Source organism: Hemitrygon akajei, chromosome 24, assembly GCF_048418815.1.
Source record: "Hemitrygon akajei chromosome 24, sHemAka1.3, whole genome shotgun sequence".
In the NCBI taxonomy this organism is placed as follows: domain Eukaryota; kingdom Metazoa; phylum Chordata; class Chondrichthyes; order Myliobatiformes; family Dasyatidae; genus Hemitrygon; species Hemitrygon akajei.
Window position 1 is genome coordinate 38032475 of NC_133147.1, and position 144179 is coordinate 38176653.

The following is a 144179-nucleotide window of genomic DNA, read 5'->3' on the forward strand; positions in this document are numbered from 1 at the left end:
TTATATCATTGGGAATCTCTATTGGATCTGGGGTGTGTGTGGATATAAATAGCTGTGGGTGGGATTTGTTATATCATTGGGAATCTCTATTGGATGTGGGGTGTGTGTGTGGATATAAATAGCTGTGGGTGGGATTTGTTATATCATTGGGAATCTCTATTGGATCTGGGGTGTGCGTGGATATAAATAGCTGTGGGTGGGATTTGTTATATCATTGGGAATCTCTATTGGATCTGGGGTGTGTGGATATGGGTGTGGGTGGGATTTGTTATATCATTGGGAATCTCTATTGGATCTGGGGTGTGTGTGTATATAAATAGCTGTGGGTGGGATTTGTTATATCATTGGGAATCTATTGGATCTGGGGTGTGTGGATATGGGTGTGGGTGGGATTTGTTATGTCATTGGGAATCTCTATTGGATCTGGGGTGTGTGTGTATATAAATAGCTGTGGGTGGGATTTGTTATATCATTGGGAATCTCTATTGGATCTGGGGTATGTGTGGATATAAATAGCTGTGGGTGGGATTTGTTATTTCATTGGGAATCTCTATTGGATCTGGGGTGTGTGGATATGGGTGTGGGTGGGATTTGTTATATCATTGGGAATCTCTATTGGATCTGGGGTGTGTGTATATAAATAGCTGTGGGTGGGATTTGTTATATCATTGGGAATCTATTGGATCTGGGGTGTGTGGATATGGGTGTGGGTGGGATTTGTTATATCATTGGGAATCTATTGGATCTGGGGTGTGCGTGGATATAAATAGCTGTGGGTGGGATTTGTTATATCATTGGGAATCTATTGGATCTGGGGTGTGTGGATATGGGTGTGGGTGGGATTTGTTATATCATTGGGAATCTATTGGATCTGGGGTGTGTGTGGATATAAATAGCTGTGGGTGGGATTTGTTATATCATTGGGAATCTATTGGATCTGGGGTGTGTGGATATGGGTGTGGGTGGGATTTGTTATATCATTGGGAATCTATTGGATCTGGGGTGTGTGTGGATATAAATAGCTGTGGGTGGGATTCGTTATATCATTGGGAATCTCTATTGGATCTGGGGTGTGTGTGGATATAAATAGCTGTGGGTGGGATTTGTTATATCATTGGGAATCTCTATTGGATCTGGGGTGTGCGTGGATATAAATAGCTGTGGGTGGGATTCGTTATATCATTGGGAATCTCTATTGGATCTGGGGTGTGTGTGGATATAAATAGCTGTGGGTGGGATTTGTTATATCATTGGGAATCTATTGGATCTGGGGTGTGTGTGGATATAAATAGCTGTGGGTGGGATTTGTTATATCATTGGGAATCTATTGGATCTGGGGTGTGTGGATATGGGTGTGGGTGGGATTTGTTATATCATTGGGAATCTATTGGATCTGGGGTGTGTGTGGATATAAATAGCTGTGGGTGGGATTCGTTATATCATTGGGAATCTCTATTGGATCTGGGGTGTGCGTGGATATAAATAGCTGTGGGTGGGATTCGTTATATCATTGGGAATCTCTATTGGATCTGGGGTGTGCGTGGATATAAATAGCTGTGGGTGGGATTTGTTATATCATTGGGAATCTCTATTGGATCTGGGGTGTGCGTGTATATAAATAGCTGTGGGTGGGATTTGTTATATCATTGGGAATCTCTATTGGATCTGGGGCGTCCATCTCCAGCCCTCCCAGAAACTCTGCAGTCCGTGCGTTCAATGAAGTGTCTGGCAGCTCAGAGACCCAGCCGCTACCTGCAGATCACACACCGGGGGCGGCAGCCGGACTCACCTTCCTCCCCTATCCCACAGAACCCTGCCTTGTCCCCCAGCGTCCTCTCCCCCGCCTCCCTTCCCAGTGGCCCAAATCCCACCCCACTTCCTCCCCAGTCCCGCGTCATCCTCTCCCCCCCTCCAACACATCTTTCCACATCCAGAAAACTCGTTGACGGGGCTTCTGGGGGTCCGAATTCTATTGCTCCACCCCGTCCCCGCCTCTCGCGGACGAAATCACCCCAGACGCACGACGCTTTATCCTGCAACCCGGACCCAGAGCCCTCAACCCGGGGGGCGGGGGCAAACAACACCCCTCGCCCCTTACCACGGAGCCTTTTCAGTACGATTTCCTTCGTTCTCCCAGGGAATCCACTCCCGTTCTGTTCTTTCTGTCCCTGTTCGGCAAATACCGTCTGGGAAACTCCAGCTGCACTTGCTCTGCAGTGATTCGGCCCGTCCTCAGGGAGAGGCACTGGACCTGTGCACAATGCCCAGGAGGCGGTCTCCACAGTGTTCTTGTACCGTCGGTGTTAACCCTCTCCGTCAGCTGCCTCCAAATCTTGTAATGTTGCACTAAGAATAGATTGGGATTGTACCTTAAAATCATAAGATTTAAGAGCAGAATTAGGCCATTCTGCCTATCGTGTCTGCTCACCATTCCATTATGACTCAAGCCTATTCTCCTACCTTCTCCCCGCAAATTGGACACACTGACTATTAAGAACCTATCACCCTATGCTTTTACTATACCCAATGAAGTGTCCTCTGGTGTTTCTCTGGATTAGATCCCAGCCTGAAACCCACTCCTGGGGATCTGTTATTCTATAATAAACCTCGAACTCCTGGATTAGATCCCAGCCTGAAACCCACTCCTGGGGATCTGTTATTCTATAATAAACCTCGAACTCCTGGATTAGATCCCAGCCTGAAACCCACTCCTGGGGATCTGTTATTCCATAATAAACCTCGAACTCCTGGATTAGATCCCAGCCTGAAACCCACTCCTGGGGATCTGTTATTCCATAATAAACCTCGAACTCCTGGATTAGATCCCAGCCTGTAACCCACTCCTGGGGATCCGTTATTCTATAATAAACCTCGAACTCCTGGATTAGATCCCAGCCTGTAACCCACTCCTGGGGATCTGTTAATCTAAATATAAACCTCTGCATTGGATCCCTGTTTACTCCCCTTTCCCGGAACAGAGGAAACTCCGTAGACTGGCTCTGGATGCCGGCAGTCAGGGGCACAGAAAGATGAGAGTCCGTTTAATGAGAGAGTGGGTGTTCGCCGCCCAGGACCCGCTGCCATGCGTGTGCAGGTGTCGGGCCAGGTTGGAGGCCTGATTGAAACCGCGGGCAACGGAACGGCCGCTCGCCGGTGCTGCTGCAGACTGGACAGCCGGTTAAAGCTGTCCAGTTAATTAACTGTCCGTCCGCCGCCATCTCCCCGGCTCCACCGGCGGACAGCTCCCACTCACCGCCGGCCGCAGGTCCAGATGGAGGCTCCGGCTTCCATACAACACCTGGTGTCGCATCGCGGCCCCCTGGAGATGGGGATGTGGGAGGAAGAGGTAGGGAAAAAGGAGGGGCCAAAGGGAAGGTGGAAGGGGGTGGGGTGCTGAGGGATTGGGGAGTGTGCAGTTGAGGTGGGGTTGGGAGTGTGTGGAGTTGAGTGAATTGGGGGAGTGAGGATGGATTGGAATGAGTATGGAGTTGAGGTTGGATTGGGGAGTGTAGAGTTGAGGATGGTTTGGAAGAATGGGTTGTGGGTGTGTGGAGTTGAGAATGATTGGGGGAGTGTAGAGAGGGATTGGATGGGGGTGTGTGGAGGGGAGGATCGATTGGGTGGGATGTGGAGGGGAGGAGATGAGGGGTAAGAGTTAGAGGTTTCACTTGTGGAAACCGACCTTGGTTTAACTGGAGTACCCTCCAATCCAGCTACCATATGATCGTTCCGCCCGAGCACTGTATCCCCACCCCCAGTGCGCTGTTCACTCTGTAGTCCCTCCGCCACCGTTGCAGCCCCACCCCTACTGTTGTCCCAACCGACCCGAGGGGTAATTGCGAACCCTGGTCACGGGGAAAAAAAACACCCGTGGTAGCCCCTCTCCCAGTATCCGGGTTGGATTAGCAAACTCTGACCACTGTAAATACCGGTACAGTATTCGTTCCCTGGCCAGGTGAAACCGATATCCGGGGCGGCGAGGTTTGTATCAATGGCCCTGCGTCCGCCTGGCCAAACCTCGGACAATGGCAGACGGCGCCGGCGCCACCCCATCCAGCCAGAGGGCTGTCACAGCCCAATGCATGCTGGGTAATGTAGCCGCCATTGTTTCCTTGCCACTATGCCTTTGACTGGAAACACGACGTTGCAGGGTGGGTGTGGGGGAACGAGACGGGTAAAGGGAATGATCGGTGTTTTGTTATAATGAGGGAGTGAATGCGGGCGGAGAGAGAAGGTACCAGGATCCAGTGAGCTGGGTGGAGCCAAGGGTGCTGAGTCTTTTTAAGCCGGTGCTCAAATTGGTGACGATATTCTGAAATCTCTCATGCCATTTTGAGCAGAGATGAATGTTGATTACTGAATTTGCAGCAATGCGGCAACAGTGTAATGTAGCAGTTAATATACTGCTTTACAGAGCCAGTGATCACCGTCCTGCATTTAATTATACCTGTCTGCAAGAAGCTTGTCTGTTTTCTAAGACTGTGTGTGTTTCCCCCGGACGCTCCGGTTTCCAACCACATTCCAAAGATGTACACATTAGGTTTAGTAAATTGTGAGCCTACTATGTTGACGCTGTATGCATGGCAACATTTGTGGCCTGGCCCCTGCACAACCTCCTTGGTCATTGTCAGAAAACAATGCATAATCTTTGTTGTACATGCTTTGCTGTACATCTGAAAAATAATATTTTAATTATGGACTTATCCTTTTCCTTTTAAAGTTCTTAAAACATAGCAGAATTAGGCTATTTGGTTCATTGAGTCTGCTCTACCATTCTACCATGATAGATTTATTGTCCTTCTCAACCTTGCCCTGCCTTTCTGTAACCTTTGACACCTTTACTAATCTGGAACAGCAACTCAAAAAGACCCGAGGATTTGAACTCCACGACTGCCTGAAGTAATGAATTCCACAGATTCAACAACCTCAGTCTAGAGCAATTCCTCCTCTCTGTTCTAAAGGGACATCCTTCTGTTCTGAGATTGTACCCTCTGGTCCTAGTCTCTCCCACTATTGGAATCAACCTCTCCACATCCACTCTAGGCCTTTCAATATTCACTGGGTTTCAAATGAGATTCCTCCCTCTTCCTTCTAAAGTCAAGCATATACAGGCCCAGAGAAGTCAAACAATCCTCATGTTAACCTTTCATTTTTAGGATCATTCTCGTGAACCTGCTCTGGATCATCCTTTCTGAAGAGCCCAAAACTGCTCACAACACTCCAAGTGCAGACTGAAAAATGCCTTAAAGCCTCAGCATTGCATCCTTATTTTTCATATTCTAGTTGTCTCGAAATACATGGCATGTGCCTTCCTCACCGCTGACTCAGAGGGAATCCTGCACAAGAACTCCTAAGTCACTTTGCACCTCTAATTTCTGAAAAAGGACCAAATTCAGAAATTAGTGCGTTTTATTTCCTTCTACCAAAGTGCATGACAGTAAACTTCCCAACACAGATGGAATACCATCCGCTACTTTTCCTATTCTCTTAATCTGTCTCAGCTATTCTGCAGACTCTGCTTCATCAAAACTACCCGTTCCTTATCTTAGTTTTGTGGGCATAAAGTTTGGAGGGTTACGATCCAGGTGGAGGTCATTAGTACTGGGCAGGATAAAAGTTGGCAGACTCGATGGGCTGAAGGGCCTGAGTACTAGCCTGTACTATTTAAACTGCTTGGGTGGTACCCCTCGTGCCTCTTTACACATTAGAAAAATAGCTGGTACTTCAATAGCATCTGTCGTTAAAGAGCCTCACCACCCTGGACATGCTCACTGCTAGTGCCAGGGAGAAGGTACCCGAAGACACACACTCAACATATTGCACTGTACTACTGCAACAATAGAACAAATTTCATGGCCTATGTCAGTGATATTAAACCTCAATCTAATTCTGATTCCCATGATGTCCTACCCTTGTACACCGTCCCTGTCCCTCTCCATTCCCCACCATTCATGGTGTGTACAGAAGCCCCTCTGTCCATCAACATTCCCCTCCATTCATGAGGTGTCCTACCTTTGCACACAGAGGTCCCTCAACACTCCCCACCTATACCATGGAGAGCATTCTGACTGGTTGGAGGGACCACTGCACAGGATAGAGGCTTGCAGGCTCAGCCAGCTCCATCACGGTCATAACCCTCTCCTGCACTGAGGCAGCGGCATCCATCAGTGTGCAGAGCAGGGTGCTGCCTGGATTTGAGGGCACGAGCTATGAGGCTGGGTTGCTTTCTCTGGAGCAGCAGAGGCCAAAAGGGAAGATCTGATAGAGGTTTATGAGAGGCACAGATAGAGCAGACAGCCGGTATCTTTATCCACAGGGTGATGGCATGTATTTGCAGTGAAAGGGGAAAATGTTTGAAGGAGATGTGAGGGGCACAGTGAGTGGTGGGTGCCTGGAGTGTGCTGGTGTGGTGACAGTAGACAGCTGTTTCAGAGGCTCCTAGACAGACACATGGATGTGCAGGAATGGAGATGGATCAAATACGGTTTAAACTTGTATCCTGTTCAACAGACTCTGTGGGCCTATGGGCCTGTTCTACATTTCTGGCTCCCCATCTCATCTCCACCCCCACCCCTTCCACCATTCTCACCTGCTCTCCACCTTCCTTTCCATCAGATTCCACCTCCCATCCTCCATTCAGTGGTGCTAGAAACTTAGTGAACCCTGTAGAATTGTCTCTATTTCTGCATAAATATGATATAAAATGTGACCAGATCTTCACACAAGTCCTAAAACTAGATAAATAGAACCCAATTAAATAACTCAAAACATTATACTGGTTCATTGAGAAAAATGATCCAACATTAGATTCTTGGAAAAAGTATCTGAACCTTTGCCCTTGTACAGCAATAATTTCTACCAAACATTTCCAGTAACTGTAGATCAGTCCTGCACATCGGGTTGGAGAAATTTTAGGTAATAGCTTACAAAACGGCTTCACTCTGGGACGTTGGTGGGTTTCATTGCATAAACTGCTTGCTTCAGGCCCTTACACAACATTTCTGAGGGTTAAGGTTAGGATTTTGACTTGGCCGCTCCCAAACACAAATTTCCTTTTTAAACCATTCTGTTGTCTTTCGGATCAACTTCCATTAATCTTCAGGTGACGGGCCACTACCCTCCGAAATTCTCCAGTAAAATCTCTGGATACTATTTTGAATTCATTGTTCACTGCAAGCTATCCAGGCTGTAAGGCAGCAACGCAACCCCAAATCACGATGCCCTTTCCACCATGCTTCACAGCTGGGATGAGGTTTTGGTGTAAGTGTAGTGTCCTTTTCCCTCCAAACATAGCGATGTGCATCTCTGCAAAAAAGTTCAACTTTTGTCTTAACTGTCCACAGAACATTGTCCCAGAAGTGTTGTGGAACATCCAAGTGGTCTTTTGCAAACTTGAAATGTGCAGCAATGTGTGTTTTGGAGAGCAGTGGTTTCCTCTGCACTGTCCTTCTATGAACACCATCCTTGTTCAGGGTTTTTCTTATAGTGGAGACATGAACAGGGACTTCAGCAAGTTCTACAAATCTTTTGCTATTACCCTCGGGCTCTTTCGCACCTTTTTCACCATTGTACATTGTGCTGCAGGCGAGATCTTTGCACGATGCCAGTTCTAAGGAGAGTAGCAACAGTACTGAGTTTCCTCCATTTCTCTTGCTGTGGATTGATGAACACTCAGGTCTTCAGTAATGCTTTTGTAGACTTTTCCATAGAACATTACAGCACAGAAACAGGTCTTTTGGCCCTTCTTGGCTGTGCCAACCATTTTTCTGCCTAGTCCCACTGACCTGCACCTGGGCCATATCCCGCCATACCCCTCTCATCCATGTACCTGTCCAAGTTTTTCTTAAATGTTAAAAGTGAGCCCACATTTACCACTTCATCTGGCAGCTCATTCCACACTCCCACCACTCTGTGTGAAGAAGCCCCCCCCCAATGTTCCCTTTAAACTTTTCCCCCTTCACCCTTAACCCATGACCTCTGGTTTTTCTTCTCCCCTGGCCTCAGTGGAAAAAGTCTGCTTGCATTCACTATCTATACCCATTATAATTTTATACACCTCTATCAAATCACCCCTCATTCTTCTACAATCCAGGGAATAAAGTCCTAACCTATTCAACCTTTCTCTGTAACTCAATTTCTCAAGTCCCAGCAACATCCTTGTAAACCTTCTCTGCATTCTTTCAACCTTATTAATATCTTTCCTGTAATTCGGTGACCAAAACTGCACAAAATACTCCAAATTCAGCCTCACCGATGCCTTATACAACCTCACCATAACATTCCAACTCTTACACTCAATACTTTGATTTATAAAGGCCAATGTACCAAAAGCTCTCTTTACAACCCTATCTACTTGTGACGCCACTTTTAGGGAATTATGTATCTGTATTCCCAGATCCCTCTGTTCTACTACACTCCTCAGTGTCCTACCATTTACCTTGTATGTTCTACCTTGGTTTGTCTTTCCAAAGTGCAATACCTCACACTTGTCTGTATTAAACTCCATCTGCCATTTTTCAGCCCATCTTTGTATCATCAGCAAATTTGCTGATCCAATTTATCTCATTATCATCCAGATCATTGATATAGATGACAAATAACAATGGACCCAGTCACAGTCCTCCACTCAGAGAAGCAATCCTCCACTACCAATTCCCTGACTTCTCCCATTGAGCCAATGTCTAATCCAATTTACGACCTCACCAGGTATACCTAGCGACTGAATCTTCCTAACTAACCTCCCATGCAGGACCTTGTCAAAGGCCTTACTGAAGTCCACGTAGACAACATCCACTGCCTTCCCTTCATCCACTTTCCTTGTAACCTCCTGGAAAAACTCTAATAGATTTGTTAGCCATGACCTATCACACACAAAGCCATGTTGACTCTCCCTAATAAAGTCCCTGTCTATCCAAATACTTGTAGATCCTATCTCTTAGTATTCCTTTCAATAATTTACCTACTACCGATGTCAAGCTTACTGGCCTATAATTTACCGGATTACTTTTGGAGCCTTTTTTAAACAACAGAACAACTTGAGCTATCCTCCAGTCCTCCAGCACCTCACCTGTGGATACTGCCAAGACCCCTGCAATCTCAACACTAGTCTCCTTCAAAGTCCCAGGGAATACCGTCAGGTCCTGGGGATTTGTCTACTCTGATTTGCTTCAAGATAGCAAGCACCTCCTCCTCTTCAATCTGTATAGGTTTCCATTTATTTCCATTGACTCCATGCTAGTTTCCTTTGTAAATACAGACGCAAAAAACAGCTTCGTGTATCTCTACAATTCTTCTAAGGTCCTCTGAAAGTTGTTTTGATAGAGGTATGGTGCACGCAAACAGGTCTTTGAGAAGAACAGGCTCTGTCAGTAAGCTGACTTTGTGTGTCTTTTTTAATAGGGCAGGCCACCTCTACAACCCATACCTCCAATCTCATCTCATTGACTGGCACACCCGACTCCAAATAGCATTTGTAGAGATATTTCCCCCCCACAGGTTCACATACTTCTTCCGAACAAATACATGTAATATTGGATATAAGAGAAAATCTGCAAATGCTGAAAATCCAAATCCACACAAAATGCTGGAGGAACTCAGCAGGCCAGGCAGCATTTATGGAAAAGAGTACAGTCGACATTTCAGGCTGAATCTGTAACATTGGATTATTTTTCTCAAATAAATGAACAAGTATAATGTTCTTTGAGTTTTTATTTAATTGGGTTCTCTATCTAGTTTTAGGACTTACATGAAGATCTATTCACAGTTTATGTCATACTTATGCCAAAACAGAGAAAATTCTACAGGGTTCTCAATCTTTCTAGCACCACTGTAGGTGAGGTGAGGGAGGGGAAGGATGAAGGGGAGAACAAAGGGGAGAAGGAAGGGGAGGGCAAAGGGAGAACGAAAGGAAGAAGGGGGAGCATGAAGGTGAGGGCTAGGGCAAAGGAACATAGTGTGCAAGCAGGAACTGTACAGTATGGGTTTGCAATGGACGTGTACAATCATTGTGTTTTATTTCTACACGGGTGGAGGGCGGTGGGGAGAGAGACATTGAACACACAGACGTAAGGGGTGTGGGGGAACGGAAGATCAGTGGCAGGGCTCCCACCGTCCATCTCAGGTGGATGTCTCCTGGAGTCCTGGGGAACAAGTCCCCATTGCCCACCTCGTCAGTCTCAATCATTGTCAGTCCCCTCCTTATCTCCTCAGTCAGAATCGTTGGCCCCACCGCCCATCTCATCTGACACCTGCTGGTTCTGAATCTGCTGCTGTTTCCGGTAGAGTTCGGCAACCTGTCGGGGAGGAGAGAGGGATGGGGGTGAGAGGGAGGAGAGGCGTCAGTGTGGGTGGAGAAGCATCGCGGAGAGATAAGGGGGAGAGGACGGTATGGGGGAGTAGGAGGGGTGGGAAAAGATGGTGAAGTAGGTCAAGAAAAGGGGAGGGTAGGAATGTGGAAGAGAGAGAGAGAAGGGTGGGGATGGAAGGGAAATGACGGAGAGAAGGGTAGAGACGGAGTGAGAGGAGTTGGGAGTTACGGAGAAACGGGGGAGTGACAGTGAAGTGGTGGGGACAGGGGGGAAGGGAGGAGGGGAGAGTGGGGGAGGGGAGAGTTGGAGACCAGGAGAGTCCACAGACACGTGAGAGAGGAGACAGTGTAATTTTGTGGAGAGGGAGGAGCACCAGAGAGAGAGATCTCAGCCCCAGCTCCGTATCTCCCACCCTCACCTACCTGGCTGCTGGTGGTCGCCTCCTCTGATTTTTTGTCCTCCCTAATCCTCAGGAAGCGAGGAAATCGCAGTGAAATGCCTTTCTCCTCATCCACCTGTGGGAGAAAAGTACAACTCAAATTGGAGCAGTCCCACACCTTCACCACCAGTCCTGTCCCTCACCTACATGTGGGATGAGGACGGAACACAGGTTCGAGCAGTCCCACGGCTAATCCCAGCACGTGTTGATGCCTTCCTACCCAGGACCCTCTCCATCTCAGATTATGTTCATCACACCCTCCCTCCATTGCTGAGAATTCCTCCCTTACACTCTCTATCTTTCTCCCTCCCTCCTCGATGCTCTCTCCATCTCCTGGACAACCTCTATCACTTGCTCCCTCCTTCCCCTAGACTGGCTCCTTCCTTCTTTCTTACCCTCTCTACTCTTTCTATCCATCTCCCGTACTGCGAGACTCTCTCTTCCCTTCCCTACACTCTATTCCTCTCCCGCCCCTAATCTCTCTAGCCATTTCTCCCTCCCTCCACCATCTCTCACTCCTTCCCTCCTCTAGACTATTCCTCTCCCTTCCTACTCTGGGTTCTCCTCCAGACACAACTCTGCACCAACAACACGCGCGCTATATGACAGGGGTTGCTCACCATTTCAGACTTCAAAGGGAAATACAGCAAGGCAACCAAAATCGCTGCCTCTCTCCTGGACGAGCTAAATCTTCTTAATGCTAATTTTGAAGTTGTTAACACTGAATCCCTGCGAACAGCCGCCAACACAACCTGCACCGTGGTCATCTTGAAGGCTGAAGTTCATAGGCCAACAACCAGAAGACAGCGCGAGTACACGAACTGTGTGCGGCACAGATGGCTGGTGTGTTTACAGACATTTTTATTCTTTCCTCTCCCGGTGTGTAGTGCCTTCCTGCTTCAAAACATCCAACATTTTCACTGTACTAAGGTTGCATGTCTGAACAACTGGCATCCTGCTTTGAGAGGCTGGTCAAGGACTTCATCTGCAGCATGCTGCCACCCACAATTCGCCAAACCTATCAACAGACGATGCCATAGTCACAGCACTACACACCATCTTCACTCACCTGGAGAAGAGGGATGCTGTTCTTAGATTACAGTTCAGCATTCAACACCGTAATTCTCCCCAGGGTCAGCAAGAAGCTCGAGACACCTCAGCCTGCACCCCACTTTGTGCAGCTGGATCCTGGACTTCCTGTCAGATCACCAGTAAGTGGCACGGATGGGCACCCTCACCTCGGCACCTGTACACAGGAGCCCTCTCCTCTACTCCCTACACACCCACGCCTGTGTTGCAATGCACAGCTCCAAACTGCTGATCAAATCTGCATTATTTCCAACAATAATGAAACAGCTTACGGAGTCAACGCCCTGACAACTGGTGCCAAGAAAACCTCACCTTCAATGTCCAAAATACAAACGAGCTGATCGTGGATTACAGGAGGAACGGGGACAGTCTAGCTAGTCCCTATTAACATCAATGGAAGTTCCTCGGTATACAAATTACCGAGGAACTCACCTGGACTGTACACACCTGGTGTACATGGACTGTGGTGAAAAAAGCACAACAGCGTCTCTTTCACCTCAGACGGCTGAAGAAGTCTGGCATGAGTCCCCTGATCCTCCGGTCTTTCTATGGGGACAAAATTGAGAGCATCCTGACTGGCTGTGTTATTGCCTGGTACAGGAATTGTACTACCCTCAGACAGCCCAGCGTGTGAACTCTCCTACATTCAGGACTCTTACAGCAGCAGATGCATAAAAAGGGCTGGAGGATCATCAGGGACTGCAGCCAACCCGACCACAAACTGTTCCAGCTGCTTCCGTCTGGCAAACGGTGCCACAGCGTTAAGACACCGACCGGGACAGCTTCTTCCAGCAGACCATCAGAATTATCTGTACATATCGATCTGACTGTACATACATAGAAATACAGAAAACCTACAGCACAATACAGGCCCTACTGTGCCGAACAAGTACTTACTTTAGAAATTATCTACGGTTACCCATAGCCCTCTATTTTTCTAAGCTCCATGTACCTATCCAGGAGTCTCTGACTTGCACAATAATTATGTGTACAATCTCAGTGTTAGGGCAATATCCTCCCATACTTCCCTTTCTTATTGCTTGTACATTGCGACAGAGATACAAAATAAAGAGTTTTACTCCCTCATGTTGTGAGATGGACGTAAGAAATAAAAATTCTAATTCTAGACACTCTCTATCGCCCCCAGAAACTCTGTCCCTTCCTCCCCGAGAATCTATCCCTCTCCCCCACCATTGCACCTTGACTCTCTATCCTTCCCCTGGACTATCACCCTCTCCCCTCCCTCCCCTAGACTCTCTCTATCCTTCTCTCACTGAAACCCTCTATCCATCTCTCACTCTATTTCCACTACACTCTCAATGCTTCTCTTCTGCCACCCCCCCCCTCAGATTCTCTACCCCTCACTCCCTACCCCCACCGGAGTCTACATTCCTCTCCCCCTCCCCTGGACTCTCTCTGTCCCCTAGACACTCTCACTGTCTCTGCCTATCCCCCTCTCTCCATCCTCACCCCCACCCTCAATCACCCGATGTCTCACCATCCCCAGGGCTGCTCGGTAGACAGGAGAGATCGACAGATCCGCACACTTCACTTCCCACAACTGCACTGGATCAAACCAGTCATCGGGCTCCACGGATGCGTCCCATCGGTAATAGGGCCGTGGCGTTTCGATCACGTGGTCCTGAAGGAGAGGGGAAGAGGGCATGAGTGGATGGAAGGATGGCAAGGGAGCTCCAAACTGAGCACCAGATGAGACGGTCACTGTGGGAGGGGCACATTTCCCCCACCCCACATGAGGGTGGGAAGAGTCCCATACCTACCCTGAAAAACTTGGCGTGTTGTTCGAGCTCCTCGTCCGAGAACCCCGTGCCGATCTGGGAAGGGGAGGGTGTCATTAGTAGGTGCCGGGATCACAGACGGATTTATTTCAAACAAAACATAGAGCCCACAGATGTCGCTATTTGTGCCAACGTCGTATGTCCACAACAAAACAAAAGCAAATACTGCCTGTTGCTCCTCCTCACCACACAGTCCTCCAACCCAAGGACGGGCCTCCAGTTGTCTCGGACACTGGGCCTCCAACCCAAGGACAGGCCTCCAGTTGTCTCGGACACCGGGCCTCCAACCCAAGGACGGGCCTCCAGTTGTCTCGGACACCGGGCCTCCAGTTGTCTCGGACACTGGGCCTCCAACCCAAGGACGGGCCTCCAGTTGTCTCGGACACCGGGCCTCCAACCCAAGGACGGGCCTCCAGTTGTCTCGGACACCGGGCCTCCAGTTGTCTCGGACACTGGGCCTCCAACCCAAGGACGGGCCTCCAGTTGTCTCGGACACCGGGCCTCCAACCCAAGGACGGGCCTCCAGTTGTCTCGGACACCGGGCCTCCAACCCAAGGACAGGCCTCCAGTTGTCTCGGACACCGGGCCTCCAACCCAAGGACGGGACTCCAGTTGTCTCGGACACTGGGCCTCCAACCCAAGGACGGGCCTCCAGTTGTCTCGGACACTGGGCCATCAACCTCCCCAGCAGTTTTGCAGAGAATTCACAGACTTGGGGCGTCAACTGCCAGACACCCGGTCAACCTTCGGGCCCAAATCCTAACCTGACCCCCATCCTTAAATCTTAACCCAACGCCCAACTCCCCTCTGCCCCCAAAATCATCCCCACGTACCTAAAACTAACTGAATTTGAACTAGGACCTTGACGAAGACCACAGCTGAGTGCCACCTCGATGGGAGTAGGAGTGAGGGGGTTGGAGAGAAGTGGGAAAGGGGAGAGGGGGGTGGTAAGTGGAATTGGGGGAGAGAGAAGGTATTTGGGAAAGAGGGAGAGAGTACAGGAAGAAGAACATAAGAATACCCCACCACCCCACCCTGACCTTACAAGGGAGAAGGTACGGGGAGAGGGAGGAGAGTGGTTTTGGGTAGAGAGGAAGAGCACTCACCCAATGCCCGGCCCCCAGATCTTACAAGGGAGAAGGTGTGGGAAGAGGGGTGCTGTGGACAGAAAGATGCCCAGCCACCCCCTGCCTAACCCCAAATCTTATCAGGAAGAAGGTATAGGGAGGGATGGGAAACGGTTGTGGATTCAAAAACCCTGCCCTTGACCCCTCACCTTACAGATGGTCTGGAACTCCTCGTCTTCCTCGTGGAAACAAGCGAGGAGGAAGCCACCATAAACCCCTGTCCGCTTCCCTCGGCCATGAAAACCACCGATCACCACCAGGTCCAGAGAGTCCCCCACACCGTCCAGGTAATCCTTCTTCAGCTGAAGGGGAAAAGAAAGTGAGCAAGAGAGGGAGGACAGGGGCACGGGGGGGGGGGGGGGGGGGGAGTGGAGAGGGATCACACATGGGGGGGAGGGGGGAGTGGAGAGGGATCTCACGGGGGGGGGGGAGTGGAGAGGGATCTCACACGGGGGTGGTGGGGAGTGGAGAGGGATCTCACACGGGGGTGGTGGGGGGAGTGGAGAGGGATCACACACGGGGGTGGGGGGGAGTGGAGAGGGATCTCACACGGGGGTGGGGGGAGAGTGGAGAGGGATCACACACGGGGGTGGGGGGAGTGGAGAGGGATCTCACACGGGGGTGGTGGGGGGAGTGGAGAGGGATCTCACACGGGGGGAGTGGAGAGGGATCACACACGGGGTGGGGGGAGTGGAGAGGGATCTCACACGGGGGTGGTGGGGGGGGAGTGAGAGGGATCTCACACGGGGGTGGGGGGAGTGGAGAGGGATCTCACACGGGGGTGGTGGGGAGTGGAGAGGGATCTCACACGGGGGTGGTGGGGAGTGGAGAGGGATCTCACACGGGGGTGGGGGGAGTGGAGAGGGATCTCACACGGGGGTGGGGGGAGTGGAGAGGGATCTCACACGGGGGTGGGGGGAGTGGAGAGGGATCTCACACGGGGGTGGGGGGGGAGTGGAGAGGGATCTCACACGGGGGGGGAGTGGAGAGGGATCTCACGGGGGGGGGAGTGGAGAGGGATCTCACGGGGGGGGAGTGGAGAGGGATCTCACACGGGGGTGGTGGGGAGTGGAGAGGGATCTCACACGGGGGTGGGGGGGAGTGGAGAGGGATCTCACACGGGGTGGGGGGAGTGGAGAGGGATCTCACAGGGGGGGGAGTGGAGAGGGATCTCACAGGGGGGGGAGTGGAGAGGGATCTCACAGGGGGGGAGTGGAGAGGGATCTCACAGGGGAGGAGTGGAGAGGGATCTCACAGGGGGGGAGTGGAGAGGGATCTCACAGGGGGGGAGTGGAGAGGGATCACACACGGGGGGTGGTGGGGGGAGTGGAGAGGGATCACACACTGGGGGGGGAGTGAGAGGGATCACACACGGGGGAGGGGGGAGTAAAGAGGGATCTCACACGGGGCGGGAGTGGAGAGGGACCTCACACGGGTGGGGGGGAGGGGGGGAGTGGAGAGGGATCTCACACGGGGGTGGGGGGAGTGGAGAGGGATCTCACACGGGGCGGGAGTGGAGAGGGACCTCACACGGGTGGGAGGGAGGGGGGAGTGGAGAGGGATCTCACACGGGGGTGGGGGGAGTGGAGAGGGATCTCACACGGGGGTGGGGGGAGTGGAGAGGGACCTCACACGGGTGGGGGGGGAGGGGGGAGTGGAGAGGGATCTCACACGGGGGTGGGGGGAGTGGAGAGGGATCTCACACGGGGCGGGAGTGGAGAGGGACCTCACACGGGGGGGGGGGAGTGGAGAGGGACCTCACACGGGTGGGGGGGGGGAGTGGAGAGGGATCTCACACGGGGGTGGGGGGAGTGGAGAGGGATCTCACACGGGGGTGGGGGGAGTGGAGAGGGATCTCACAGGGAGTGGGGGGGGAGTGGAGAGGGATCTCACACGGGGCGGGAGTGGAGAGGGACCTCACACGGGGGGGGGGAGTGGAGAGGGACCTCACACGGGGAGTGGGGGGAGTGGAGAGGGACCTCACAGGGAGTGGGGGGGAGTGGAGAGGGATCTCACGGGGGGGGGGAGTGGAGAGGAATCACACACGGGGTGGGGGGAGTGGAGAGGGATCTCACACGGGGGTGGTGGGGGGAGTGGAGAGGGATCACACACGGGGTGGGGGGAGTGGAGAGGGATCACACACGGGGTGGGGGGAGTGGAGAGGGATCACACACGGGGGTGGTGGGGGGAGTGGAGAGGGATCACACACGGGGGTGGGGGGGAGTGGAGAGGGATCACACACGGGGGTGGGGGGGAGTGGAGAGGGATCTCACACGGGGGGGAGTGGAGAGGGATCTCACACGGGGGTGGTGGGGGGAGTGGAGAGGGATCACACACGGGGTGGGGGGAGTGGAGAGGGATCTCACACGGGGGTGGGGGGAGTGGAGAGGGATCTCACACGGGGGTGGTGGGGGGAGTGGAGAGGGATCTCACACGGGGGTGGGGGGGAGTGGAGAGGGATCACACACGGGGGTGGGGGGAGTGGAGAGGGATCTCACACGGGGGTGGTGGGGGGAGTGGAGAGGGATCACACACGGGGGTGGGGGGGAGTGGAGAGGGATCACACACGGGGGTGGGGGGGAGTGGAGAGGGATCTCACACGGGGGGGAGTGGAGAGGGATCTCACACGGGGGTGGTGGGGGGAGTGGAGAGGGATCACACACGGGGTGGGGGGAGTGGAGAGGGATCTCACACGGGGGTGGGGGGAGTGGAGAGGGATCTCACACGGGGGTGGTGGGGGGAGTGGAGAGGGATCTCACACGGGGGGAGTGGAGAGGGATCACACACGGGGGTGGGGGGGAGTGGAGAGGGATCTCACACGGGGGGGAGTGGAGAGGGATCTCACACGGGGGGAGTGGAGAGGGATCTCACACGGGGGTGGTGGGGGGAGTGGAGAGGGATCTCACACGGGGGGAGTGGAGAGGGATCACACACGGGGGTGGGGGGGAGTGGAGAGGGATCTCACACGGGGGGGAGTGGAGAGGGATCTCACACGGGGGTGGGGGGGAGTGGAGAGGGATCACACACATGGGGGGGAGTGGAGAGGGATCACACACAGTGGTGGGGGGAGTGGTGAGGGATCTCACACGGGGGAGGGGGGAGTGGAGAGGGATCACACAGGGAGTGGGGGGAGTGGAGAGGGACCTCACAGGGAGTGGGGGGGGGAGTGGAGAGGGATCACACACGGGGTGGGGGGAGTGGAGAGGGATCTCACACGGGGGTGGTGGGGGGAGTGGAGAGGGATCACACACGGGGTGGGGGGAGTGGAGAGGGATCTCACACGGGGTGGGGGGAGTGGAGAGGGATCTCACACGGGGGTGGTGGGGGGAGTGGAGAGGGATCTCACACGGGGGTGGGGGGAGTGGAGAGGGATCTCACACGGGGGTGGTGGGGGGAGTGGAGAGGGATCTCACACGGGGGTGGGGGGGGAGTGGAGAGGGATCTCACACGGGGGTGGGGGGGGAGTGGAGAGGGATCTCACACGGGGGTGGGGGGAGTGGAGAGGGATCTCACACGGGGGTGGGGGGGGAGTGGAGAGGGATCTCACACGGGGGTGGGGGGAGTGGAGAGGGATCACACACGGGGGTGGGGGTGAGTGGAGAGGGATCACACACAGGGGTGGTGGGGGGAGTGGAGAGGGATCACACACAGGGGTGGTGGGGGGAGTGGAGAGGGATCACACACGGGGTGGGGGGAGAGTGGAGAGGGATCACACACGGGGGTGGGGGGGAGTGGAGAGGGATCTCACACGGGGGGGAGTGGAGAGGGATCTCACACGGGGGTGGTGGGGGGAGTGGAGAGGGACCACACACGGGGGTGGTGGGGAGTGGAGAGGGATCACACACGGGGGTGGGGGGGAGTGGAGAGGGATCACACACGGGGGTGGGGGGGAGTGGAGAGGGATCACACACGGGGGTGGGGGGGAGTGGAGAGGGATCTCACACGGGGGTGGGGGGGAGTGGTGAGGGATCTCACACGGGGGTGAGCGGGAGTGGAGAGGGATCACACACGGGAGTGGGGGGGAGTGGAGAGGGATCACACACGGGGGTGGGGGGGAGTGGAGAGGGATCACACACGGGGGTGGGGGGTGTGGAGAGGGACCTCACGGGGGATGGGGGGTGTGGAGAGGGACCTCACAGGGAGTGGGGGGGGGGGGAGTGGAGAGGGACCTCACAGGGAAGTGGGGGGGGGGAGTGGAGAGGGACCTCACAGGGGAGTGGGGGGGAGTGGAGAGGGGGAGAGGCCAGGGGGAGGGAGTTTGGTGAACACGGTCACAGACAGCTTGGAATAAAGGAGAGGGCTTGTTCAGAGTAGAGCGAGGGGTTGGCCAGGGATGGTTGCTGCTGTTGAGCCCATCGCTGAAGCTGCTTTCCAAGGCCAGGTTTACCTTTAGCCAATTGTGGGAGCGCTTGGCGATCTCGTAGGTGGCGTCTACATCCAGCGTCTTCACCATCAACCCCTCGCACGAATCTGTGAGGAGTGAAGTGAGGGAGGAACAATGAGTGGGGGAATACACCCTAAAGATACCCCACAAGCAGATGCCTGAGACACCCCAGAGAGAGATACCACAAATGGAGAGGCCACAGACATGGTCAGTCCTGCAGATCACTCACCGGGAGAGAGGAAAGGAGAAACCAGTCACCACACAGGCTGTACCCACATTTTACATCTGCAAACATTACTGACGGCAGGCCCCCCACCCCGATGACGGGATATTCCTTCATCCCCATCCCTTTCTGTTGTGAATGAAGATCCCTCACCCCCCCAACACTGCGTGCAGATCCCCTTAACCGAGAGAGTGCGGGTCCCTCGCCCCCAACCGTGTGAGTGGGGGTCCCTCGCCCCCAACCGTGTGAGTGGGGGTCCCTCGCCCCCAACCGTGTGAGTGGGGGTCCCTCGCCCCCAACCGTGTGAGTGGGGGTCCCTCGCCCCCAACCGTGTGAGTGGGGAACCCTCGCCCCCAACCATGTGAGTGGGGAACCCTCGCCCCCAACAGTGTGAGTGGGGATCCCTCGCCCCCAACCGTGTGAGTGGGGGTCCCTCGCCCCCAACCGTGTGAGTGGGGATCCCTCGCCCCGTTGAGTGGGGATCCCTCGCCCCCAACCGTGTGAGTGGAGGTCCCTCGCCCCGTTGAGTGGAGATTCCTCACCCCCAACCGTGTGAGTGGGGGTCCCTCGCCCCGTTGAGGGAGATTCCTCGCCCCCAACCGTGTGAGTGGGGGTCCCTCGCCCCGTTGAGGGAGATTCCTCGCCCCCAACCGTGTGAGTGGGGGTCCCTCGCCCCGTTGAGTGGGGATTCCTCGCCCCGTTGAGTGGGGATCCCTCGCCCCGTTGAGTGGGGATCCCTCGCCCCCAACCGTGTGAGTGGAGGTCCCTCGCCCCGTTGAGTGGAGATTCCTCACCCCCAACCGTGTGAGTGGAGGTCCCTTGCCCCGTTGAGTGGAGATTCCTCACCCCCAACCGTGTGAGTGGGGGTCCCTTGCCCCGTTGAGGGAGATTCCTCGCCCCCAACCGTGTGAGTGGGGGTCCCTCGCCCCGTTGAGTGGAGATTCCTCGCCCCCAACCGTGTGAGTGGGGGTCCCTCGCCCCGTTGAGTGGAGATTCCTCGCCCCCAACCGTTTGAGTGGGGGTCCCTCGCCCCGTTGAGTGGAGATTCCTCGCCCCCAACCGTGTGAGTGGGGGTCCCTCGCCCCGTTGAGTGGAGATTCCTCGCTCCCCCAGACCCACCTCGTAGTGAGTGCTCAAGAAAGTCTGCGATGTCTTCGGTGTCACTGGTGACCAGGGACTGAGCAAAGACAAACTCCCCCTCCACCTCCTTGAACGAGGTTCTCAGCAGCTCCCGCCGCCTCGAATATGGTTCCTTCACCAGCGACTGAATGTGAGAGAGCGAGGGGAAATGGAGTGAGTGCAGGGGACACTGGAGGTTCCTTCACAAGCGACTGAATGTGAGAGAGCGAGGGGAAATGGAATGAGTGCAGGGGACACTGGAGGTTCCTTCACCAGCGACTGAATGTGAGGAGAGAGCGAGGGGAAATGGAGTGAGTGCAGGGGGCATTGGAGGTTCCTTCACCAGTGACTGAATGTGAGGAGAGAGCGAGGGGAAATGGAGTGAGTGCAGGGGACATTGGAGGTTCCTTCACCAGTGACTGAATGTGAGGAGAGAGCGAGGGGAAATGGAGTGAGTGCAGGGGACACTGGAGGTTCCTTCACAAGATGAGTGCAGGGGACACTGGAGGTTCCTTCACCAGCGACTGAATGTGAGGAGAGAGCGAGGGGAAATGGAGTGAGTGCAGGGGGCATTGGAGGTTCCTTCACCAGTGACTGAATGTGAGGAGAGAGCGAGGGGAAATGGAGTGAGTGCAGGGGACATTGGAGGTTCCTTCACCAGTGACTGAATGTGAGGAGAGAGCGAGGGGAAATGGAGTGAGTGCAGGGGACATTGGAGGTTCCTTCACCAGCGACTGAATGTGAGGAGAGAGCGAGGGGAAATGGAGTGATGGAAGGGAGTGCGGGCGAGTGACGGACAGAGAAATGGACTCACCTCCCCGTTCAGGTAGAGCAGATCGAAGGCATAAACACAGACCTGGACAGTAATGCTGGCTGCGTCAACATCCTGTTGAGAGAGCACAGAATGATCCCAGTGAGGAAGTTACACAGAGAGGACCTCCTGTACAAGGGAAGAGGGCAGAGAGATGGCTAAGCGAGTTGGGTGGGGCGGAGGGGGCACAAGGGGCAGAGATCGCAAAGGGAATCCAAGGGAGTGGGGGGGGGGGGGGGGGTGCCGGAGAGAGAACTCATCTTATCTCATTGACTTATTGCCCTGCGCTGGTTTTGGCTACCCCCAGCCCTGTCACCTGCCTCACCTACCTTCCGCTTGCGTGTGGTGAGCACCTGGAAGGGTTGGATTTGCTTCCTGTTACGGTCCCATGCGACAGCCTCAGTGTCAAGAACACAGGATCGGACCTCGGGTTTCCTCACCTGAAACGGTGCACGGGTCAGCAACACAGTGACAGAAGCCACCAGAACCGTAACCCCACAGCCCACGTCCAATCCCTGCCCATGAGATTAACCCCAATCCTCAACTGGCCAGAACATCACATCAGACACAAGGTTTCCTCAGTCGAAACAGTGCACAGGCACCATCACTCTTCCAAATTAACCCTAATCCAGCACTCCACACAAACCCCTGCATTTAGTGGCTACCCTCGTCCCCATCTCTGTAATACCTACACATACCAACCACCTGTTCAAATTCCTCCCTCACCCCCTCCCTATCTCTATAACCCCTGCACTCCTCCCATTCAAACCCCTCCCTATCTCTATAACCCCTACACTCCTCCTATTCAAACCCCTCCCTATCTCTATAACCCCTACACTCCTCCTATTCAAACCCCTCCCTATCTCTATAACCCCTACACTCCTCCCATTCAAACCCCTCCCTATCTGTGTAACCCCTACACTCCTCCCATTCAAACCCCTCCCTATCTCTATAACCCCTGCACTCCTCCCATTCAAACCCCTCCCTATCTCTATAACCCCTACACTCCTCCCATTCAAACCCCTCCCTATCTCTATAACCCTACACTCCTCCCATTCAAACCCCTATCTCTATAACCCACACTCCTCCCATTCAAACCCCTCCCTATCTCTATAACCCCTACACTCCTCCTATTCAAACCCCTCCCTATCTCTATAACCCCTACACTCCTCCTATTCAAACCCCTCCCTATCTCTATAACCCCTACACTCCTCCCATTCAAACCCCTCCCTATCTCTATAACCCCTACACTCCTCCTATTCAAACCCCTCCCTATCTCTATAACCCCTACACTCCTCCTATTCAAACCCCTCCCTATCTCTATAACCCCTGCACTCCTCCCATTCAAACCCCTCCCTATCTCTATAACCCCTGCACTCCTCCCATTCAAACCCCTCCCTATCTCTCTAACCCCTACACTCCTCCCATTCAAACCCCTCCCTATCTCTATAACCCCTACACTCCTCCCATTCAAACCCCTCCCTATCTCTATAACCCCTACACTCCTCCCATTCAAACCCCTCCCTATCTCTATAACCCCTACACCCCTGCCATCTCTATCTGTGCGAGCCCCTGGCTGCCGGACGATCTAATGCCCCACCTGCTCCATACGGCTGATGATATCAGGGTATTTACTCGTGTTGTTCTCCTGGTTTCGGCTGTAGATTCGGATCTCCCCCGACTCGAGCAGGTGAATCTGGAGGAGAGGTCACACAGTCAGTGAGGGATGGAACAACGGGTGGGCTCTTGGGGATTCCAGGAGAGGGAGGGTACACACCTGTGCTCGCTCTCCGTCGTACTTGTACTCACAGACGAAGGGGGCCGTGTCAAAACGTCGCAGAACCTCAGCAATGCCCCGGGTGGGGTGAGCCAGCATGGGCTTCAGGGGGATTCCTGCGGCAAAGAGTGGGTATCACCTCGTCACTCTTTGATCCACGACCCCTGACCCTCACCCTCTCACATCCCACCCTCACCTCCCATCACTCTCCTCACCCCCGATCCTCCACTCCCTCTTCGTATCCTCGCCCACCGGACTCTCACCTCCCGTGACCTCGACCGATCACTATAATCCACCCTCTCACTTTCTCCAATCTGAACCCACCACACTCCCGACATCAACACTTAGACCCGCAGAGTTTCAATGTCCATCGCAGACTCCCAGCCCCCTGCCACGAGTGAGTGCATGGGAGGAGGGGTACGTAGTGTGAGAGGGGGAAAAGGGCGAGGGGGGTCAGGGGGCCAGGCGAGGACGACGATGCGGTACCTGGTGTGAGACGGCAATGCTGGGGTAACTGGTCAATTCCCTCCTTCAGTAGAACCGGGATGATCAGGTCGTAGTTCGGCAGCTCACTGCAACACAGAGACTGACTGGGATGAGGACCAGTGACCGGACCGCCCGAGGCGAGGGGGGGGACGTGGGGACTGGAACGTCTGGAGCGGAGGGCCGGAGTGGGGAACAGTGACCAGTCCAACCCGCATGGGGGCCATTGTCCGGCCAATGAATGCGGTGAGGACACCTACCAGACATGGTTGGAGGGAAGGGGCTGACTAGCCAGACCGCTGGTCACTGGCTCAGTGACGAGACCGGGAGGGGGTTGTGGGAAGATGGGGCACGTGGAGGGTCCCAGGAAGGAATCTGTCCTCACTTCACTCACCAGTATGTCTGCTTGAGGAGGAGGCTCTTCTCCTCGATCCAGGCCTTGCGGGTCTCCGCTGCCATTCCCCTCCCAGCGTCCAACACGTCTGCCACAGAAAGACGGATCAATGAGGATAAACCAGGGCCCTGACAACCCTCACAGCCTCTGACTCCTGACCCCAGTCACTTTGCACATCCAGCCCACATTCCAACACCTGCCCTACACAGACACAGACGTCCCACGGACTCACCCTGCCTGGGACAGGCCAGGAGCTGACCCAGACATCGCTCACACACACAGACTGACACCTTTTCGACTTACCCTGCCCGGGAGGGGTCAGGCACACAGCCTGGGCAAGGGCTGCCACCACCGACTGCTCTGCCAGACCGATACGGAGCTTCCCTCCGAGAGACCTGGGTGAGGAGACAGGCTGTGAGTGCCAGTGGGCCAGTGGCTGAGCAGGGGGACGGAGGAGGAGGGGGTGAGTGTGCTGTACGGGACTGGGGGTGTAGAGTGGTTTAATGGGGACGGGTGAGTGTACTGTACGGGGCTGGGGGTGTAGAGTGGTTTAATGGGGACGGGTGTAGTGCTGTACAGGGCTGGGGGTGTAGAGTGGTTTAATGGGGACGGGTGTAGTGCTGTACGGGGCTGGGGGTGTGGAGTGGTTTAATGGGGACGGGTGTAGTGCTGTACGGGGCTGGGGGTGAGGAGTGGTTTAATGGGGACGGGTGTAGTGCTGTACGGGGCTGGGGGTGAGGAGTGGTTTAATGGGGACGGGTGTAGTGCTGTACGGGGCTGGGGGTGAGGAGTGGTTTAATGGGGACGGGTGTAGTGCTGTACAGGGCTGGGGGTGTAGAGTGGTTTAATGGGGACGGGTGTAGTGCTGTACGGGGCTGGGGGTGTAGAGTGGTTTAATGGGGACGGGTGTAGTGCTGTACGGGGCTGGGGGTGAGGAGTGGTTTAATGGGGACGGGTGTAGTGCTGTACGGGGCTGGGGGTGTAGAGTGGTTTAATGGGGACGGGTGTAGTGCTGTACGGGGCTGGGGGTGTAGAGTGGTTTAATGGGGACGGGTGTAGTGCTGTACGGGGCTGGGGGTGTAGAGTGGTTTAATGGGGACGGGTGTAGTGCTGTACGGGGCTGGGGGTGTAGAGTGGTTTAATGGGGACGGGTGAGTGTGTTGTACGGGGCTGGGGGTGTAGACCGGTTTAATGGGGACGGGTGTAGTGCTGTACGGGGCTGGGGGTGTAGAGTGGTTTAATGGGGACGGGTGTAGTGCTGTACGGGACTGGGGGTGTAGAGTGGTTTAATGGGGACGGGTGAGTGTAGTGTACGGGACTGGGGGTGTAGAGTGGTTTAATGGGGACAGGTGAGTGTAGTGTACGGGACTGGGGGTGCAGAGTGGTTTAATGGGGACGGGTGAGTGTAGTGTACGGGACTGGGGGTGTAGAGTGGTTTAATGGGGACAGGTGAGTGTAGTGTACGGGGCTGGGGGTGCAGAGTGGTTTAATGGGGACGGGTGAGTGTAGTGTACGGGGCTGGGGGTGCAGAGTGGTTTAATGGGGACGGGTGAGTGTAGTGTACGGGGCTGGGGGTGTAGAGAGGTTTAATGGGGACAGGTGAGTGTAGTGTACGGGGCTGGGGGTGCAGAGTGGTTTAATGGGGACAGGTGAGTGTAGTGTACGGGGCTGGGGGTGCAGAGTGGTTTAATGGGGACGGGTGAGTGTAGTGTACGGGACTGGGGGTGTAGAGTGGTTTAATGGGGACAGGTGAGTGTAGTGTACGGGGCTGGGGGTGCAGAGTGGTTTAATGGGGACGGGTGAGTGTAGTGTACGGGGCTGGGGGTGTAGAGAGGTTTAATGGGGACGGGTGTAGTGCTGTACGGGGCTGGGGGTGAGGAGTGGTTTAATGGGGACGGGTGTAGTGCTGTACGGGGCTGGGGGTGTAGAGTGGTTTAATGGGGACAGGTGAGTGTAGTGTACGGGGCTGGGGGTGCAGAGTGGTTTAATGGGGACGGGTGAGTGTAGTGTACGGGGCTGGGGGTGTAGAGTGGTTTAATGGGGACAGGTGAGTGTAGTGTACGGGGCTGGGGGTGTAGAGTGGTTTAATGGGGACGGGTGAGTGTGCTGTACGGGGCTGGGGGTGAGGAGTGGTTTAATGGGGACGGGTGTAGTGCTGTACGGGGCTGGGGGTGTAGAGTGGTTTAATGGGGACGGGTGTAGTGCTGTACGGGTCTGGGGGTGTAGAGTGGTTTAATGGGGACGGGTGTAGTGCTGTACGGGGCTGGGGGTGTAGAGTGGTTTAATGGGGACGGGTGTAGTGCTGTACGGGGCTGGGGGTGTAGAGTGGTTTAATGGGGACGGGTGTAGTGCTGTACGGGGCTGGGGGTGTAGAGTGGTTTAATGGGGACGGGTGTAGTGCTGTACGGGGCTGGGGGTGTAGAGTGGTTTAATGGGGACGGGTGTAGTGCTGTACGGGGCTGGGGGTGTAGACCGGTTTAATGGGGATAGGTGTAGTGCTGTACGGGACTGGGGGTGTAGACCGGTTTAATGGGGACGGGTGTAGTGCTGTACGGGACTGGGGGTGTAGAGTGGTTTAATGAGGACGGGTGTAGTGCTGTACGGGCTGGGGGTATAGAGTGGTTTAATGGGGACAGGTGAGTGTAGTGTACGGGGCTGGGGGTGTAGAGTGGTTTAATGGGGACGGGTGAGTGTGTTGTACGGGGCTGGGGGTGTAGAGTGGTTTAATGGGGACAGGTGAGTGTAGTGTACGGGGCTGGGGGTGTAGAGTGGTTTAATGGGGACAGGTGAGTGTAGTGTACGGGGCTGGGGGTGTAGAGTGGTTTAATGGGGACAGGTGAGTGTAGTGTACGGGGCTGGGGGTGTAGAGTGGTTTAATGGGGACAGGTGAGTGTAGTGTACGGGGCTGGGGGTGTAGAGTGGTTTAATGGGGACGGGTGTAGTGCTGTACGGGGCTGGGGGTGTAGAGTGGTTTAATGGGGACGGGTGTAGTGCTGTACGGGTTGGGGGTGTAGAGTGGTTTAATGGGGACAGGTGAGTGTAGTGTACGGGGCTGGGGGTGTAGAGTGGTTTAATGGGGACGGGTGTAGTGCTGTACGGGACTGGGGGTGTAGACCGGTTTAATGGGGACGGGTGTAGTGCTGTACGGGCTGGGGGTGTAGAGTGGTTTAATGGGGATAGGTGTAGTGCTGTATGGGGCTGGGGGTGTAGAGTGGTTTAATGGGGACGGGTGAGTGTGTTGTACGGGGCTGGGGGTGTAGAGTGGTTTAATGGGGACGGGTGTAGTGCTGTACGGGACTGGGGGTGTAGACCGGTTTAATGGGGACGGGTGTAGTGCTGTACGGGACTGGGGGTGTAGACCGGTTTAATGGGGACGGGTGTAGTGCTGTATGGGCTGGGGGTGTAGAGTGGTTTAATGGGGATAGGTGTAGTGCTGTATGGCGCTGGGGGTGTAGAGTGGTTTAATGGGGACGGGTGAGTGTGTTGTACGGGGCTGGGGGTGTAGAGTGGTTTAATGGGGACGGGTGTAGTGCTGTACGGGGCTGGGGGTGTAGAGTGGTTTAATGGGGACGGGTGAGTGTGTTGTACGGGGCTGGGGGTGTAGAGTGGTTTAATGGGGACGGGTGTAGTGCTGTACGGGACTGGGGGTGTAGACCGGTTTAATGGGGACGGGTGTAGTGCTGTACGGGACTGGGGGTGTAGAGTGGTTTAATGAGGACGGGTGTAGTGCTGTACGGGCTGGGGGTATAGAGTGGTTTAATGGGGACAGGTGAGTGTAGTGTACGGGGCTGGGGGTGTAGAGTGGTTTAATGGGGACGGGTGAGTGTGTTGTACGGGGCTGGGGGTGTAGAGTGGTTTAATGGGGACAGGTGAGTGTAGTGTACGGGGCTGGGGGTGTAGAGTGGTTTAATGGGGACAGGTGAGTGTAGTGTACGGGGCTGGGGGTGTAGAGTGGTTTAATGGGGACAGGTGAGTGTAGTGTACGGGGCTGGGGGTGTAGAGTGGTTTAATGGGGACAGGTGAGTGTAGTGTACGGGGCTGGGGGTGTAGAGTGGTTTAATGGGGACGGGTGTAGTGCTGTACGGGGCTGGGGGTGTAGAGTGGTTTAATGGGGACGGGTGTAGTGCTGTACGGGTTGGGGGTGTAGAGTGGTTTAATGGGGACAGGTGAGTGTAGTGTACGGGGCTGGGGGTGTAGAGTGGTTTAATGGGGACGGGTGTAGTGCTGTACGGGACTGGGGGTGTAGACCGGTTTAATGGGGACGGGTGTAGTGCTGTACGGGCTGGGGGTGTAGAGTGGTTTAATGGGGATAGGTGTAGTGCTGTATGGGGCTGGGGGTGTAGAGTGGTTTAATGGGGACGGGTGAGTGTGTTGTACGGGGCTGGGGGTGTAGAGTGGTTTAATGGGGACGGGTGTAGTGCTGTACGGGACTGGGGGTGTAGACCGGTTTAATGGGGACGGGTGTAGTGCTGTACGGGACTGGGGGTGTAGACCGGTTTAATGGGGACGGGTGTAGTGCTGTATGGGCTGGGGGTGTAGAGTGGTTTAATGGGGATAGGTGTAGTGCTGTATGGCGCTGGGGGTGTAGAGTGGTTTAATGGGGACGGGTGAGTGTGTTGTACGGGGCTGGGGGTGTAGAGTGGTTTAATGGGGACGGGTGTAGTGCTGTACGGGGCTGGGGGTGTAGAGTGGTTTAATGGGGACGGGTGAGTGTGCTGTACGGGGCTGGGGGTGTAGAGTGGTTTAATGGGGACGGGTGTAGTGCTGTACGGGGCTGGGGGTGTAGAGTGGTTTAATGGGGACGGGTGAGTGTGTTGTACGGGGCTGGGGGTGTTGAGTGGTTTAATGGGGACGGGTGTAGTGCTGTACGGGGCTGGGGGTGTAGAGTGGTTTAATGGGGACGGGTGAGTGTGTTGTACGGGGCTGGGGGTGTAGAGTGGTTTAATGGGGACGGGTGTAGTGCTGTACGGGACTGGGGGTGTAGACCGGTTTAATGGGGACGGGTGTAGTGCTGTACGGGACTGGGGGTGTAGAGAGGTTTAATGGGGACGGGTGAGTGTGCTGTACGGGGCTGGGGGTGTAGAGTGGTTTAATGGGGACGGGTGAGTGTGCTGTACGGGGCTGGGGGTGTAGAGTGGTTTAATGGGGACGGGTGAGTGTGCTGTACGGGACTGGGGGTGTAGAGTGGTTTAATGGGGACGGGTGAGTGTGCTGTACGGGACTGGGGGTGTAGAGTGGTTTAATGGGGACGGGTGTAGTGCTGTACGGGGCTGGGGGTGAGGAGTGGTTTAATGGGGACGGGTGTAGTGCTGTACGGGGCTGGGGGTGTAGACCGGTTTAATGGGGACGGGTGAGTGTGCTGTACGGGGCTGGGGGTGTAGAGTGGTTTAATGGGGACGGGTGAGTGTACTGTACGGGGCTGGGGGTGCAGAGTGGTTTAATGGGGACGGGTGTAGTGCTGTATGGGTCTGGGGGTGTAGAGTGGTTTAATGGGGACGGGTGAGTGTAGTGTACGGGGCTGGGGGTGCAGAGTGGTTTAATGGGGACGGGTGAGTGTAGTGTACGGGGCTGGGGGTGCAGAGTGGTTTAATGGGGACAGGTGAGTGTGCTGTACGGGACTGGGGGTGCAGAGTGGTTTAATGGGGACGGGTGAGTGTAGTGTACGGGGCTGGGGGTGCAGAGTGGTTTAATGGGGACGGGTGAGTGTAGTGTACGGGGCTGGGGGTGCAGAGTGGTTTAATGGGGACAGGTGAGTGTGCTGTACGGGACTGGGGGTGCAGAGTGGTTTAATGGGGACGGGTGAGTGTAGTGTACGGGGCTGGGGGTGCAGAGTGGTTTAATGGGGACAGGTGAGTGTAGTGTACGGGGCTGGGGGTGCAGAGTGGTTTAATGGGGACGGGTGAGTGTAGTGTACGGGGCTGGGGGTGTAGAGTGGTTTAATGGGGACAGGTGAGTGTAGTGTACGGGGCTGGGGGTGCAGAGAGGTTTAATGGGGACGGGTGAGTGTAGTGTACGGGGCTGGGGGTGCAGAGTGGTTTAATGGGGACAGGTGAGTGTAGTGTACGGGGCTGGGGGTGTAGAGTGGTTTAATGGGGACGGGTGTAGTGCTGTACGGGGCTGGGGGTGTAGAGTGGTTTAATGGGGACGGGTGTAGTGCTGTACGGGGCTGGGGGTGAGGAGTGGTTTAATGGGGACGGGTGTAGTGCTGTACGGGGCTGGGGGTGTAGACCGGTTTAATGGGGACGGGTGAGTGTGCTGTACGGGGCTGGGGGTGAGGAGTGGTTTAATGGGGACGGGTGTAGTGCTGTACGGGGCTGGGGGTGTAGAGTGGTTTAATGGGGACGGGTGTACTGCTGTACGGGACTGGGGGTGTAGAGAGGTTTAATGGGGACGGGTGAGTGTACTGTACGGGGCTGGGGGTGTAGAGTGGTTTAATGGGGACGGGTGTAGTGCTGTACGGGGCTGGGGGTGTAGAGTGGTTTAATGGGGACGGGTGTAGTGCTGTACGGAGCTGGGGGTGAGGAGTGGTTTAATGGGGACGGGTGTAGTGCTGTACGGGGCTGGGGGTGTAGACCGGTTTAATGGGGACGGGTGAGTGTGCTGTACGGGGCTGGGGGTGTAGAGTGGTTTAATGGGGACGGGTGTAGTGCTGTACGGGGCTGGGGGTGAGGAGTGGTTTAATGGGGACGGGTGTAGTGCTGTACGGGGCTGGGGGTGTAGACCGGTTTAATGGGGACCGGTGAGTGTAGTGTACGGGGCTGGGGGTGCAGAGTGGTTTAATGGGGACGGGTGTAGTGCTGTACGGGCTGGGGGTGTAGAGTGGTTTAATGGGGATAGGTGTAGTGCTGTATGGGGCTGGGGGTGCAGAGAGGTTTAATGGGGACGGGTGAGTGTAGTGTACGGGGCTGGGGGTGTAGAGTGGTTTAATGGGGACAGGTGAGTGTAGTGTACGGGGCTGGGGGTGCAGAGAGGTTTAATGGGGACGGGTGAGTGTAGTGTACGGGGCTGGGGGTGTAGAGTGGTTTAATGGGGACAGGTGAGTGTAGTGTACGGGGCTGGGGGTGTAGAGTGGTTTAATGGGGACGGGTGAGTGTGCTGTACGGGGCTGGGGGTGAGGAGTGGTTTAATGGGGACGGGTGTAGTGCTGTACGGGGCTGGGGGTGTAGAGTGGTTTAATGGGGACGGGTGTAGTGCTGTACGGGTCTGGGGGTGTAGAGTGGTTTAATGGGGACGGGTGTAGTGCTGTACGGGGCTGGGGGTGTAGAGTGGTTTAATGGGGACGGGTGTAGTGCTGTACGGGGCTGGGGGTGTAGAGTGGTTTAATGGGGACGGGTGTAGTGCTGTACGGGGCTGGGGGTGTAGAGTGGTTTAATGGGGACGGGTGTAGTGCTGTACGGGGCTGGGGGTGTAGAGTGGTTTAATGGGGACGGGTGTAGTGCTGTACGGGGCTGGGGGTGTAGACCGGTTTAATGGGGATAGGTGTAGTGCTGTACGGGACTGGGGGTGTAGACCGGTTTAATGGGGACGGGTGTAGTGCTGTACGGGACTGGGGGTGTAGAGTGGTTTAATGAGGACGGGTGTAGTGCTGTACGGGCTGGGGGTATAGAGTGGTTTAATGGGGACAGGTGAGTGTAGTGTACGGGGCTGGGGGTGTAGAGTGGTTTAATGGGGACGGGTGAGTGTGTTGTACGGGGCTGGGGGTGTAGAGTGGTTTAATGGGGACAGGTGAGTGTAGTGTACGGGGCTGGGGGTGTAGAGTGGTTTAATGGGGACAGGTGAGTGTAGTGTACGGGGCTGGGGGTGTAGAGTGGTTTAATGGGGACAGGTGAGTGTAGTGTACGGGGCTGGGGGTGTAGAGTGGTTTAATGGGGACAGGTGAGTGTAGTGTACGGGGCTGGGGGTGTAGAGTGGTTTAATGGGGACGGGTGTAGTGCTGTACGGGGCTGGGGGTGTAGAGTGGTTTAATGGGGACGGGTGTAGTGCTGTACGGGTTGGGGGTGTAGAGTGGTTTAATGGGGACAGGTGAGTGTAGTGTACGGGGCTGGGGGTGTAGAGTGGTTTAATGGGGACGGGTGTAGTGCTGTACGGGACTGGGGGTGTAGACCGGTTTAATGGGGACGGGTGTAGTGCTGTACGGGCTGGGGGTGTAGAGTGGTTTAATGGGGATAGGTGTAGTGCTGTATGGGGCTGGGGGTGTAGAGTGGTTTAATGGGGACGGGTGAGTGTGTTGTACGGGGCTGGGGGTGTAGAGTGGTTTAATGGGGACGGGTGTAGTGCTGTACGGGACTGGGGGTGTAGACCGGTTTAATGGGGACGGGTGTAGTGCTGTACGGGACTGGGGGTGTAGACCGGTTTAATGGGGACGGGTGTAGTGCTGTATGGGCTGGGGGTGTAGAGTGGTTTAATGGGGATAGGTGTAGTGCTGTATGGCGCTGGGGGTGTAGAGTGGTTTAATGGGGACGGGTGAGTGTGTTGTACGGGGCTGGGGGTGTAGAGTGGTTTAATGGGGACGGGTGTAGTGCTGTACGGGGCTGGGGGTGTAGAGTGGTTTAATGGGGACGGGTGAGTGTGTTGTACGGGGCTGGGGGTGTAGAGTGGTTTAATGGGGACGGGTGTAGTGCTGTACGGGACTGGGGGTGTAGACCGGTTTAATGGGGACGGGTGTAGTGCTGTACGGGACTGGGGGTGTAGAGTGGTTTAATGAGGACGGGTGTAGTGCTGTACGGGCTGGGGGTATAGAGTGGTTTAATGGGGACAGGTGAGTGTAGTGTACGGGGCTGGGGGTGTAGAGTGGTTTAATGGGGACGGGTGAGTGTGTTGTACGGGGCTGGGGGTGTAGAGTGGTTTAATGGGGACAGGTGAGTGTAGTGTACGGGGCTGGGGGTGTAGAGTGGTTTAATGGGGACAGGTGAGTGTAGTGTACGGGGCTGGGGGTGTAGAGTGGTTTAATGGGGACAGGTGAGTGTAGTGTACGGGGCTGGGGGTGTAGAGTGGTTTAATGGGGACAGGTGAGTGTAGTGTACGGGGCTGGGGGTGTAGAGTGGTTTAATGGGGACGGGTGTAGTGCTGTACGGGGCTGGGGGTGTAGAGTGGTTTAATGGGGACGGGTGTAGTGCTGTACGGGTTGGGGGTGTAGAGTGGTTTAATGGGGACAGGTGAGTGTAGTGTACGGGGCTGGGGGTGTAGAGTGGTTTAATGGGGACGGGTGTAGTGCTGTACGGGACTGGGGGTGTAGACCGGTTTAATGGGGACGGGTGTAGTGCTGTACGGGCTGGGGGTGTAGAGTGGTTTAATGGGGATAGGTGTAGTGCTGTATGGGGCTGGGGGTGTAGAGTGGTTTAATGGGGACGGGTGAGTGTGTTGTACGGGGCTGGGGGTGTAGAGTGGTTTAATGGGGACGGGTGTAGTGCTGTACGGGACTGGGGGTGTAGACCGGTTTAATGGGGACGGGTGTAGTGCTGTACGGGACTGGGGGTGTAGACCGGTTTAATGGGGACGGGTGTAGTGCTGTATGGGCTGGGGGTGTAGAGTGGTTTAATGGGGATAGGTGTAGTGCTGTATGGCGCTGGGGGTGTAGAGTGGTTTAATGGGGACGGGTGAGTGTGTTGTACGGGGCTGGGGGTGTAGAGTGGTTTAATGGGGACGGGTGTAGTGCTGTACGGGGCTGGGGGTGTAGAGTGGTTTAATGGGGACGGGTGAGTGTGCTGTACGGGGCTGGGGGTGTAGAGTGGTTTAATGGGGACGGGTGTAGTGCTGTACGGGGCTGGGGGTGTAGAGTGGTTTAATGGGGACGGGTGAGTGTGTTGTACGGGGCTGGGGGTGTTGAGTGGTTTAATGGGGACGGGTGTAGTGCTGTACGGGGCTGGGGGTGTAGAGTGGTTTAATGGGGACGGGTGAGTGTGTTGTACGGGGCTGGGGGTGTAGAGTGGTTTAATGGGGACGGGTGTAGTGCTGTACGGGACTGGGGGTGTAGACCGGTTTAATGGGGACGGGTGTAGTGCTGTACGGGACTGGGGGTGTAGAGAGGTTTAATGGGGACGGGTGAGTGTGCTGTACGGGGCTGGGGGTGTAGAGTGGTTTAATGGGGACGGGTGAGTGTGCTGTACGGGGCTGGGGGTGTAGAGTGGTTTAATGGGGACGGGTGAGTGTGCTGTACGGGACTGGGGGTGTAGAGTGGTTTAATGGGGACGGGTGAGTGTGCTGTACGGGACTGGGGGTGTAGAGTGGTTTAATGGGGACGGGTGTAGTGCTGTACGGGGCTGGGGGTGAGGAGTGGTTTAATGGGGACGGGTGTAGTGCTGTACGGGGCTGGGGGTGTAGACCGGTTTAATGGGGACGGGTGAGTGTGCTGTACGGGGCTGGGGGTGTAGAGTGGTTTAATGGGGACGGGTGAGTGTACTGTACGGGGCTGGGGGTGCAGAGTGGTTTAATGGGGACGGGTGTAGTGCTGTATGGGTCTGGGGGTGTAGAGTGGTTTAATGGGGACGGGTGAGTGTAGTGTACGGGGCTGGGGGTGCAGAGTGGTTTAATGGGGACGGGTGAGTGTAGTGTACGGGGCTGGGGGTGCAGAGTGGTTTAATGGGGACAGGTGAGTGTGCTGTACGGGACTGGGGGTGCAGAGTGGTTTAATGGGGACGGGTGAGTGTAGTGTACGGGGCTGGGGGTGCAGAGTGGTTTAATGGGGACGGGTGAGTGTAGTGTACGGGGCTGGGGGTGCAGAGTGGTTTAATGGGGACAGGTGAGTGTGCTGTACGGGACTGGGGGTGCAGAGTGGTTTAATGGGGACGGGTGAGTGTAGTGTACGGGGCTGGGGGTGCAGAGTGGTTTAATGGGGACAGGTGAGTGTAGTGTACGGGGCTGGGGGTGCAGAGTGGTTTAATGGGGACGGGTGAGTGTAGTGTACGGGGCTGGGGGTGTAGAGTGGTTTAATGGGGACAGGTGAGTGTAGTGTACGGGGCTGGGGGTGCAGAGAGGTTTAATGGGGACGGGTGAGTGTAGTGTACGGGGCTGGGGGTGCAGAGTGGTTTAATGGGGACAGGTGAGTGTAGTGTACGGGGCTGGGGGTGTAGAGTGGTTTAATGGGGACGGGTGTAGTGCTGTACGGGGCTGGGGGTGTAGAGTGGTTTAATGGGGACGGGTGTAGTGCTGTACGGGGCTGGGGGTGAGGAGTGGTTTAATGGGGACGGGTGTAGTGCTGTACGGGGCTGGGGGTGTAGACCGGTTTAATGGGGACGGGTGAGTGTGCTGTACGGGGCTGGGGGTGAGGAGTGGTTTAATGGGGACGGGTGTAGTGCTGTACGGGGCTGGGGGTGTAGAGTGGTTTAATGGGGACGGGTGTACTGCTGTACGGGACTGGGGGTGTAGAGAGGTTTAATGGGGACGGGTGAGTGTACTGTACGGGGCTGGGGGTGTAGAGTGGTTTAATGGGGACGGGTGTAGTGCTGTACGGGGCTGGGGGTGTAGAGTGGTTTAATGGGGACGGGTGTAGTGCTGTACGGAGCTGGGGGTGAGGAGTGGTTTAATGGGGACGGGTGTAGTGCTGTACGGGGCTGGGGGTGTAGACCGGTTTAATGGGGACGGGTGAGTGTGCTGTACGGGGCTGGGGGTGTAGAGTGGTTTAATGGGGACGGGTGTAGTGCTGTACGGGGCTGGGGGTGAGGAGTGGTTTAATGGGGACGGGTGTAGTGCTGTACGGGGCTGGGGGTGTAGACCGGTTTAATGGGGACCGGTGAGTGTAGTGTACGGGGCTGGGGGTGCAGAGTGGTTTAATGGGGACGGGTGTAGTGCTGTACGGGCTGGGGGTGTAGAGTGGTTTAATGGGGATAGGTGTAGTGCTGTATGGGGCTGGGGGTGCAGAGAGGTTTAATGGGGACGGGTGAGTGTAGTGTACGGGGCTGGGGGTGTAGAGTGGTTTAATGGGGACAGGTGAGTGTAGTGTACGGGGCTGGGGGTGCAGAGAGGTTTAATGGGGACGGGTGAGTGTAGTGTACGGGGCTGGGGGTGCAGAGTGGTTTAATGGGGACGGGTGTAGTGTGCTGTACGGGGCTGGGGGTGTAGAGAGGTTTAATGGGGACGGGTGAGTGTAGTGTACGGGGCTGGGGGTGCAGAGTGGTTTAATGGGGACGGGTGAGTGTGCTGTACGGGGCTGGGGGTGTAGAGAGGTTTAATGGGGACGGGTGTAGTGCTGTATGGGGCTGGGGGTGTAGAGTGGTTTAATGGGGACGGGTGTAGTGTGCTGTACAGGGCTGGGGGTGTAGAGTGGTTTAATGGGGACAGGTGAGTGTAGTGTACGGGGCTGGGGGTGTAGAGTGGTTTAATGGGGACGGGTGTAGTGCTGTACGGGGCTGGGGGTGTAGAGTGGTTTAATGGGGACGGGTGTAGTGCTGTACGGGGCTGGGGGTGAGGAGTGGTTTAATGGGGACGGGTGTAGTGCTGTACGGGGCTGGGGGTGCAGACCGGTTTAATGGGGACGGGTGAGTGTGCTGTACGGGGCTGGGGGTGTAGAGTGGTTTAATGGGGACGGGTGAGTGTACTGTACGGGGCTGGGGGTGTAGAGTGGTTTAATGGGGACGGGTGAGTGTGCTGTACGGGGCTGGGGGTGTAGAGTGGTTTAATGGGGACAGGTGAGTGTGATGTACGGGACTGGGGGTGTAGACCGGTTTAATGGGGACGGGTGTAGTGCTGTACGGGCTGGGGGTGTAGAGTGGTTTAATGGGGACGGTTGAGTGTACTGTACGGGGCTGGGGGTGTAGAGTGGTTTAATGGGGACGGGTGTAGTGCTGTACGGGGCTGGGGGTGTAGAGTGGTTTAATGGGGACGGGTGTACTGCTGTACGGGACTGGGGGTGTAGAGTGGTTTAATGGGGACGGGTGTACTGCTATACGGGACTGGGGGTGTAGAGAGGTTTAATGGGGACGGGTGAGTGTGCTGTACGGGGCTGGGGGTGTAGAGTGGTTTAATGGGGACGGGTGAGTGTACTGTACGGGGCTGGGGGTGTAGAGTGGTTTAATGGGGACTGGTGTAGTGCTGTACGGGGCTGGGGGTGTAGAGTGGTTTGATGGGGACGGGTGTAGTGCTGTACGGGGCTGGGGGTGAGGAGTGGTTTAATGGGGACGGGTGTAGTGCTGTACGGGGCTGGGGGTGTAGACCGGTTTAATGGGGACGGGTGAGTGTGCTGTACGGGGCTGGGGGTGCAGAGTGGTTTAATGGGGACAGGTGAGTGTAGTGTACGGGGCTGGGGGTGCAGAGTGGTTTAATGGGGACGGGTGAGTGTGCTGTACGGGACTGGGGGTGCAGAGTGGTTTAATGGGGACGGGTGAGTGTAGTGTACGGGGCTGGGGGTGCAGAGTGGTTTAATGGGGACAGGTGAGTGTAGTGTACGGGGCTGGGGGTGCAGAGAGGTTTAATGGGGACGGGTGAGAGTAGTGTACGGGGCTGGGGGTGCAGAGTGGTTTAATGGGGACGGGTGAGTGTGCTGTACGGGGCTGGGGGTGTAGAGTGGTTTAATGGGGACGGGTGTAGTGCTGTACGGGGCTGGGGGTGAGGAATGGTTTAATGGGGACGGGTGTAGTGCTGTACGGGGCTGGGGGTGTAGACCGGTTTAATGGGGACAGGTGAGTGTAGTGTACGGGGCTGGGGGTGCAGAGTGGTTTAATGGGGACGGGTGTAGTGCTGTACGGGCTGGGGGTGTAGAGTGGTTTAATGGGGATAGGTGTAGTGCTGTATGGGGCTGGGGGTGCAGAGTGGTTTAATGGGGACGGGTGAGTGTAGTGTACGGGGCTGGGGGTGTAGAGTGGTTTAATGGGGACAGGTGAGTGTAGTGTACGGGGCTGGGGGTGCAGAGAGGTTTAATGGGGACGGGTGAGTGTAGTGTACGGGGCTGGGGGTGCAGAGTGGTTTAATGGGGACAGGTGAGTGTAGTGTACGGGGCTGGGGGTGTAGAGTGGTTTAATGGGGACGGGTGAGTGTAGTGTACGGGGCTGGGGGTGTAGAGTGGTTTAATGGGGACAGGTGAGTGTAGTGTACGGGGCTGGGGGTGCAGAGAGGTTTAATGGGGACGGGTGAGTGTAGTGTACGGGGCTGGGGGTGCAGAGTGGTTTAATGGGGACGGGTGTAGTGTGCTGTACAGGGCTGGGGGTGTAGAGTGGTTTAATGGGGACAGGTGAGTGTAGTGTACGGGGCTGGGGGTGTAGAGTGGTTTAATGGGGACGGGTGTAGTGCTGTACGGGGCTGGGGGTGTAGAGTGGTTTAATGGGGACGGGTGTAGTGCTGTACGGGGCTGGGGGTGAGGAGTGGTTTAATGGGGACGGGTGTAGTGCTGTACGGGGCTGGGGGTGCAGACCGGTTTAATGGGGACGGGTGAGTGTGCTGTACGGGGCTGGGGGTGTAGAGTGGTTTAATGGGGACGGGTGAGTGTACTGTACGGGGCTGGGGGTGTAGAGTGGTTTAATGGGGACGGGTGAGTGTGCTGTACGGGGCTGGGGGTGTAGAGTGGTTTAATGGGGACAGGTGAGTGTGATGTACGGGACTGGGGGTGTAGACCGGTTTAATGGGGACGGGTGTAGTGCTGTACGGGCTGGGGGTGTAGAGTGGTTTAATGGGGACGGTTGAGTGTACTGTACGGGGCTGGGGGTGTAGAGTGGTTTAATGGGGACGGGTGTAGTGCTGTACGGGGCTGGGGGTGTAGAGTGGTTTAATGGGGACGGGTGTACTGCTGTACGGGACTGGGGGTGTAGAGTGGTTTAATGGGGACGGGTGTACTGCTGTACGGGACTGGGGGTGTAGAGAGGTTTAATGGGGACGGGTGAGTGTGCTGTACGGGGCTGGGGGTGTAGAGTGGTTTAATGGGGACGGGTGAGTGTACTGTACGGGGCTGGGGGTGTAGAGTGGTTTAATGGGGACTGGTGTAGTGCTGTACGGGGCTGGGGGTGTAGAGTGGTTTAATGGGGACGGGTGTAGTGCTGTACGGGGCTGGGGGTGAGGAGTGGTTTAATGGGGACGGGTGTAGTGCTGTACGGGGCTGGGGGTGTAGACCGGTTTAATGGGGACGGGTGAGTGTGCTGTACGGGGCTGGGGGTGCGGAGTGGTTTAATGGGGACAGGTGAGTGTAGTGTACGGGGCTGGGGGTGCAGAGTGGTTTAATGGGGACGGGTGAGTGTGCTGTACGGGACTGGGGGTGCAGAGTGGTTTAATGGGGACGGGTGAGTGTAGTGTACGGGGCTGGGGGTGCAGAGTGGTTTAATGGGGGACAGGTGAGTGTAGTGTACGGGGCTGGGGGTGCAGAGAGGTTTAATGGGGACGGGTGAGAGTAGTGTACGGGGCTGGGGGTGCAGAGTGGTTTAATGGGGACAGGTGAGTGTAGTGTACGGGGCTGGGGGTGCAGAGTGGTTTAATGGGGACGGGTGAGTGTGCTGTACGGGACTGGGGGTGCAGAGTGGTTTAATGGGGACGGGTGAGTGTAGTGTACGGGGCTGGGGGTGCAGAGTGGTTTAATGGGGACGGGTGAGTGTACTGTACAGGGCTGGGGGTGCAGAGTGGTTTAATGGGGACGGGTGTAGTGCTGTATGGGGCTGGGGGTGAGGAGTGGTTTAATGGGGACGGGTGTAGTGCTGTACGGGACTGGGGGTGTAGACCGGTTTTAATGGGGACGGGTGTAGTGCTGTACGGGGCTGGGGGTGTAGAGTGGTTTAATGGGGACGGGTGTAGTGCTGTACGGGGCTGGGGGTGTAGAGTGGTTTAATGGGGACGGGTGTAGTGCTGTACGGGGCTGGGGGTGTAGAGTGGTTTAATGGGGACGGGTGAGTGTGATGTACGGGGCTGGGGGTGCAGAGTGGTTTAATGGGGACGGGTGTAGAGTGGTTTAATGGGGACGGGTGAGTGTGCTGTACGGGACTGGGGGTGTAGAGTGGTTTAATGGGGATAGGTGTAGTGCTGTACGGGACTGGGGGTGTAGACCGGTTTAATGGGGACGGGTGTAGTGCTGTACGGGGCTGGGGGTGTAGAGTGGTTTAATGGGGACGGGTGAGTGTGCTGTACGGGGCTGGGGGTGTAGAGTGGTTTAATGGGGACGGGTGAGTGTGCTGTACAGGACTGGGGTGCAGAGTGGTTTAATGGGGACGGGTGTAGTGCTGTACGGGGCTGGGGGTGTAGAGTGGTTTAATGGGGACGGGTGTAGTGCTGTACGGGGCTGGGGGTGTAGAGAGGTTTAATGGGGACGGGTGAGTGTGCTGTACAGGGCTGGGGGTATAGAGTGGTTTAATGGGGACGGGTGTAGTGCTGTACAGGGCTGGGGGTGCAGAGTGGTTTAATGGGGACGGGTGTAGTGCTGTATGGGGCTGGGGGTGTAGAGTGGTTTAATGGGGACAGGTGAGTGTAGTGTACGGGGCTGGGGGGTGTAGAGTGGTTTAATGGGGACGGGTGTAGTGCTGTACGGGGCTGGGGGTGTAGAGTGGTTTAATGGGGACGGTGTAGTGCTGTACGGGGCTGGGGGTGAGGAGTGGTTTAATGGGGACGGGTGTAGTGCTGTACGGGGCTGGGGGTGCAGACCGGTTTAATGGGGACGGGTGAGTGTGCTGTACGGGGCTGGGGGTGTAGAGTGGTTTAATGGGGACGGGTGAGTGTACTGTACGGGGCTGGGGGTGTAGAGTGGTTTAATGGGGACGGGTGAGTGTGCTGTACGGGGCTGGGGGTGTAGAGTGGTTTAATGGGGACGGGTGAGTGTGCTGTACGGGACTGGGGGGTGCAGAGTGGTTTAATGGGGACGGGTGAGTGTAGTGTACGGGGCTGGGGGTGCAGAGTGGTTTAATGGGGACGGGTGAGTGTACTGTACAGGGCTGGGGGTGCAGAGTGGTTTAATGGGGACGGGTGTAGTGCTGTATGGGGCTGGGGGTGAGGAGTGGTTTAATGGGGACGGGTGTAGTGCTGTACGGGACTGGGGGTGTAGACCGGTTTAATGGGGACGGGTGTAGTGCTGTACGGGGCTGGGGGTGTAGAGTGGTTTAATGGGGACGGGTGTAGTGCTGTACGGGGCTGGGGGTGTAGAGTGGTTTAATGGGGACGGGTGTAGTGCTGTACGGGGCTGGGGGTGTAGAGTGGTTTAATGGGGACGGGTGAGTGTGATGTACGGGGCTGGGGGTGCAGAGTGGTTTAATGGGGACGGGTGTAGAGTGGTTTAATGGGGACGGGTGAGTGTGCTGTACGGGACTGGGGGTGTAGAGTGGTTTAATGGGGATAGGTGTAGTGCTGTACGGGACTGGGGGTGTAGACCGGTTTAATGGGGACGGGTGTAGTGCTGTACGGGGCTGGGGGTGTAGAGTGGTTTAATGGGGACGGGTGAGTGTGCTGTACGGGGCTGGGGGTGTAGAGTGGTTTAATGGGGACGGGTGAGTGTGCTGTACAGGACTGGGGTGCAGAGTGGTTTAATGGGGACGGGTGTAGTGCTGTACGGGGCTGGGGGTGTAGAGTGGTTTAATGGGGACGGGTGTAGTGCTGTACGGGGCTGGGGGTGTAGAGAGGTTTAATGGGGACGGGTGAGTGTGCTGTACAGGGCTGGGGGTGTAGAGTGGTTTAATGGGGACGGGTGTAGTGCTGTACAGGGCTGGGGGTGCAGAGTGGTTTAATGGGGACGGGTGTAGTGCTGTATGGGGCTGGGGGTGTAGAGTGGTTTAATGGGGACAGGTGAGTGTAGTGCACGGGGCTGGGGGTGTAGAGTGGTTTAATGGGGACGGGTGTAGTGCTGTACGGGGCTGGGGGTGTAGAGTGGTTTAATGGGGACGGGTGTAGTGCTGTACGGGGCTGGGGGTGAGGAGTGGTTTAATGGGGACGGGTGTAGTGCTGTACGGGGCTGGGGGTGCAGACCGGTTTAATGGGGACGGGTGAGTGTGCTGTACGGGGCTGGGGGTGTAGAGTGGTTTAATGGGGACGGGTGAGTGTACTGTACGGGGCTGGGGGTGTAGAGTGGTTTAATGGGGACGGGTGAGTGTGCTGTACGGGGCTGGGGGTGTAGAGTGGTTTAATGGGGACAGGTGAGTGTGATGTACGGGACTGGGGGTGTAGACCGGTTTAATGGGGACGGGTGTAGTGCTGTACGGGCTGGGGGTGTAGAGTGGTTTAATGGGGACGGTTGAGTGTACTGTACGGGGCTGGGGGTGTAGAGTGGTTTAATGGGGACGGGTGTAGTGCTGTACGGGGCTGGGGGTGTAGAGTGGTTTAATGGGGACGGGTGTACTGCTGTACGGGACTGGGGGTGTAGAGTGGTTTAATGGGGACGGGTGTACTGCTGTACGGGACTGGGGGTGTAGAGAGGTTTAATGGGGACGGGTGAGTGTGCTGTACGGGGCTGGGGGTGTAGAGTGGTTTAATGGGGACGGGTGAGTGTACTGTACGGGGCTGGGGGTGTAGAGTGGTTTAATGGGGACTGGTGTAGTGCTGTACGGGGCTGGGGGTGTAGAGTGGTTTAATGGGGACGGGTGTAGTGCTGTACGGGGCTGGGGGTGAGGAGTGGTTTAATGGGGACGGGTGTAGTGCTGTACGGGGCTGGGGGTGTAGACCGGTTTAATGGGGACGGGTGAGTGTGCTGTACGGGGCTGGGGGTGCAGAGTGGTTTAATGGGGACAGGTGAGTGTACTGTACGGGGCTGGGGGTGTAGAGTGGTTTAATGGGGACGGGTGAGTGTGCTGTACGGGGCTGGGGGTGTAGAGTGGTTTAATGGGGACAGGTGAGTGTGATGTACGGGACTGGGGGTGTAGACCGGTTTAATGGGGACGGGTGTAGTGCTGTACGGGCTGGGGGTGTAGAGTGGTTTAATGGGGACGGTTGAGTGTACTGTACGGGGCTGGGGGTGTAGAGTGGTTTAATGGGGACGGGTGTAGTGCTGTACGGGGCTGGGGGTGTAGAGTGGTTTATGGGGACGGGTGTACTGCTGTACGGGACTGGGGGTGGTAGAGTGGTTTAATGGGGACGGGTGTACTGCTGTACGGGACTGGGGGTGTAGAGAGGTTTAATGGGGACGGGTGAGTGTGCTGTACGGGGCTGGGGTGTAGAGTGGTTTAATGGGGACGGGTGAGTGTACTGTACGGGGCTGGGGGTGTAGAGTGGTTTAATGGGGACTGGTGTAGTGCTGTACGGGGCTGGGGTGTAGAGTGGTTTAATGGGGACGGGTGTAGTGCTGTACGGGGCTGGGGGTGAGGAGTGGTTTAATGGGGACGGGTGTAGTGCTGTACGGGGCTGGGGGTGTAGACCGGTTTAATGGGGACGGGTGAGTGTGCTGTACGGGGCTGGGGGTGCAGAGTGGTTTAATGGGGACAGGTGAGTGTAGTGTACGGGGCTGGGGGTGCAGAGTGGTTTAATGGGGACGGGTGAGTGTGCTGTACGGGACTGGGGGTGCAGAGTGGTTTAATGGGGACGGGTGAGTGTAGTGTACGGGGCTGGGGGTGCAGAGTGGTTTAATGGGGACAGGTGAGTGTAGTGTACGGGGCTGGGGGTGCAGAGAGGTTTAATGGGGACGGTGAGAGTAGTGTACGGGGCTGGGGGTGCAGAGTGGTTTAATGGGGACAGGTGAGTGTAGTGTACGGGGCTGGGGGTGCAGAGTGGTTTAATGGGGACGGGTGAGTGTGCTGTACGGGACTGGGGGTGCAGAGTGGTTTAATGGGGACGGGTGAGTGTAGTGTACGGGGCTGGGGGTGCAGAGTGGTTTAATGGGGACGGGTGAGTGTACTGTACAGGGCTGGGGGTGCAGAGTGGTTTAATGGGGACGGGTGTAGTGCTGTATGGGGCTGGGGGTGAGGAGGTGGTTTAATGGGGACGGGGTGTAGTGCTGTACGGGACTGGGGGTGTAGACCGGTTTAATGGGGACGGGTGTAGTGCTGTACGGGGCTGGGGGTGTAGAGTGGTTTAATGGGGACGGGTGTAGTGCTGTACGGGGCTGGGGGTGTAGAGTGGTTTAATGGGGACGGGTGTAGTGCTGTACGGGGCTGGGGGTGTAGAGTGGTTTAATGGGGACGGGTGAGTGTGATGTACGGGGCTGGGGGTGCAGAGTGGTTTAATGGGGACGGGTGTAGAGTGGTTTAATGGGGACGGGTGAGTGTGCTGTACGGGACTGGGGGTGTAGAGTGGTTTAATGGGGATAGGTGTAGTGCTGTACGGGACTGGGGGTGTAGACCGGTTTAATGGGGAGGGGTGTAGTGCTGTACGGGGCTGGGGGTGTAGAGTGGTTTAATGGGGACGGGTGAGTGTGCTGTACGGGGCTGGGGGTGTAGAGTGGTTTAATGGGGACGGGTGAGTGTGCTGTACAGGACTGGGGTGCAGAGTGGTTTAATGGGGACGGGTGTAGTGCTGTACGGGGCTGGGGGTGTAGAGTGGTTTAATGGGGACGGGTGTAGTGCTGTACGGGGCTGGGGGTGTAGAGAGGTTTAATGGGGACGGGTGAGTGTGCTGTACAGGGCTGGGGGTGTAGAGTGGTTTAATGGGGACGGGTGTAGTGCTGTACAGGGCTGGGGGTGCAGAGTGGTTTAATGGGGACGGGTGAGAGTAGTGTACGGGGCTGGGGGTGCAGAGTGGTTTAATGGGGACAGGTGAGTGTAGTGTACGGGGCTGGGGGTGCAGAGTGGTTTAATGGGGACGGGTGAGTGTGCTGTACAGGACTGGGGTGCAGAGTGGTTTAATGGGGACGGGTGTAGTGCTGTACGGGGCTGGGGGTGTAGAGTGGTTTAATGGGGACGGGTGTAGTGCTGTACGGGGCTGGGGGTGTAGAGAGGTTTAATGGGGACGGGTGAGTGTGCTGTACAGGGCTGGGGGTGTAGAGTGGTTTAATGGGGACGGGTGTAGTGCTGTACGGGGCTGGGGGTGCAGAGAGGTTTAATGGGGACGGGTGAGAGTAGTGTACGGGGCTGGGGGTGCAGAGTGGTTTAATGGGGACAGGTGAGTGTAGTGTACGGGGCTGGGGGTGCAGAGTGGTTTAATGGGGGACGGGTGAGTGTGCTGTACGGGACTGGGGGTGCAGAGTGGTTTAATGGGGACGGGTGAGTGTAGTGTACGGGGCTGGGGGTGCAGAGTGGTTTAATGGGGACGGGTGAGTGTACTGTACAGGGCTGGGGGTGCAGAGTGGTTTAATGGGGACGGGTGTAGTGCTGTATGGGGCTGGGGGTGAGGAGTGGTTTAATGGGGACGGGTGTAGTGCTGTACGGGACTGGGGGTGTAGACCGGTTTAATGGGGACGGGTGTAGTGCTGTACGGGGCTGGGGGTGTAGAGTGGTTTAATGGGGACGGGTGTAGTGCTGTACGGGGCTGGGGGTGTAGAGTGGTTTAATGGGGACGGGTGTAGTGCTGTACGGGGCTGGGGGTGTAGAGTGGTTTAATGGGGACGGGTGAGTGTGATGTACGGGGCTGGGGGTGCAGAGTGGTTTAATGGGGACGGGTGTAGAGTGGTTTAATGGGGACGGGTGAGTGTGCTGTACGGGACTGGGGGTGTAGAGTGGTTTAATGGGGATAGGTGTAGTGCTGTACGGGACTGGGGGTGTAGACCGGTTTAATGGGGACGGGTGTAGTGCTGTACGGGGCTGGGGGTGTAGAGTGGTTTAATGGGGACGGGTGAGTGTGCTGTACGGGGCTGGGGGTGTAGAGTGGTTTAATGGGGACGGGTGAGTGTGCTGTACAGGACTGGGGTGCAGAGTGGTTTAATGGGGACGGGTGTAGTGCTGTACGGGGCTGGGGGTGTAGAGTGGTTTAATGGGGACGGGTGTAGTGCTGTACGGGGCTGGGGGTGTAGAGAGGTTTAATGGGGACGGGTGAGTGTGCTGTACAGGGCTGGGGGTGTAGAGTGGTTTAATGGGGACGGGTGTAGTGCTGTACAGGGCTGGGGGTGCAGAGTGGTTTAATGGGGACGGGTGTAGTGTTGTACAGGGCTGGGGGTGTAGACCGGTTTAATGGGGACGGGTGTAGTGCTGTACGGGGCTGGGGGTGTAGAGTGGTTTAATGGGGACGGGTGTAGTGCTGTACAGGGCTGGGGGTGTAGAGTGGTTTAATGGGGACGGGTGTAGTGCTGTACGGGACTGGGGGTGTAGAGTGGTTTAATGGGGACGGGTGTAGTGCTGTACGGGGCTGGGGGTGTAGAGTGGTTTAATGGGGACGGGTGTAGTGCTGTACGGGACTGGGGGTGTAGAGTGGTTTAATGGGGACGGGTGTAGTGCTGTACGGGGCTGGGGGTGCAGAGTGGTTTAATGGGGACAGGTGAGTGCGCTGTACGGGGCTGGGGGTGTAGAGTGGTTTAATGGGGACGGGTGTAGTGCTGTACAGGGCTGGGGGTGCAGAGTGGTTTAATGGGGACGGGTTCTGGCTGGGGAGAGCTGAGGGGTCTCTCTCTCTTTACCGGATCAAGTATCGAGCCTCCGAGTGACGACAGGCCACCAGCAAACCCTTGATCACTTCGATCTTCTTCTGCATTGACTGTGGAGCAAAAGGGGAGCAGGGTCACACACCATGTCCCAGACCAAAATACCCACCTCACCATCTCTCTCCCCTCCGCCTGTCCTCCCTCGACTTGCTGTCGCACCCTTCACACATCACATCCTCCCCATGTTCTGCATCCCCTCCCCTCACAAGACCTCTCCCTTCTCAGTCCGTCACTACACTCCGCAACCAGTATCCCCACATCCCCACTCATAACTGTGATACCCCATCCCTCCCGCTCTGACAGCACTGCCCCTCCTCCACTCACAGTGACCACCATCTCCCTCACACTCACAGCAGTGACTCCTATCTCCCCACTCACAGTAGTGAGCCCTATCACCCCGTCACTCACGGCAGTGCCCCCTGTCTCCCCCCACTCACGGCAGTGCCCCCCGTTTCCCCCCACTCACGACAGTGCCCCCCATCACCCCCCACTCACGGCAGTGCCCCCCGTTTCCCCCCACTCACGGCAGTGCCCCCCGTCACCCCCCACTCACGGCAGTGCCCCCTGTCTCCCCCCACTCACGGCAGTGCCCCCCCGTTTCCCCCCCACTCACGGCAGTGCCCCCCGTCACCCCCCACTCACGGCAGTGCCCCCCGTCTCCCCCCACTCACGGCAGTGCCCCCCGTTTCCCCCCACTCACGGCAGTGCCCCCCGTCACCCCCCCACTCACGGCAGTGCCCCCCGTCTCCCCCCACTCACGACAGTGCCCCCTTTCTCCCCCCACTCACGGCAGTGCCCCCCGTCTCCCCCCACTCACGGCAGTGCCCCCCATCACCCCACACTCACGGCAGTGACCCCCATCACCCACTACTCAGTGACCCCCCATCTCCCCCACACTCACGGCAGTGCCCCGTCTCCCCCCACTCACGGCAGTGCCCCCCGTCTCCCCCCACTCACGACAGTGCCCCCCCGTCTCCCCCCACTCACGACAGTGCCCCCCCAGCACCCCACACTCACGGCAGTGCCCCCCATATGGGCAATGTCCCTCAGCCGGCTGCAGACGGTGTGGATGGTGAGGGGTGCTGGGGTGAACATGGTTCTCTGGGTGCTACGGCTGCTCTCTGCCACCAGCCCCAGGTCTCCCTTCTCCTGCGCCTCCTGCTTCACCCGTTCCAGCTGGCGACCTGGGAGGCAAGAGAGGATCGGGTACACATGAGAGAGACGGATGCTGGGACGTCCTGGGGGAGAGGGAGGGGTGATTCCTGAGAGGGAAAAGGGGTGTGGGTATGGGAGGCAAGAGAGGATCGGGTACACAAGAGAGAGACGGATGCTGGGACGTCCTGGGGGAGAGGGAGGGGTGATTCCTGAGAGGGAAAAGGGGTGTGGGTATGGGAGGGAGGGAGGGACAGCTGGGTCAATCTGCCGCCCCTCAATCTCACCTGTGGCCTGGGCCACTGCTTTCATCAGGATGGTGTCTCCCACCCCCAGCTCCAGTCCCTCGTAGGCAGGTCCCAGCTGGTTCAGACACAGGTAGACACAGGAAAGCAGGTCGTCAGGGGTCAGTGCAATCACTGATCGCAGCAGGTTACTCAACATCTCGATGTTCTTCAGCCTGGGGGACCAAAGGGCTGAGATCAGGACCAGAAACACAGGGTAGTAAAGAAGGCCTGAGGCACGCTTGCCCTCACCAGCTGAGTTAAAGAAGCGGCACTGAAGCAATCAATTAACAATCCCTGTCAGTTCTCACAGGGAATTCCTCCCCAACTGCCGGGTGTCATGGGGAAATCTCCCTCTCTCACTGTGGGCGTCACGGGGAAATCCCCCTCTCCCACTGTCAGAGTCACAGAGAAATCCCCCTCTCCCACTGCCGGGCGTCACGTGGAAATCCCCCTCTCCCACTGCCGGGCGTCACGGGGAAATCCCCCTCTCCCACTGCCGGGCGTCACGGGGAAATCCCCCCTCACTGCCGGGCGTCACGTGGAATCCCCCCTCTCACTGCGGGCGTCACTGGGAAATCCCCCTCTCCCACTGCCGGGCGTCACGGGGAAATCCCCCTCTCCCACTGCCGGGCGTCACGGGGAAATCCCCCTCTCCCACTGCCGGGCGTCACTGGGAAATCCCCCTCTCCCACTCCTGGGCGTCACGGGGAAATCCCCCCTCTCACTGCCGGGTGTCACGGGGAATCCCCCCTCTCACTGCGGGCGTCACGGGGAAATCCCCCTCTCCCACTGTCAGAGTCACAGAGAAATCCCCCTCTCCCACTGCCGGGCGTCACGGGGAAATCCCCCTCTCCCACTGCCGGGCGTCACGGGGAAATCCCCCCTACTGCCAGGCGTCACGGGGAATCCCCCCTCTCACTGCGGGCGTCACGGGGAAATCCCCCTCTCCCACTGCCAGGCGTCACTGGGAAATCCCCCTCTCCCACTCCTGGGCGTCACGGGGAAATCCCCCTCTCCCACTGCTGGGAGTCACGGGGAAATCCCCCTCTCCCACTGCCGGGCGTCACGGGGAAATTCCCCTCTCTCACTGCCTGGCGTCACGGGGAAATCCCCCTCTCTACTGCCGGGCGTCACAGGGAAATCCCCCTCTCCCACTGCCGGGCGTCACGGGGAAATCCCCCTCTCCCACTGCCGGGCGTCACGGGGAAATCCCCCTCTCCCACTGCCGGGCGTCACGGGGAAATTCCCCTCTCCCACAGCCTGGCGTCACGGGGAAATCCCCCTCTCTACTGCTGGGCGTCACTGGGAAATCCCCCTCTCCTACTGCTGGGCGTCACTGGGAAATCCCCCTCTCCCACTCCTGGGCGTCACGGGGAAATCCCCCTCTCCCACTGCTGGGCGTCACGGGGAAATCCCCCTCTCCCACTGCCGGGCGTCACGGGGAAATTCCCCTCTCCCACTGCCGGGTGTCACGGGGAAATTCCCCTCTCCCACTGCCTGGCGTCACGGGGAAATCCCCCTCTCTACTGCTGGGCTTCACTGGGAAATCCCCCTCTCCTACTGCTGGGCGTCACTGGGAAATCCCCCTCTCCCACTGCCGGGTGTCACGGGGAAATCCCCCTTTCCCACTGCCGGGTGTCACGGGGAAATCCCCCCTCTCACTGCGGGCGTCACTGGGAAATCCCCCTCTCCCACTGCCGGGCGTCACGGGGAAATCCCCCTCTCCCACTGCCGGGCGTCACGGGGAAATCCCCCTCTCCCACTGCCGGGCGTCACTGGGAAATCCCCCTCTCCCACTCCTGGGCGTCACGGGGAAATCCCCCCTCTCACTGCCGGGTGTCACGGGGAATCCCCCCTCTCACTGCGGGCGTCACGGGGAAATCCCCCTCTCCCACTGTCAGAGTCACAGAGAAATCCCCCTCTCCCACTGCCGGGCGTCACGGGGAAATCCCCCTCTCCCACTGCCGGGCGTCACGGGGAAATCCCCCCTACTGCCAGGCGTCACGGGGAATCCCCCCTCTCACTGCGGGCGTCACGGGGAAATCCCCCTCTCCCACTGCCAGGCGTCACTGGGAAATCCCCCTCTCCCACTCCTGGGCGTCACGGGGAAATCCCCCTCTCCCACTGCTGGGCGTCACGGGGAAATCCCCCTCTCCCACTGCCGGGCGTCACGGGGAAATTCCCCTCTCTCACTGCCTGGCGTCACGGGGAAATCCCCCTCTCTACTGCCGGGCGTCACGGGGAAATCCCCCTCTCCCACTGCCGGGCGTCACGGGGAAATCCCCCTCTCCCACTGCCGGGCGTCACGGGGAAATCCCCCTCTCCCACTGCCGGGCGTCACGGGGAAATTCCCCTCTCCCACTGCCTGGCGTCACGGGGAAATCCCCCTCTCTACTGCTGGGCGTCACTGGGAAATCCCCCTCTCCTACTGCTGGGCGTCACTGGGAAATCCCCCTCTCCCACTCCTGGGCGTCACGGGGAAATCCCCCTCTCCCACTGCTGGGCGTCACGGGGAAATCCCCCTCTCCCACTGCCGGGCGTCACGGGGAAATTCCCCTCTCCCACTGCCGGGTGTCACGGGGAAATTCCCCTCTCCCACTGCCTGGCGTCACGGGGAAATCCCCCTCTCTACTGCTGGGCTTCACTGGGAAATCCCCCTCTCCTACTGCTGGGCGTCACTGGGAAATCCCCCTCTCCCACTGCCGGGTGTCACGGGGAAATCCCCCTTTCCCACTGCCGGGTGTCACGGGGAAATCCCCCTCTCCCACTGCTGGGCATCACGGGGAAATTCCCCTCTCCTACTGCTGGGCGTCACGGGGAAATCCCCCTCTCCCACTGCTGGGCGTCACGGGGAAATCCCCCTCTCCTACTGCTGGGCGTCACTGGGAAATCCCCCTCTCCTACTGCTGGGCGTCACTGGGAAATCCCCCTCTCCCACTGCCGGGTGTCACGGGGAAATCCCCCTCTCCAACTGCCAGGTGTCACGGGGAAATCCCCCTCTCCCACTGCCGGGCGTCACGGGGAAATCCCCCTCTCCCACTGCTGGGCGTCACTGAGAAATCCCCCTCTCCCACTGCCGGGTGTCACGGAGAAATCCCCCTCTCCCACTGCCGGGTGTCACGGGGAAATCCCCCTCTCCCACTGCTGGGCGTCACAGGGAAATCCTACCCCAACTGGAGGATGTCAGTGCTCCAGGTAAATTCCCTCCCATACTGCAGGTGATCATGCCGAAATCCCCTCCTTACACCAGCACCCAGCTCACTGGGGTCAGCCTTACCGAGCCGTCTCTGCCTCGATCTTCTCAAAGGTTTGCGCTACAGCCAGATACGGAACCCTGGGTGGGGAGAGAGGATGCAGAGACTATAGAAAAGTGACAAACTCCTCCCCCACCTTCACGCCGGAAATCCCAACCTGTCCCCTTTCCTCACCTCTGTCCCTGACTCCAGCAGGCATCTGTAATGGGATGGTAGTGAGATTTTCCTGGATTGTACATCTGTGGTACACTGGGCTCCGCTCTCTCTTTGGATTTTGAGAAGAAACTGAAAAGAAATTGTCAGCGTAAGGCAACATCAGTGCCATCGTCTGGGAGTCAACACCACTCTCCGCGACTGGGCTCGGTTTCGGGTCACTGCAGATAGTACAGTGAGCATAGGCACTGTGGCCATCGTCTGGGAGTCCACACCACTCTCCGCGACTGGGCTCGGTTTCGGGTCACTGCAGATAGTACAGTGAGCATAGGCACTGTGGCCATCGTCTGGGAGTCCACACCACTCTCCGCGACTGGGCTCGGTTTAGGGTCACTGCAGATAGTACAGTGAGCATAGGCACTGTGGCCATCGTCTGGGAGTCCACACCACTCTCCGCGACTGGGCTCGGTTTAGGGTCACTGCAGATAGTACAGTGAGCATAGGCACTGTGGCCATCGTCTGGGAGTCCACACCACTCTCCGCGACTGGGCTCGGTTTAGGGTCACTGCAGATAGTACAGTGAGCATAGGCACTGTGGCCATCGTCTGGGAGTCCACACCACTCTCCGCGACTGGGCTCGGTTTAGGGTCACTGCAGATAGTACAGTAAGCATAGGCACTGTGGCCATCTGGATCTGGGAGTCCACACCACTCTCCGCGACTGGGCTCGGTTTAGGGTCACTGCAGATAGTACAGTGAGCATAGGCACTGTGGCCATCTGGATCTGGGAGTCAACACCACTCTCCGCGACTGGGCTCGGTTTAGGGTCACTGCAGATAGTACAGTAAGCATAGGCACTGTGGCCATCTGGATCTGGGAGTCAACACCACTCTCCGCGACTGGGCTCGGTTTAGGGTCACTGCAGATAGTACAGTGAGCATAGGCACTGTGGCCATCGTCTGGGAGTCCACACCACTCTCCGCGACTGGGCTCGGTTTAGGGTCACTGCAGATAGTACAGTGAGCATAGGCACTGTGGCCATCTGGATCTGGGAGTCCACACCACTCTCCGCGACTGGGCTCGGTTTAGGGTCACTGCAGATAGTACAGTAAGCATAGGCACTGTGGCCATCTGGATCTGGGAGTCCACACCACTCTCCGCGACTGGGCTCGGTTTAGGGTCACTGCAGATAGTACAGTGAGCATAGGCACTGTGGCCATCGTCTGGGAGTCCACACCACTCTCCGCGACTGGGCTCGGTTTAGGGTCACTGCAGATAGTACAGTGAGCATAGGCACTGTGGCCATCTGGATCTGGGAGTCAACACCACTCTCCGCGACTGGGCTCGGTTTAGGGTCACTGCAGATAGTACAGTGAGCATAGGCACTGTGGCCATCGTCTGGGAGTCAACACCACTCTCCGCGACTGGGCTCGGTTTAGGGTCACTGCAGATAGTACAGTGAGCATAGGCACTGTGGCCATCGTCTGGGAGTCCACACCACTCTCCGCGACTAGGCTCGGTTTAGGGTCACTGCAGATAGTACAGTAAGCATAGGCACTGTGGCCATCGTCTGGGAGTCCACACCACTCTCCGCGACTGGGCTCGGTTTAGGGTCACTGCAGATAGTACAGTGAGCATAGGCACTGTGGCCATCTGGATCTGGGAGTCCACACCACTCTCCGCGACTGGGCTCGGTTTAGGGTCACTGCAGATAGTACAGTGAGCATAGGCACTGTGGCCATCTGGATCTGGGAGTCAACACCACTCTCCGCGACTGGGCTCGGTTTAGGGTCACTGCAGATAGTACAGTAAGCATAGGCACTGTGGCCATCGTCTGGGAGTCCACACCACTCTCCGCGACTGGGCTCGGTTTAGGGTCACTGCAGATAGTACAGTGAGCATAGGCACTGTGGCCATCTAGATCTGGGAGTCCACACCTCCATCTCCAACTAGATCCTCAACTTCATGACCAACAGACCGCAGTCATTAAGGATAGACAGCAACACTTCCACTAAGATTATGCCCCACAAGGCTGCATCCTCAGCCCACTCACTCAGGGCTGCAAGGCTACATTCAGCTCTAATTCCAACTACGTGTTTGCAGATGACACCACCGTGGTGGAGTGCATCTCAAACAATAATGATTCCAAGTACAAGGAGGTGGTAGAGACAACGACCTTTCCCTCAGGGTTAGATTCAAATGCAATTATCACATATGCATCGAACAACATATTGAAGGATGTGCTGGGGGCCACCACAAATTCCAACAGCAACACAGCATGCCTATGCCCACCATCAAGAAAACAACAGAGCTGGAAATTGACTTCAGGAGGCTGGCAGGGTGTAATTGTTCCTATCAACATCGTTTTCCTGAGGCTAAGAGGGTGTGACCATCACCAATAGCCTGTCCTGGTACAACCACACTTTCACAAAGATCAGCAGTGCCTCTTTCTCAGGAGACTAAACAAAGAGGGCATTTTAAGATGATTGGAGGAGCGTATTGAAGGGATGTTAAGGGTAGCTTTCTTTTGCAGAATGTGATAGGTGAGTGGAATTTGTTAGAGGGGGTGGTAGAGGCAGACACGGCGCGAACATTTAAAAATCTATCGGATAGGCACATGGATGACAGAAAAGTGGAGAGCTATGGGGCAGGGAAGGGTTGTATTGATTTTGGAGTACATTAAAAGGTCAGAACTACATTGCAGACAGGGTCCCAATGGGTTAAGAGGGAGCAGGAGGCGAGGTGAAGGCGGATGACTGGGCCTCTGAGAGGGGGCGTGGGTTAGGGCAGAGGGAGCGGTCAGAAGGAGCAGGACTCAGGCTTCTGGAGCTCTGAGAGACGGGAGTCCCACTGAGTTTCACAGAGCAGGTGATAGGGTCCCAGTTCCAGTGGGTTTAAAGGACAGCTCACGTCCGCAGTGCCAACCTCGGTGTGGCACTCTCACCCTACCTGTTGGTGCTTGTCTTTTTGGAGGTTTGGAGGGACTTGTCATCTGTGTTACCATTCTCTGATGCGTCTTTCTTCAACTCTGTCTGGGCTTTGGAACAGGCTTTTCTGGGAGCTGTGGACAACACAAACCCACAATCTCACTGCTCAGACATTCCCCAGCAAACACATCTGGAATAACCCATCCCAACTTTTCCCGTTCGCTGCCACCGTCCAGAGTCTCAATGGGATCCCATCCCTTCCCATTCACGCCCACCATTCACACTCCCAAAAGGATCCCATCCCTTCCCATTCACTCCCACCGTTCACACTCCCAAAAGGATCCCACCCCTTCTCATTCACTCCCACCTTTCACATTCCCAATTGGATCCCATCTCTTCCCACTCACGCCCACCATTCACACTCCCAAAAGGATCCCATCCCTTCCCATTCACGCCCACCATTCACACTCCCAAAAGGATCCCATCCCTTCTCATTCACTCCCACCTTTCACATTCCCAATTGGATCCCATCTCTTCCCACTCACGCCCACCTTTCACACTCCCAACAGGATCCCATCCCTTCCCATTCACATTGCCAATCGGGCCCACTACTTCTCATTCACTCCCACCATCCAGAACCCCAATGGGACACCATCTCTTCCCATTCACTCCAATGGTCCACACTCCCAATAGAATCCCATCCACATCCACCGATCACTCTCCCAATGGGACCAACCCTTCCCACTCACTCACCGAAGAAGCTGTTGATCAATTGTTTGCTTTTCCCCTCCTTTTCATGCCCTTTTATATTTGATCCGCTGCTCGCGGACTCCTCTGGTGTTGCGCCTGCTTCCTTCGAACTGTCTGAGGCTGCGGATTCTGGTTCCGCATCCTGCGGCTCCACTCCAATCCTGACACCTTCACCATACCTGGAGTCTCCACACATCTCCCCACACTCAGTTGTTTCAATATTCTGTTTAAGATCTTGTTCCCTGTCGCCCTGGGTCTCCTCCATGACCTCTGTCTCCATCTCAGAAATCTTGTCATCTGCTTCACCTGCTGGGAACAACCAAGGAATATCATGGGGGAATTTGGTTGCATGGAGGAACACGGAGATCCGGAGAGACGGATTAAAGACAACAACCATTATTAACGACCTGGATGTGGGGGCAGAAGGGTGGGTTGGCAAGTTTGCAGACGACACAAAGGTTGGTCGTGTTGTAGATAGTGTAGAGGATTGTCTAAGATTGCAGAGAGACATTGATAGGATGCAGAAGTGGGCTGAGAAGTGGCAGACGAAGTTCAACCCAGAGAAGTGTGAGGTGGTACACTTTGGAAGGACAAACTCCAAGGCAGAGTACAAAGTAAATGGCAGGATACCTGTGAGTGTGGAGGAGCAGAGGAATCTGGGGTTACATGTCCACAGATCCCTGAAAGTTGCCTCACAAGTAGATAGGATAGTTAAGAAAGCTTTCATAAGTCAAGGTATAGAGTTTAAGAGTCGCGAAGTAATGATGCAGCTCTATAAAACTCTGGTTAGGCCACACTTGGAGTACTGTGTCCAGTTCTGGTCGCCTCACTATAGGAAGGATGTGGAAGCATTGGGAAGGGTACAGAGATTTACCAGGATGCTGCCTGATTTAGAGAGTATGCATTATGATCAGAGATTAAGGGAGCTAGGGCTTTACTCTTTGGAGAGAAGGAAGATGAGAGGAGACATGATAGAGGTATACAAGATATTAAGAGGAATAGATAGAGTGGACAGCCAGCGCCTCTTCCCCAGGGCACCACTGCTCAATACAAGAGGGCATGGCTTTAAGGTAAGGGGTGGGAAGTTCAAGGGGGACATTAGAGGAAGGTTTTTCACTCAGAGAGTGGTTGGTGCATGGAATGCACTGCCTGACTCAGTGGTGGAGGCAGATACACTAGTGAAGTTTAAGAGACTACTAGACAGGTATATGGAAGAATTTAAGGTGGGGGGGGTTATATGGGAGGCAGGGTTTGAGGGTCTGCGCAACATTGTGGGCCGAAGAAGTCTATGTTCTATTAACGTGACCCGTCCACTTCCCATTTACCCTGACCGTCTACAGTCCCAATATGACCCACCCCACCAGCCAGGAAAATCCCCCCTCCCTCCCATTTCCCCAAATACCTTCCAGACGTTGCCGCTTTGCCGATTTCTCCTCCTCTTCCTCCTGACTCTCGGTATCACCGTTAACCTGTCTCCTCACATCAAGCTTCCGCTTAGGCAGCTGCTTACGGGCTAAGGGAGTGAGGGAGATGGCGGGGGGGGGGGGGGGGGGGAAGACAGAGAGGGAGAGAGACTTCAGTAGGGTTTTGCACCTTATAGTCTGCCTGCATTGCACTTTCTCTGACGCTCCGCATTGTTTTCTAACCTTCTTCCCATTGTTACCATCAGGGAGGAGGTCCAGGGGCACTAAGATATACACTCAAATGTTCAGGGAACAGCACCACTTATTTTTTATGTGTATAGCTTGTTATTCATGGCAGTGTTTATGTCCAACACTGTATTGCTGATATGAAACAACAGATTTCACAACATATGTCAGTAGAAATAAGGCAGAGTCTGATTCTACACGGTACTGATCTGATCTGTATGAACATCATGTGTGAAAGGTTCCTCCAGCTTCCTTGGGTTAGGGAGCTTCGGGAGAGTCCAGGCGAACCCGTGAGAATGACACGGCTCTCTTGCCCCAAACTTGCAACTTGCTGCCCCGTTACAAATGGGCTCCAAGAAATAAGAGACAACACACTGCACACAATCAAAGGAATATTTATGAATCTCGTTAACTAAAGGGCTAATTAAAAAACCCAAAAAGGGCCCATTATAATTAAACAGTCAAACGTGCACAAGTTGGAGCTCAACTCTTCCAAAAGTTATACATATTCACCGATCCTCAGTAGACCTCGGCACCCTGCTCCGTTAAATCACAGACCCCAACCAGGTCGAATCCTCTGACCGGTTCTCTCCAGCATCTCCCACTCACAGGCACACAACACAAAAACCCACTCCCTCGGTCCGATGGCTCACAATCCAAAGCACCTTTAACCATAACCCAAATACTTCTACAGAAAAACCACTACGTGAGCAGTAAAACCTTTCCCAGGGTGTTACGCTCTCCCTCCACCAAAATCAGTCATGTCCTCATGACGTTGAGATAATTTGTCACCCTTTCATACAAAGCACAAAGTGCAAGCCAGGTGTAAATGACAGTGCCATATCTCAGCAAGGGTCCTGTGTCCCCTGGATACGACTTAGGCCAGTCCTTTCCTGACTCCGGGACTTCCTTACCCCATCTACTTCTTTAGCTTCAGACACCTGCTAGGTTCTTGCCTGTCTAATTGGGGAGGCCCCTCCCTGCCCAGTACTCGTGCCACCTGACACCTCCCCTCGTCACCTGTCTGAGCTCACCTTCAGAGTCCAGTCTCCCGTATTTTCTATCCACAAACCCGCCTGTCCACTGCCAGTCGCCCCCCCCCCCCCCCCATTTCACTCGTCTCAGCGTGAAAGGGGGTGGGAGTCACTTCATGGATTATTGGGGAGTTTACAAAAGGCAGCAGATATCACACCTCCATTTCCTCACCCTCCATCCATTATCACATTCGGTGGGGGGGGTCTGGTCTAGTTCTTCGGTTCCCCACGTGGACGCAGAGTCCTCTGAACAGGTGTTTGGTCCAGGTTAGGCTCTGGGTCAACACATACCTCTTGCCCCAAAAGGTAGAAGGTGGTTCTAATGACAGGCCCATTCACATCCTCTGATTTCATCTGAAAAACTGGTACGTTTGACATCTGACTCTCCACTACATAGGGCGTAGCTGCCCAACAGTCAGCCAACTTACGCTTCCCAGGTAGCCCCAAATTCTTATCTCCAGGCATTAATTGGGAGAACCTAACCATCTGATTATACCCCCTCTTATTCCCTTGGCTACCAATCAGAATCCAGACCGCAGGTAATTTATAAGCCTTTTTCAGCTCCCTTCTCATATCAGACACATATGGTAAGGTAAGTCTTCTGTGGTAAATCTTCCCTGCCAATCCCAAAACAGGGGTCAGCAGGTTACCTCACTTCACACCCAAACATAAGATAATACATCGAGTACCCGGTAGCTTCATTCTCTGTACAATTGTAGCAGCGGACTCCACTTGTTCGTTTTATTAATCTCCAAGCTTCCGAGCGTGTCTAGCAAGGTCTGATTGAACCTCCTGACCTGGAGATCACCCTCTCGAAATCCCATCCCTGATCGCTACATATCCACCTGGGGAGGCCATGATAAACAAAATATTTCTCCCACAACACTCTGGCCACAAGGACACCCTCTGATCCTGTCATTGCGGAAAAAGAACTAACACTCAGACACGGAGGGAGATCGCTTCAGAACACCTTTGTTGTAGCATGATATCATGGAGAGCCCATCCTCGGAGCTGGTGAGAGTCTGTCTGACAACGGGTCACGCTCTTATTTATATCATGGAGAGCCCATCCTCGGAGCTCGTGAGAGTCTGTCTGACAACGGGTCACGCTCTTATTTATATCATGGAGAGCCCATCCTCGGAGTTGGTGAGAGTCTGTCTGACAACGGGTCACGCTCTTATTTATATCATGGAGAGCCCATCCTCGGAGCTGGTGAGAGTCTGTCTGACAACGGGTCACGCTCTTATTTATATCATGGAGAGCCCATCCTCGGAGCTCGTGAGAGTCTGTCTGACAACGGGTCACGCTCTTATTTATATCATGGAGAGCCCATCCTCGAAGTTGGTGAGAGTCTGTCTGACAACGGGTCACGCTCTTATTTATATCATGGAGAGCCCATCCTCGGAGCTGGTGAGAGTCTGTCTGACAACGGGTCACGCTCTTATTTATATCATGGAGAGCCCGTCCTCGGAGCTGGTGAGAGTCTGTCTGACAACGGGTCACGCTCTTATTTATATCCCAAGCATACGAGAGAAAAACACAATCGGGAGGATCTTCAATGGCAGTTCTGCTGAGTAGCGAATTTGCAGGATATATCCCTGAGTAGTTACACATTTACTTCAGTGTTAATTTCTCAAAAGAGTATATCAGACATGTGATGATTCTTCGAATACGAACATAGTTATTTCGATCAGCCTGACTGAAAGGCACATTGTCAGCAGCACAGAGTACAGTAGTCACAGTAGACTTTGATTTTACATTTAAAGATCATTAACCCTTCCTTGCTCAATACAGTGTCAGCTGTGGATATCTTCTTCCACAGATCCTTGGTAGGAAAGGCTTGCGCATATCTGGTGTACTGATCTGTAATAACCAAGACATTGGCCATGTTGCTGGCACCTGGCTCTGTTGAAAGGAATTCATACACACCAGATCAAGTGGCTCACACTCTGCAAGTGGGATAATGGAGCTGCCCTCGTAAGCAGCATCTTCCTCCGGAGTACTCTTCGACCCCCAGCTTCATTCGGGACCAGTAGAATCGATCTCTGACCAATTGTAGTTCTTGTCAACCCCCAAATGACCGGAATCGTCATGAAGTGACTGCAACACAGTTCTCTGATATTTCTCAGGCAGAACCAGCTGGAAACGCCAAGGCCTGTCTGGAGGTGACATGACCCAGTATGGGGTCTGGTTCCTCAACTCCAACTGGGGCCATTCCCTCTGTATAGAGACACAGCAGAGTGTTTCGTCTTAGGCCATGTCCCTTTTCACAACCGCTGACCGAAGATCAGCTCGCTGAGCGGCTGCCACTTCCCCAGGACTCAACTCTGACATCTGCTTTGTCTCCGGAGCAGTCAGGTTACAGTGAGCTTGTGGAATGGCACCGTAATAGAAGCTCCCAATTGACCAATTCTGCCCTTGCCTTTCCTGTGATGGAAAACTGGCCCATGGCTTTGACTCCAGGGGCAGGAACGCTCTCCCACTCTCCGTGTCCCTATCCAGCCCCTCAGGCTGAAATCATAGGCAGACAACGCTGACAACCACCTGTGGCATCCAATTTCGCCGAGGTCAGGATAATGGCCTGTTGTCCATCCTCACCTCAGACTTGGCACCATGTAGTCACTTGGGCATCCACCACAGTCCACTTCAGTGCCAGGAACCCCACTTGTGTGTGGGGTAGTTTCGCTCAGAGGGTAACAGACTCCATCTGACAAACACGTCAGGTCTCAACCCCGTGCCCTGATCTTGATACAGGACACCCCCTAACCCCTCTCTGCTGGCATCCGTTTGCAATACATACAGCAACTGGGATCTGCAAACGCCAGCACAGGCATTTTCGTCAGCAGCTCCTTCAGCAACTGAAAGGCCTCTTCACATTTCCTATCCCACCTCGCTCCTAAAGGCTCTGAGGGCCAAGACAATCTTTACCATCCTCGCCTTTCATCCTCCTCCCGTTCTTCCCCAAGGGAGGGTAACCGAACAGAAGGCTTCCGTGTAGTCCTTCACAAGCCCAGACTCTAAGGAACGGGCGCAAAGCCTTCACTCTGGGGCCTTGGCCACGGCGTCTTAGATCCTTAGGTAAGGTAAGGTAGGGACATGTTCGGCACAACTTTGTGGGCAAAGGGCCTGTATTGTGCTGCAGATTTTCTATGTTTCTACTCCGTTCCATGAGACTATGTGCCCAACAGAGTTGACAGACGTCTGCAGAACTTGCACTTGTCCAGAGAAAGTTTTAACCCTTCAGCTTTCAGGTGGCCCGGCACCTTTAGTAACCTGGCTTAATGTTCCTTCAAGGTGGACCCGAACACTATGAAATCATCCAGGTACACCAACATCTCAAGCAAGTTCATATCTCCCGTTGTTTTTTCTGTGACATGCTGAGAAGTCGCTGAGGCTCCTGATATGCCTTGGGGCAGCCTTTCAAATGGGAAGATGTCAGTGGATGTATGAATGGCATCTTCTCTTTGTCAGCCTCACTCATGGGTATCTGGTAACACCCACTCCTCAAGTCCAGCACACTGAACCACTTCGCACCACTAAGGCAGGCCAATGCGACCTCGAAACTCAGGGCCATATATTGGTCGGGGACTGTACAGCTTTTCAGAGTCCAATAGTCCACCCATATACCTTCCTGGCAATGCCTATCGGAGACTCCGTGATCATCCCACCTTCCGCAGATGCTGCCAAATGTCTTCCACCTCTGCAGGAGTCAGTTGCCGCGACCTTTCTGTGTCCTCTGTCACCCGGATGACGTGGCAAGCGCTCTTGGAACAACCCGTTTCAAACTCATCAGTGGAAAAGACATCTTACAGCTTCAACATCTTCTCTATCGACCGCCTCCTCCAATCTCCAGGTACTGGGGAGTCCCCAAAGTTGAACGACTTGGCAGTCAACTTTCCCTCTTTTGGAGAGTTTCTCCCCAGCTTATCTAACAGCGACATTAGACATTACCATCACCGGAAAGAAGCACACCATTAGCATCTGCGCCTGAGGGTGACCTCCCTCTCTGAAGTCTTTGTGACTATCACTTTCATCCTAATTACCTGCCCGACTGAGTTGGGCAGTTCAGCAAGTGAGCATGACTCCTCTTCGTGGTCTTCCGGAGCATCCACCAGGAGGACCTCAGCATCAGGCATTCCACAGCTACTCCCCCCAGACTGTAACACAGCTGGTTTGGACTGGGTGTACAACACAGACCCTCATTTATGCTCATCATCCAGTGTGGTCACAGCTCAGAACACAGGGTGAAATGACAATGTTTTCAGAAAGCTCTCTCCAACTTTCTCCTTGCAGGCTCCCACTAGCCTCCTCACAATAGGAGCATTTGTCCCCACAAGAATTGAAGCTTCGTCCCTCTCGACCGGATCCGGACAAACCAACACTAATGTATCAAGGACCTCAGCTCCTCCCACATCTGCCTCCAAAAAACTCCAGCTTCAAACAAGTAACGGATAGTCATCCGTACTAAGGCTCCAGATCTCTAGCACAGAGTGATGTCAAAATTGTAAATACGTGAATACCAGTTGTAAAGTGAACAGTACACCAGAGTAACCTGAGAGCCTGTGTCAAGCATGACTCCAGCATAAACACCCTCTAGCCATAGCCACACACTGGAGCTCAGCCCCACTCAGCCTTCAGGAATAGGGATTTTTGCTTTAGGGTGCTCCTTGATATATTGCTGTTCCCCTCGAGACATCAAGCCATTCCCTCACTGGGTCCCGACATCTCCAGGTACCTAGGGGCTCACTCTCCGAAGGCTTTCCCAGCCTCCACATTCCCGCCCGGTGTCCCTCTTCCCCAGTTATAGCAGACAATACCAGTCGCTTCCCTTCTCGTGGGACCCCGTTCAATGGCAGCCCTCTGTCCTCTCAGGGGATCCGACACCCTGTCCATTTTGTCAGGTGGGGTGGCTTCACCCGCTGATAGCAACCAGGACATCTCCGTTCTAAACTCTATCATTCCCTGGGGTGGGCTATCAGTGGTCGCCTGCAAAGGGGGCTACTAAACGAGGACTGTACCCTGCTGACAGAGAACTCACGTGTCCCCATCGCATTCTCCTTCTCTGATCAGCCCGACAAACGAGGGAGGGGAGCACATCTTACAAGACATCTGGAGACCCTGAACGATCGTGTCCCGTGACTGCGCCTTTCACCACTTGGCCCATTCTTTCCCGATTCACCTCAGCCGTTTGGATGGCCTCTCTACGTCACACGCAACTCAGCTATCTCACTAGCTGAGAGTTTCTTCCCTTTCTCCTGAAACATGTTCCGAAACCCCGTAAGCTCTATTGGGCTTCCAGTTGTGCCGAATCATTTTCTAACGCCTACATGTAGCCCGCAGAAGCAGCAAAGAGGTTGTGTGTCTTTAAGGATGTCACTACGTCAGCAGCCTGCTCCCTCAGACTCTCTACCAGTCTTTTCACATCATCAGAGCACTGTCACTTATCCAGCATCTGAGTCTCATAACACACACAAAATGCTGGTGGGACACAGCAGGCCAGGCAGCATCTATAGGGAGAAGCGCTGTCGATGTTTCGGGCCGAGACCCTGTGTTCCACCAGCATTTTGTGTGTGTTGTTTGAATTTCCAGCATCTGCAGATTTCCTCGTTTGCTCCGAGTCTCATATTCCTCTTCCCCACCGGGGGTGGGGGTACTCCCCGAGAAGGTGCTCAGCCTATGGTAACTAGGACTCTGCACGGCCATTACCAACGCAGAATGCTGGAGAACTCAGTAAACCTTCCAAATCAGACCGCTCCTTCCCCTCGCTCTGCAGAAACCAGAGCTTTAAGGCTATACATGTACACGTGACAATTCTAGTTCTCTAGGATGCTGGTAGCTGGGGATGAGCCGTTTGACACTGCGGTGTCCGCTGAGCTTGGCAATTAACTTGCTGACATTTCATCACCAGTCGAGGTGCCACTATCCATGCACAGCTGTTGGCGTTTCTCTCTGGGAGAGCTCACGTTTATACCGGCCCCCAGTTCCTGATTGGCTAACCATTCAGTTGACCTTTGCCTTCTGTGGGCTCTTCAGGGTTTCTAGTTGGGTTTCTATTTCGAGATGTTTGTTGGAGTTATCAGAAGAGAACCATGTTTTTAAAAATTCTTGAACAGGGAGGGGCCTGTATAAACATGAGCACACACAGAGAAACACTAACAGCTGAGCACTGAAACTGTCACCAGCTAATCGCCAAGCTTGGCAAACACCAGAACATCGGTGTAACGATTGGATCCATAGGAACAATATGCAAGCAGAGCTCTTCCCCGGACAACTGTATGTGTATCAGTGGAAAAGCACTTCCAACCTGTACGCCGGCGCGGGAAGCCGTGGTGAGTCGTCAGGCCAGCGTCCACTGGGCTGTCGTCCGCTGGCAGAGCAGAAGCTGGTGGGGGAGAGGCTGCTGTGTGTCCAGGAGGCTGGAGGAGGAGGAGGAGGAGGTCAGTGCAGAACTCACCAGGAACACAGTGAAAAGAAACCAAGTTTGTCATGATAGCTCACACCCTCTAATCCAGGCAGCATCCTGGTGAACCTCTTCTGCACCCTCTCCAAAGCCCCCCCACCTTTCCTGTAACAGGGCGACCAGAACTGCACACAACCCTCCAAGTATGGCCCAACCACAGTTTACACTGCTGCAATATGACTACCCGACTCGTCTCAACACCTCAACCTCTGACGGCAAGCATGCTGTACGTCTTCATTACCGCCCCATCTACTTGTGCGGTCACTTTCAGCAACATAGAAATTATCACAGTACAGACCCTTTGGCCCACAATGTTGTGCTGACCTTTTAACCTACTCAAAGATCAATCTAATCCTTCCCTCCATTTTTCTATCATCCATGCTCCTGTTTCCTGAATGTCCCTCATACATCTGCCCTACTACCACCCCAGCTGTCCGCTCCACACAGGCACCACTCTCTGACGTCCACACTATAGTTTTCTGCAATCATTTTAAAATTTTGCCCTCTTGTCTTAGCCTGGGAAAAAACAGAAAAGCCCTGGCTCACTCAAATTTCCTAAGACACGGTCTCTAATCCAGGCAACACCCCTCAAAAGCTTTCACATACTTCCTATAATGAGACGGCCAGAACTGACTGCAATATTCAGGACATGATTTGAGAATTAGGGGGCAAAAGTTTAAGGGTAACAAGAGGGGGAATTTCTTTACTCAGAGTGGTAGCTGTGTGGAATGAGCTTCCAGTAGAAGTGGTAGAGGCAGGTTCGGTATTGTCATTTAAAGTAAAATTGGATAGGTATATGGACAGGAAGGGAATGGAGGGTTATGGGCTGAATGCAGGGCCGTGGGACTAGGTGAGTGTAAGCGTCAGCACGGACTAGAAGGGCTGAGATGGCCTGTTTCCGTGCTGTAATTGTTATATAGTATATGGTCATATATAATACTCCAAGTGTGGTCGAACTGGAGTTTTATAGAGCTGCAACATCATCTTGTGGCTCTTGAAATGTTTCCTGGCTAAAGGCGGCCAGCACACCACGTGCCTTCTTATCCACCCTATCAACTTTTGAGGGATCTTGCCACTAGCCAGGTACACTGCCTTCCATTGTGAATGACTCGCACTTTGAACACCACCTGTCACTCATCAGCGCAGTCTGTCAACCTACAACAACCCTATCGAATACTCCCGTGATTGCTCACTTCCTGTTTCTGTGACTCTTAGAGTAGACAGTCATCTGCGATGTTCTCCCTTTCGGCAGGAGCTGTGTACTTGGACCCCACCATTTACCATGCCCGGTCCCCTTACAGCTGACCTGCCAAAGTCCAACACCTCACACTTGCACGGGTTAAACTCCATCAGCCATTTCCTCACAGAGAACTGTAACCGATCGCTATCCCGCTGTATCGTTTGGCAATGTTTTACACCATCCACATCACGAAACTCTGTGAACTTACTAACGCCTCCCCCCGCCCCCATCATCTACATTTTTATCTGTGACAGGTAAGAGACCCTAGTCTCAATGCCGAGTGGGGCAGGGTCGAGACAGAGACTAGTCAAGATCACCTCTCCTGCCTCTGGTGCCAAGGACTTCCTTTCATCCAAGGGGACATCAGCTGGCTCTGGCACTTCCTCCTCTTCGCTCCCACTCACTGCATCCTCCTCATCCTCGCTCTCCAGAACCCGGCCGACCCTGCGGCCGCGGGGCTTCACCGGAGACACCGACCCCTCCTCCTCGGTCAGGGTGGTCCGAGGCTTCAGCGGGGACGTGGGCCGTCTGCGGACGGGGAGCAAGGACACAGTCAGTGGAAGGGGAAATTTCAAGGAGGTTAGGGGATGCAGTCCAGGGAGACGGAGAAGGGGCAGGAGAGAACACTACAATGGGGGGAGGGCAAGGAGGTGCATGCGGGGGAGGGGGATATTTTACGCTGGCGGAGAGGAGGTTGGGAAGTCGGGGTACAGGCAGGGGAGTAGAACGGAAGGGTAAGACTCACCGCCCTTCTGTGGGATCTTCCTGACATTTTTTGACCTGTCCCTCTCCCTTCAGGGGCTGAAAGAACGATCTGTGTGGGTCAGAATGAGTGACAGTTCCAGCATGTCTCTGAACAGTATTATACCCCCACCGCCCCGGAACGAGAATATTCCCCTCCACCATCCCCAGGGATGGGAATATACACCCCCCCCCCCACCCCCAGGAACAGGAATATATCTCCCCTCCACTCCCAGGAACAGAAATATACCCAACGACCCTGGGAACGGAAATATATCCCCCTCACCCCCCCCCTCTAGAAACAGGAGTATACTCCCCTCTCCCACTCCCAGATACGGGAATATACCCAACCACCTCTGGGGATAGAAATATATCCCCCCACCTAGGGATGGGAGCGTATACCCCCCCCCACCAACAGGAATATATACCCCGGGAATGGGAATCTATCCCTCCCCCCCCAAAAAAAAATATATATCCCACCAGCCTGTGAACAGGAATATGTCCTGCATACACCCCAGAATGGGAATAACCCCCCCCCCCACTCCCAGGAACAGGAATAACCCCAACCAGTCTGGAAACGGGAATATATTCCCTCCACCCCCAGGAACAAGAAACTAGCCCCCTTACCCCTGGGAACGGAAATATATTTCCACCCCACCCAGCTCCAGGGACAGGATTATACCCCGCTGGGAACAGAAATATATCCCACCACCAACAGGAACAGGAATACAACCCCAACGGGAATAGACACACACCCCCTCAACAGGATGGGGGGGAAGGGGGGATGGAGAGGAAGTGTGGAGGAGGGAAGGGGCAGTTGGGAGATGGAGGAGTGGGGTTGGGGGAAGGGGGAAGTGGGGGGAAAGGGGGAGACAGGAGGAGAATACACACCCACAGTCCCTCAACAAGTGGAAGGGGGATAGGGGATTGGGAGGGGGAGGAGAAGGGGAATACCCACCCCCTCAAAAGGATGGGGGAAGGGGGGAATGGGGATAGGGAGGTGAGGTGGAAGAGGCAGAGGGGAGCTGTGGGGGAAGGGGATGGGGGTGGGGGGAATGGGGGAGAGGGAGGTGAAGAGAGAGTTGGGAAAGGGAGGGTCAATGGGGGAAGGGGAAAGGATTGGGAGGGGGGAAAGGATGAGGAAGAGGGAATAGATGGGGAAGGGGGGAAAGGACGGGGTAGGGGGGAAAGGACGGGGTAGGGGGGAAAGGACGGGGTAGGGGGGAAAGGACGGGGTAGGGGGGAAAGGACGGGGTAGGGGGGAAAGGACGGGGTAGGGGGGAAAGGACGGGGTAGGGGGGAAAGGACGGGGTAGGGGGAAAGGACGGGGTAGGGGGAAAGGACGGGGTAGGGGGGAAAGGACGGGGTAGGGGGAAAGGACGGGGTAGGGGGAAAGGACGGGGTAGGGGGAAAGGACGGGGTAGGGGGGAAAGGACGGGGAAGGGGGGAAAGGACGGGGAAGGGGGGAAAGGACGGGGAAGGGGGGAAAGGACGGGGAAGGGGGGAAAGGACGGGGAAGGGGGGAAAGGACGGGGAAGGGGGGAAAGGACGGGGAAGGGGGGAAAGGACGGGGAAGGGGGGAAAGGACGGGGAAGGGGGGAAAGGACGGGGAAGGGGGGAAAGGACGGGGAAGGGGGAAAGGGGGAAAGGACGGGGAAGGGGGGAAAGGACGGGGAAGGGGGAAAGGACGGGGAAGGGGGAAAGGACGGGGAAGGGGGAAAGGACGGGGAAGGGGGAAAGGACGGGGAAGGGGGAAAGGACGGGGAAGGGGAGATGGGAGCGGGACGTGGCAGAGGAAGTGAGTAGGAGGGGGGGGGACGTGGCAGAGGAAGTGGGAGTTGGGGGCAGGGGAGAAGGGAAGGCGGGGAGGGGAGACGGGGGGAGGGGAGACTAGGGTGAATACCTACCCACCCCCCTGAACAGGAAGGGAAAGGAGATGGGGTATGTGGAGGGGGGAATATCCACCCTCCCCGCTCCACAAGGGGAAGGGGAATACCCACCCACACCCTCAACAGAATGGGGAAAGAGTTAGGGGGAGGGGGAGGAAGGAAATGGGGGGAAAAGGGTGACAGTAGGGGACTACCCACCCACTCCCCTCAACAGAATGGGGGAAGGGGGAGCGGGGGTTGAGGGAAGTGGAAAGGGGAAGGGGAATACTCACCTACTCCCCTCAACAGGAAGGGGGATGGGGAGGGGGGAAGGGGTGAGGGGATTGGTGGGGGGTGGGGGGAGATGGAGGGGGAATCCCCACCTACTCCCCTCAACAAGAGGATGTGGAATGGGGGAAGGGAGTTGAGGAGGAAGGGGTGATAGGGTGACGGGGCAAGGGGAGAGGAAATACCTACCCACCGCTCTCAACAAGGGGAAGGGGGAAAGGACGGGGAAGGGGGGAATGGACGGGGAAGGGGGGAAAGGACGGGGAAGGGGGAAAGGACGGGGAAGGGGGAAAGGACGGGGAAGGGGGAAAGGACGGGGAAGGGGGAAAGGACGGGGAAGGGGGAAAGGACGGGGAAGGGGGAAAGGACGGGGAAGGGGGAAAGGACGGGGAAGGGGGGAAAGGACGGGGAAGGGGGGAAAGGACGGGGAAGGGGGGAAAGGACGGGGAATGGGGAAAGGACGGGGAATGGGGAAAGGACGGGGAATGGGGAAAGGACGGGGAATGGGGAAAGGACGGGGAATGGGGAAAGGACGGGGAATGGGGAAAGGACGGGGAATGGGGAAAGGACGGGGAATGGGGAAAGGACGGGGAAGGGGGAAAGGACGGGGAAGGGGGAAAGGACGGGGAAGGGGGAAAGGACGGGGAAGGGGGAAAGGACGGGGAAGGGGGAAAGGACGGGGAAGGGGGAAAGGACGGGGAAGGGGGAAAGGACGGGGAAGGGGGAAAGGACGGGGAAGGGGGAAAGGACGGGGAAGGGGGAAAGGACGGGGAAGGGGGAAAGGACGGGGAAGGGGGAAAGGACGGGGAAGGGGAAAGGACGGGGAAGGGGAAAGGACGGGGAATGGGGAAAGGACGGGGAATGGGGAAAGGACGGGGAAGGGGGAAAGGACGGGGAAGGGGGAAAGGACGGGGAAGGGGGAAAGGACGGGGAAGGGGGAAAGGACGGGGAAGGGGGAAAGGACGGGGAAGGGGGAAAGGACGGGGAAGGGGGAAAGGACGGGGAAGGGGGAAAGGACGGGGAAGGGGGAAAGGACGGGGAAGGGGGAAAGGACGGGGAAGGGGGAAAGGACGGGGAAGGGGGAAAGGACGGGGAAGGGGGAAAGGACGGGGAAGGGGGAAAGGACGGGGAAGGGGGAAAGGACGGGGAAGGGGGAAAGGACGGGGAAGGGGAAAGGACGGGGAAGGGGAAAGGACGGGGAAGGGGAAAGGACGGGGAAGGGGAAAGGACGGGGAAGGGGAAAGGACGGGGAAGGGGAAAGGACGGGGAAGGGGAAAGGACGGGGAAGGGGAAAGGACGGGGAAGGGGAAAGGACGGGGAAGGGGAAAGGACGGGGAAGGGGAAAGGACGGGGAAGGGGAAAGGACGGGGAAGGGGAAAGGACGGGGAAGGGGAAAGGACGGGGAAGGGGAAAGGACGGGGAAGGGGAAAGGACGGGGAAGGGGAAAGGACGGGGAAGGGGAAAGGACGGGGAAGGGGAAAGGATGGGGAAGGGGGAAAGGATGGGGAAGGGGAGATGGGAGGGGGACGTGGCAGAGGAAGTGAGTGGGGGGGGACGTGGCAGAGGAAGTGGGTAGGAGGGAGGGGGAGTTGGGGGCAGGGGAGAAGGGAAGGCGGGGAGGGGAGACGGGGGGGGGATGGAGACGGGGGGAGGGGAGACTAGGGTGAATACCTACCCACCCCCCTGAACAGGAAGGGGAAGGAGATGGGGGAGGGGGGAAGAGGAGAGTGGGGGGAGGGGGAGGAAGGAAATGGGGGGGAAAGGGTGACAGTAGGGGACTACCCACCCACTCCCCTCAACAGAATGGGGGAAGGGGGAGCGGGGGTTGAGGGAAGTGGGGGAAGTGGAAAGGGGAAGGGGAATACTCACCTACTCCCCTCAACAGGAAGGGGGATGGGGAGGGGGGAAAGAGTGAGGGGATTGGTGGGGGGGGTGGGGGAGACGGAGGGGGAATCCCCACCTACTCCCCTCAACAAGAGGATGTGGAATGGGGGGAGTTGAGGAGGAAGGGGTGATAGGGTGACGGGGCAAGGGGAGAGGAAATACCTAACCACCGCTCTCAACAAGGGGAAGGGGAAGGGGGACAGGGGGAGGGGGGAGGCGAAAGGGGGAGGGGGGAGGGGAAAGGGGAAGGCGGGTCCCCACCCACCCCCCTCAACAAGGGGGAGGAATGCCGGCCCCCCCGAACAAGGAGGAAGGGGAAGGGGAATACCCCCACCCTCGGGGATCTGCCTCTGTCCCGACCCCTCCTTACGCAATACTCCGTTGCATGGTAACGTATAACCCGGGATCCGGAGTGGGACCAGGCTCCGCTCTCCTGCTCGCTCTGCGCGCCAAAATAGAACTTCCGGGTGAAAGGGCTACTCGGCTTCCGGCTCATCTCCCACCAGCCAATCGTAACCTGAAAGGGGCGCCAGTGAGGACACACATCCAATCACAGCACGGGTGGGGTGCTGACCATCCAATTAGAACTGGGAACAGATGCACAGGCAATCAGAGTCCAGAGATCGACGTCAATCAAGATCACAGCCCACTGACGGCCGTTTAGGGGCGGTGCTATATATCGACCGCAGCCAATCAGTGACCAGGCTGTGAAGACAAACCCGCACGCAGTGCCGGAGGAGCAGTCGGGGGAAACTCGGGCTCTCCCATTTCCGGTCCGGTCCCGACCCGGGGGAAACTCGGGCTCTCCCATTTCCGGTCCGGTCCGGTCCGGTCCGGACCCGGGGGAAACTCGGGCTCTCCCATTTCCATTCCGGTCCGACATTCATGCCGCGATGAGGCGACACTTCCTATTCCGTCTATTCCAACCTGACAGCGTGAACGTGGATTTCTCCAGCTTCCGGTAATTCCCCAACCCCATTTGCCCTTTCACCCTGTCATCTCCTCTCATCCTCCTTCGCTCCAAGGAGAAAAGGCTGAGTTCACTCAACCTATTCTCATAAGGCATGCTCCCCAGTCCAGGCAACATCCTTGTAAATCTCCTCTGCACCCTTTCTATGGCTTCCACATCCTTCCTGTAGTGAGGCGACCAGAACTGAGCACAGTACTCCAAGTGGGGTCTGACCAGGGTCCTATATAGCTGCAACATTACCTCTCGGCTCCTAAACTCAATTCAACAATTGATGAAGGCCAATGCACTGTATACCTTCTTAACCACAGAGTCAACCTGCGCAGCAATTTTGAGTGTCCGATGGTCTCGGACCCCAAGATCCTCTGATCCTCCACTGCCACACTGCCAAGTGTCTTATCGTTAATACTATATCCTGCCAAAATGAACCACTTCACGCTTACCTGCATTTAACTTCATCTGCCACTTCTCAGCCCAGTTTTGCATCCTATCAATGTCCCGCTGTAACCTCTGACAGCCCTCCACACTATCTATAACACCTCCAACCTTTGTGTCAAACTTAATAACGCATCCCCCGCTTCCTCATCCAGGTCATTTATAAAAATCATGAACAGTAAGGGCCCCAGAACAGATCCCTGAGGCACTCCACTGGTGACCGACCTCCATGCAGAATATGACCTGTCTACAACCACTCTTTGCCTTCTGTGGGCAAGCCAGTTCTGGATCCACAAAGCAATGTCCCCTTGGATCCCATGCCTCCTTACTTTCTCAATAAGCCTTGCATGGGGTACCTTATCAAATGCCTTGCTGAAATCCATATACACTACATCTACTACTCTTCCTTCATCAATGTGTTCAGCCACATCCTCAAAAATTCAATCAGGCTCGTAAGGCCCAGTTCCTTATCAGTTATCCTTATCCCAGTTAATAATTCCTTATCATATTATGCCTCTCCAAATGTTCATAAATCCTGCCTGTCAGGATCTTTTCCATCAACTTACCAACCATTGAATTAAGACTCACTGGGCTATCTATACTCCTTTTCTTGAATAATGGAACAACATCTGCAACCCTCCAATCTTCCGGAACCTCCCCCATCCCCATTGATGATGCAAAGATCATTGCCAGAAGCTCAGCAATCTCCTCCCTTGCCTCCCACAGTAGCCTAGGGTACATCTTGTCCAGTCCTGGAGACTTATCCAACTTGATGCTTTCTAAAAGCTCCAGCACATCGCCTTTCTTAATGTCCATATGCTCAAGCTTTTCAATCCGCTGTAAGTCATCCCTACAATCGCCAAGTTCCTTTTCCGTAGTGAATACTGAAGCAAAATATGCATTAAGTACATCAGCCATCTCCTCTGGTTCCATGTACACTTTTCCTATTCTCTCACGTCTCATCCTCTTGCTCTTCACATACTTGTAGAATGCCTTGGGGTTTTCTTTAATTCTGCTAGCTTTATAATCTCTATCATTACCTGGTTTTTTGAACCTTTTGTAAGCTTTTCTGTTCTTGACAAGATTTTCAACAGCCTTTGTACACCACGGTTCCTATATCCTACCATCCTTCCTATCGCATTGGAATGTACCTGTGCAGAACCCACGCAGATATCTGAATATTTGCCACATTTCTGCCTTACATTTCCTTGAGAACATCTGTTCCCAATTTATGCTTCCAAGTTCCTGCCTGATAGCCTCATATTTCCCCTTACTCCAATTAAACGCTTTCCTAACTTATCTGTTCCTATCCCTCACCAATGCTATTGGTAAAGGAGATAGAATTGACACTAGATAGACACTACCTCCAAAATGCTCTCCCACTGAGACTGAACACCTGACCAGGTTCATTTCTCAATATCTCCCCTCTTGTAGGCTTATCTACATATTGTGTCAGGAAACCTTCCTGAACACACCTAACAAACTCCACCCTATCTAAACACATTGCTGTAAGGAGATGCCAATCAATATTTGGGAAATTAAAATCTCTTACCACGACAACCCTGTTATAGAAACATAGAAAACCTACAGCACAATACAGGCCCTTCAGCCCACAATGCTGTGCCGAACATGTACTTACTTTAGAAATTACCTAGGGTTACCCATAGCCCTCTATTTTTCTACACTCCATGTAACTATCCAGGAGTCTCTTAAAAGACCCTATCGTATCCGCCTCCACCATCATCGCCGGCAGCCCATTCCACACACTCACCACTCTCTGTGTAAAAAAACTTACCCCTGACATCTCCTCTGCACCTACTTCCAAGCACCTTAAAACTATGGCGTCTCATGTTAGCCATTTCAGCCCTGGGAAATAGCCTCTGACTATCCACATGATCAATGCCTCTCATCGTCATTATTAGTCCTTTCCAGAAAGTCTCCCTATCTGCTCCTCGATGTCCCTGTTACTATTGGGTGGTCTATAAAAAAAACACCCAGTAGAGTTATTGACCCCTTCCTGTTCCTAACCTCCACCCACAGAGACTCAGTAGACAATCCCTCCATGACTTCCTCCTTTTCTGCACTGTGACACTATCTCTGATCAACAGTGCCACACCCACCTCTTTTGCCTCCCTCCCTGTCCTTTCTAAAGCCTGGCACTCTAAGTAACCATTCCTGCCCCTGAGCCATCCAAGTCTCTGTAATGGCCACAACATCATACCTCCAAGTACTGATCCACGGTCTAAGCTCATCCGCTTTGTTCATGATGCTTCTTGCATTAAAATAGAATTATCTCAAACCATCGATCTGAGCGCATCCCTTCTCTATCACCTGCCTATCCCCCTTCTCGCACTATCTCCAAGCTTTCTCTATCTGTGAGTCAACAGCCTCTTCCTCCATCTATTCAGTTCAGTTCTCACCGGCCAGCAATTCTAATTTAAACTCTCCCCAATAGCCTTAGCAAACCTCCCTGACAGGAATCCCTGCCCCCAGCTCCAATCCGTCAGCCACGCATTTATCCTCCTCCTCACTCTATTCCTATATTCACTGGTGGAACACAGCAGGCCAGGCAGCATCTATAAGGAGAAGCACTGTCGACGTTTCGGGCCGAGACCATTCGTCAGGACTAACCGAAAGGAAAGATAGTAAGAGATTTGAAAGTATCAGGGAGGGGGAAATGCGAAATGATAGGAGAAGTCCGGAGGGGGTGGGATGAAGCTAAGAGCTGGAAAGGTGATTGGTGAAAGTGAAACCGAGCCGGAGGAGGGAAAGGATCATGGGACGGGAGGCCTCTGAGCTCTGAGGGCGACACTGTCCGCCATGAGAAGGTACCTGGCGTCCCTATCACAATCCCTTCCACGCCTCCGGGACACCTTTTTCTCCGTTATTTCATCCTCCGTCAGATCCATGCGTGCAATCGCCGGTTCTTTGACTTTATCACGTCCTGCAAGGATCGCAAGATCTTCCATCTGCAGACCCCAGAGCATGGTCTTCATATTGCGTCCCCAGCACCGGTCGTCGATCTCGGCTGCCCCAGCGACCCAGGGCATTTTGAAAACCTGGACTCCAGCACCGTCAACGCGGGTTCCAACGACCATGGAGTTGCCCCGGCCGTCGATCTCGGCTGCCCCAGCGACCCAGGGCATATTGAAAACCTGGACTCCAGCACCGTCAACGCGGGTTCTAACGACCATGGACAGCTTCAAAGCGATTGCGCAACCACCGACTGCGACTCCAGCCTTGAACTCCAGGCCGGGTCTTCACATGCTGCGATTGTGACTCCCGTTTCCCCTTCCCCCACCACCACTCTGAAATCCCCTCTCCCTCAGATCCCATCGTCAGCTCCTGGGCCCTCAGGGGCTCCATCTTCCTCTCAGCCCAACCCTTCCCTCTCCACTGACACTACCAGCCTCTCTCCCCCCTCTGATCCCCTCTCTCATCCGTGCCGGGTCTTTACCATTCCCTCCGACCTTCAACTCTCTGAGGCAGAGCGCTCTGTCCTCAGTAAGGGCCTCAGCTTTGTCCCCCTTCTCCCACACCTCAGTGAGTTCCACGTACGCCATGACGCTGAACTCTTCTTTCTCCGTCTCCGAGCTTCCTTCTTTGACAAGGACTCTCCTACCCCCACCGATGACCCCTTCTCCCGTCTTCATCCCTCCTCCTCTTCAAGGACACCCCGCTCTGGTCTTCTGCCTGCTCTGGATCTCTTTATTGCTAATTGCCGACGGGACATCAACCGTCTCGACTTCACCACACCCTGTTCCAATTCCAACCTCACTCCTTCCGAACGCTTTGCTCTCCGCTCCCTCCACACCAATCCCAACCTCACTATAAAACCTGCTGATAAGGGGGGAGCTGTTGTTTTCTGGCGTACTGACCTCTACCTGGCCGAGGCACAGCGACAACTCTCTGATAACACCTCTTATTTACCCCTTGATCATGACCCCACTAAGGAGCACCAGGCCATTGTCTCCTATACCATCACCAACCTTATCAGCTCTGGGGATCTCCCATCCACTGCCACCAACCTCATAGTTCCCACACCCTGCACTTCCCGTTTCTACCTCCTACCCAAGATCCACAAACCTGCCTGTCCAGGTAGACCTATTGGCTCAGCTTGCTCCTGCCGCACTGAACTCATTTCTGCATACCTTGACACTGTCTTATCCCCCCTTGTTCAATCTCTTCCCACCTATGTTCGTGACACTTCTCATGCTTTGAATTTTTTCGATGATTTTAAGTTCCCTGGCCCCCACCGCCTTATTTTCCCCATGGAGATCCAGTCCCTATATACCTCCATCCCCCACCAAGATGGTCTCAAAGCTCTTCGCTTCTTTTTGGATTCCAGACCTAACCAATTCCCCTCTACCACCACTCTCCTCCGTCTAGCGGAATTAGTTCTTACTCTCAATAATTTCTCCTTTGGCTCCTCCCACTTCCTCCAGACCAAAGGTGTAGCCATGGGCACCTGCATGGGTCCCAGTTATGCCTGCCTTTTTGTTGGCCTTGTGGAACAGTCCATGTTCCAAGTCTATATGGGTATTCGTCCCCCTCTTTTCCTTCGCTATATCGACGACTGCATTGGCGCTGCCTCCTGCATGCATGCTGAGCTCGTCGACTTCATTAACTTTGCCTCCAACTTTCACCCTGCCCTCAAATTTACCTGGTCCATTTCCGACACCTCCCTCCCCTTTCTTGATCTTTCTGTCTCCATCTCTGGAGACAGCTTATCTACCGATATCTACTTTAAGCCTACTGACTGTCACAGCTACCTGGACTATTCCTCTTCCCACCCTGTCTCTTGCAAAAATGCCATCCCCTTATCACAATTCCTCCGTCTCTGCCGCATCTGCTCTCCGGATGAGGCTTTTCATTCCAGGACAAAGGAGATGTCTTCCTTTTTTAAACAAAGGGGCTTCCCTTCTTCCACCATCAACTCTGCTCTCAAACGCATCTCTCCCATTTCTGGCACATCTGCCCTCACCCCATCTGCCCACCACCCCACTCAGGATAGGGTTCCCCTTGTCCTCACCTACCACCCCACCAGCCTCCAGGTCCAACGTATAATTCTCCGTAACTTCCACCACCTCCAACAGGATCCCACTACCAAGCACATCTTTCCCTCCCCCCCCCTTTCTGCTTTCCGCAGGGATCGCTCCCTACGCGACTCCCTTGTCCACTCGTTCCCCCCCCATCCCTTCCCACCGATCTCCCTCCTGGCACTTATCCTTGTAAGCGGAACAAGTGCTACACCTGCCCTTACACTTCCTCCCTCACCACCATTCAGGGCCCCAGTCCTTCCAGGTGAGGCGACACTTCACCTGTGAGTCGGCTGGTGTGGTATACTGCGTCCGGTGCTCCCGGTGTGGCCTTTTATATATTGGTGAGACCCGACGCAGACTGGGAGACCATTTCACTGAACACCTACGCTCAGTCCGCCAGAGAAAGCAGGATCTCCCGGTGGCCACACATTTTAATTCCACATCCCATTCCCATTCTGATATATCTATCCATGGCCCCCTCTACTGTCAAGATGAAGGCACACTCAGGGTGGAGGAACAACACCTTATATTCCGTCTGGGTAGCCTCCGACCTGATGGCATGAACACTGACTTCTCTAACTTCCATTAATGCCCCTCCTCCCCTTCTTACCCCATCCCTGACATATTTAGTTTGCCTGTTCTCCATCTCCCTCTGGTGCTTCCCCCCACCTCCTTTCTTTCTCCCGAGGCCTCCCATCCCATGATCCTTTCCCTTCTCCAGCTCGGTATCACTTTCGCCAATCACCTTTCCAGCTCTTAGCTTCATCCCACCCCCTCCGGTCTTCTCCTCTCGTTTCGCATTTCCCCCTCCCCCCACTACTTTCAAATCTCTTATTACCTTTCAGTTAGTCCTGACGAAGGGTCTCGGCCCGAAACGTCGACAGTGCTTCTCCTTATAGATGCTGCCTGGCCTGCTGTGTTCCACCAGCATTTTGTGTGTGTTGTTTGAATTTCCAGCATCTGCAGATTTCCTCATGTTTGCTCCTATACTCACTGTCGTGTGGCCCAGGCAGTAATCCCGAGATGTCTACCTTTGCGGTCCTGCTTCTCAACTTCCTTCCTAACTCCCTGAGCCTGTTTTCCGGACCTCTTCCCTTTTCCTACGTATGTCATTGGTACCAATATGTACCACGACCTCTGACTGTTCTCCCTCCCACTTCAGGATATCGTGGATGCGATCAGAAACATCCCGGACCCTGGCACCTGGGAGGCAAACTACCATCCGTGTTTCTTTCCTGCGTCCACAGAATCGCCTGTCTGACCCCCTGACTATAGAGTCCCCTATCACTGCTGCCTTCCTCTTCCTTTCCCTACCCTTCTGAGCCACAGGGCCGGACTCTGTGTCAGAGGTGCAGCTACCCCATGACCCCCCCCCCCCCAACTACTGCTTGCTAAGGGCAACAGCCACAGGGGTACTCTCTGGTATCTGACTCCTGACCTTCCCTCTCCTGTTAGCCACTTATCTGCCCCCGAAGCTCTGGTGCCTACAGCTACTCTCTATCACCACCTCACTTTCCCTGACCAGATGAAGGTCATCGAACTGCATCTCCAGTTCCCTAACCTGGTTGCTAAGCTTCTACATCCTTTCTACACCATGGTTCTTTCCCCCTAACGTCCTATCCCTGCCTCAATGGAACATACCTATGCAAAGCGCCATGCAAATGTTCCCAACATGCATTTCCATGAGAAAGCTGCACTCAAGTTCCTGCATGGTATATCCCCCCTTCGCCGATCAAATGTTTTCCCAAATTGTCTGCTCCTGTCCCTCTCCAGCGGCATGGCAAAGGAGATAGAGTTGTGATAGAGCTGGCAGGGACCATAAAAACTGACTGTAAAAGCTTTTATAGATACGTGAAAAGAAAAAGATTGGTCAAGACAAATGTGACTTTACAGTCAGAAACAGGTGAATTGATCATAGGGAACAAAGACATGGCAGACTAATTGAATAACTACTTTGGTTCTGTCTTCACTAAGGAGGACATAAATAATCTTCCGGAAATAGTAGGGGACCGAGGGTCTAGTGAGATGGAGGAACTGAGGGAAATACATGTTAGTAGGGAAGTGGTGTTAGGTAAATTGAAGGGATTAAAGGCAGATAAATCCCCAGGGCCAGATGGTCTGCATCTCAGAGTGCTTAAGGAAGTAGCCCAAGAAATAGTGGATGCATTAGTGATAATTTTTCAAAACTCCTTAGATTCTGGATTAGTTCCTGAGAATTGGAGGGTGGCCAATGTAACCCCACTTTTTAAAAAAAGAGGGAGAGAGAAACCGGGGAATTATAGTCTGACATCGGTGGTGGGGAAAATGCTAGAGTCAGTTATCAAAGATGTGATAACAGCACATTTGGAAAGAGGTGAAACCATCGGACAAAGTCAGCATGGATTTGTGAAAGGAAAATCATGTCTGACAAATCTTATAGAATTTTTTGAAGATGTAACTAGTAGAGTGGATAGGGGAGAGCCAGTGGATGTGGTATATTTAGATTTTCAAAAGGCTTTTGACAAGGTCCCACACAGGAGATTAGTGTGCAAACTTAAAGCACACGGTATTGGGGGTATGGTATTGATGTGGATAGAGAATTGGTTGGCAGACAGGAAGCAAAGAGTGGGAGTAAACGGGACCTTTTCAGAATGGCAGGCAGTGACTAGTGGGGTACCGCAAGGCTCAGTGCTGGGACCCCAGTTGTTTACAATATATATTAATGATTTAGATGAGGGAATTAAATGCAGCATCTCCAAGTTTGTGGATGACACGAAGCTGGGCGGTGGTGTTAGCTGTGAGGAGGATGCTAAGAGGATGCAGGGTGACTTGGATAGGTTAGGTGAGTGGGCAAATTCATGGCAGATGCAATTTAATGTGGATAAATGTGAGGTTATCCACTTTGGTTGCAAGAACAGGAAAACAGATTATTATCTGAACAGTGGCCGATTAGGAAAAGGGGAGATGCAATGAGACCTGGGTGTCATTGTACACCGGTCATTGAAGGTGGGCATGCAGGTACAGCAGGCGGTGAAAAAGGCAAATGGTATGTTGGCATTCATAGCAAAAGGATTAGAGTACAGGAGCAGAGGGTTTTATTGCAGTTGTACAAGGCCTTGGTGAGACCGCACCTAGAATATTGTGTGCAGTTTTGGTCCCCTAATCTGAGGAAAGACATTCTTGCCATAGAGGGAGTACAGAGAAGGTTTACCAGATTGATTCCTGGGATGGCAGGAATATATTCCTAGGCTTATACTCACTGGAATTTAGAAGATTGAAACATATAAAATTCTAAAGGGATTGGACAGGCTAGATGCAGGAAGATTGTTTCCGTTGTTGGGGAAGTTCAGAACGAGGGGTCACAGTTTAAGGATAAAGGGGAAGCCTTTTAGGACTGAGATGAGAAAAAACTTCTTCACACAGAGAGTGGTGAATCTGTGGAATTCTCTGCCACAGGAAACAGTTGAGGCCAATTCATTGGCTATATTTAAGAGGAAGTTAAATATGGCCCTTGTGGCTAAAGGGATCAGGGGGTATGGAGAGAAAGCAGGTACAGGATTCTGAGTTGGATGATCAGCCATGATCATACTGAATGGAGGTGCAGGCTCGAAGGGCCGAATGGCCTACTCCTGACCCGCTGAGCTCTGACATCACACTATCACAGCGAGGTTCAACCCAGGCTGGGGGTGGAAATCTTCTGCCCGCTGGGCTCAGTGCAGGCATCTGGACTGCCTATCAAAGTCTCCATCAGCTTTCCTGTCTGTACAAGAATGGGACATTTCTGCCCGTTTTCAATCAGTGACTTGACTCAGTTTGACTCTCTAGAGGGCTATAGGGTAGAGAAATTCCAGGCAGCTTCTGTAGTAGGTTACATGGTCAGCACAACATTGTGGGCCGAAGGGCCTGTAATCTGCTATAGATCTCTATGTTTCTATATTCAAATTTGCAGATGGCACCAGAAGATGGTGATGTATCAGCTTACAGGAAGGACATTGAAAATTTGGCTGAGTGGTGTCATAATAGCAAACTCACTCATTATCTACAAGACCAAGAGACTGATTATTGACTAAAGAAGAGGGAAACCAGAGGTGAATTGGCCAGTTCTGATTGGAGGACTGGAGGTAGAGAGGGTCGGTAACTTTAACCTTCTGGATGTCACTATCTCAGAGGGCCTGTCCTGGATCTATCATATAAATGTGATTGCAAAGAAAGCACAGCAGCTCTTCTGCTTCCTTAGGAGATTTGGCGTCTCATCAAAAACCTTAACAGACTTCCACAGAGGTGCAGTGGAAGTGTGCTGACTGGCTGTCTTACAGCCTGGTATGGAACACCAATGCCTTTGAACGGAAAGTCCAACCAAAGGTAATGGATTTGGTTCAGTATGTAATGGAATAAAGCCCTCACAACCATTGAGCACATCTACATGAAACGCTGTCCTAGGAAAGCAGCATCCATCATCAAAGATCCTCACCACCTAGGCCATTCTCTTTTCTCACTGCTACTATCAGGCAGAAGGTACAAGAACCTCAGGACTCACACCACCAGCTTCAAAAACAGTTATTATCCCCGAAACATCAGGCTCTAGAACAAAAGTAGATTCATCAATTCAGATATTCCCACAACCAACAATCTCACTTTGCAGGTTCTTAATCTTGTTTTTTTTTAATTGGTTTTTTTCTGCATTTTCTACATTGCTACAGATTTTTTAAAAACCCAAATCAAAATGAAGAAAATTAATACAGTGCAAAATAAACATACAATAATAATATAATACAAAAAAGATAATTGAGAAAGCACCTAAATTGAAGACGTATAAAATTGGTATCATCCCCAAGCCCCACAACAACAAAAAAACTCCAGACCAACCACGACACAATATAGAGAATATAAATCAGGACATTCAAACCCCCAAAACTGTAAATACACTTAAAAACAGAAGATAATAATGCCTACTACCAAAAAAAAAGAGCTGAAAGCAAGGGACCGTAAAAAAAACCTTAGTTAAGAGGAAGGTTATGAAAGTACTCAATGAAAGGTCCCCAGACCTTATGGAACTTTATATCCGAATTAAGAACTGAATAATGAATTTTTTCAAGGTCCAAGCAGGACATAATATCATTAAGCCATTGAGCATGCGTGGGCGGGGCAACATCTCTCCATCTAAGGAGGATCAAACGTCTAGCCAGGAGAGAAGCAAAAGATAGTATTCGACACTTAGTCGAACTCAAATGTAAATCTGTCTCACCCAAAAAACCAAACAAAGCAATTAAAGGGTTAGGTTCTAAGTGGTGATTCAGAATATAAGATAAAGTTATGAAGACATCTTTCCAAAATTTCTCCAAGCTAGGACAGAACCAGTACATATGAATAAGAGAGGCCTCGCCCCTTTTGCATTTATCACAAAGAGGACTAATATTAGGGTAAAATCGAGATAATTTAGATTTAGACATATGGGCTCTATGAACAATCTTAAACTGTAAAAGACAATGGCGAGCATAAAGAGAGGTTGAATTAACCGATTTGAGAATTGAGTCCCAAGTCTCATCAGATAAAGAGATATTTAAATCATGCTCCCAAGCCATTCTAATTTTATCCACAGGGGCAGGCCATAAGAATGCTAATTTATCACGGATAAATGATATTAAACCTTTACCCAGTGGATTAATAGAAATAAATAAATCCATAACATTTTTCTCAGGCATTTCAGGGAAGTAAGGAATTAAAGGACTAATAAAGTGTCTAATTTGGAGATATCTAAAAAAATGAGCATTAGGCAGATTGAACTTAACAGAGAGCTGTTGAAAAGATGCAAAGCGATTATCAATAAAAAGATCTTCAAAATGTCTAATGCCCTTCCTATACCAATGATGGAATGTTGAATCATACATAGTAGGTTAAAAAAAGGTGATTATGTAAGATAGGACTAGAAAAGGAAAAACCATAGAATTTCCTAAACTGAGCCCATATTCGCAAAGTGTGTCTAACAAGAGAATTAACAATTAATCTGGACAAACTACTAGGGAGTACAGAGCCAAGAAGTGCAGAAATAGATAAATCTTTAGTGGAACTCAACTCTATTGCCACCCAATTAGAGCACTCGGGTTGGCCATGGAAAAAAGACCAAAAGGTAGCACAACGTATATTAGCTGCCCAATAATATAAACGAAAGTTAGGTAAGGCCATGCCACCCTCTTTTTTAGATTTTTGGAGATAAACTTTATTTATTCTAGAACGCTTATTCTTCCACAGATATGACAAAATAATAGAGTCTAAGGAATCAAAAAAAGATTTAGGAATAAAAATTGGGATTGATTGAAATAAATATAAAAATTTAGGGAGAATATACATTTTAACAACATTAATACGACCTACCAAAGACATAGATAGAGGTGACCATTGTGACAGACTCTGTTTTGTAGTATATAAAAGATTGACAAAATTTTCACGAAAAAGATCTTTAAACTTCCTTGTGACTGTAATCCCAAGATAAGTAAATTGATTATGAACTACTTTAAAAGGGAGGTCGCGAAATGTTAATTCTTGTGCTTCTTTATTAATTGGGAAAAGTTCACTCTTATGTAAATTAAGTTTATAGCCAGAAAACTGACTAAACTGATCAAGAAGTGAGAACATTGGAGGTAAGGATGTGGACGGATTTGAAAGAAAAAGTAATAAGTCATCAGCATAAAGAGAAACTTTATACTCAACACCCCCCCTCCAAATCCTGGTCAATTCAGGACAACTTCGAAATGCTATCGCCAAAGGTTCTATAGCCAAATCAAAGAGAAAGGGACTTAAAGGGCATCCTTGACGGGTGCCACATTTGAGGTTAAATAACTGGGATTTCTGAAAATTAGTCAAAACAGAGGCAGTAGGACACAGATACAGCAATTTGATCCAAGAGATAAAACTTTGACCGAAGTCAAATTTTTCTAAAACTGCAAAAAGGTAGTTCCACTCTATACAATCAAATGCTTTCTCCACATCGAGGGAAATAACACATTCAGGAATCCCAGTTGAAGGTGAATATAAAATGTTAAATAAACGCCGAATATTAAAAAAAGGAAGACGGTTTTTAATAAAACCAGTTTGATCATCAGAAATAATAGAGGGAATAACAGTTTCTAATCTATAAGCCAAAACTTTGGCCAAGATTTTAACATCAACATTAAGCAAAGAAATCGACCTATACGAGGAACACTCTGTTGGATCTTTACCCTTTTTTAATAAAAGAATAATAGATGCCTCATTAAAAGAGGATGGCAATTTACCATAATTAAACGAATCAGATAATACTGAGAGTAACTGAGGAGAAAGAAGTGAAGAGAATGATTTATTAAATTCTACGGGGAACCCATCAGGTCCAGGAGATTTCCCTGAAGACAATGCAGAAATTGCAAAAGATATTTCTTTAGATGATATAGGCGCATTAAGTTTGGCTTTAAAATCAGATGAAAGCGAAGGAATATTCAGATTATTTAAAAAATGATCAACAGAAATATTCTCATTCAGAGGAATAAAGTCGAGAGTAAAAATTTTTAAATACGTCATTGATTTCTAAATGATCCGATGTAAAGTCTCCATTCTCCTTCCGGATCTTTGTAATATGTTGATTAGCTTTGGAACGCCTCAGCTGATTGACTAGAAATTTACCAGATTTGTCACCATGAATATAAAAGCGACATCTTGTTATTTCATGCTCTCGATAATGTGTTAGTCATCTGTAAGGATAAGAAACAGTGTAAGTAGGCATTACGCTTGAAGATGTTGCTTTGTAAAAAGCTACTATCTATGCTGCCTTATGAAAATAGAGTATTAGAGGTGTTATAATGGGTGTTCCAGTGGAGATTTCAATTGAAGAGGTTCAATCTCATTCATTGGGTGGTAAGGTTAATGAGGTAAGGAGATTGCAAGTGATTACAAATGGGGAATTGATTTATTTTGATGAGGTGAAGCCCCTTGATAAAGTAAGTTTGGGGTACGTTAGTTAAATGTCAGTGTTTTGGGCATGTTCCAGCAGTATTTCATGGGAAAACTAAGGTCTAGTAAGTGTGATGGGGAATATAAGTATAAAGATTGTGGAGACGGTGTAATGTTTAACTGTTGGAATTGTGGAGGAGAACATTGTGCATCTTATAGAGGGTGTGAAGTGCTTAGGAAGGCAGCTGCACTTCAACAGGATTAAGGACAGTTTGGGTGTGTCTTTTGCAAAGGCCTTGCTATAAATTAAACCGAATGTTGTTGAAGTGTTACCAGTCAGAAAACAGACTGTGAAGTCAGTAGATATGTGTTGGCATCACAGTACATACTTTAATAAAGATAATTTACTGTTGCATAAAATAAAGTTTGTGATGTTTATAGTGGATGTGATGAATCATACTGCTCAGACATCTAGCCGTACTGAGGAAATTAAAATTATTGTGAAAGCTGCAGAAAAGTATCTTCATATAACGGTGTTATGTTGCAAACTGTAAATGAAGCTCTGATTGGTGACGTATCTGTGTCCCAGTCTACTTGTGAAGGTACAGAATGGGTTTAAAAATATTGCAGTGGAATGCGAGAAGCCTGATTTCTAATGGTCAGGACTTTTAGAAGTTTACTTTTGATTTGTCAGATCCTCCCGATGTTATTTTTCTTTGGGAAACCTGTTGTTACTACATTCAAGTTCTTTTCTTGGCAGGATTATATTGTCATTAGGCGTGATAGGTTAGTTGGTGTTACCAGTTTAATAAGGAAAGAGGCAGGGTATCCAGGTGTGAATGTAAATGAAATTAATCGGGTACTTGTGGAAATATTTGATTTTACTTTTTACAACCCTTATGGAAAACTTTCTATTGATATACAAAGTTCCATCTCACTGAAGGTTGTACGTTCTGGGGATTTTTTATGCACATAGTTCACTGTGGGGTCGTTCGTGGAATGATAGTAATGGTTTGTTTGTGCAAGAGATTTTCGATATTTCTCATCTTGTGTGTCTTAATGATGGGAGGGAACACAATAGTTTTGAAACTGCCAGAGATTAAATTTTAGTTTTGGACACTGGCTCGAGTGAGTGTGTAGGATGTTATGAGAGCTGAGACATGGGGGCAGGGATGGTGATCATGTTCCTATATTTATAAATTTAGGTTTGGATTTATATCGGGAACAAGCAGCCACTTTGAGGAGGTGGAGTTTTGATAAAGCAAATTGGGAGAAGTTTTAAGTTTTTATGTGATAGAAAGTGCTGAAAGTTTATCAGGGATGAATGCGGATTTTTGTAATGAAAGGTTATGTCAAATGATGCATTAAATTGCATTGGAAGTGATTCCTATTACGAAGTGCATTAATAGAGGAAGGTCTGAACCAGGGTGGACTGAGGCGTGTATGCAGGCAACTGGGGGCAGAAGTGAGGAGTTTGGGAAGGTTAAGGACCGTCAGTCTCTGAGTGATCTTACCAAGTGTAAAAGGGCTCAGTCCATGGTGAGGAAAGTGTGTGTGGGGTTGCGCGTAGGGATCATAATATTGATCGGTGAGGGTAAAATGATTATTACTGAAATAGTGAAGGTTGTGTTACTGGCTGCGATTCATAATCAGGATTATTTAAGTGAAGATGTAGGGATGAGGTTCTCGGTGAATACCCTGATGTGTTGGAAGTCAGATGTGTAGCAATGATAGTATCACTGATGTAAAGTTCATGTTGTGTGAGTTTAAGAAGGCTATTATTAATGCAGGTCAGACAGCTACAGGAAAGAATGATGTATGTTATTATATGATTGGACATATGACTCAATGCTTTTGAGAAACTGCTTGGAATCATATTTGGAGGTTAGGGAATATCGGTGTGGCTGCTTTTGTACCTGAATTACAGGTATCGATACAAGATGACCTACCAGCCATTTATCGGCACACACAGCAGAATTGGTTACCATCATTTTAGGCTTACAGTGGGTGAATGAAATTTGTCCATGTAAAGTTGTAATTTGTTTAGAATCCTTTTTTGTTTTCATGAGTCTTAAAACAGGTCATTTAAGCAGTAGGTCGGATTTACTGTGGGAAGCACATCAAACATCATTTCGTATTATTGGTTGACATGTCCACCTCTGATCTGTCCCTGCACATGGAGAAGTTATGGGAGTGAGTTAATTCACAGTATTGTCTTTCAGCATGTACAATCTCCATGCCTTTTTTGGGTAGTTTATCTTTTTTTTTAGAAAGTAGTAGTAAGGGTGTGGTGCCCTGGTTAAGGTTTTTACTTCTATGCTGTCCGTATTTCATAGCAGCCATCTGTTCTGCTTTCAGCCTGTGTGGATTTGAGCTAAAATGAGAGGCATGGTTTTCAGTTTAGGAATGTGTTAGCAGCCAATCAGGGTGGTGAAATTGGGAGAAGGTTCTGGAGAACGCTGGATTGCGGCGGGAGCTGGGAGGGATGGTGGCCGAGGATGCTGTCCCTGTTGCACAAGGTGCTTTGTGCAGATAAATGGCTCCGAGGAGGAAGAACGAGTACTCCCGTGGGGAAGCCCAATTGCTCGAGATGGAATTTGAGCGCCGTTTGGAAGGTGGTGTGTCCTTTCACACAGATCGAGGGCTGCACATTTGACTGTTTAATTATAACGGGCTCTTTGTGTTATTTTTCTTTCATTTAATAGCTGCTTAAATTAACATTCTGAAAGATGCTTAATAAATTGTATGCACTATATGATCTGTTGGGCAATGTCGGGGGCAGTAAATCACACCACATTCACACAAATTGGGGTTTGGGTTTGGGTTTGGGTGGGCAAGGCATCCCAACCTCATGGGTTTGGTGGGGCCGAAGTTGTACACATCCTAGACATACGAAGCCGGAGAAAGGTGGGCTTATCACCGAAAAATCCGGTGGCTGTTAGCGAGGGGCTACTGAGTCGGTTTTCCAGAGACGCCCAGAAAAAGGGGTTTTCAAAGGTTTTATTTCACAATTCTCTACACCACATTTCAATCCAGTTGGTGCTGGGAATGCCAACAGCCATTTATCCAAACCCCATCTTATTTCTTCGCATTAACCAATAGTTCGGTGGGAAGGCGGAGACTAGAGTGATTCAGAGTATATTAGCCATTCAGCATCACACTAGACTTGCTGTACTCTGGAAACGCCAGACTGTGAGGTTATGGGCGTGATTGGGAATGGATGGACATATCCACAGACCAATTGGTGAATGGCATTCTGGAGTCGTTCTTTAACTGACATCTGGTGGGCCAATGAGGTACTCAGCCATCAGGTCAGTGGAACAATCCACCTAGAAATGACAGCTGGGAGACAGACCGCGAATGTGAAGAGCTGGAGATTCTGTGGCCGCCTCTGGGTTGTGCTCACGATGCGACTTTCTTGATGAACTGAAGCACCGAGGTGGCTGGATATTTCACCGCACTGATCACCTGCTCCATGAATTTTGACTGAGTCACCACGGGGGCATTCCACACACCCACCACTCTCTGTGTGAAAGACTTAGCCCTGGCATCCCCCTTGTATCTACTTCCAAGCACCTTAAAACTGTGCCCTCTCGTGTTAGCCATTTCAGCCCTGGTAAAAAGCCTCTGGCTATCCTCACGATCAATGCCTCTCATCCTCCGTCGCTCCAAGGAGAAAAGGCCAAGATCACTCAACATATTCTCATAAGGCATGCTCCCCAATCCTGGCAACATCCTTGTAAATCTCCTCTGCACTCTCTGTGGCTTCCACATCCTTGCTACAGTGATGTGACTAGAACTGAGGTGACTTGGTAGGTTAATTGGCCACATGGGTGACCCAATTCAGACAGCCCACTTTGGTAACCTCTGACTGAACAAGGTGTCTCTTTCCAATCCAAGAGAGAGAGCATTATTTTACACCTTGACTGACTTCTCCAACCAGAAACCCTTAACTCTGGCAAAAGATCATTGAAAAATCTTACATTTCTTACATATATTAAGCATGAATCACCAACAAATAACCAAAACTTCTGACACACTTCACTCAAAATGTTAATGGGAAACAGAAAAAGCCCACAGTTGTATGGGCACTGAGATAATTTTGAATTATAAAACTTTTACTTCTGTAACATGGAAAGTATTTACTATCTTGTGAAATTTCTGAAGTACAACAAATGCTTTGAAGTAATCCTTAACTACTATTTTCCAGATATTTTATAGATGGGGAAGAGAAACAAGAAGAGGTTTTCCAAGTCATTCTTAGAGCTTCAGTTTACAGAGGCAGCAATCACTGATCAGAGTTTGATTCCTGCCTCTGCCCGCTCGCCCTCTCTGTGACCATGTTGCCTTCCTCCAGGTGTACTGTTCTAAAGACATACAGTACATATGGCTAGGGTCAGTGACATGGGGGCACGTCAGCAGCTAGGGTCAGTGACTTGGGGGCACGTCAGCAGCTAGGGTCAGTGACCTGGGGGCACGTCAGCAGCTAGGGTCAGTGACCTGGGGGCACGTCAGCAGCTAGGGTCAGTGACTTGGGGGCACGTCAGCAGCTAGGGTCAGTGACCTGGGGGCATGTCAGCAGCTAGGGTCAGTGACCTGGGGGCACGTCAGCAGCTAGGGTCAGTGACTTGGGGGCACGTCAGCAGCTAGGGTCAGTGACCTGGGGGCATGTCAGCAGCTAGGGTCAGTGACCTTGGGGCACGTCAGCAGCTAGGGTCAGTGACGGGGGCACGTCAGCAGCTAGGGTCAGTGACCTGGGGGTACGTCAGCAGCTAGGGTCAGTGACTTGGGGACATGTCAGCAGCTAGGGTCAGTGACTTGGGGGCATGTCAGCAGCTAGGGTCAGTGACCTGGGGGCACGTCAGCAGCTAGGGTTAGTGACTTGGGGGCACGTCAGCAGCTAGGGTCAGTGACAGGGGCACGTCAGCAGCTAGGGTTAGTGACTTGGGGGCACGTCAGCAGCTAGGGTCAGTGACTTGGGGGCACGTCAGCAGCTAGGGTCAGTGACGGGGGCACGTCAGCAGCTAGGGTCAGTGACTTGGGGGCACGTCAGCAGCTAGGGTTAGTGACCTGGGGGCACGTCAGCAGCTAGGGTTAGTGACCTGGGGGCATGTCAGCAGCTAGGGTCAGTGACGGGGGCACGTCAGCAGCTAGGGTTAGTGACCTGGGGGCATGTCAGCAGCTAGGGTCAGTGACTTGGGGGCACGTCAGCAGCTAGGGTTAGTGACGGGGGCACGTCAGCAGCTAGGGTCAGTGACGGGGGCACGTCAGCAGCTAGGGTTAGTGACCTGGGGGCACATCAGCAGCTAGGGTTAGTGACTTGGGGGCACGTCAGCAGCTAGGGTCAGTGACTTGGGGACACGTCAGCAGCTAGGGTCAGTGACTTGGGGGCACGTCAGCAGCTAGGGTTAGTGACTTGGGGGCACGTCAGCAGCTAGGGTTAGTGACGGGGACACGTCAGCAGCTAGGGTCAGTGACTTGGGGGCACGTCAGCAGCTAGGGTTAGTGACTTGGGGGCACGTCAGCAGCTAGGGTTAGTGACTTGGGGGCATGTCAGCAGCTAGGGTTAGTGACTTGGGGGCACGTCAGCAGCTAGGGTCAGTGACTTGGGGGCACGTCAGCAGCCAGGGTCAGTGACTTGGGGGCACGTCAGCAGCAAGGGTCAGTGACCTGGGGGCACGTCAGCAGCTAGGGTCAGTGACGGGGGCACGTCAGCAGCTAGGGTTAGTGACGGGGGCACGTCAGCAGCTAGGGTCAGGGACTTGGGGGCACGTCAGCAGCTAGGGTCAGTGACTTGGGGACACGTCAGCAGCTAGGGTCAGTGACTTGGGGGCACGTCAGCAGCAAGGGTCAGTGACTTGGGGGCACGTCAGCAGCTAGGGTCAGTGACTTGGGGGCACGTCAGCAGCTAGGGTCAGTGACTTGGGGGCACGTCAGCAGCTAGGGTCAGTGACGGGGGCACGTCAGCAGCTAGGGTCAGTGACTTGGGGGCACGTCAGCAGCTAGGCATTACTTCCCTGTTGATTTGATACACATGTATTTTACTGCAAGTTTTGATGGTCATGTGATAAATAAAGTTAACCCTTAAATGTTCCAAAGGATTTTAAAATTTTATTCTTCAATGCGGAACGAGCCTTCCGGCCCTTTGAGCAGAGTTGCCCTGCAACCCCCATTTTAATCCTAGCCTAATCGGAGGATAATTTACAGTAATGAATTAACCTACCAACTGGTAGGTCTTCAGACTATGGGAGGAAACCGGATCACCCGGAGGAAACCCCCACAAACTCCCTACAGGCAGCAGCGAGCGGGAACCGAACCCGGGTCGCTGGCACTGAAAGCATTGTGCCAACCTCTACGCCACTGTGCCTCGCATTGTGCCAACCTCTACGCCACTGTGCCTCGCATTGTGCCAACCTCTACGCCACTCTGCCTCGCATTGTGCCAACCTCTACGCCACTGTGCCTCGCATTGTGCCAACCTCTACGCCACTGTGCCTCGCATTGTGCCAACCTCTACGCCACTCTGCCTCGCATTGTGCCAACCTCTACGCCACTCTGCCTCGCATTGTGCCAACCTCTACGCCACTGTGCCTCCCATCCTTTGCCTTCTCTGCAACTGTACTGTGGCTGGTAGTGGGGAGGGTTCCTTAGACCAGCTTACTTCCCAGTCATCACAGCAGCAATGATGTGGCTGCTTCCAGCTGCTCTAGCAGACCCATCAGGGAAACGCACAAGTCCTGTTTTCATGCATGATTCCACCAGCGAAATCTTACCGTATTTTTGTCTACTCTGTTGTATTTTTTTCCCGGGGACCAAAAAGTAGTGAAATTCATTTTCTTAATGACATTGAATTCGTTTCCTGAGAGCTGATAACGTGATATTTACGAACAGTGTCATCCACAGGAGGATTAAGATTGAAACCACAGACATCCTCCTACTCTCCATCTCTGGGCCTGTGATTCTCCCCCTTGCTCTGACCCTTCCGGACCAGACGGGCCTGACTCTGACAGCGCTGAGCGGCAGGATCCCAGTAAAACCGAGGAACAGAATTGAAACGTATCGAAGCCATTCCTCTTCTACCCTCCTGGGGTCAGTGAAATAACTGTCCATGGTTGTACAGATCCCTGGTACATTGTCAGTGAGCACTAAGGGTTCGTGGGGAACGTTTCTAAGGCTGGACAGTACGTTGGTTGTTAGAATCACAGGAGCAGTTTTCCTGTTGCTTCCGGCAGCAAATGGCGTCAAGCTGATCAAAGGTGAAAGTGACGGTGAACAGTGTGTAGCTGTGATCCACAGTACACCGATAACACAATAAGCAGGGGTGATACCGTATGTCCGCGGTGACAACACTCAGCAGATTCCCCGTTGCTATGGCCACCAGGTAGTGAGTGGTGCAGGTAGAGAGGTCGCACTTTATGTGAAACAGGATCACAATTGCCTCTAAAATTAACGGGGGGGGGGGGAATTCTTTTTCGGTGTAGAGGGTGGGTAACCGTCGGGGATAAAACACGAGCTGTGTTAATCCCGACTCCAGTCGCTGATGGGGCTGGTTTCCCTGACTTAGTCATGACCGAAGAAGCCTTTGGAAAGTCAGCTTCTGATGGGGCCGAGAAACGGTCTAAGGGGAATAAACAGGCACAAAGTATTGGAGGAACTCAGCAAGTCAAACAGCATCCATGGATTTTTTTAAAAAGCACAACGTTTCGGGCCAAGACCCTTCTTCATGATGAAGCGTGCCCCAAATTACGAAGGGAGCCAGAGGGAAAGCGTGGTCACCTTAGTAACCCGAGGCGGAGTGACTCTGTTAGGGATTCATTGTACAGCGCAGCTCAATTCGATAACACACATCAGCAGATCAGACCCAATTACTAACCAAAAGGCAGTGGAATCGGCCGGGGTTCTCTCTGATCAATAACACAGAAACAGTGAACTTCACATTGTAAAACCCTCCCAGTCACACAGGAGACAGTGCCTGTCCCCAGCACTGATACAACTCTGTACAATCCCAGTCACAGCTACCCGGAACGCTGCCTGTCTCCATACTCATGTTTACACTGAAATCTGCGTGAACCTCCAAATCTGCATGCATCACCAAATCTGCCGACGCCACCATATACACGTTAGATTATTCCAGCGCAAAACTCATTTGAAACAGTTCACAAAATGTTCCATCTTTAAAAACATGGCAAAAACAAAGATCAAAGCACATTTATTATTCACGTATAAATGACACAACCCTGAGATTAGTCACAACCCCAAGTCTGCGTGCATCCCCATATCCTTGCACCCCAAAATCAGTGCACACCCCCATCTGCCTTCAACCCGAAATCAGCATTCGATTATCCCTGAGCAAAACTCTATTCAAATAGTTCACAAAATGGCCGTCTCTATCTTTAAAAACATGGCTATAATAAAGTTAAATGTCCAATGTACATTTATTATTAAAGGCTGTATAAACGATGCAACTTTGAGATTGGTCACGCCCCCAAATCGGGTAAACTCCACAATCCATCTGCACCGCTATATCTACGCACACCGCCAAATCCATATTAGATTACGTTGGAGCAAGAATCTGTTCAAATAGTTCACGAAATGGCCGCCTTCGTCTTTAAAAACAACGAAGTTAAAAGTACATTTATTATTAAAGTATACAAACAAGTTCCGATGCATACCTAAATCTGCAATATCTGCGTGCAACCCCCATTCTCCTGCCTGCCCCAAATCTGTAGGCACCCCCCCAGTCGGTGAGCAAACTGAAATGCATATGCACACCCCCAAATCCACATGCAAACACAAAACCACGTGCACCGGAAGTCAGGCGACACCCCAAACCCGCGTGCACGACCATATGCACCCATACCCCCAAATCCACATCAGATCATCCCCAATGCAACAATCATTTAATCATGAATGGCTGGCTCCATTGTTAACTAGGTGGCAAGAGCCAAGTTCAAAGTACATTTATTAAGTATTTATAAATGCATCTACAAACTTGTACGCATCCACCGACAACCGCAAATTCACATTAGACTATCAGGGACCAAGAATCAGTACAAACAATTCACGAATTGGTCACCTCCATGTTTACGGACGGGTAGAACAAAGCTCAATGTACACTTACCAACGGATACAACCTTGAGATTCGTGCCACCCCCAAATCTGCGTGCAACCCAAGATGGCTGCTGCTGACTAGTAGTGTCCCTCAGGGGCCAGTATTGGGATCGTTGCTTTCAGATTGATTTAGATCATGGAATTGATAGCTTTGTAGTAAAGTTTGCAGATGATAGGTGGAGTGGTAGATAGTGCTGAGGAAATGTATGTTGTTACAGCCTCTGGCAAACAATTAGTGTTTCCACAGCAAAGACTGAAGCAAAGTATTTATTGTTCATCTGCCATTTCTTTGTCCCCCATTACTACCTCACCAGCATCATTTTCCAGTGGTTCAATATCAACTCTCACTTCCCTTTTACTCTTTATATACCTGAAAAAACTTTTAGCATCCTGCTTTATATTATTGCCTAGTTTGTCTTCACACTTCATCTTTTTTAGTTGCCTTTTGTTGGATTTTAAAAGTTTCCCAAGCATCCAGCTTCCCACTCACTTTTGCTGCCTCAGGTTTGGCCAGCAGTGTCAGTCTCGGGGAAGACAGTCTCTGGCCCCGCCAAACTCGTGTGGATGCTGCCTGATGTTTCCCCCTGTACAAATCAGTACCATGAAATAACGAACTGTACGCCATATGCGATTAAACGATTTAGCTTTATGATTCTTAACTTGACCAGAGGGATAGTAAAGAAAACAAAAAGAAAAAGGGCCCATTTTAATGAACCAGTCTAATGCAGACGTTGAAGCTCACAGTTTTCCTGTCCATTCGTTCTGCATCGATTTCTCCCGGGCGTCATCGACTCCTGACCCCACTCCGTCCTGCAGTCTATGACCTCCACCTTCTGTTGAACAAAAGCTCACGAATCCCTCGCTTTGGGGCACACTCCCCTCATTGGACGCTGCACATTCCAAAGCCCCCGTTATCTCCAGTCATAACCCAAACACTGCTGCTACAGAGAAACCGTTACATTAGCAGTGGAACCTTTCCCAGGGTGTTACACTTGTATGCCCTTTCCTTGGCTTTTATGCAGTCCTTAACTTTCCTTGTCAGCCATGGTTGCCTGGCCGTGCCATTTGAGAATTTCTATCCTGCGCCTTGTGAACTATTCCCAGAAACATCAGCCATCTCTGTTCTGCCGTTATCCCCGCCAGTATCCCCTTCCAATCTAGATGGGAAAGTTCCCCTCTCATGCCTCTGTAATTCCTTTTATTCCATTGCGATACTGATATGTATGACTTGTGCTTCTCCTTCTCAAATTGCAGTATGAATTCAATCATATTATGGCCACTACTTCCTAAATGTTCCTTTACAAAGATTAAACTCCCTATTAAGATCTGGATTATTTTACAACACCCAGTCTAAGATAGCCCTTCCTTGAGTAGGCTCAAGAACTGCTGCTCTAAAAAAATTTTTGTAGGCATTCAAAAAATTTGCTCTCTTGTGACCCAACAATGACCTGATTTTCCAAATCCCTTTGAATACTGAAATCCTGTTCCAATTGTGACATTATTACAGGCCTTTTCCAGCTCCCTTTGCAATCTCAACCCCACATTTTGGCTACTATCTGGAGGCCTATATATGATTCCCATAATGGTTTTTTTAACCCTTGAAGTTTCTTAACTCCTCCCACAAAGACTCAATGTTCTAAAGATGTAATCTCTTACTAAAAAAGCCACACCACCACCCATGCCTTCTTGCCTGTCCTTTCTATACCAAGTATATCCTTTGATGTTAAGCTCCCAACTATGACCTTCTTTCAGCCACAATTCATTGATGTCCATAATGTCACACTGACCAATCTCTAATTGCACCACGAGTTCATCCACCTTATTCCAAAGAATACACCTTCAGTCCTGTAATCTTCGCCCTTATGAATTTTGCCTCTGAGGTACAATTTAATTCTTTGCTCTTGTCTGCATTTGTATCCAATCATTGGCTTCTCCTTCCTTACTTTCAAATTACATATTACATCATCTACCTGTAAATCTGCTGGCTCCTCGGCTGTTTATCCTGGTTCCCCTCCCCTGCCATGCTAGTTTAAACCACTCCCAAAGATCTAGCAAACCTGCCCACAGGGATATTGTGTTTCAAGTCCTAACTATCCCTTTTGTACAGGTCATACCTGCCCCAGAAGAGGTATCCCTTTTCAGGATATTGTAGGTGTGTTCAGAAACATCATGGACCCTGGCACCTGGGAGGCAAACTTCCATCCATGTTTCATTTTCACATCCACAAAATTGCCTGTCTGCCCCCCCCCCCTAATTATAAGAGTCCCCTATTTCTGCTGCCATCCTCTTCAATTGTCTGCCCTTCTGAGCCACAGGGCCAGAATCAGTGCCATTGTTGCTTCCCCCAACAGTACTCAAAATGGAGTTCTGCTCCACCAAAGCTGATCTCAGATCGCACTCAGACCCATACACCTGCCTTCTTGCCAGGTCCTTTGATGTCCTGACCAATGAGTGTCACGTACACTGTGACTGGGTTACCAAACCAGCAGAAATGGAATGATACGTTGGAGTCTGGTAGTACTATAACTAAAAGTGTTTATTAGTAAACTAAGTAATACAGTACAATAAAACAGCATATAGATAGATAGATAGATAGATAGATAGATAGATAGATAGATACTTTATTCATCCCCATGGGGAAATTCAACCTTTTTTCCAATGTCCCATACACTTGTAGTAGCAAAACTAATTACATACAATACTTAACTCAGTAAAAAATATGATATGCATCTAAATCACTATCTCAAAAAGCATTAATAATAGCTTTAAAAAAAGTTCTTAAGTCCTGGCGGTTGAATTGTAAAGCCTAATGGCATTGGGGAGTATTGACCTCTTCATCCTGTCTGAGGAGCATTGCATCGATAGTAACCTGTCGCTGAAACTGCTTCTCTGTCTCTGGATGGTGCTATGTAGAGGATGTTCAGGGTTTTCCATAATTGACCGTAGCCTACTCAGCGCCCTTCGCTCAGCTACCGATGTTAAACTCTCCATTCCTTTGCCCACGACAGAGCCCGCCTTCCTTACCAGCTTATTAAGATGTGAGGCGTCCCTCTTCTTAATGCTTCCTCCCCAACACGCCACCACAAAGAAGAGGGCGCTCTCCACAACTGACCTATAGAACATCTTCAGCATCTCACTACAGACATTGAATGACGCCAACCTTCTAAGGAAGTACAGTCGACTCTGTGCCTTCCTGCACAAGGCATCTGTGTTGGCAGTCCAGTCTATCTTCTCGTCTAACTGTACTCCCAGATACTTGTAGGACACGGTCTCTGTCCGCGACCTGGCGCCCGCCGGAGCAGCAGACCACTACCCCGAGCATTCCACGGTAACTATGCACCCTGTACCCGAGGTGACACCGCACGAGTGCCTGTAGAGCTCGGAGAAATTCAGCAGTCGACTCCGTAGGCCGCTGTTTTCGTGTTGCCAAGCGGTGCCGGGCATAAACTGGATTTACTGGCCGCAGGTACTGTCTTTTGAGGGCGGCAAGCGCCCCCTCGTAGGTGGAGAGGTCCCTGATGAATGAATAAACTTTTGGGGCGACCCTCGAGAGGAGAAGTCTGAGCCGAACAGCCGAGTCGGTGGCACGAACTTCCTCTAAGTACGATTGGAAGCACACAAGCCAGTGTTCAAAGGCAAGAGCTGCTTCAGGGTCTTGGGGGTCCAAGTCCAGGCGTTCTGGGCGTAAAACGGTTTCCATGTTGTAATTTCAGTCAATAAAATTGATGCACCATCAATAACTCACGCTGAGACTTAGGAAGTGAATAACTCACGCTGAGACTTAGGAAGTGAGATATCGGCTTTTATTGACTGAAGAACAACACTACATCCTGGGAAAATGAGGGAGAGCAGCAGACCACAGTCGCCTTTATACAGGGGTCTGTGGGAGGAGCCACAGGAGCAGTCAGACAGGTATATCTAGTTCACCACAAGGTCTTAACCTGCTCCACACATTCTCCATTAATGATCACTGGCTCCATATGAGGCCTAGATCTCCTAAAGGTTAGCAATGATATATACAGAAGTGTGGAAATATAAATCAAAACCAGGCTCTATCAAAGTCTAGGGGTAAATGAATAATCTTAAGATGATTGCAGAGTTCAATTCAGTTCAGTTTAAGTCGCAGTTCAGTTTAAGTCGAGGTAGTTGCTGTGGGAGAGAGAGAGGAGAGAGAGAGAGAAGAGAGAGAGAGAGGAGAGAGAGAGAGGGAGAGAGAGAGGGAGAGAGAGAGGGAGAGGAGAGAGAGAGAGGGAGAGAGAGAGGGAGGGAGGGAGAGAGAGAGGGAGAGAGAGAGAGGGAGAGAGAGGGAGAGAGAGAGAGAGAGGGAGAGAGAGGGAGAGAGAGAGAGGGAGAGAGAGAGGGGAGAGAGAGAGGGGAGGGAGGGAGAGAGAGAGAGAGAGAGGGGAGAGAGAGAGAGAGAGGGAGAGAGAGAGGGAGGGAGGGAGAGGGAGAGAGAGAGGGAGAGAGGGAGAGGGAGAGAGGGGGAGGGGGAGGGGGGAGGGAGAGGGGAGAGGGAGAGAGAGAGAGAGAGAGAGAGGGGGGGAGAGAGAGGGAGGGAGGGAGAGGGAGAGAGAGAGGGAGCGGGAGGTGAGCAGTTGCAGCTCACACACACAAGCCCCCACCGGTCTGCCTTCACACACTGTGAGCCTCTGGTCGATTCCCATGAATCGATCCTCCGAGCCGCCACCTTCCTGTGGGTGCACAATGCTCCTTCAGTGTCCAGTGGCGTATTTGCTTGTGTCTCAGCAGACTGGCTTTTTCATCTCCCCTGACGGGGTGCCATCATGTCCATCACCTGGCGCCTCCTTGCTGTGTCAGCAGGGATCCACACAAACAGGCCAAATGTCCTTGGCGCTGAAGTCAACAATTAGCGATGGAGCCATAACTTTAAATCTTTGTCTCTCTCTCTCTCACATCTGCAGCAGGATGCCTTCCCCCCTTCTCTCTCTCTCTTGTTAGCAGCACAAACAGTGTCCAAAAGCCAGACTCATTCTCACAACATTTTAAAGTGGTTGTCCACAGAAAATATGAAGCCTCGGGGTACATAACGTGAGGAAATGATCAACTTCTGCCTTAAATGTACCACAGAAAGCTTCCTCTGCAGTCTGTGGCTGAGCATTCCACAGATTCAGCACCCTCTGGCTAAAAAAAATCCTCCTTACCTCTGTTCTAAAAGGTCACGCCTCAATTTTGAGGCTATGTCCTCTAGTTCTGGAAATCCCCACCAGAGGAAACATCCTCTCCACATCCACCTTATTTCATCTTTTCAACATTAAGTAGGTTTCAGTGTGAAACTTCTGCATTCTTCTAAGGTACAGGTCCAAAGCTGCCAAATGTTCCTCATATGTTAACCCCTTCATTCCTGGAATCATCCTCATGAACCTCCTCTGGACTGTCTCCAATGACCACACACCCTTTCTGCGATATGGGGCCCAAAACTGTTGACAATACTCCATTGTGGCCTGACTAGTGTCTTATGAAGACTCAGCATTATCTCCTTGTTTTAATAATCTATTACCCTTGAAACAAATGCCAACATTGCATTTGCCTTCTTCACCACAGATTTAACCTGTAAATTAATCTTCTGGGAGTTTTACACGAGGACACCCAAGTCCCTCTGCACCTCTGATTTTTTGAATTTTCTCCCCATTTAGATAATAGTCTGCACTATTGTTGAGTGAACTCAGCCTTTTCTCCTTGGAGTGACGGAGGATGAGAGGTGACTTGATAGAGGTGTATAAGATGATGAGAGGCATTGACTATGTGGATAGTCAGAGGCTTTTTCCCAGGGCTGAAATGGCTAGCATGATAGGGCACGGTTTTAAGGTGCTTGGAAGTAGGTACAGAGGAGACGTCAGCGGTAAGTTTTTTAACGCAGAGAGTAGCAAGTGTGTGGAATGGGCTGCCAGTGATAGTGGCAGTGACAGTGGTGGAGGCAGATATGTTAGGGTCTTTTAAGAGTCTCCTGAATAGGTACAAGGAGCTTAGAAAACCCTAGGTGATTTCTAAAGTAAGGACGAGCTCGGCACAGCATTGTGGGCCGAAGGGCCTGTATTGTGCTGTCGGTTTTCTATGTTTCTATATATTTCTCAACATTGTATTCCAACTGTCACTTTTTTTGCACATTCTTTCGCTTTGTTAAAGTCCTGCTGCAATCATTGCTACCTCAGCACTACCTACCCCTCCACTTATCTTCGTATCATCCGCAAACTTTGCCACAAAGCCATCAATTCCATTATCCAAATCATTGAGAAGCAACGTGGAAAGTCACAGCCCCAATACTGACCCCCGAGGAACATCATAGTCCCTGGCAGCCAAACTGAAAACACCCCCTTTATTCCAGCTTGCTGGCTACTGTTATCCCCGCTTGAAGGCTGCTTTTATTTCCACTCACTGCCTTGTCAGCCATCCTGTATCCATCCATCCATCCATCCTGTATCCATCCATCCATCCTGTATCCATCCATCCATCCATCCTGTATCCATCCATCCATCCTGTATCCATCCATCCATCCATCCTGTATCCATCCATCCATCCTGTATCCATCCATCCAGTATCCATCCATCCATCCATCCTGTATCCATCCATCCATCATGTATCCATCCATCCTGTATCCATCCATCCATCCATCCTGTATCCATCCATCATGTATCCATCCATCCTGTATCCATCCATCCATCCATCCTGTATCCATCCTGTATCCATCCATCCATCCTGTATCCATCCATCCTGTATCCATCCATCCATCCTGTATCCATCCTGTATCCATCCATCCATCCTGTATCCATCCATCCTGTATCCATCCATCCTGTATCCATCCATCCTGTATCCATCCATCCATCCTGTATCCATCCTGTAACTGTAGGTTTTACCTTGTTAAGCAACCCCATGTGAGGCACCTTATCAAATGCCTTCTAAAAACCCAAGTAAATTACATCTACTGCCTCTTCTTTGTTCATCCCACTTGTTACTTCCTCTAACAGATTTGTCAGGCAATATTTCCTTTTGCAGAAACCATGCTGACTTTGACCTATTTTATCACTAGATTCCAAGTAGCCCGAAACCTCGTCCTTAATAATGGCCTTTATCACTTTTCAAAGCACTGAGGTTAGGCTAACTAGTCTATAATTTCCTTTCTTTTGTCTTCCTCCCTTTTTAGAGGTTCAAGTAATGAGGCAGCAGGTTAGTTACCTGGGAATGGTCATAATTCCTGGGAGATGAGAGATTGACAAATAGCGTGTGGATGTAGTGGTAAAACTACCTCTCCCCAATTGCATGGTGGTTTTAGGTCATTTCTAGGTTTGGTGGAGGATTGTAGTTGGTTTTGCCACTAAAGCTTACCCACTTACAGAGCTTCTGAACCATAGAACACTACAGTAAACACAAAGTACACTGCAGATGCTGTGGTCAAATCAACACCTGCAAACAAGCTGGATGAACTCAGCAGGTCGGACAGTAATAGAGATATTAGTAGAGATGGGATAAAATGGGATAATGTGGGTTTAGTACGTTTTTTAAGGATTATATGGGTCGGCACAACATGGAGGGCTGAAGGGCCTGTACTGTGCTAACAAGCTGGATGAACTCAGCATCCGTTGAAAGAAGCAGTCAACGTTTCGGGCCGAGACCCGTCGGCAGGACTGAAGAAGGAGGGGGCAGGGGCCCCATAAAGAAGGCTGGTAGGTGCCAGGTGGAAAACCAATCAGAGGAAAGATCAAGGGGTGGGGGAGGGGAAGCAGGGAGGGGATAAGAAGGCAGAATCATGAGAGAGGTGATAGGCAGCCTGGTGATAGGTGCCTTCTTCTACTACCCATAGTGCTTTCTCCTTAGATTCCTTCTTCACCTCTCCTGCCTATCCCCTCCCTGATTCTTCTCCCCCCACCCCTTGATCTTTCCTCTGATTGGTTTTCCATCCTCCTCCCATCTTCTTTATTGGGTCCCTGTCCCCTCCTTCTTCAGTCCTGACGAAGGGTCTCGGCCCAAAACATTGACTGCTCATTTCAACGGATGCTGCCCGACCTGCTGAGTTCATCCAGCTTGTTAGCACAGTACAGGCCCTTCAGCCCTCCATGTTGTGCCGACCCATATAATCCTTAAAAAACGTACTAAACCTACACTATCCCATCTCTATTTTTCTTTCATCCATGTGCCTGTCCAAGAGGCTCTTAAATACCCCTAATGTTTTAGCCTCCACCATCATCCCTGACAAGTCATTCCAGGCACTCACAACCCTCTGTGTAAAAAACTTACCCCTGATGTCTCCCCTAAAATTCCCTCCCTTAATTTTGTACATATGCCCTCTGGTGTTTGCTACATGCCTCTCATAATCTTGTAGACCTCTATCAAGTCCCTTCTCATTCTTCTACGCTCCAAAGAGAAAAGTCCCAGCTCTGCTAACCTTGCTTCATATGACTTGTTCTCCAAACCAGGCAACATCCTGGTAAATCTCCTCTGCACCCTCTCCATAGCTTCCACATCCTACCTATAATGAGGTGACCAGAATTGAACACAATACTCTAAGTGCGGTCTCACCAGAGATTTGTAGAGTTGCAACATGACCTCTCTACTCTTGAACTCAATCCCTCTGTTAATGAGGGATTAACTCTCTTAACTACCCTTTCAACCTGCACAGCGACCTTGAGGGATGTATGGATTTGAACCCCAAGGTCACTTTGTTCATCCACACTCTTAAGTAACTGACCATTAATCCTGTACTCAGTCTTCTGGTTTGTCCTTCCAAAATGCATCACCTCACACTTGTCCGGATTGAACTCCATCTGCTATTTTTCTGCCCAATTCTGCAGCCTGTCTATATCCTCTTGTAATCTTCGACAACCTACAGCTCCGTCCACAACTCATCCGATCTTCGTGTCATTTGCAAACTTACTCACCCATCCTTCCACCTCTACATCCAGGTCATTTATAAAAATCACAAATAGCAGGGGTCCCAGGACAGATCCCTGTGGCACTCCACTGGTCACCGACCTCCAGGCAGAATACTTTCCTTCCACAACTACCCTCTGCTTTCTTCCTTTAAGCCAATTTTTTATCCTAACAGCCAAGGTTCCACTTATCTCATGCCTCATGACTTTCTGGATGAGTCTCTCATGAGGGACCTTGTCAAATGCTTTGCTAAAGTCCATGTAGACCACATCCACTGCCCTACCCTCATCAATTTCTTTTGTTACCTCTTCAAATAACTCAATCAGGCTCGTGAGGCACGATCTTCCCTTCACAAAGCCATGTTGACTATCCATGAGTAGACTGTACTTCTCCAAATGCTCGTAGATCCTATCCTTAAGAATCCTTTCCAGTAGTTTGCAGACCACTGACGCAAGACTCACCGGTCTATAGTTCCCAGGTTTCTCCCTATTGTCTTTTTTAAACAAGGGAACCACATTTGCCATTCTCCAGTCCTCCGGCACTTCCCCTGCAGCCAAAGATGATTCAAAGATCATTGCTAATGCTCCTGCGATCTCTTCTCTCAATTCCCACAACAACCTGGGGTGTATCATATCCGGCCCTGGGGATTTATCAATCTTAATGTTTTTAAGAAGATCCAGCACTTCTTCTTCCTTAATCTCCACATTGTCCAGCACACAGGCCCGTTCTACTTCGACCTCTTCCTGATCAAGATCCTTTTCACTTGTGAATATTGAAGCAAAGTATTCATTTAGGACCTCCCCAACCTCCTCCGCCTCCAGGCACATGTTGCCCTCTTTATTCTTTAGCGGTCCCACCTTCGTTCTTGTCATCCTCCTGTTCTTCACATACGCATAGAAAGCCTTGGGGTTCTCCTTAATCCTACACGCCAAGGCCTTCTCATGCCCCCTTCGAGCTCTCCTAAGTCCTTTCTTTAGCTCCTTCCTGGCTACCCTATATTTCTCAAGAGCCCCTCCTACTTCCTGCTTCTTATATCTAACATATGCTTCCTTTTTCCTCTTGAGGAGTTGCCTCACATGTTTTGTCAGCCATGGTTCCCTTTTCCTATCATTTTTTCCTTGCCTCAGTGGGACAAACCTATCCTGAACCCAGCTCAAGCGGTCTTTAAACTTCTCCCACAGTACTTCTGTGCTTTCCCCTTTGAACATCTGTTTCCAATTTACTCTCGCTAGTTCCTGCCTCATCCCTTCAAAGTTAGCCCTTCCCCAGTTAATCACTTTACCATTTCATCTGATTTTATCCCTTTCCATAGCTATGCTGAAGTTAAGGGAGTTGTTGTCACTCTCACCACAATGCTCCCTCACCAAGAATTCTGTCACCTGACCAGGTTCATTACCCAGAACTAGATCTAGTATAGCCTCTCCTCTCGTCGGCCGGTCCACTCACTGTGTCAGGAATCCTTCTTGAACACACCTGACAAATTCAGCCCCATCTACCCATTCTACCCTTGCACTCAGGAGGTCCCAGTCAATATGAGGGAAGGTGAAATCACCCATAACTACTACCCTGTATTTCCTGCACCATTCTAAAATCTGCCTGCTTATCTGCTCCTCGGTGTCCCGAGGGCTATTTGGGGGCCTATAGACTACTCCCAGCACAGTGACTGATCCCTTCCTATTTCTGACTTCCACCCAGACCGACTCCATGGACACTCCCTCTGCAGCGTCCTCCCTTTCTATAGCCGTGATACTATCCCTGACCAGCAATGCCACTCCCCCCCTTTTCTACCTCCCATCCTATTCCTTTTAAAACACCTGAACCCCGGGACCTGTGTCATCCAATCCTGCCCTTCCTTCAACAAAGTTTCAGTAACGGCCACAACATCGTAGTTCCACGTACTAATCCATGCTCTAAGTTCATCCTCCTTGTTCCTAATACTCCTAGCATTGAAACAGACACATTTCAACCCCTTTAACTGGCTACAATCACCTTTTGTCCCCTGCCTGTCCTTCCTCATCAACTCAGAACTCTTAGCATCTTGCCTTCTACCTTAATCCCTGCCTTTTACCTTAATCTTTTGTTCTTCTACCTTAATCCCTGCACTCACATTCTGATTCCCACCCCCCTGCCAAACTAGTTTAAACCCTCCCCAACAGCTCTATCAAACCTGCCCGCCAGGATATTGGTCCCCCTGGGATTCAAGTGCAACCCGTCCTTTTAGTACAGGTCACACCCGCCCCAAAAGAGGTCCCAATGATCCAGAAATCTGAATCTCTGCCCCCTGCTCCATTCCCTCAGCCACGCATTTATCCTCCACCTCATTCTATTCCTATTCTCACTTCCATTCCCATGAAACATCTTTCTCCAGACTGTGCAGGCATGTGACGTCCGTGTGACATGGCACGGGCAGTAATCCCGACATTACTACCTTTGAGGTCCTGCTTTTCAAATTCCTTCCTAACTCCCTGTAGTCTCCTTTCAGGACCTCTTCCCTTTTCCTACCTATGTCATTGGTACCAATATGTACCACGACCTCTGGCTGTTCTTCCTCCCACCGCAGGATATCTTAGACGCGATCAGAAATATCCTGGACCCTGGCACCTGGGAGGCAAACTACCATCCGTGTTTCTTTCCTGCATCCACAGAATTGCCTGTCTGATCCCCTGACTATAGAGTCCCCTATCACTACTGCCTTCCTCTTCCTTTCCCTACCCTTCTGAGCCACAGGGCCAGACTCTGTGCCAGAGGCACGGTCACTGTCGCTTCCCCCAGGTAGGCTGCCCCACCCCAACAGTACTCAAACAGGGGTACTTATTGTCAAGGGGTACAGCCACAGGGGTACTCTCTAGTACCTGACCCTTCCCCCTCCCATTTCTATGTCCCCCGTGGCCCCGGAGTGACCACCTGCCTGTAGCTCCTCTCTATCACCTCCTCACTCTCCCTGACCAGACGAAAGTCATCGAGTTGCATCTCCAGTTCCCTAACACGGACCCTTAGGAGTTGCATCTCAATGCACCGGGTGCAAATGTGGCCGTCCGGGACACCGGGAGACTCCAGGACCTTCCACATCTGACACCGACCACAGAAAACTGGCCTCACACACATACTACCTCCTTTTGCAATCAACAACTGCCTCACCTCGTCCCGTTACCGTCGAAGCCCGTGGAGCCAAAGCCCTTTCACTCCGCTGCCCGCTGGATATGGCTGCCCTTTTTAAACTGTTCACGCTCAACTGGCTGACGTCATGCGCCTGCGCAGTCTGGCCTCTCTCTTCCCCCGAAAACTCAAAATGTCTTCCTGCTGGAAATCCTTCGGGTCTCTTCCACTGCCTTCTTGTTCCGAATCAAAAACTTCTGCAGATTCCTTGCCCTTTTTAAACTGTTCACACTCAACTGGCGGATGTCACGCGCCTGCGCAGTCTGGAGAAAGATGTTTCATGGGAATGGAAGCCAGAACACACGATGGCGGCATCAGATCTTGCCTTGCAGTAGCATCTGCTCTTAAGACCCCCAGTCCTTCCTAGCCATTGTCTTTGGAGGTCACTGCCACCAGTAACACAATGTCAGCTGTGTTACTGAAGGAGAAACGTGGCCGACTGGAGCCATTTTGAATACTTTCTCTAGAAGGACAAGAATATAGGAAACGTGAGCGTCATCTATTAGCACTGTTTTGGGTAGATCAGCACTTCACTAATATTGTGGGTCTGAATCCGCTAACCATTTTAACAGAGCATATTCCAATTCAGCTGAGGAAGTCTCTGGTCGTGACAATTGAACCAAACTTTCTGAGGCTGAGGGAGTGGAACTGTCCCGGTGCAATGGCTGTTTCACTATAAAACTCCTCCTGTCATCGTCAGAAATAACAGACATCCAACACACTCCAATTCAGCTTCTACTGGATGGTTGTATCAAGGATGGAACAGTCGGTCACAACTGACTAGTCCGATGGACGGTGTTGTTACAGGGTTGTGATGTTGCTGTTAACAGTACAACCATATTCGCTGACAATTTAACTTACTGGGTGAACCTCATGAGTTTTAGGTGCCTGTAGAACACACAGAAGAGACCATTCATTCCCATCTTCAAATCAGGAAAGGGAAATAAAGTTTTTTTGACCAGAAAGTTCCTCTTTAGGGATATTTGTTGATAGATCATCATCAGTTCAGGATGGAGAGAGACTTACAGGATGTGGTATAAATGCAGCAGATGAGGAATGAGTAGAGATGGAAAGTGTTGAAATCATTTTACCCACAACAGAGAGTACACAGGTGGCAGTGCTTGCTGCTCTAGCTTTTGTCGTTAGTCACCCAGACTGTTATCATCAGCTGCAATCATATACTCAGAAAGTCTGTATATTTGTAGTTGTTTAAATATTTACCACAATGGGAAGCTAGAGGGTTATGTCTCAGCAGGTGGTAAACTATTGCTGAAATAGATATTTGAGAAGGCAAGAGAAATGGCAGATGGTGTTCAACCCAGGTAAGTGTAAGGTGATTCATTTTGGTAGGTCAAATATGATCGCAGAATAAAACATTAATGGTAAGACTCCTGGCAGTGTGGAAGATCAGAGGGATCTTCGGGTCCGAGTCCATAGAACACTCAAAACTGCTGTGCAGGTTGACTCTGTGATTAAGAAGGCATATGATGCATTGGGCTTCATCAACTGTGGGATTGAGTTTAAGAACTGAGAGACAATGTTGTAGCTATATAGGACCCTGGTCAGACCCCACTTGGAGTACTGTGCTCAGTTCTGGTCGCCTCACTACAGGAAGGACATGGAAACCATAGAAAGGGTGCAGAGGAGATTTACAATGATGTTGCCTGGATTGGGGAGCATGCCTTATGAGAATAGGTTGAGTGAACTCAGCTTTTTCTCCTTGGAGCGATGGAGGATGAGAGGCGACCTGATAGAGGTGTACAAGATAATGAGAGGCATTGATCGTGTGGATAGTCAGAGGCTTTTTGCCAGGGCTGAAATGGCTCTTATGAGAGGGCACGGTTTTAAGGTGCTTGGAAGTAGGTACAGAGGAGATGTCAGCGGTAATTTTTTTTTAAAGAAGTGGTGAGTGCGTGGAATGGGCTGCTGGCGACGGAGGTGGAAACGATAGGGTCTTTTAAGAGACTCCTGGATCGGTACATGGAGCTTAGAAAAATAGGAGGCTATGGATAAGCCTAGGCAGTTCTAAGGTAAGGACATGTGTGATACAGCTTTGTGGGCCGAAGGGCCTGTATTGTGCTGTAGATTTTCTATGTTTCTATGAAACATTTATGGAGTAAAAACGGTGACGTCTCATTTGAAGGATGGCTGACGACCCAGCCAAACTCGGAGCAAGATGCAGGGAGAAATGGAATACAGACGTAGAGAGAAGGGTGACGCAGAAACCAGTATACCTATAGAGTTAGTCAGCAACACGATCAGGAGTTAGGAAAGGTACAGAGAGGAGAGAATTCTGAAGAGTATGGGAAACATCCAGGAATATTGCATACACATTATGGTGCCAGAAGATGAAAGAAACCATATGATATATAGATAACATGGCATTTTGGGCACAGATAGAACTATGGAACAGTTGAAGAATCTGTGTTAGTGGCCAAAATGGCAAAGACATGTAGAACAGTACAGAAAGAATTGTTTGATCTGTGCCCAGTCTCACCCTATCAGGGATCCAATCACAGACCCAGTACTGTACACACAGTGATATTAATTGAGTAACAAATCCCGAGGTGCAAACAAAGTCGGCGTCAAAGTTCAGGCAGAGATCAAAACATCCAGAGAAATCCAAAAACCAGAATCAGGAAACAGGCAGAGTCAATATTCAGACTGACAGAGTACAGATACAAATGCTGGAAAGGCTCAGGAAAACTCACTGGCAAAATCTGGCAACAAACAGGTGAAAACACAGGACTGAAATACACTGAGCAATAAACAGAGAGGCAGATGATAGGTGGAGCACAATGAGACACGGGTGGCAGCAATACAGGTAATAATGAGAAACAGGTGAGAGACGGAGTACTCAGTGATACAGGGACCGGAGCAGAGCAGGAACGGGGACAGGAGCACGTGGCAACACAAAACCACAGACTGACAGCTCAGGGTAAACACACAAAAAGACAAGAGTTCAACTGGAGGTACTGAAAAACTCAGAGAAATTGGCTAGAACATGCACCCTGTAGAAGGACCATGTGTTAGTCCGCAGATTGATTTTGCAGGATCTTTACCTCCATCCAGTGGAACACTGAAATGTATCCTAGAGATGGTGGATACTTTCACCAAGGGGATACAGGATTTTCCAACTAGAAATAACACTGCCAAGGTTACAGCCAGGATTTTGTTTGAGTTTTTTTTTATCTATCGGGAATTGCCAAGGAGTCTAGAAACACATCGAGGTCTGCACTTCACCACACACATGACACAAAATCTGAAAAATCTTTTGAGTCAAGTGGAGATTTAATATCCCTTATCTATTCCAATCCAGTGCCATATGATGTGTTACGCCTGCAGCCCCCTCCTTTTTGAGAATCGCAGGATCGCTATTGATTTGGGTCAGGAGGCCCAGGAAATGAGAGAAAGACATGCAGAATCCACAAAGAGTTTGGAATGTGTCCTGGCCTCCGAAAGGCGGAACCATTGATAACGGCTATTGTCTCTTGGAGACGGGATTGTGTATTGAATACTGTACGATGCATCGAAGCCCCCAGGCAATGAACCGAGGGGGGTTGGTGGAGGGATTGCATCATCCCAACCTGATTGACATCCGAGACCCTGTGAGTCAGGATAAAAAGAGGGTCTGTAGGAACAGCCCCCTCAGACGCACCAGAAGAAACGCTAGCGATCCCGTACTAGCGAAAGCCAGTGGGGAAGGCCACGTGCGTCTGTTTCCATTTGCCCCAGAATCGGTGGGCCTTTACCACGGAAGAACAGTTTTTAGCTAACAATGGGGAAATCAACTCCCAACGACTCTCGAAGGATTGACATCATAAAAGAAATGGGCAAGTTTTAACCCGTCTTTCTCTCCAACCAAAAAGCTGCAGCTTGAATGAACTAAAGTGACTTTTATATTTCCATCGGACAATACATTATCCCATAGACAACGATTGAGCTATTCCTTATTGATTATTATTATACCCGCGCTTTTAGATTTAGTATTGACGACGTATATTATCTGTATGTTTGCATTGATATTATTTTTGTGTATTTTTATCAATAAATACTGTTAAAAATAGTACCATCAGACTTCAACGGACCTCTCTATCTTTGCTGGTAAGTGACCCAGTTACGGGGTACGTAACAACTGGGGTTCTCGTCTCGGGATTTGACACCAAATTGGGAGGCCAGTGAATCGGGCTTGTAAGTCCAAACTTGAATCTGGTTACGCGGGTAGCCAGACAGGAAACCAGCAAAGATGGACATGGGTGAATTTATAGAAAACCCGACTCTAGAGGCGCTAGAGGCGGCCACTAAATCAGACTTGATAAATTTGGCGAAGGGGTTAAACCTCACAGAGGTGAGGTTGTCAATGAAAAAGCGGGAGGTGAGGAGGGCCATAACTCAGTATTACATTGGGAAGAATGTGTTTGCAGCTGAGGTATTGGAAAATATCCCTGAAAAGGTACCAGCTAGTGGGACGGCTCAGTTAGAGTTGGAGAAATTAAGGTTGGAACATGCAATTAAGTTAAAGCAGCTGGAAGCAGCTGAGAAGGAGAAAGGGCCAAAAAGCAAAGGGAGCATGCGCTCCAGCTAAAGGAGTTAGAGGTGAAACGGGAGCAGGACAGGACTGAGAAACAAAGAGAGCATGAACTTCAGTTAAAACAGCTGGAAGCAGCTAGGAAAGAGCCGAGGAGGAGAAGGAGGCAGAAAAACAGAGGAAACATGACTTGGAGATGGAGAAGTTAAGGCAAGAGCAACAAGTTCAGGGGTCAGACAGAGAGGAGCGGTTTAATGTTAGTCGGGAGTTGAGGTTAGTACCTCCGTTCGAGGAGACAGATGTCGATAGTTATTTCTTGCTTTTTGAAAAGGTGGCAGTGAATCAGAAGTGGCCCAGGAATCAGTGGGTGGCGTTGTTACAAAGTGTGTTAAAAGGGAAGGCACAGCGGGCATATACGGCGTTGTCCATGGAGGAGGAAGAGGAGGAGAGTTATGACAAAGTAAAGGCGGCCATTCTCCGGAGTTATGAGCTAGTACCTGAAGCATATCGACAAAAGTTCCAGAATTTAAAGAAAGGGTGGAATCAGACGTATACCGAGTTTGCCTATGAGAAGGGTGTGCTCTTGGATCACTGGTGTACAGCAGAAATAGTGGACGAGGATTATTGGCATCTCAGGGAGTTAATTCTGATTGAGGAATTTAAAGGTTGTGTTTCGGAGGATATCCGGATGTATTTGAATGAGAAGCCGAATAAGTCCATCTCAGAATTTGCTAGGTTCGCAGATGAATATGCCCTAACCCACAAGACAAAGTTTTCCTCGAATAAAAGTTCCCAGAGAGACCGTGGGAATGATCGAGAAAGCCCACCGGCTGAGGCAGAGGTCCCGCCGGGAGCTAGTGGTAAGATTGAGGGGGCCAGAGATTTCCGGGCTTGACCTGTTTTAATTGTGGAAAGGGGGGGGCATATTGCATCTAGGTGCTTTGCTCCGAGGAAAGAGACAGGAAAAGGGAAAGCAGCAGTCCCTATCGGATGTGCCGTGGTAATCAGTAAATCAACAAGAGAGCCCCGGGTAGACAGAGTACGAGAAGGGTCTGAAACTTGTATGTCAAACGGAACCGTGTCTGTGAGGGAGGGAGGCACCCAGTTCCAGTACGGATCTGGAGAGACACGGGGGCTGAACTATCATTGATCAGCAGTAAGGTACTAGATTTTGGTCGCAAGACGGGAATGGTAGCTGTGAAAGGAATAGGCAAAGGGACGGAAATGGGGGTGCGATCAGAATTCCCGAGAACTGATGCGGACGTCCTTCTGGGTAACGATTTAGCCGGTGGTAAGGTTTGGTCAGCAATGATGCTAACGAGCCGGCCGGTGAGCGTTGCGGCCCCGCCCCTAGAGTCCAAGATCTATCCCGCATGCGCGGTTACGCGCAGCATGTCGAGAAAGGCAGCTGAGACAGAGAGCAGTTTAAATCTGGCCAGTATCGATTTGGCCGAGACGTTTTTACCGACCCTGTAACACGAGGGTTTGGAGGGTGGTTAAACAGAGGGTAGTAAAGTGAAAGAGAGTAAGGGAGAGGAGGTAGACCTGCCCTTAGCGAGGAATGAAGTGCTAGAGGCACGAAATGGAGATGAGAGCTCAGAAAAAGTCTGAGGTATTTGATTCAGTTGAAAAGGAATGCAGTCCTTGTGGGTCAGATGGACTTGGTTCAGTGAAGAAAGGGTTAACCTTGGTAATAGTGGGAAGTGAGAGTTCCCAGGTGTTTGTGCTCAAAGATCATTGGTTCTGGGAACCGGTCAGTGATGGGGTAAGTGAAATTATCTCCTTTGGCTCAAAATCCCGATGGCTCAGGGTGTTGGATTTGAGATCATTGGTTCTGGGAACCGGTCAGTGATGGGGTAAGTGAAATTATCTCCTTTGGCTCAAAATCCCGATGGCTCAGGGTGTTGGATTTGAGATCATTGGTTCTGGGAACCGGTCAGTGATGGGGTAAGTGAAATTATCCACTTTGGTTCAAAATCCCGGTGGCTCAGGGTGTTGGATCTGAAATCATTGCTTCTGGGAACCGGTCAGTGATGGGGTAAGTGAATTTACCCACTTTGGTTCAAAATCCCAATGGTTCAGGGTATTGGATCTCTGTTTATTACCTGATCCTTGGGGTTCATCTGGGAGTCAGGAATGATGACCAGTCTGAATTCAGCCATGGTGAAACAGAACAGCCGGCTCAATGGTCTAAATCCTGCTCCTGCTGTTTATGGTCTTAATTCCAACAATTGTAGAGTACAAAGAAACAATCAAATATAAAGAGACTAAATAAAGAGCCAAGAATCAATGCTAACCGTATGTATATGAAGACAAAGGAATAATCGTGACACTTCCGAAAAAATCTATCCCATCATAAGCTAAGGATAATTCCATGGACAGAAATGAACTGGTTAATGGTTTACATAATTAAAACAATTACATCACGTGGGTAACGAGCTATTCCTCAGCCAATGAAAAACTTAGTTTAGCTGCTCTACTGCTTTCTGCCAGTGTGTGTGTGAAAAATGCACGAGTTTGTTAAAAAGTATTATTAAAAGAATCAGTGGTCTCTAACAGTAGGTTGGATGAGTAAGTGAACCCCTTCCAACACACACAGATGAATGGCCTTTCCCTACTGTGTGTCTGCAGGCTGGATAGATGACTGCATCTCTTCCCGCACTGAGAATGGGGGAGTGTTTTTTCCTTGCTATGAGCTCCTTAGTACACCTTCAACTCAGATAATGTAGTGAATCCCTCCCGTACTTAAAGTTGTTGAGCACCTGATCTCTAGTGAAGATATGCTGGAGTGTTTTCAGAACTTGGAATCCAAAGAGAAATTAAAACAGAAAACTTCCTTTCAGACAAAGCAGATGCACATTTTAAGCTGGGATGTGATGTGCCTTTCCACCCCCCCACCCCCACCAAAGACTGACAATTGATATACTGGTGTTACAAAGGAATATCTGTTCACTTCTTCAAAAACTTGAAAACAACTTACAAGGTTTATTTTCATGTTGTTTCATCCAAATGTTACCCCTACACTGACACGTCTGGGTTCTCCTGGCTGTGACTGGTACGGTACTATCTAGATGCTATCGATCATCTCCAATGCCACATTGAAAGGTGGGTGGATGGTACTGGTGAACTGACAGTCAAAGCAGAACTGATAAGGTGTTGTGTTTGAGACTGCTGGACACAAATCCTTTTCCTTTTCTACCCTGTAAAAAGTTTACAGAACTTAATAATGGGTAAATGACAGCATTACAGATGAGATCGTTTTAGTCTCCAAGGTGACCAGCGACAATAAGGCTCCACAGAAGTTAAGAGAACACATCCTCAACTTCAATCTGATCACAGTTCAAGCATCTGGATTCTTACCTGTCTGTATCACAATGGGAAAATCCTGCCCATCATCTATCTGTGATTTTCCTCAGTATGTCTCTGTCCATTACTATAGCTTAACAGTTCTGATGGTGAAAGTGTGGAACATGCTGCCGATGCAAGTGGTGCATGTGAGCTTTATTTCAGCGGTTAAGGGAAGTTTGGGTAGTACATGAATGGCAGGGGTATGGAGGGCTATAGTCCCAGTGCGGATTAATAAGATTAGGCAAGTTAAATGTTCAGCACTGACTAGATGGGCCAAAGGCCCGCTTCTGTGCTGTATTCTTCTATGACTCTAAAAAAAAATGGTCTTACTTGTCAGAAGGATCCAGAACCAGATGACGTTCAACAAATGTGATCCGCTAAAGAACCAAAAGTGAGAAGTTTGTTTAAACCGTGCGGCTATAATTGACATTTTAATTCACTGCAAGTTGGACACAGCTCTTTCTTTTAGGCCTCAGTCTCAACTATTCCCATTGATTACCAAGGTCAGTTGATTTGACCTGATCTCAATATTCACTTCAATTTTAAAAAACCAGTAATGTGTGAAAGACACATTATACGTTTTCATGCAACATCAACTTGCAGAAACTTTTTCATTTGAGTTCCAAATCCTCAGGTTCAGACAGCAAGACCTCAGCTGTGCATGGGAGGGTCCAGTGTACTCACTGGTAACTCCTGTCCACTGAACAGCTGTACATTCTGAAGCTCAAAGGCTTCTGGGTAAGAACAATGCCATTGAAATAATTTAAAACATTGCTTTCCCTCTGCCAAATGGCACCAATCCAATTAATATTTTTATGACAACTCAGAAGCCAGTTGAACAGCAAGCTCCCACAAGCAATATACTAAATGTCAACAGGCATTGTGCGTGTCAAGTCAAAGTTAACTGAATTTTACTGTCAATCAGCTTCCAAATGTTGCCATCCTGTCATTCATTACCCCGCCTGCACATACCCCCTCCCCAGCTCCATTTCTCTGCTCCTTGTCGTATGCTCTATCACTGACCAGAGCCCCAAAGTCTACCCTGTGCTAACCCGTCTCTGGTTCCAACTATGCTCCACTGAACATCCAACTAATGGTTCCCCATTCTGCTTTCAGACTTTAGCGGACAGTGAAGGGTTCTAACAATCCAGCTACAAGCAGTTAAAATGACCTACAACATTGAAACAAGCAGGAAATAATGAGGTTAACTACCAATGTCATTCTTCCTACCCCCAGAGATTTGACAGACGAAGATCATGTCAGACGTAACAGCAGTCAGCTGATCATCTTGTTCAGCCTGCAGAAAGTCATGCAGGAAGTTCAAGACAGAACTCTTCACCTATAGAGTGGTGACTGGAACCCATCACCATAGGAAGAGTGAGAAGCGAACACAGGGATGGATTTAAGACCATAAGACATTATAAGAATGGCAGAATTAGGCCATTTGGCCCATCGAGTCTGCCTTGCCATTCAGCATGACATATCCTTTTCTCCCCCCTCCTCAGCCTTATTCCCTGATCTTCTCTCTGTAATTTTTGATTCCATGTCGAATCAAGACATACCTTCAAGGTCGGCAGAGGTGCGGCAAGTGAAACAAATTAGTCAATTTATCAGCCAATATAAGCAAGGTTTGCTCTAGGGGAGCGGCCTTGTCAAGGGAAGTGCTTTGTGAGAAAAGTGCGAGTCTTTGGCTCGAGAGTCTTCAGCGAGGAGGCTGAGGGAGGAGACTATGCCACAGTTGGAGAGGGTGAGAGGTGGTGAAGAGATGACAGGTAAACTGATTCAGTGTGATGCTTGCTTGACGTGGGAGGTCAGGGACACTGATGGTGCCTCTGGCTGCTACAACTGTGATAAGTGTGTCCAGGTTCAGCTCCTGAAGGATCGTGTTGGGGCACTGGTGAGGCAACTGGATACATCCGGGAAAACGAGAGGGGATCTGATTGAAACATATTGTTAAAGGATTGGACACGCTAGAGGCAGGAAACATGTTCCCGAGGTTGGGGGAGTCTAGAACCAGAGGTCACAGTTTAAGATTAAGGGGTAGGCCATTTAGAACGGAGTTGAGGAAAAACTTTTTGACCCAGAGAGTTGTGGATCTGTGGAATGCTCTGCCTCAGAAGGCAGTGGAAGCCAATTCTCTGGACGCTTTCAAGAAAGAGTTAGTTAGAGCTCTTAAAGATAGTGGAGTCAAGGGACATGGGGAGAAGGCAGGAATGGGGTACTGATTGTGGATGATCAGCCATGATCACAGTGAATGGTGGTGCTGGTTCAAAGGGTCGAATGGCCTACTCCTGCACCTATTATCTATTTTCTAAGATAATAGCACGCTCTGCCTTAAATACACTCACAACCTGGGCTCCACAGCTGTCTGTGGTAACAAATTCCACAAATTCGCCATTTGACTAAAGAAAAATTTCCCACATTCTGTGTTAAGTGGATACTCCTCTATCCTGAGGCTGTGCTCCATTGTCTGACACTTCCCCACCATGGAACACATCCTTTTTCCATCTCTAACCATTGTTAGTAACTTTCCTGTGATACCATGGGGTCTTTACTTGGTAAGCAATCTCGCCGCATGTGTGGCACCTTGTCAAACACCTTCTGAAAGTCCAAATATACAACATCCACTGCATGCCCTTTATCTATCTTACTTGTAATCTCCTCAAAACATTCCAACAGGTTTGTCAGGCTAGATTTTCCCTTGAAACCGTGCTGACTTTGTCCTATCTTGTCCTGTGTCACCAAGTACTCCATTACCTTATACTTAACAACTGACTCCAACAGCTTTCCAACCACTGAAGTCAGGCTAATAAAATAACTGTCTATAAAAGAACTATCGTTGAACAAATTCACTGGCAGGGACCAGCTGAGCTGAGGTGACTCCCAACTGCACACTGGCTGTGTTGTAGGTTCAGTAAATACCTGAGACAGAGTCTAAAATAAAACTGATTTATTTGTCACAGATCCAGAAGAGTAAACTCCGGTTCCATTAAAGGTGAATATCAGCAGAAGAAACTCCTCCCATGTCCAGTGACCAGCATGCAGAAATGGATCAGCGTTAATTACAGAGTTCAAAAAGAAGTCACTTTTGAACTTAACTCTGGATTCTACATCATAAAGGTTAAATATCCCCCATGCATCTTGTTTAAACCTTTTTGGCAATGTGAACTCTGTAGTGAGCTACAAGGTGGGATGACCGAGTGAATCCCTTCCCACACACAGAACAGTGGAATGGTCTCTCTCCTGTGTGAACACGCTGGTGTGCTCGCAGTTTGGATGAGTGAGTAAATCCCTTCCCACAATTTAAGCAGGTGAATGGCTTCTCCCCAGTGTGAACTGACTGGTGCGTCTGTAGGTTAGATGACCGAGTGAATCCCTTCCCACATACAGAGCAGGTGAATGGCCTCTCCCCAGTGTGAGATTGTTGGTGTGCCAGCAAGTTTGATGACCGAGTGAATCCCTTTCCACAGTCTGAGCAAGTAAATGGTCTCTCCCCAGTGTGAACTCGCTGGTGTTTCTGTAGATTTGATGAGTGATTGAATCCCTTCCCACAGTCTGAGCAGGTGAATGGCCTCTCCCCAGTGTGAACTCGCTGGTGTGCCACCAGGTCAGATGATCGACTGAATCCCTTCCCACAGTCTGAGCAGGTGAATGGCCTCTCCCCAGTGTGAACTCGCTGGTGTGCTAGTAGTTTGGATGACTGAGTGAATCCCTTCCCACAAACTGAGCAGATGAATGGTCTCTCCCCCGTGTGAACTCGCTGGTGTGTCTGTAAGTTGCATGACTGAGTGAATCCCTTCCCACAGTCTGAGCATGTGAATGGTCTCTCCCCAGTGTGAACTCGCTGGTGTGCCAGTAGATCAGATGATCGAGTGAATCCCTTCCCACAGTCTGAGCAGGTGAACGGCCTCTCCCCAGTGTGAACTCGCTGGTGTGCCAGTAGGTCAGATGATCGAGTGAATCCCTTCCCACATTCTAAGCAAGTGAATGGTCTCTCTCCTGTGTGAATTCTCTGGTGTGCTTGTAGTTTGGATGACTGAGTGAATCCCTTCCCACAACTTGAGCAGGTGAACGGCCACTCCCCAGTGTGAACTGACTGGTGTGCCAGTAGGTTGGATGACTGACTGAATCCTTTCCCACAGTCTGAGCAAGTGAACAGTTTCTTCCCGGTGTGAGTTCGCTGATGTACGTTCAGTTCAGATGACTGAGTAAACCTCTTCCCACAGTCTGAGCAACTGAACAGTGTCTCCCCAGTGAGAACTGCCTGACTCGCTGGTGTTTCCATGGGTGGGCTGAGTGTGGGTGAGTCTGTTCCCACACACACAACACCTGAACAGCCTCTTGCTGCTGGCAGTTTCCTGATGTATCTTCAGGCTGGATGACTGAGTAGATCCTGTCCTGTACACAGAGTCCCGTACTGTTCCATACCCTATTGCCTCTCCCCACTGTGAAGCCACTAATGTGTCTGCAGTTCAGCTGAATGAGAAAATCCCAATCCACACTGAGAGAATGAAATGTCAGACATCGTGAATCCCTCGTACAATCAATGCAGTTGAAGACCTGATCTCCAATGAACAAATGCTGCTGTGTTCTGAGACCCTGGTTCCAGTAGATTTCACTGAATTAACACAGAAAATTTCAGACACAAAGCATGTTTCCAGCTGGGATGAGATAATTCTTCATCTCCAAGGATCAACAATTGATATATTGGTGTCACAATGGAAATATCTGATCATTCCTTAAATATCCAGAGACAGGCAAACTGATGTGTCGTTGTTTTCTTGTGATTCCCAGTCACAAATTCTTAGTCGCTTGTAACCTGAAAAATTATTTACAGAAAACATCAATGGGTGACAGACAGCATTTCAGATGAAATAATTTTAGTCTCTATAGACAAGAAGTACACACTTAGTTTTTCTTTTTCTTTCAAGAAGGAGAGATATAGTGGTTGTTAATAGTGTTAGTCCTATTCCACTCAGTTAGGCACCCATACATCAAATGAATTCACATACTGCACCAGCATGATTATTAATAAAGTTCAGTTGAGTAGCCTGCATGCTGGCATCCTAGTGTGCTCTGCACTGTCCCTCAATAACAAACACAACATGGTATCAGAAGCCACACACACAAAATGCTGGAGGAACTCAGCAGGTCAGACGGTGTCTATGGTCAGAGTAACACACACAAAATGCTGGAGGAACTCAGCAGGCCAGGCAGCATCCATGGAAAAAAGTTGATGTTTCGGGATGAGACCCTTTGGCAGGCCTGGAGAAAAAAAAGAGATGAGTGGATTTAAAAGTTGGGGGGAGGGGAGTGAAAAACACAAGATGATAGGTGAAACTGCGAGGGAGAGGGATGAGGTAAAGAGCTGGGAAGTTGGTGAAAGAGATACAGGACTGGAGAAGATAAATTGATAGAATAGTACAGCACATTACAGGCCCTTCGGCCCACAATGTTGTGTCGACCCTCAAACCCTGCCTCCCACATAACCCCCCCCTCACCTTAAATTCCTCCATATACCTGTCTAGTAGTCTCTTAAACTTCACTAGTGTATCTGCCTCCACCACTGAGTCAGGCAGTGCATTCCACACACCAACCACTCTCTGAATGAAAAACCTTCCTCTAATATCCCCCTTGAGCTTCCCTCCCCTTACCTTAAAGCCATGTCCTCTTGTACTGAGCAGTGGTGCCCTGGGGAAGAGGCGCTGGCTGTGCACTCTGTCTAAATCATGTCTCCTCTCATCCTCCTTCTCTCCAGAGAGTAAAGCCCTAGCTCCCTAGGGGGAATCTAATAAGAGAAGACAGAAGACCATGGAAGAAAGGGGAGGAGTACCGGAGGGAGGCGATGGGCAGGCCTTCCAGGTGAGGCGACACTTCACCTGTGAGTCTGTTGGGGTCATATACTGTGCCTGATGCTCCTGGTGTGGCCTCCTGTATATCGGTGAGCCCTGACGTAGATTGGCAGACTACTTCACAGAGCATACGCTCCATCTGCCAGAAGAATCCGATCTCCCAGTGGCTACCCATTTTAATAATTTTAATTCCGCTTCCCATTCCCATTCTGATATGTCTATCCATGGCCTCCTCTATTGTTGAGATGAGGCCACACTCAGATTGAAGGAACAACACCTTATATTCCACCTGTACCATCTGTGCCAGGTTGATGTCGAGCTCGCAACTCGGCCTCGTAAGAAAAAACACTGCCACCTCCAGTTTAAATTCCCACGCAGAATATTGTGGAGGATCAAATACCCAAACCCAGCACAGCCCCCACTTGTCCCATTTAGCCTGTCTCAGTGCGGTGGTCCTTAGGACCCAGCGGACCTCGGGAGCCAGCGAGCTCGGGAGCCGCCACCCGCAGTGTTTCTGTTCCGTTGATGGGAAGCGATCGTGATTGAAAATAAAGTGGAAATAATAAAGCATTTGGAAAGAGATGAAACGCCATCGGTCATTGGAAAAGCGTTAGGCTACAGTCGGTCAACGATGGGAACAATTTTAAAGGATAACTGATAAAGTGAGAATAATGGAGCATGTGAAAGGCCCTGCCCCGATGAAAGCTACAATTATTACTAAGCAATGCAGTGGTTTAATTATTGGAATACATACGTTTTATATGCATCAAAAGGTAAAATATATATTATATACTAAGACAAACGTTTGACTACTTGTTCCGACTTACTTACAAATCCGACTTAAAAGACGGACTCAGGAACGGAACTCATACGTCACCATGACACTTGTGTTGGACACTTGTCTTGTGTCCACAATTCAGCAGGTCAGAATCGAAAGCCTCCACTAGGGACTATGACTTCTAGGACCGGGCAAGCACCCACAGGCAAATGCAGATGCAGAAAGAGTGGTGCAAGCTGTTAAGGGTCTCCTACTGAAGGCAGAAGACCCCTACAGAGCACTGCAGGCACAGTCTGTCAATGGGCCGGAATCTGAGAATAAACCTGCCCGTTCTTCCTTCCCGTCTCCAACCTCACATACCAGACTTAGACAAAGTGAGACATTTTGAGAATGTAAAAATGAAGAGCAGGCCTGACCTCAGGTACACAGCAAAATCTTTGTCACCACTCAGGAGTGGTGAAGCCACTTGGGTTTCAGACCAATCCGCCAAAGGAACAATAGTCTGGCAGCATTCACCATGATTGTTTGCGATCAGAACATCACAAGCTGCAATTAGGCGGAAAAGGCACGTGCCTCCAAATTCTGCAAGAGGTTGAGAACAAAATAGAGGCGCCTGATGGGCACACCTGTTCAAATATCTCCAGAAACCTATACCAGATATGGTCTTTTATCTGTCCTATCACAGAGATATACTTCATAGCCTAACAGCTGAGGGCAAGTGACTAAAGAGGCAGAGTAATCCTCTCACTGCCCAGTGTTCAGGAAGTCTCGGTTGACCTCAATTACATTTAGTGTTTTTTTAAGTGTTTCAATTCTAATTATTCTGCCATCCCCCATCACTCAGGTGATTGAGGGTGGCGAGTAGGAACTGTAACACAATCAATAAATGATCAGAGTGCAGAAGACAACAAACTGTGCAAATACAAATATAAATAACCAGCAATAAATACTGAGGACATGAGATAACAAGATAAAGAGTCCTTTAAGTGAGACCATTGGTTGTGGGATCACCTCAATGGATAGGCAAGCCGCTGTAGTTTTCCCCTTTGTTCAAGAGCCAGACAGTTCAGGGGTTGTAACTGTTCTTCAACCTGGTGGTTCAAGTCCTGAGGCTCCTGTACCTTGCACCTGATGGCAGCAGTGTGAAAAGAGCATGGCCTGGGTGGTGGAGATCTCTGATGATAGATGCTGCTACTCAAAGGTTGGGAGAGCTTTACCTGCCATGTACTGAGCTGAGTTCACTACCTTACGTAGGATATCCTGTCAAAGGCATTGGTGTTTCCTAAAAACTTCTTAAATGTTTCCTATGGTGTTTCCACACCAGGCTGTGATGCAGCCACAATCTCCACTCCACATCTGTAGAAGTTTCTCAAAGCTTTGACTCCTAAGGAAGTAGAAGCACTGCTGCATTTGGTTGCGATTGCACATAAATGCTGGGTCCAGCACAGATCCTCTGAAATAGTAACAGTTACTCCCCGGAATTAAAAGTTGCCAACCCTCTCCACCTCTGAGTTCTGTCTCATGGACCCCTGCAGCCTACAATCGGTTCTTTTTGTCTTGCTGACATTGAGTGAGAGCTTGTTGTTAAGACACCACTCAGCCGAGGTTTCAAACTTCCTCCTGTTTGTTGATTCATCACCACCTTAGATTCGTTCCACAATAGCAGTGCCATCAGCAAACTTGAATACATTGTTGGAGCTATGCCCTGCCACAGTCATCGGTCCAGGACAAGAGGAGGTAGAACAAAGGTGATTTTCTCCAGAACTAAAGCTGATGGAAGGATTTTGTTCTTTTTCCCATGGAGCACTAATCGACATTTTCATTGAGTAGAAGGTAAACTCCTCTTCATCCCAAATTAACTCTGAGTCATATTTATGTTCCCAGTTCCCAATCCTTGGATTAAGCTGTCTGGAACTTGGCAGTGTCAGGGAGATCTAACTGCTCCAATTCCCTCCCTCTGCGCTTTGAAACACACCCTATGGACTGGCGAGGGAAGCACTGATTGTGTCACCCAATACTGTCTTTTTACCCAGACACCACCATGAATGAGAGGCCCATCGATCCACCACGGTCCCAGCAATGTGCATGCACCACAGAAATGGCGACAGCAACTCCGCTCATCAGCAGAAAGCTCCCTGGGGCCCAGGTGAGGATCGTGGGGCTAAGAGAGAGGGAAGGGACAGGACTGTCCCGGGGTGTGGAGTCACAGTGCTCACCATAATTGTCCCTTAGTCATGGTTCAGACGCTGGTGCCGAAGAAATCCCCGCCCGGAACCCCACTCCTACCTGCTGTCGATTCTCCAAGAGTCTTCTGTCTACTGGGTGGTTTTCTGGAACTTTCTGCCACCTTTATGCATACGCATTTGATCGCCTGGTCAGAGTGAATTCTGGAACAACCACGCGAAAGTCTGCAGTTGCTGGAAATCCAAAGCAGCTCCCACTAAACGCTGGAGGAGCTTTGCAACTCAGGCAGCAAAGAAGTGAAAGGTCAGAGAGGGGAGGGCGGAATCTGCCTACCAGAAGGAGAAATTGATGTACCCAGACAGAATAGGAAGTATTACTCCTCCACCCTGAGGGTCTCACCTCAGCACAAAAGGAGGGCACGGATGGACATGACAGAACAGGAATAGGAATCGGAATTAAAATGTTTGGTCACCAGGAAGTCCCAATTGTAGAAGATGGTGCAGAGTTGAAGCAATCCCCCAATTGACGAGAGCACTCTCACAGCGGAGGAACACCAAATTATATTTTGTCTGGGTAGCCTGCAACCTGATGGGGTGAATAGTGATTTCCCCTTCTGGTGAACAATTTCACCCCACCCCATCCACGTTCCTCTATTCCCCTCTCCGAACTCTGACTTCTTCTCACCTGCCTTTTGCTTCCCCCGGGTCCGCTCCTTCTTCCCGTTCTCCTATGGTCCACTCGGCTCTCTTATCAGATTCTTTCTTCTCCAGCCCTTGACTTTTCCCACCCACCTGGCTCCACCTAACACCTTCCAGATAGCCTCATTCCCGTCCCCCCACCTTTTCATTCTGGCATCTTCCCTTTCCTTCTCAGTCTTGATTAAGAGTTTTGTCGACTGTTTATTCTTTTTGATAGATGCTGTTTGACCTGTTGAATTCTGGATCGTGGAGGTTTCTGGGTAAGCAAGGTGCCATTAACCATGTCGGATCAATGCCAGGTTCCTTAAACATAGTCAGTGTTTTTATGGAGAAAACTCGGCAGGTGCTTTAACGCAGCAAGCTCCCACAAACAATACACTCAGTATCAATAGGCATTACGCATGCCAATGGTCAAAGTCCAACCCACTTACAAATGCAGATATAAAACACAAGAGATTTTGCAGATGCTAAGAATATAGAGCTACAATGTGTTGGAGGAACTCAGCAGGTCAGGCTGCATCTAAGCAGAGGAATAAACAGTCTAGGCATAGTGAAGGGTCTCAACCTAAAACGACTGTTTATTCCTCTCCATATGTTGTGTTCAATATTGACGAACAGTGCAGAGCACACCAAGACAGCATCATGCCGAATATTCAACAGAACTTTACTGATAACTCTGCTTGCACAACATGTGAACTCCCATTGAGTGACACAGGAATAACATTAACTACCACTACAGTTCTAATCCGTGCACGTTGTGTATTTCGTATTTTCAGAAGGCCTTCGACAAGCTGCCACACACGAGCAGAATTAGGCCATTTGGCCCATACAGTCTACTCTGCCATTTAATCAAGGCTGATCCTTTTATCCCCTCCTCAGCCTCACTCCCCAGAACCTTTGAAGCCATTTCCAATCAAGAACCTATCAAGCCCAATGACCTGGGCTCCACTGCTGCCTGTGGTAATATATTCCACAAATTCACCACCCTCTGGCTATAGAAATTTCTCCACATCTCTGTTTCAAATGGACACCTCTCTATCCTGAGGCTGTGTCCTCCTGTCCTAGACTCTCCCATCATCCACTCTGTCTAGGTCTTCCAACAATTGAAAAGTTTCAATGAGATTACTCCTCATCCTCCTAAATTCCAGCGAGTACAGACCCAGAGCCATCAAACGTTCCTCATATGATAACCCTTTCATTCCCGGAATATTCCTTGTGAACGTCCTCTGAACCCTCTGCAATGCCAGCACATCTCTTCTAAGATGAAGAGCCCAAACTGTTCTCAATACTCAAGGTGAGATAGATAGATAGATACTTTATTCATCCCCCATGGGGAAATTCAACTTTTTTTCCAATGTCCCATACACTTGTTGTAGCAAAACTAATTACATACAATACTTAACTCAGTAAAAAAAATATGATATGCATCTAAATCACCATCTCAAAAAGCATTCATAATAGCTTTTAAAAAGTTCTTAAGTCCTGGCGGTAGAATTGTAAAGCCTAATGGCATTGGGGAGTATTGACCTCTTCATCCTGTCTGAGGAGCATTGCATCGATAGTAACCTGTCACTGAAACTGCTTCTCTGTCTCTGGATGGTGCTATGTAGAGGATGTTCAGAGTTATCCATAATTGACCGTAGCCTACTCAGCGCCCTTCGCTCAGCTACCGATGTTAAACTCTCCAGTACTTTGCCCACGACAGAGCCCGCCTTCCTTACCAGCTTATTAAGACGTGAGGCGTCCCTCTTCTTAATGCTTCCTCCCCAACACGCCACCACAAAGAAGAGGGCGCTCTCCACAACTGACCTATAGAACATCTTCAGCATCTCACTACAGACATTGAATGACGCCAACCTTCTTAGGAAGTACATTCGACTCTGTGCCTTCCTGCACAAGGCATCTGTGTTGGCAGTCCAGTCAAGCTTCTCGTCTAACTGTACTCCCAGATACTTGTAGGTCTTAACCTGCTCCACACATTCTCCATTAATGATCACTGGCTCCATATGAGGCCTAGATCTCCTAAAGTCCACCACCATCTCCTTGGTCTTGGTGATATTGAGACGCAGGTAGTTTGAGTTGCACCATATCACAAAGTCCTGTATCAGTTTCCTATACTCCTCCTCCTGTCCATTCCTGACACACCCCACTATGGCCGTGTCATCAGCGAACTTCTGCACATGGCAGGACTCTGAGTTATATTGGAAGTCTGATGTGTACAGGGTGAACAGGACCGGAGAGAGTACGGTTCCCTGCGGCGCCCCTGTGCTGCTGACCACCTTATAAGGCCTCACCTTATAAAGCCTCAGCATCACATCCCTACTCTTATATTCTAGACCCCTTAAAATGAATGTTAACATGGCGCTAAACGGTGACTCCTTTGCTTGGATTTTCAGAAACAGTTCTATTTCCATCTTTAATATCTCTATTTTTCCCTTTCATGGTTCTTTTGAAGACACGCTGACTAAGGTTCTTTGTGGGAATGGGACTCACTCTCAGGTTGTCACGACTGCCCGTTATCCGACGTGCCACGGGCGCAGCCTAAGAGGTCGGCTCGCCTCTGGAGGCCTAGGATCTCAGGGCTCTGGAGACAGGTGGATCGAAGGTCAGTGTCCAGGACCGGTGTGTCCTGGGAGCTTTGTGTCCAGAGACCTAAGATCTTTGGGCACAGAGCTCAGAAAAAGGGAAGCAACAGACTTTTAGCATCGTAAACCAGCGAGTTATTTGTTGTCTCCCTTCTCGTTGTGAAACACAGACATCTCTTTCTCCCTTATTAAGGAAAGAGAGAACCTGTGGTATGTCGACTACTGGGTGAAGGTGTAGTCCTGCGAGTCTGTGCCTTTGCTGTTGTTTGCTCACACTTGAGTGCTCGGTGGCAGTGATGGGTGTCGATGCTTCTTTTGCCAGTGCGGGGAGGGGGATTGTTGTTTGCTGCCGCTTACACACCGGAGGGAGGGGAGCTGGGGGGGTGGTACTTAGGGGTTCTAACATTTAACTGTCGTTCATTCTTTGGGGCATTCCTCTGTTTTTGCGGATAGTTGCGAAGAAAAAGCATTTCAGGACATACAGTATACTGTATACATTTCTCTGACTTAAAACTCTTCTACACCCTCTCCAAAGCCTCAACATCCCTCCTATAGTGGGGTGACCAGAACTGTGTGCAATACTCCAGATGTGGTCCAAGCAGGGTTTTATAAAATTGCAACACAACCTCTTGATTTTTGAACTCAGTGCCTCGACTAATAAAAGCAGCATTCCATCAGCATTCTTAACCACCTTATCAACCTGTGGAGTCACTTTCAAGGAGATGTGAACTTGGATCCCAAGATCTCCCTACTCAGCAACACTGTTAAGGATCTTCCCTTTGCATTTGTCTGTCTCATTGCATTTGGACCAAGGAACAACAACTCACATTTATCTGGGTTAAACTCCATCTGCCATTTCTCTGCCCGTATCTGCAACTGATCTACGTCGCACTATATTCTCTGCAGGTCTTCTACACTCTCCACAACTCCACCGATCTTGGTATCATCCACAAATTTACTAACCCACCCATCTGCATCTTCATCCAAGTCATTTATATACATCACAAACAGCAGAGGTCCCAGCATAGATCCCTGCAGAACACCACTAATTACAGACCTCCAGCTCAAATCTCCCTTCAACCACTACCCTCTGACTTCAATGCGCAAGCCAGTTCTGAATCCAAACAGCCAATTTGCAGCAGACTCCACGCATCTTAATCTTCTGGATTACCCTCCCATGAGGGACTTTGTGACAGCCTTACAAAAATCTATGTAGACAATATCCACTGCCCAACTACTCAATAGCTGAGCTGAGGCCTCTGTCAGTCAGAGTTGACCATCCTAGCTGTCTAGAACAAGCTGTTGCCCACATAGCAAGCTCCCCCTCTCCACACATCTGATGAATGGCAGAGATCGATACAGCAGCATCGCAGGAGTTGCCAGTCAATATTGAACTCAACGTAGGACTGCCTTAGGGACTCCAGCTCCAGAATTTTCCCTCGGGGTTTACTCCCGAAGCCTTTCCCATGAGTGGGGATAGCCGCAAAGCAGCGGAGGTTTGAGATCAGAGTTTTCCTTCTCCTTGATGAGCTGCCAAACACGGCTGAGAAGCCCCATCTGCCCAAAGCGACTGGTTTTACGGCACCAGTAACCCACCTTTGCCCCTTCTCCTGTCAGTAGAAATGGTTCTGCCGGGCTTAGTAGTTAAGCCACACGCGAAGGCCAGGAGCTGGACTTGGTTGTCAGAGCTTATTTCAGTCACAAGTCATTGGGAACATTTAATTGGTAGTGGGAGCTGATCCCCACTACCACCATCGGCCAGTAACACCCAGGCTTGCACAGTACGTGAACTCCTCACGTGTGGGAGTGATTAACTGAGTGCCAGAGGAATAACACCATTAAGACGATAAGATAGAGGAGCAGAATTAGTCAATTTGGCCCATGGAGTCTGCTCCACCATTTCATCATGGCTGTTCCATTTTCCCTCTCAGCCCCGATCTCCTGCTTTCTCCCCGTATCCCTTCATGCCCCAATCAACCAAGAATCTTACAACCTCTGTCTTAAATATACGTGGCAATGAATTCCAGATTCACAAATCTACCGCTACACTTACATCTGTCCAGATGAACATACAATTGGCAAATAATACATTTTATGGAAAAACATAACCATTAAAAACCTTTGACCATTGTGAAGCCACTCATCGGTAGTATTACAACACCTTTCATTTCCGAATACCTGTAGGTAAACCTGTAAGTTTGTGCACTTACTGAATTATCTGATACCTCCTCAAAATTCAACTCCTCTATACCCTGCTTTATTTCCAGAACATCAGGTGATGAAGATATCTGATTCTCTCTTCCATTGTCTCTGCCTTGGCTTAGGTGATTGCAAAGATTGCCTCGCCTTAACCCTTCCTTCTTGATGCAAAGAATGAAGTGAACTACCCTTAACCTCCAGATGCAAACTGGAATTGGTTGCCCAACTCACTGAGGGGTCAACTGCTCTGATATTTAAGAGTATCATCTACCCAGAGCGTCCTATTGACAATGTGCCTTATGGATCTCAGCTACCAGAGAACATCGACTATCTTCAAGAGGCTTAAATTAGTTAATATGATACCAACCTAACTTATTTGGAGCGGTCTAGATTTGATAGAGTGATGGACTGGCTCTGTCAATTACATCATCAGGCCCTACAAATCTTGGATATATAAAAGGACCTGGCTGATGTACTGAGACTATTAACTTCTTTCTTATTTCCAACTCCCTAGCTTTTGTTCACACGTCAAAATAAGCTTTACAGGTGTCCCCCGTTTTTTGAACTTTCGCTTTACGACACCTCGCTGTTACGAAAGACCTACATTAGTTACCTGTTTTCGCTAACAGAAGGTGTTTTCACTGTTACAAAAAAAGGCAGCGTACGAAAAAGGCATCGTGTGATAAAAGGCGCGCTGAGCAGCCAAGTTCCTCCCCCGGAACTGCATTCTAGCCGGCATTGCTTAAACACGTGCCTGTGAGCATCTGTGCTTTACATCGGTTTATTTTGTGCATCCGTTCACAAGATGAGTTCTAAGGTATCAGAAAAGCCTAAAAGAGCTCGTAAGGGTGTTATACTTAGCATAAAACTAGACATAATTAAGTGTTTCGATTTCAGTGAACGAAGTAAGGACATAGTGAGTTTGGCTAAGGAGGCTGGGTTTGTGGAAGTTGACGAAGATGATGTTGAAGAGGTTTTGGCATCCCATGACCAAGAACTGACAGATGAAGAGCTGATGCAATTGCAAGAGGAAAGGATAACAATCGAAACCGAATGCAGTAGCGAAGTCGTCCAGGAACTGAACGTGAAGCAATTGCGTGAGATTTTTGCTACGATTGACAACGCTGCAATGGCTGCAGAAAAGTATGACTTTAATTTTGAAAGGGTACGTAGGTTTAGGGCATATTTGCAGGATGGTTTGAGTGCTTACAAAGAACTGTATGATAGAAAAATGCACGAGGCTAAGCAGTCAAGCATACTGTCGTTTTTCAAGCCTTCCACATCAGCCACAGCAGACGACGAGCCTCGACCTTCGACATCGAGGCTGGCAGACATAGAAGGTGACCTGCCTGCCCTGATGGAAACAGATGACGATGAGATGACACCCCAGTCTCCTCTACCTCCCACCACCCCAACCACCAACGATTCAGCCTAACACACCATCATCAGTGTGCTCGCTGTCTTCCCGATTCCGGTAAGTGAAACTACACTGTACATACATAATTTCTACTTTATATAGGCTGTGTATTTTTATGTGTTATTTGGTATGATTTGGCAGCTTCATAGCTTAAAGGTTACTGGAAAGAGTGCTTCTGCCGAGAGCGCTTGTGTGAGATTTTCGCTGCGGTGGACAGTGCTGCAATGATTGCAGAAAAGTATTTCTACTTTATAAAGGCTGTGTATTTATCAGATCATTCCTGCTTTTACTATATGTTACTGTTATTTTAGGTTTTTTGTGTTATTTGGCATGATTTGGTAGGTTATTTTTTTGGGTCTGGGAACGCTCACAAATTTTTCCCATATAATGGTAACTGCTTCTTCACTTTTCGACATTCCGACTTACAAACCGTTTCATAGGAACGCTTTACCTTCGGATAGCGGGGGAAACCTGTACTCTGTTTCTTCTGTCCCACATTACAGTCCACAACACAATGGGCTTCCTTAATATTGTCGATAAATTGCTGCACCCATTTGTCCTTTACAATACTATTACACTCAGGTTCTGATTAATCTAGCCCAACCAGGAATTCTAACCCTCTCATTTGTCACCTGTCATCAACCTGAAAAGGTGCAATCCGGTGGAAGAAGCTTCAGTGTGTATTTGACCAAAAAGACACAGGGTAAGATAGTGATCCATGTGGCCCTGCACTGTTCTGCCATTTTTGTTAACATTGTCTTCAAAGTCCTGCACATCCCTTTAACAATACACCAAAACAGTTTCATCACCTGTGTGGTGGTGGGGGCCATGATCTGATTCTGGACTCCTCGGCCATGCACAACAGATAAAAACTGTCTCAAAACAAAACATCTTGGCTGTAACATCAGTGGTGTTATTTCTAGTTGGGAAAGCCTCTATCCACTTGGTGAAAGTATCCACCAGGGTATATTTCAATCCTGTACGGGGTGGAGGTAAAGGTCCTACAAACTCAATCGGCAGGTTAACACATGGTCCTTCTACGAGGCGTGTATGCCCTAAAACTACTTTTTAATTTATCTGGGTTGTACTGGGCACAAATCAAACAATTCTTACTACCACATTTTACGCCTCCTTGCATTTTTGGCCACCAACACAGATTCTTCAACTGATCCATAGTTCTATCCGTACCCAAAAAATGTCATGGTACCAATACATCACCTGTGTTTTTTAAACCATCTGGCACCAGAAACTCACCTTTATCAAGTACAATCCCATTCCGTATCTGTGTTCCTGGATATTTCCTATACTCTTCAGAATTCCCTCCTCTTCTACCTTTCCTAAAAGGTACAAGATCACGTTGCAGTACCTTGACTGACTCTGTAGGTATACTGTTCGCTGGTTTCTGTGTCAACCTTCCCTCTGTATCTGTATTCCATTTCACCCCGCATCTTGCTCCTAGTTTGGCTAGGTCATCGGCCATCCTGTTCCCTTCTGGGGACATCTTCAAATGAGACTTCACCATTTTTACTCCATAAATGTTTCCTCTTGCCTTCTCAAATGTATATTTCAACAAGGGTGCTGATGGTAAAGGTTTATCATCTGCTGAAACATAACCCTCTAACCCATTATGGTAAATATTCAAACTACTACAAATATACAGACTTTCTGAATATATGATTGCTCCTGATGATAGCAGTCTGGGTGACTAACGACAAAAGTTGGAGCAGCAAGCACTGCCACTTGTGCACTCACTGTTGGAGGTAGCTTGATTGTAACACTTTCCATCTCCACTAAGGCGGATGATTTTGTTGCACTATTACTGATTGTCAGGTATGGTGTTGTGGCCATCACTGAATCATGGCTGAAGGATGGTTGTAGTTGGGAGCTGAATGTTCAAGGTTACACGTTATATCGGAGGGATAGGAAGGTAGGCAGAGGGGTAGGCGTGGCTTTGCTGGTGAAGAATGGCATCAAATCGGTAGAAAGGTGTGACGTAGGATCGGAAAATGTTGAATCTTTGTGGACTGAGTTAAGAAACCGCAAGGTAACCTGATGGCAGTTATATACAGGCCTCCCAACAGTAGCTGGAATGTAGACCACAGATTACAATAGGAAATATAAAAGGTGTGTCAAAGGAGCAATGTTATGATAGTCATGGGAGAGTTTAATATGCACATTGATCGGGAAAATCAGGTTGGAAATGGATCTCAAGAGAGTGAGTTTGTTGAATGTCTACAAGATGGCTTTTTAGAGCAGTTTGTCGTTGAGCCTATTAGGGGATAGGCTAAACTGGATTGGGTGTTATGTAATGAATTGGAAGCAATTAGGGAGCTTAAGGTAAAAGAACACTTTAGGAGCCAGTGATCTCAATATGATTCAGTTCAATTACAATCTAATAAGGAGAAAATAAAGTCTGACAGCAGAATTTCAGTGGAGGAAAGGAAAATACAGTGAGAGAGGAGTTTATGAACAGTAAATTGGAATGAGCTACTGGCAGGGATCACAGCAAAGCAGCAATGGCATCAGTTTCTGGGAAAAATGAGGAAGCTGCACGACAGACAAGGGAAGTCAAAGCTAATGTAAAAACAAAAGAGACAACAAAGCAAAAATTAGCTGGAAGATAGAGGATTGGGAACCTTTTAAAAAACCTACAGAGGAACTAAAAGAATCATTAGAAGGGAAAAGATGAAATATGAAAGCAAGCAATACCAAGTAAAAGCTTTTTCAAGTATGTAAAAAATAAAAGAGAGATGAGAGTGGATATCGGACTGCTAGAAAATGAGGCAGGAGAAATAATAATGGGGACCAAGGAGATGGCAGATGAACTAAATGAATATTTTGCATCACTCTTCACTGTGGAAGACACGAGCGGTATGCCAGATGTTGTGTGTGAAAGAAGAGAAGTGAATGCAGTTACTATTACAAGGGAGAAGGTGCTCAAAAAGCTGAAAGACCGAAGGGTAAATACGTCATCCAGTCCAGATGAACTGCACCCTAGGTTTCCTAAAGATATAGCAGTAAAGAATGTGGAGGCATTAGCAATAATTGTTCAAAAATCATTTTGAATTTGGCATGGTGCCAGAGGATTGGAAAATTGAAAATGTCACTCGATTCTTTTTAGAAAGGAGGAAGGCAGCAGAAAGGAAATTATAGACCAGTTAGCCTGATCTCAGTGGTTGGGAAGATGTTGGAGTCAATTGTTAAGGATCAGGTGATGGAGTACTTGGTGACACAGGACAAGATAAGACAAAGTCAGCATGGCTTCTGTAAAGGGAAATGCTGCCTGACAAATCCATTAGAGTTCTTGAGGAAGTAAGAAGCAAAGTGGAAAAAAAGGAGATGCAGTGGATGTCACTTACTTGGATTTTCAGAAAGCATTAGCTAAGTGCCACACATGAGGCTAAAATTCTATGGTGTTACAGAAAAGATACTGGCATTGATAGGGGAATGGCTGACAGGCAGGAGGCAGCAAGTGGGAATAAAAGGGGCCTTTTCTGGTGGGCTGCCGGTGACTAGCGGTGTTCCTCAGGGATTAGTATTGGGCCCGCAACATTTCACATTGTTTGTCAATTATTTAGGCAATGGAATTGATGACTTTGTGGCAAAGTTTGCAGATGATACAAAGATAGGTAGAGGGGTGGGTAGTGCTGAGGAAGCAATGTGATTGCAGCAGGACATAGACAAATTGGAAGAATGGGGAAAAAATTCGAAGATGGAACACTGTTGGGAAATATGTTATAATGCATTTTGGTAAAAGGAATAATAGTGCGGGCTATTATCTAAATGGGGAGAAAGTTCAAACATCAGAGGTACAGGGGATCTAAGGAGTCCTTGTGCAAGACTCCCAGAAGGTTAATTTACAGGTTGAGTCTGTGGTAAAGGAGGTATATTCAATGTAGGCATTTATTTCAAGGGAAATAGAATATTAAAGCAAGGAGATAACACTGAGCCTTCATAAGACACTAGTCATTTTCCCAAGAACTGAACCAGATGGAACGATTTTGTTCTTTTTTCACATGCAGTACTAATTGACATTTTCATTGATTGGAAAGTGAACTCTTCATCCGAGATTAACTAGGAACTATATTGTTGTTCCCTTGGACTCAGATAGTTGGGGCTCTGAAGTAGCTGGAAGATCTATCCGCTCCCATTCCCGCCCCCTGCCCTTTCAAACACGTACAATGTCACCAATGGCTGCCTTTTTACCCAGCAATCCCCACGAAAGAGAACCTCATCTATCTGCCGCAGTACCAGCGATGCGCATGCGCCACGGAAATGGCGGCAGCTCAGTCGCTTATCAGCGGAATGCGGGGCGCGGCTACGCGGGATTCTGGAGCTCAGAGAGAGAGGGGAAGGGCTGGAACTGGCATGCAGTGCCGAGCTCGCAATAATTGTCCTTCCATCGGGTTCAACCACCGGTGCCCATGAAAGCCCAACGCGGAGCCCGGTCCTACCTGCCGCCGATTCGCCGAGCCGTTTGTCCACTGAGCGCATGCGCGATTTCCCGCTGCCCGTGTCCCCTTCACGCATGCGCGTTTGGTCGCCTGGTCCCGAATGTGAGAAACTGTATAACTCACAATATAGTCAGACACCTACATTTCATGAATGTCCTCAGGAACCTGTCCAATGACCTGTGTGATGCTCTGTTACCTAAATTTTTTAGATTTAGATTTAGTTTATTGATTTCCCACTTCTTCAACACAGGGCCTTATTACTTTAATTCCTAAACCAAGAAAAGATAAATTATTTATCGATAATTGGCGTCCTATCTTTCCTTCTCAATAGTGATTATAAAATTCTGGCCCAAATCTTTGCTAACAGAATGAAAGTAGTTTTAACACTTATTATTGATGAAACACTGTCAGGTTTCATGAAGGGTCTTCATTATCTATTAATGTCAGATTAGTTTTAGATCTTACTGGTTATTCTCATCTTCAAAATGATAGTTTTATAGTGTTTTTAGATTTCTACGAAGCTTTTGAGCATCAGTTTATCTTCTCTGCTCTTGGTAAATATGGATTTGGTCCATTATTTTGTAAAGCTGTTAAGGCTTTGTACACAAATGCTAAAAAGTTGAAGTTGGGGACTTCACCGAGGTTTGATGTGAATAGGGGGGTGAGACAAGGTTGTCCTATCTCACCTTATCTGTTCCTTTTATGTGCTCAGCTGCTCACCTACTCCATCAAGCCTAGTCCTCTGAAAGGCATTTCCTGTGTAAATTCTAATTAATCAGGTTGCAGATGATACGACTTTTTTTAAATGATGTTTCTGAAATTTCATTGGCTTTAAATTGTATTTCTGTTTTTTCCAAAGCCTCAGGCCTCTATTTAAATATTCACAAATGTGAATTGTTTCGTCTTCAAGATTGCACTCAATTTATAATTAATAATATTCCAGTAAAAGACAAAGTCACATATTTGGGGATAATTATTGTTAAAAACAAATACATAAGGTGTGTGGATAATTTTCAACCTCTTATAGGCAAAACCAAAAAAGATTAAACCAGTGGCTTCAAAGGGACTTATCCTTGAAAGGCCGGGTTTTGCTTTGTAAAGCAGAAGGTCTTTCCAGGCTTTTATTTATATATATATATATATCTCTCCCCTTATATGTCGATTTAAAAAAATCTGTAAATTGATAAGACACCACGTTGTTTAATGAGAGACCATGGATCTGCGCCTGGAGTTACTAGTCTGATGCCTTGCTCACTAGGCCACGCGCCAACACTTAATAATACTTCTAAAATTAATTGGATTAAACAAGTTTTACGTTATCCTATTTCTATATGGAATTTCCTGTGACTCCAAAAGAATTTGCTGTTGTTATGGATGCAATTCCTTCTGGTGTAATTATGTTGTTTAGAAATTCATCATATTTGGTAGTTGAATTACCCAGCTTGGATCCATCCAGTGCAGCTGTAGGAAAGACTTGTTTTCCTCCATCTTTTTAAAAAAAATAACAGAGGTATTAGAAGTTTGTTTCAAAAAGACATTACTTCTATTCCTGCCTATGGCTGTTTGTTTTTGGAATAGTTGTTTGGGGAATCTGAGGTGGAGGAGTATTTGGGGCTTAGTTAATAAATTTTTATTGAGGAATAAAATTAAAGAAATTTCATTTAAAATTATACATAGATATTATCCAACTGATGTTTATTTGGCAGGGTTTAATTCTGTTATTGAAACTAACTGTTCTTTTTGTGGTTTATATCCAAGAAGATTTATTTCATCTGTTGTGGGATGGTGAATGTGCTAAAACATTTTGGGTTGATGTTTGTCAATATATTAATGTGGATTTTACTTTTTGTATTGAAAATGTTTTATTTGGGTTTACTAATAATACCAAATCTCATAGGGATCATTTTAAAATCATAAATCTTTTGTTAATTTACAGCAAATTTTGTATCCATAAATGCAAATACAGCAATAAGAAACCTTCATTTATATTTTTACATCAGACTTCAAACTATACATTAATACTCTGAAAACATCCCATAAGCAGAAAGCTGTAAAGACTGAACAAATTTGTCAACGTTTCAGGTTATTTCTCTAAATGTTTTTGTTTTGTGACTCCCTTTAGATATCGTTCCTTCTGTCCAACAGTATTTAGAGTGGATTTTCTTTTTCATTTGTATATTTAAAGTTAATAGTTATATATTTTTTGCTGCTTATGTGTGATTCCCTGGCTCGTTAACATATGTTTAGTGTTTTTGCTTTTGTTTGTGTTCAATAAACATTTTTAAAAAGGAAAAAAAAAACGAATATGAGGAAGTCTGCAGATGCTGGAAATCCAAAGCAACTCACACAAAACACTGGAGGAGCTCTGCAAATCAGGCAGTGTCTTGAGGATTGAGAAGCAAGGGGGAAGATGCCAGAATGAAAAAGTGGGAGGAGGGGAAAGAGGTTAGCTGGAAGGTGACAGGTGAAGCCAGGTGGGTGGGGAAGGTCAGGGGCTGGAGAAGAAAGAATCTGATCGGAGAGGAGAGTGGACCACAGGAGGAGGTGACCATGTGGAAAGTAATAGGCAGGTGAGAACTAACGCCTCAGGGTGAGGGAAATCAATATTCATGCTATCAGTTTGGAGGCTACCCACATGGTGTTGTCCGTCCACTCTGAAAGTGCCACATCTTGGCTCAAGAGGATCAACACATGGTGAATTAAAATGTTTGAGCACCGGGACTTCCTGCTTGTGCTGGAAGAGGTCCCATAATTGATGAGGGACCTATCAATTTGGTGAAATAATAGACAATAGGTGCAGAAGTAGACCATTCGGCCCTTCGAGCCTGCACCGCCTTTCTGAGATCATGGCTGATCATCTACTATCAATACCCGGTTCCTGCCTTGTCCCATATCCCTTGATTCCCCTATCCATAAGATACCTATCTAGCTCCTTCTTGAAAGCATCCAGAGAATTGGCCTCCACTGCCTTCCGAGGCAGTGCATTCCAGACCCCCACAACTCTCTGGGAGAAGATGTTTTTCCTTAACTCTGTCCTAAATGACCTACCCCTCATTCTCAAACCATGCCCTCTGGTACTGGACTCTCTCAGCATCTGGAACATATTTCCTGCCTCTATCTTGTCCAATCCATTAATAATCTTATATGTTGCAATCAGATCCCCTCTCAATCTCCTTAATTCCAGCGTGTACAAGCCCAGTCTCTCTAACCTCTCTGCGTAAGACAGTCCGGACATCCCAGGAATTAACCTTGTGAATCTACGCTGCACTTCCTCTACAGCCAGGATGTCCTTCCTTAACCCTGGAGACCAAAACTGTACACAATACTCCAGGTGTGGTTTCACCAGGGCCCTGTACAAATGCAAAAGGATTTCCTTGCTCTTGTACTCAATTCCCTTTGTAATAAAGGCCAACATTCCATTAGTCTTCTTCACTGCCTGCTGCACTTGCTCATTCACCTTCAGTGACTGATGAACAAGGATTCCGAGATCTCTTTGTATTACTCCCTTACCCAACTCTACACATTAAACGTCATCTGCGAAGTATCTGCCCACTCACCCAGCCTATCCAAGTCACCCTGAATTCTCCTAACATTCTCATCACATGTCACACTGCCACCCAGCTTAGTATTATCAGCAAACTTGCTGATGTTATTCTCAATGCCTTCATCTAAATCGTTGATGTAAATCGTAAACAGCTGTGGTCCCAATACCAAGCCCTGTGGCACCCCACTAGTCACCACCTGCCATTCCGAGAAATACCTATTCACCGCTACCCTTTGCTTTCTATCTGCCAACCAGTTTTCTATCCATGTCAATATATTCCCCCCAATGCCATGAGCTCTGATTTTACCCACCAATCTCCTATGTGGGACCTTATCAAATGCCTTCTGAAAATCAAGGTACACTACATCCACTGGATCTCCCTTGTCTAACTTCCTGGTTACATCCCCAAAAAACTCTAATAGATTAGTCAAGCATGATTTGCCCTTGGTAAATCCATGCTGGCTCGGCCCAATCCTATCACTACTATCTAGATATGCCACTATTTCATCTTTAGTAATGGACTCTAGCATCTTCCCCACTACTGATGTTAGGCTGACAGGATGATAGTTCTCTGTTTTCTCCCTCCCTCCTTTCTTAAAAAGTGGGATAACATTAGCCATTCTCCAATCCTCAGGAACTGATCCTGAATCTAAGGAACATTGGAAAATGATTACCAATGCATCCGCAATTTCCAGAGCCACCTCCTTTAGTACCCTAGGATGCAGACCATCTGGACCTGGGGATTTGTCAGCCTTCAGTCCCATCAGTCTACTCATCACCGTTTCCTTCCTAATGTCAATCTGTTTCATTTCCTCTGTTACTCTATGTCCTTGGCCCATCCATACATCTGGGAGATTGCTTGTATCTTCCCTAGTGAAGACAGATCTAAAGTACTTATTAAATTCTTCTGCCATTTCTCTGTTTCCCATAACAATTTCTCCCAATTCATTCTTCAAGGGCCCAACATTGTTCTTAACTATCTTCTTTCTCTTCACATACCTAAAAAAGCTTTTGCTATCCTCCTTTATATTCCTGGCTAGCTTGTGTTCATACCTCATTTTTTCTCCCCGTATTGCCTTTTTAGTTAAGTTCTGTTGTTCCTTAAAAATTTCCCAATCATCTGTCTTCCCACTCACCTTAGCTCTGTCATACTTCTTTTTTTTTTAATGCTATGCAATCTCTGACTTCCTTTGTCAACCACTGTGGCCCCTTTCCCCCCTTTGAATCCTTCCTTCTCTGGGGGATGAACTGATTTTGCACCTTGTGCATTATTCCCAAGAATACCTGCCATTGCTGTTCCACTGTCTTTTCTGCTAGGATATCCGTCCATTTAACTTTGGCCAGCCCCTCCCTCATGGCTCCATAGTCTCCTTTGTTCAACTGCAACACTGACACCTCCGATCTGCCCTTATCCTTCTCAAATTGCAGATAAAAACTTACCATATTATGGTCACTACCTCCTAATGGCTCCTTTACTTCAAGATCGCTTATCAAATCCTGTTCATTACACAAGACTAAATCCAGAATAGCCTTGTCCCTGGTCGGCTCTCATACAAGCTGTTCCAAGAATGCATCCCGTAGGCACTCTACAAACTCCCTATCCTGGGGTCCAGCACCAACCTGATTCTCCCAGTTCACCTGCATGTTGAAATCCCCCATAACTACTGCGACATTACCTTTGCCACATGCCAATGTTAACTCCCTATTCAACTTGCACACAATATCCATGCTACTGTTTGGGGGCTTGTAGACAACACCCATTAGGGTCTTTTTGCCCTTACTGTTCCTCAGTTCTATCCACACAGACTCTATTTCTCCTGATCCTATGTCCCCCCTTGCAAAGGACTGAATCTCATTCCTCACCAACAGGGCCACCCCACCCCCTCTGCCCACATTTCTGTCCCTACGATAGCACGTATACCCTTGTACATTCATTTTCCAGGTCTGATCTCCCTGCAGCCATGTCTCCGTTATCCCAACAACATCATAGTTACCCATTCGCACCTGAGCTTCAAGCTCATCCGCCTTATTTCTGACACTTCGTGCATTCAGATACAGAATTTTTAGCCCATTTTTCCTCTCTCTGTTTAAATCGCTGCCTATTGTGCTTAACCCAGCTCCCCGAACTCCCATCGGGCTATAAGCCCCTTGAATTTTGTTGTCCTTCCTAAATTTACATATTCTTTCTGCACATTTAACTCCATGTTCCGTCAGACCATCCCTCTGTACACGTGTCCTCCTTATCACTTGTTCCGCCTCACCTTTCTCTACTACACACTTAATATTCCGGAACCGTGTAGTCCCCACCTGTCCTTTATTCTTCATCTCGCTATCCTCTCTCTCATTCTGGATCCCCGCCCCCTGCAAATTTAGTTTAAATCCCCCCCCCCAAGGAGCTCTAGAAAACTTCCCTGCAAGAATGTTAGTACCGCTCCAGTTCAGGTGTAAACCGTCCTGTCGGAACAGATCTCACCTTCCCTGGAACAGAGCCCAATTATCTAAAAACCTGAAGCCCTCCCTCCTGCACCATCCTCTCAGCCACGTATTAATCTGTATAATCCTTCTGTTCCTTGCCTCACTCGCACGTGGCACAGGTAGCAATCCTGAGATTGTTACCCTGGAGGTCCTGCCCTTCAGCTTCGCACCTAACTCCCTGAACTCACTACGCAGTACATAAACCATAGTACACCATAGTACATAAACCATAGTACACCATAGTACATAAACCATAGTACACAAACCATAGTACACCATAGTACATAAACCAAAGTACACCATAGTACATAAACCATAGTACACCATAGTACATAAACCATAGTACACCATAGTACATAAATCATAGTACACCATAGTACATAAACCATAGTACACCATAGTACATAAACCATAGTACATAAACCATAGTACACCATAGTACATAAACCATAGTACACCATAGTACATAAACCATAGTACACCATAGTACATAAATCATAGTACACCATAGTACATAAACCATAGTACACCATAGTACATAAACCATAGTACACCATAGTACATAAATCATAGTACACCATAGTACATAAACCATAGTACACCATAGTACATAAATCATAGTACACCATAGTACATAAACCATAGTACACCATAGTACATAAATCATAGTACATAAACCATAGTACACCATAGTACATAAACCAAAGTACACCATAGTACATAAATCATAGTACACCATAGTACATAAACCATAGTACACCATAGTACATAAATCATAGTACACCATAGTACATAAATCATAGTACACCATAGTACATAAACCATAGTACATAAACCATAGTACACCATAGTACATAAATCATAGTACACCATAGTACATAAACCATAGTACACCATAGTACATAAACCATAGTACATAAACCATAGTACATCATAGTACATAAACCATAGTACACCACAGTACATAAACCATAGTACATAAACCATAGTACACCAGCCTTGTCTATTTAAATCTAGAGCCCCAAGGGAAGCTCGCTCTTTGTCTGAATCATGTTCTTTTGATCTGCTGTAGGACTGGATTTGAGTGACACTGGCTTTTATAATGACCGACTCTGTTATATTGGTGGCATTTCACTATGCTCACTGGGATAGTGAGATAGGAGATTTGCCACATCTCCTTCAGCTGGACATTTTACCTGCTCTTTGTGTTGTTTGAGCTGGCTCTGCCATCATCTTTCCGTCGCTGTACTAAGCTGCCCTCAAGGTGATGACAACAGAGGCCCTTCAGTGCTGTGAGATGCCTGTCCGAAGAGGGTGCCCGGCGTCCAGCTGCAGACCAGGAGCTGCGTGTGGAGGCGAATGTAGCTGAAACAATTAGTGATAACACCACAATGGTGTGTGGTGAAAGTGAGGGCTGTCTAAGGTTCCAATGGGATAGAGAAGAAGAAGAAGGGTGGGCTGGGACTTCAGGATAGATAGCTCCCTTGTCCCAGAGGAGAATTACCCCAGTTTCTATGGGAAGATATCTCTGCACTTCTGGCGATGAACTTTGCATTCCTATTGCCTTCTTCAGTCGTACCGGAGGGTTAGAGGGTGACAAGTGTTGTTGGTTCGTTCAAGGAATCTAACAGGGATAACACCGGTATCACTGTTAGTATACACAAGAATTTGAAGAAAGATATTCTGATTAGGGCTGGTCAGCATACGTTCTTGTGAGGTGCAAGTCACGCCTCACGAATGTGATTAAATTCTTATGGATGTGACAAAGCACGTTGATGACGGTATGGCGGTGGATGGTGTGTGCATGTATTTTATTAAGACGTTTGATAGGATTCCCCATCGTAGGCTCATTCAGAAACTCGTGTTCTGGGATCCAGAGAAACTTTGCTTGCCCATTGTCTGTGGTAGTAGATGAAAAGTATTCTACCTGATGGGTGATGACCGGTGGTGCTCTGTAGGAATCTGTTCTGGGACCCCTGCTCTTTGTGAATTTTACAAATGAATTGGATAGTTGCAGATGACATAAATATTGTTGCTGTTGTGAATAATGTTACAACTGGGCATTGACAGATGCGGAGCTGGGCAGGAACAGAGGCATGCTTAGGGGTCACGTTCATAGATCCCTTAAAGTTGCTGCGCAATATAATAAGAAGGCCTAAGATGTGTGGCCCTCAATCATCTGGGGAGCAAGTCAGGCACCGTTGCAGCTCTGTAAAACTCCGGTTAAGCCACACGGGATATGGTGTTCAGTTCTGGGGTTTCTTTACAGGAAGGTGATGGAAGCTTTAGAGGGGGTGCATAAGAGAGTTAACAGCTTACGGGGTATGAGGACAGGGTTCATGAGCGAGTGGTTGAGGGGCGACTTCACAGAGTTGTATGGATGAGAGGCATAGATCAAGTGGGTAGCTAAAGACTTTTACCCAAAGTATAAATAGCTAATCAGGGGATGGAGTTTTAAAGCGATTGCGGGAATGTATGGGGGGGTGTCATGGGTATGTTTTTACACAGAGTGGTGGTCGTATATATTAGGGTCATTTAAGAGACTCGGGCTCATGAATAATAGAGACGTAGACCACTCTGTTGGAGAGAAAGTTCAGAATCGACAATGTCAGTAACGTTTGAGGAGCTCAAGGATGGAGCGCAGGGTTCCGTGACAACACCAGGGTCATGGATTCACTGCTGTACCCAAAGGAAGGTACTCAAAACCGTTCCTCCCCCTTGGAGGAGCAGAGTGAGGAGAGGGTCACCGCCAGAGTGCTCCCCCCCACCCCACCATCCATAGGTCAGCTTGAGCAATGCACCTGATACTGCTGTGACAGCATTCCATTGCCACTTACCTCGCTGGTATCCAGCTGAGACCCTGATGGGGATGGTGGAAGAAGAAGAATTATGAAGTTAACTGCCACCCACTCTCCCCGTCTCACTCTCACACAACTCCCGATCCCTTCCAGCTCCAAACGAGAGCTCCGCTGCAGACTTCCCCAGAGCTCAGGCCCAGCTCTTCTCCCCTCACTCTACAGCCATTCAGACCATTTCACCCCTTGGAGGGGCAGCGTGGCAAGAGGAGCTTCTGGAATAGGAAGGGTGCAATCATCTGGATGGGATTGTGCGACAGACCCCACAATAGCCACCAGGACATTGAGGAACAGATGAGTAAGGAATTGTGTAAAAATAAAACGTCCCCATTTGTCTTGGGGGATTTCACCTTTCCCAATACAAACTGGGACACTCTCAGTGTAAGGGATTTAAATAGGGAGAATTTGTTAAAAGTATCCAGTATATAAAAGTATATAAAGCTTCGTAAATTAGGATCGAATGGAGCACTTGAGGGATATAACGAAGCCAAAAAAGAACAAAAGGAAGGAATTGGGAAAGCCAAGATGGGCCTTGAAAAGTCCTTGGCAAGTAGGGTTAAGGTGAGTCCCAAGGTGATTGTTAAGCAAGTGGTTTCTGCGTTCTTGGAGGCACATGATAAAATAGGCCATAGTCTGTGGAGTTTCCTTCAGGGAAAATCTTGCCTGACAAATCTGTTGGAATTATTTGAAGAAATAACAAGCAGGATAGACAAAGAAGATCTGGTAGATGTTGTGTACTTGGACTTTCAGAAGTCCTTTCACAGGATGCCACACATGAGATGCCTAATGAGATGCCTAATGGTATTAGAGAAAAGATACTAGCATGGATACAGCATTGGCCATTTGGCAGGAGGCAAAGGGTGGGAATAAAGGGAGCCTTTTCTGGTTGTGCCAGTGACTTGGCGTGATCTACATGGGATAGCTTTTTTTGTTATGAGTCAATGATCTGGATGACAGAATTGATGGCTTTATGGCCGAGTGTGGTGGGGCATATGTATTTTTGAGGAGGCAGAGAACAGAGAGATTGGGAGAATGAGAAAAGAAGTAGCAGATGGAATACAATGTTGGGAAGTGCATGGTCATGCACTTTGATAGAAGAAATAAAAATGTAGACTATTTTCTAAAAGAAAGGTAATTCAAAAACCTGAGATGCAAGAAGACTTGGGAGTCCCCAAAGATTAACCTAAGGGTTAAATTACAGTTGAGTCATTGGTGAGGAAGGCAAATTCGATGTTGACATTCATTTTATGAGGACCGGAATATAAAATCAATAATGTAATATTGACGATTTATGAAGCAACCGTAAGGCATCACTTGGAGTATTGTGAGCAGTTTTGGGCCTATTATCTCAGAGAGGATGTGCTGACATTGGAGAGGGTTCTAAGGAGATGCTTATCTTACGTGAAGTGTTTGATGGCTCTGAGCCTCTTCCCACCGTAATGAGGCGGGACTTCATTGAAACCTATCGAATGGTGAAAGAGTGTTTCCTAGGGTGTGGGAATCCAAGAGCCTGGGAATAGAGGGATGTCCTTTCAGTACAGAAATGAGGTGGAATTTCTTTCACCAAATAGTGGTGAATCAGTAGAAAGCTGAGGAGGCCAAGTTATTGGATATATGTAAGGCAGAGGCTGATAGATTCTTGATTAGTTAGGGCTCGAAGGTATACGGGGAGAAGGCAGGCTGAGAGGAAAAATGGATTGACCATGATGAAATGGTGGAGAAGACTCGATAGGACAAATGGCCTA

General features: G+C 50.5%; 2 protein-coding genes across 8 annotated transcripts; both read right to left on the reverse strand.

Moving 5' to 3' along the window:
• Positions 1 to 9988: 9988 nt before the first annotated feature.
• lig1 (ligase I, DNA, ATP-dependent) lies at positions 9989 to 70545 on the reverse strand. 2 transcript variants are annotated; one of them, XM_073028672.1, is made up of 26 exons: positions 70396 to 70545; positions 65990 to 66058; positions 65562 to 65772; positions 63849 to 63960; positions 56264 to 56374; positions 54865 to 55167; positions 54134 to 54245; positions 51207 to 51317; positions 51056 to 51112; positions 47779 to 47951; positions 47357 to 47523; positions 46316 to 46392; positions 24256 to 24347; positions 23953 to 24040; positions 23562 to 23647; positions 23076 to 23191; positions 22899 to 22994; positions 21628 to 21738; positions 21302 to 21373; positions 20488 to 20632; positions 19149 to 19231; positions 14911 to 15063; positions 13617 to 13670; positions 13334 to 13477; positions 10730 to 10822; positions 9989 to 10292 (listed from the first exon to the last, which is right to left on the reverse strand). In XM_073028672.1, exons 1-26 carry the CDS (start codon positions 70410 to 70412, stop codon positions 10206 to 10208), a joined length of 2940 nt encoding a protein of 979 aa, XP_072884773.1. In that variant the 5' UTR covers positions 70413 to 70545; the 3' UTR covers positions 9989 to 10205. The 2 variants fall into 2 exon arrangements, with proteins under 2 accessions (XP_072884773.1, XP_072884771.1); XM_073028670.1 differs by having other exon boundaries at positions 54865 to 55170.
• Positions 70546 to 116328: 45783 nt separating this feature from the next.
• Positions 116329 to 133613, reverse strand: LOC140716021 (uncharacterized). 6 transcript variants are annotated; one of them, XM_073028673.1, is made up of 3 exons: positions 133561 to 133581; positions 118302 to 118658; positions 116329 to 118212 (listed from the first exon to the last, which is right to left on the reverse strand). In XM_073028673.1, exon 3 carries the CDS (start codon positions 117676 to 117678, stop codon positions 116539 to 116541), a length of 1140 nt encoding a protein of 379 aa, XP_072884774.1. In that variant the 5' UTR covers positions 117679 to 118212; positions 118302 to 118658; positions 133561 to 133581; the 3' UTR covers positions 116329 to 116538. The 6 variants fall into 6 exon arrangements, with proteins under 6 accessions (XP_072884774.1, XP_072884775.1, XP_072884776.1 ...); XM_073028674.1 differs by lacking the exon at positions 133561 to 133581 and adding an exon at positions 130361 to 130655; XM_073028675.1 differs by lacking the exon at positions 118302 to 118658 and having other exon boundaries at positions 133561 to 133613.
• Between the last annotated feature and the right edge of the window lie 10566 nt (positions 133614 to 144179).

Coding starts and splice junctions, on each gene's coding strand:
- lig1 (XM_073028670.1), bottom strand. Junction 63,961..65,561: donor TGGCACCAGAGGCAGGAGAG/GTGATCTTGACT, acceptor CTCCTCCTCCAG/CCTCCTGGACACACAGCAGC. Junction 22,995..23,075: donor ACGACGGAGAGCGAGCACAG/GTGTGTACCCTC, acceptor CCTCTCCTCCAG/ATTCACCTGCTCGAGTCGGG.
- LOC140716021 (XM_073028675.1), bottom strand. CDS start 117,678: ATGGAAACACCAGCGAGTCAGGCAGTTCTCACTGGGGAGACACTGTTC.